Below are 141,651 nucleotides of genomic sequence, written 5' to 3'. Positions count from 1 at the left end.
GAAAAAGGAAGGTTTATTCTCTACTTCTTATCAGCAGGCATTGTCCAGCCATTTTCTGGGAAGCAGAGCCTCAGTACTTATAGCAGCCCCTTCAGAACACAAATACCTTAAAAACAAGTTGTCCATTTGCACCTTCCCCACATCCCTTACCTTTAATTGCTGGACAGGATATCACATAGCATGGCAAATCCCTGTGGTGAGGGTGGGACAGCTCTCCCAGCCCCCTGCCCACCCCCAGCCTGCTGGCCTTTGGCAGTGGGGGGATGAAGAGACAGCCTTGATGCTGTGCAAGCATCACCCTGCAATAGCCAAAACACTGCTGTGTTATCTGCACTGCTTGGGCTACACAGACAAGCCCCAGCACCACGGTGCTGCTGTGGGGAAAGTTCATTCCATCCCAACAATAACTTGAAAGTGCTGACAAGTCCTCTGCTGCCCTGTAGAAAAGTGATCTCAGCATTAAGGCAGCTGATACAGCTGAGCACAGCAGTGAATACTGCAGGTGGGCATTGACCAGTCCTTTGAGTAGTTATCTTCTCCAGACACTGATGGTTTGTGTAACCTGATTTCCCAGAGCAGTTTACACAGGTATTTAAAAAAGATCCCCTCATTAGAGATACAACAAGAAGTACATAAGAGATGTATACTGTGCAGTCTATAGCAGAAAGGGGGATGGAAGTTAGAACCCTTTAATACCTTCCCTTACACTAACACCTCTCCGTCCTTTAGTGCAGAACAACTTATTGCATACTCTTTTTGAGCTAGTATTCTAATACAATGTGGTTGACCAAATCATGCCATATGTTCACAAGTATGGAAGCCTCTTCCCAGTAAGATTTTAATGCATTGTTCCCTACAAATCAAACTGGAAGTCAGATTTCAAATCCTACAAGCTGTGAAGAAATCTATGATTGAGTAGAGAAAATAAAAAATTAGTAAACACATACAAAGGAATGGCCAACAAGATTAAGCCATTTTACCTCCCCCTCCCCTCTCCTTTTGCAACCAACTGATCAGCTTGGGAGTGGAGAAGTGGTAGATCAGGTTTGGTAAGCCAAACTTGCTTGAAGAGAGGGATAAGGCAGACCTCCAAAACAAGGCAGAAAGGGGAAAGAAGGAATTGATGAGAGGGAAAATATTACTGGGAATATCTGATACCTTTTCTTTTAAATCAACAGAGCTGAGTGCCTCTTCAGGCACTAACGTCCACAGCATGGGGAATGGACTGGGGGAAAGAGAATGTTAGGATAGGTCATGACTGGAGAGCTGTCTTGGGTGGATGTAGACCTTTTAAGATGGACAGACCCAGGACAGCAAGGAGAGGGAACAGCTCTTCACGTGTGACAGCAACAGGGATGCCCAGAACTCTACCCTGGGATGGACAATGATGCAGTTGAATGCTTATGGACTGGGATGAGAGGAGAGATCAGGATGGACAATGTTTGGTGGGTGTCTCCTACAGGCTGTCTGATCAAGGAGGTCTCTTCAGACAACTGAAGCACCTTCACATTTGTAATTATTCATCAGGAATTACTTGAACCACCAGATATCTGATAGACAACAGAGCAGAGCACAAGCAATCCAGGAGGTTTCTGGAGGGCACTGGTGGCCACTCCCTAACATGGGCAAGTAAGGAACAGACAGAGGGTAGCTTTGGCTGCAGTGACTCCACATGACATTGTGGAGTTCAGGATCCTGAGAGAAGGAAACCAATCCAATAAACAGAATCACAGCCCTGACTTTCAGGCCTCTTTAGGGGGTTACTTGGAAGAATCCCACAGATAGTCCCAGAGGAATGAGGAGTCTAAAACACCTAGCTGCTTTTCACGATCTTTCCAGCTGATAGGCAGGAGGTCAAGCAAAGGCCTGCATGGATGAATAGTGAACTCCTGAAAAAAATTCAAATGTAAAACAAGTAATAAAAACAAAACCAAAAAAGTGGTGGTTTGTGCATATTCACTGTATTGTTACTATATACTAGAAGCATAATGCCTTGCTCCTCTATTATAACTTACAACAAGCCTCAAATCCACCAGTAAATTCTATCTCAGCAGCTGATATGATATAACCATGTTACTCCCTGTTACAGGGCTGTCATGCAGCATTAAGTCTGTCACTAACAATTTAGAAGCATTTGTAAAAGCCATGCTGTATCATCATCATTGTTTGTGAAGACTCCTCACATCAGACACAGAAATAGTGAAAAAGTTTGCACAAAGCCATTAAATGTTTAAAAATTGCTTCTATTCTTGCAATTGAAGTACTTAGTCCTTAAAATACAGGGAAACTGTGCAGTTCAGTCCATGTCAAGTAATTGTTTATCAAGCTATAGTTCTAATGTAATAAATTACTGTTTCCCTACATTGTAAGTCTACTCTGCTTATAAATTTTTTTGCTTCATTGACAGCAATTCCTTTCTTTTTCATCCACCTAACTTTGTTTAAGCTGGGTGACCTTGAAACAAAGGTTTTGACATGTAGCAATGGCAGATAATCCATTTCACACATTTGGAATTGTTTGTTTAGTTTCAGTATCATTAAAATCCTCTAAAAAGAAAAGAAAAAGAGGGAATATTATAAGGGGTATAGCTTGTCTGCAGTAGCTAAAGATCTTGTTCTTTGTTTTGAGCATACCTGAGATGTTCAGAATCAGAGCCTCATTTAGTATTGTTTGAAAGGGACATGGCATGATATTTTCAAAAAGTTAGAAATACGTATTTTGTTATAAACAGTATATTTATCCTTGTAGATTATCAGGACCTTGTAGATTACCTAGGACAAGCAGTGTGAATACCTGGATTATCCATAAATGTATAACTATTCCCTAGAAGCAGGACAATTTTTTTTTTTAATGTAAAATTGCTTTCATCTGCAGTATTTACATACAGGTTTCTTCAAGGACTTGTGCATCTCTGTACTCAAGTTCAATGACAGACAATCAAAGCAATGAAAAGCATTTGAAAAAACACATCTTTTTAAATTCAGACAACTCCTTCAAAATACAGGTTTCTAGCTGATCACTTTTTTCTTTTTTTTCCTTTAATTAGATCTATGCAAAGGCTGGGTTCTAACTCTGCTGGTAGCTCAGGCAGCCTTTGTTCAATAAGCAGCCCAAGTACAGGCAAGATAAAAAAGAGGTGGTGTAAAAATAAACTGCAATGACCCAATTCTAATGTGAACAAACACAACCTATGACCTCCACAGTCTGGAATTTTGAATCTCAGTCCCATCTGGAAGACAAGAGAAGGGGTCAAATATCCCTGTCTCTACCTGCCTAACACACTTGCTTTGCTGCAGTTGATCTAATTCATTAGTCACATGCTTTGCCAACTTCATCTAGGACCACTGAAATCATGTGAGTAACACTGGAAATTGTGCTGCACTGGAGAGACCTGCAGCTACACTCCAAGTATGCTTCTGGCTGCAGAACCCTCTGTTTTGCAATTTGGAAGTCAAATTGCAGAGCTTAGCAAATAGCAGCAGTTAATAACCTGCTCTGACATCTGTTGTCACTGAACAGGCTGAGATAAAGTTCCCATTGAAGAAACACAGAAACCAAACACATATCAAATTTTCCTTACAGACCTTCTTCAGAAATTCTAACACTATTAATGAATACACCAAGTACTGATAGAGAGGCAGGATTATTCTGGGAAAAGTCCTTCCTTGAGGAAAGAAGTTCTTTCATCTAAATTTCTCAAGCTAAGTCCTGTTTCCTCAATCACCCATCAGTAAAGTAATACCAGTTAATGGCTGGTGGGTTTTTCAGTAAGAATCATTATCTTCTAACAAAAAGGAAGTAAAACTAATGGCTAGTCTCGATACAGGCAGTGAATTGGGGTGGGAGGACTGGAGGGAGCAGGCTGAGCCCCAGCCCAGCTCCCATCCCGCAGCCAGACCCCGGCGCTGCTGGCCCTGCCGAGTGCCACCACGGGCACTGCCAGGAGCTGCAGTGCAAACTACACATGGCAAACAGATCAGCATAATTCATAGCCCCACCCAGTATAAAAGTCATAACCCAGTACAAAACCAACGTCACCTGGCACAGGTTGAGAAACACCACACAAGCCCTTTGAAAACATAAGGAAGCATCCGGCACCTTTGATTTTCCTAGGAAAGCACGTTCTTGCTTATTTCACTCCTACTGCTTTCTCCACCACTCCTTCCTCTATTTTCTGAGATGCTACTGTGGAAACTTTGATCAAGCAATAAATTAGTTGCAGACTTTTAGACAGGGAACTTGTTTTATTAACTCTTCTCCAAGATGTTGAGCAAGGGGGCCTGAGAAGGAATAGGTTTGTAGTACGCATGGAAAAATGAGAGTTTTGTCTTAGTTCTGCACCCAATAACAATCAATCATAAGGAACTTAATTTTCAAATGAAGGACAAGACAGAGCTTAAATGGAGGTCTTGGGCAGGGGCAGAAGCTGTGTGGGTCCAGGTCTCATGTAAGGATTCTCACAGCAATTGCACCCTCTCTGTGCACTCAGGGCCCTGACATGAACCATATGTCTTCATTCACCATGAGAATTCCTCTGGAATCACGCTCAACATGATGAAAAAAAGTAACTCCAAACTTTTGCTTTGAGTGGCTCAACTGTTAACATTAAACAATCAGATCATGTCTGAAATCCTCTCAGAAAGACAATTATCCTAAAAAGGTCATTATATATAAGTATACCTTTAGAAATATTATAACACCAGATGGGAGGAAGACTTGGGAAAATACCCATTAGTAACAATCTGCTTTGCATCAGAGAATGCAATTTTTAATCTTCAAGAGACTCTGTACTAAGCAATTGTTGTGAAGAATAAGATACAGTAATTCTTGAAAACAGTTTGTCCCAAATTTATAAGAAATGTGTTTTTTGACATGGCTGTCTGTCTGACAGATAAGAACTGCATTAGAGATATGCTCTGACTTTTAAAAAATTCTGTGAATTCATATACCTATCAGTAGCTTTGTCCTTTGATTGGAGAGGTTTTTATTTTTAATTTTGGCTCAATTCTTCAGCTAAGCATAAACGTAGAGCCATCATTGTGGAAGATGTAATGCACTAAATTAGGTCTCCTGGGGCCTATATGGGAAGAAAGAAGGAAAGAAATGTGATTAAAAGGAAATTCAGACAGATTGTTATGAAGCTGGCAAAATAAAGAATCTTACGGTATTCCTGAACTAATGTTAGAAGCTTGGGAGAACATCAAAAACTACTACAGATTTTCATGAATAAACATAATTCTAATTGGATTGACAGACAATGTAGAACGAGTTTCACAAGTGAAATGCTCGTCAGTGACACCCTGTACTCTCAATCCAGGGATGGCAAAACTACGGTGGAAGTGGCAAGTCTAGTCCATTTTACGCTTGAGCCACAGAGTAAAGGGTCATCCCCGAATACATATCCAGGGAATATGATGTGACTTCACATGAGATATATTGATTTAGAGGCTCATTTTTCTTGAGCTTTAGTTTGTTTCTCACTTGTTTTGCAACTCAAAATCACTTAACGCAATCTCACTTTAGGACCCTGTGCATTAAACTGACTACATGGGTTTCAAAAAGATCACGATCAGAATTTCTTCTATATAATTGTTCATGGGTTTACGTTAAAGCCACTGTGAAAAAAATGCAAAAGAGAGTCAAAAGATAATGCAACTTTTTTAAACTTGAATTTGGCTTTTTTTTCTGTGCACTTTCCTAAGAAGTTAAGAAATGGTTCTCCTTATGCAAACTCCCCTCCTGGTAACTTGGAAGCTGGTAGCACCAGTGACCACAAAAAGCACTAAGGTTTCACAGTTGATATATATCCTCATACTCAGTGAAAAAGAAAATTACACCTATAGAGAGAAAAGAGCTGTTACTAATGTTCATTAGAGGAAAAACAGAATAATAAAATGGAAATATTTCTTTCCTATTTAACAGAATTTTTTGGCTGGGTTACTTACACTGGCCAGCCAGCACAGATGTAACTGAGCTAGCCATACCATAAAGGCAGCAGGTAGAATTAAAGTAGATTTAGGATATGCTGAGTGCTGGGCTATTTGGGTTCTTTTTTGCAAGTTGTGGTGGACATTGGAGACACTGTTAGGGATGAGGCCAATAAAGCTCTTGGAGAAGATCAGAGTTCTGCAGTGGGTGTGTTATTTGGACCTATGGCAACATGGGATTATTGCAAGTGTTCATGGCTACATCATAAATCACAGAAAACCAAACTTTAATGTTAATTTTCAGTTTTTAAGACAATTTATTCTGCTCCTTAAGATTTATAACTAGCCTTTAAAAATAAATTTTTAACTTAAAATTACCATGAACATTAAGTTTTGTAATTCTGGGTCTTATACGAAGAGATTACAGGAGCTTCCACCATTTTATTTTGAAATCTCATACCTTAACTGAAGTAGGAAGAAACTGTATCTTTAATAAGATAACTTTTCTCCATTGTGTGTTTTGATTGTAATATATAAGTAAGTACATATTGAGTTATAAAACAGTTTGGCTATAAATAAATTTTTATGATTGAACTATGGAATGCATCCACAGATATTTAAAATTTTAAATTAGACTCTAGTTTTTGTATCAGTGGTCTTCCATGCTCGTTTTTATAGCAAAATATTTTAGAAATACCAACATTCCCCAAAAGTTACATTTAAAAGATCCATAAAAGATCATAAACTCCAGAAAATCTTCCAAATTCTTGCAACGAATATGCACCATTACAAGAAAAGGCTACTGATGTTTGCCTGTAAAACAATAGCTTCATGCATGGATGATGATTACTTTCCCAAACGTCCTCCATAATTACTTTAAAAGAGGTAAATAGTTGTCATTATATTTCTTAGTATTTTAGAACTTGGAAAATCTATTGCAAAATGAAATTTCCATCAATTCAAGTAAGTATACGAATAAATCAATCTCTTTCTCTCCTAATTTCTATATTAAACACAGTTGCATATAGAAGAAGGCTTTAGTACTTCATCAAGCATTTTGAATATATTTGCATACAGAATAACCAGAAAAGACCAAATTACAACATAGAACACATTTTTATAGTAGTTATAGCCTATGCCAAATGGAGAGCATCTTTTCTATGCAAACAAAAAAAAGTCTAAAAGTGGTATGTGACTGTAGTACTGCTGTTGCTATGGATGTTCTGAATGTCCTCCTTAACATCCTTATCTAGTTAAGATACATTATTAATATACAAGGACAATATAAGGACATACAAATTCCTTAATCAAAATTTAAAAACTCCTAAATTATTTTTATAAATGTGAAGTTGTAGGCCTTTTTCTTTTTTGATCTACTTTTATGCTATTACATTATTTCTTAAAGCTTTCTCTTTGACCACTAACAAAGAAACTTTATGTGAGTGTGGGGTTTTCAAGAAAATCAAGATAATATAAGTCCCAGAAGTCTGACAAAAGTACCATAGCCAGATGTGATATTAATGAGCAACTTTTATTCTGCCATACAGTATTTGAATATTGGAAGCATCAGAAAACTAGGGAGAAAACCCAACAACAAAACAGCTGTAAAGTATCAAAGGGGGTAGAGTTTCTTGCACTTTCGATTCCTTAAAAAATTAAATCTGATGCTCTGGAGACCTTTGCAGGTGGCTGGCAGCACCGAGTCTCTGCTAGTCCGTGGAGATTGGCCTATGACTTCAGAGGTGAAAAGGAGCTGAGAAGCTTCTGCAAATCTATCTTTAGATATTTCAGTTAATTATCTGGCTGCCATGCACTACAGAGCATCCCAGAGGGTTGTGAACAGGGCAGCAGGGCTGGATGTGTGCTCCTGAAGGACACAGGTGCTGCTACCAGCAGACAGCAAACACCTACACAGGCAATAGGTACCCTTTAAAATTCTTCAAGTAATTTCATGGAGCTGGGAATTCCAGGGGCTTAACAGCTGTAACATCAAAGGCTGCACATGAATGAAAGACTTGGAAACACTCCCAAAGCTGGTAAAGAAAGAAGACATAAAATCAGACAGCTATGCATCTTGTACACATCTTAATGTGCATCACCCAGTTTAGGTATCAGGCAAGAAGTCCCTCAGCTGAGATAATTATACAGGGTGTCCTCAAGGTAGCTTCTCTAGTGTCTAATCATGTGTGCACTTGCACAACAACTTTTCCTTTAAGAAGAACACTGATAAGATTTCCTTATTTCTCTTGGCCATTTTCCAAGCCTTGTAGGAACATATTTATTTTTAGAACTATGGTCCTAAGTTAATTTGGTTGGAATTAACCAAAGGGCTCAACGGCATTAATGGAAAACAGAGAGGTAAAGATGCATGTGTGCATACATTCAACACACACACGCATACATTTGAGCCCACACAGGCATTTTTGTTATCTTATAAAAAACCAATTTGAAAATACAATTTAAAACACACCCTTCAGCAGTAATCTACATGTTTTACAACAACAAATACATTAAGAACAGCTGACATTTTGTTTGGTTAGGAAAATTTCCCTATTGCTCATAAAAACCAAAACTGAACTATAGAATTAAGCTTATATAGGAAAAAAGATTATTTTTATAGTCCCAGCAAGATACTTTAACTATATGTAAGTCCCAGCATAATGAAAGATTTCCTATTTGTCAAGTAACAGCATGGTGATCTGTAATAAATACTAATATAACGTAGCAAGTCAGAGATCAAAGCCTCAGTCCTAAAAGATACAGAATAACTCATGAAATCATAATTACTGTTTTTATTTAATCCAGGCAGTTTGCTTAAAGCATTTTTAAAGACATGCAAGCATTTCAAAGAAAACAAGTGTCTAAAGGCAAAACAGGAAATAACCTGGTTCTCTGTCCTTCCTCATTTTATTTTGTGGCACACCTATTTTTGATATTATATAAAAAGCCCATATCCAACCTACTAATTCCCTCATCACAGTTTTCCTTCAGTAGTGCTGTCACCTGCACCCAATTGAAGTGGAAATAGATTTCCTTAGCACAGGTCTCCAGCTTTGTGCTTAGCATCATATAAGCTGTAACATGATTAAGATGTGCGGTCGTTTAAGATGCAAAACTCAAACTCACAGTTTTGCAGAATCAGGTCATGATTATACAGTCTGTTTAATGTGATTAAATCCTGCTGATTACATGCAAAAATGGGTGCATGTGCTCTTTAACTTGCCTGACTGTGCCTGCTCAAAAGCCTCCCTGCTGGTGGCAGCGCTAAGGAAGATGCTGGGAGTGAGCAGCTGGGCATGTGAGGAGACAGAGTCAATTGGTGTCAGGTTAATGGGGGTGTGAGCCATCACTGCAGCTTCTTATTTGCAAGCTACCAGCATAGATGTAGTTTTGCTTATTTCTATGAAGCATCTCATACAGTTGGGGTACTTTTAAAAAGTGAATTTTCCTTGTAAATGTTGCCATTTTTAGGTAAACAACTTTAAAATATCTATTATTAAGAAAGGACGTTATTAGTTATTTATTATTTCAACCATAGGATTTTAATGTGAAAACTGTCAAATCAGTCCTAATGCCTACACACCTCAAAACTGACCTTCTGACAGTTTGTGGTCTGCATGACAAGTTTTATTTTACCTTGTTGTTGAAGAGAAGGGTATACCACCAATATTGGTGAAGTCAGTAAAGATCTTAAACCTACTGCTTCCTTAATAATCTAGAAACATACATAGTACATAAAAACTGGAAGCAAAAATAAATTTGGGGTTGTGTCATTCACAACAGTAAGTCTAGCCCTACACATTAAAACTGAGACTAGTGGAAAAAGGTGTAAGGGACCATGTATCTGTGCCTAGAACCCTGGGAGTTCCAATCAGTAATCACACTAGTTGGCACATGCACCTGAGCCAATAAAATGCTATCTTAAACACAGCTCAACTCTTAAAATTAAATGTCATTCCTAATTGGAAAACACATCACAAAATGCCACTCAAACTATTTCATTCTGTATGTTTAAAAAGATTTTTTTTTTGCATCTCTCTTGCAATCTTTTAATCAGCAGCTGTGTACTTTACATACATGATGAGTGTGTTAATGTCAAAGAAAAAAAAAAGGAAAATGTTCCATGGAAATAAATGTAGTTTTGCTTTCTCTAGCTTGAATGCAGGACTCCAATTCACTCTAGATTCATTCCAATTCATTGCAATTCATTCCACAATTGAACTTTCTCTCTATATAACACAAAAGTTTAAGAAACTGTTTACAAAGGCTCTGCAAAGTTCTGTGCAGCCAGCCTAGGCCCAGCTATGTGGACCTGGATGAATAAATGGAATTCTATTCACATCTCTCACCTAAGGTAAGGAAAGTATTTTTCCTCATCCTCACAGAAATAAATGTCCTTGTGGAACAGAGCTCCATCTCTTTATAGTTATTTTTGGATAAAGACTGCTAAAGAGGTCTTCTGTGTCCTGGAAATCTCCAAATTTTGGAGAAGAAGACTGATCACATGTTTTTAAATATTAATCTGCTTGTGGAACACTGTTTGGAATACAGTTACCTCTGTCAGAAGCAGGTGGCAGAAGATGCCTAAATGTTCTTTGGTTACAGTCCTATAGACAGTTTAACATATTTGTGTTAAAGTATAAATATAAGTTCCGTGCATTGAGTGATTATAAAAGTTATTCCAGTAGTAATGTTAACACATGCAAAAGTTTTTGAGGATTTAAAGCATTATGAGTACCCAAAATGTAGGGTTTTGAATTCAGTGGTACCCCTATCATAAACTAGAAATGCATTTTTTTTCTACTTACCCAGTTTTCTAAGACTTTAGGATCCCCGTAGGCATTTCTGTTCCAAGAGGAAGGACAAAAACTTGCTTGCCTACAGAATCTTTCATCATCACATGGCTCAAGCACATGTCTTCACAGATGGCAGCTTTAGGTCAAGCAACAAAAGCAGCCCCAGAACCTGCTATAGTGATGAGCTCTATTTGATTTTTCCATTTAAAGCTGTTTCACATTCACTGAAAAGCTATACAGTTTAAAGTTACAGAGCAAACATATCCTTTCCCCATTAGTGAGAACATTCTATCCAGAAATGCTTTTGGTAGCTACCATCAGGCTTATCCCAGAGCACATTTCTTCTCAGAGGTAGAAGCTCTTTGGTTTGAGGGAGGGGCAGAAGACAGATGAATCCTGGCAGCTTGCTCACTCCCCTGGGACGGCACTTTGCCCAGGTGGCAAGCAAAAGACAAATTCATGCTGAGCTGTGAGAAAGAGGGGCATTTCTGAAAGGAATATGGAGTTGTTGCTGCACCAGGGGCCTAGGAACTGAAAGGAAGCATATTTCCCTGTGAAAATGGAGGAATAGAATTAAGAAAGTATTACAACCAGATATTGCAGGGTGAAGAACAAAAAAAAAATAAAAATGGCACTGAGCGAGCAGAGACATTACAGATGGACAGACTTTGCAAGGAGCACTAGACTTTGCAAGGAAGACGTTCATTTTCTGTGGCTGGATGTAAATGGGATGGTAATTCTATTTTTATTTTTTTAAGTCTTTTTTTTTTTTAACAAGTATTTTATTCTAACTTAGATTTGTTCCTTTCTCCTGATATACTTTCTAACTGTGTGTTCATTGCACTGCTCCAGAAAGAAGCAAGAAAAGATCTAGTGCAGCTGATTTCTGTTTTGTAACTGGAAAATATTTGTTCCAGTCCTATTCTTTGTCACTTCTGTCAGATAATTTGCAACTTAAATTAGAGGTGCTGTTTGGTTTTTAACTCTGGCAACACCTGAAGGCATTACATAAGTTTTTAATTGCATCATGTATTGAGGAAGAACTTGATGCACCTAATTGTTTCTAATTGCCAAGTTTTTAATAGGTGGATAAAAATTCAAAATAACAATGTTCAGATCAGTCATGTATTAGGCTTGGACAGAACACATCTTTTCTCTTTTCTCACCTCCAAAGCACTGGTGAGTTTGGCGTAAATCAAGCTTTTTCTGGCAGTTATCTGTGTAAATCCAAAATCTTCATCACTATGATGACTAAGCAGATCAAAATTTCAGCTCAAAAATACATTGCAGACTCCTGTGCATAGTTGTTATACAGGTTTTAGCTTAGTTTTTTACTTTGCAATCTCAACTTTCACTCCAGAGTAGTCTGGGTCAATTGATGTTTATATTCAGTGTTTGCAAACAAAATCCCTATGATTGTACTTTTGCTTTGAGACTGTTTTGACTGCAGCATCTGTACTGCTTGTAATATGGGACATAAGTAAGCCTGAAGTACTGTATTCTCAGCCTGAAGAAAAAGTTATATCCTTTGTTAAACCCACTGACATCAAGGAGAAAGGGAAAGACTAAACATGCATTTTAAGCTTACAAATCCTCTTCAAGTTGGCATTTCCAGAGGAACTATTTTAAGAAAGAACAGGAATTATCAGGAAATTATGGGATTTATCATGGAAAATTTCACCGTCCTACTTTAGGATATGTCTTTGCTGCAAGGATTAATACTCAGACGTGTGAGTCACTCTGCAAAATCCTATCTAAGATGACGCCCTTGCTGATCCTTTGTGACCTTAGATGTATTGCTGATGTCCTCATGTCAGCAGTAGTGGCACACATGGTTCAAATTCTTTCACAATAAACTGTGGAGAAAGGGCCTGTCTTTCTGGGAACTGGATGTTAATTATGAGAAAGGACTAGTGGCATTTAGTCCTCCTGGAAAAGTGAAGGAAGAACATACACAATCAGAGATTTTTTTTTCTCTTTTATCAAACTATAACATTAGGGAAAAAACTCCAAAACCAGAAAACCAAACTTGTAAAAAACTTAAGGAGAAAAACAGATTGTCAAAATTAAAGCAAACAAACCATGGAAACAGTTAGAGGATCAAATCTTTATTCAGGGACATATCTTGTATATAAAATCCACCCAAATGAAATTCTTTGTAATGGCCTCTGACTATGCGTGCAAAAATGAGGAAGAGGAGTGCCTGAGGAACAGGTTTTTCTGGTGAAGGAAGAACTTGGTAGTCCTTCTAATACATGAAAACCAATTTGGCATTGACATAGGAGCAGTTTTTCATGCTCCTTCAGGGGAGCAGACACAGATTTCTGTTATAAAGTCCACAGGGGAGAGTACTGTGAGCGTCCAAGATAACCAGAGGAAATGTTGGTACTCAAATAAGCAAAAAGCAAAGACTCCTCTGTTGCACTCCTCTGTGCTGCCTCTTCCTAATGCACTACAAGCAGTATATTTGTTTCAGGTGTTTGAACATACTGTAGCTGTTTCCAGTGGTTAAATCAAATCTCTACATTTTGTAGTTGCATCAGTGTTTGCTAAGAACAAAACTGCTGTAAGTGGGCAGCAAAACAAACAAGCAGAAGAATTCAGACAATCTCCAAAGTGGCTTCAAAGGTCTAAAGCTTCAGTTCTGGGAGCACATACAGCACTAATAGTCTTTCACACACAGACAAGATGCAAACATCAGTGATGCACAGTGGGAAGAAAGTATAATAAGCTCTCCAGTATTCTCACAGTTTTTGCCAAATCCTAAAAATTTACTATAACTTAAAATATTTAGCTTCTTTCTTACAGTTTTTGGAGCCAAGTAATTTATTGCCAGAGGAAATACACTTTTAAAAGATTTTGCAGTGTTCATGACTGCAAAGCAAGGCCTAATGAAAATATGACTTGAAAATTTCTTACAGGTTCAGGAGACAAAGAAAATGTAAACAACTTTCAGTTCCAATGTCATGATTCTTAGGGCCTGGCTAACGGCTCTGAACACCTGAGGTTGCTGATACTGCAGACAGAATATTTATTTTACTCATAGCTATTAGATTCTTCTCTTTTTCTCCCTCACATCCCTTCCCTGTAAGCAGACCAACTGTCCTAGAAATTTTATTGATTATGGATTAGGCTTTTACGACTCAGAGGAAAACACTGCTTAAAAAAAAATAAAAAGAAGTTTTAGAATAATTTCTAATGCCCCTCTGCTCAGATATTTTTTTTAAATACATTTCCTTACCAAGAACCTTTTGTACCATGTGTTAACTGCAGTACAGTAAGTCAGGCTTCTTAGATTTCTCTGGATGATATCTTCATCTGGATTTATGTAAGAGGACACAATAGACACCATTTTGTAGAATACAAATATGGTAAATGATGATAATTTTTTTAATGTATAATGAATAACTTTGCTTCCTATTTGTCTTTTTTTTTAATTGTTGTTAATCTTATTAAGTGGACATTTGCTCCCAAAATGTTTTAAATATAACTTATTTTGTGTTCTCTGTGCCGTTGGACATACTAATCTTGTTCTTAAGACGCTGGCAAAATTCTGCATAATTGTAACAATTACAGCACCGGTATCACTGTAATCATTACTGTAGCAATTTGTAACCTGAAAATTCAGACCCAAACTCCTGCTTGGGACCTACACCTAAGGCCTGGAAGGATAATTATGATAGAATAATACAAACAAATTCTTCTTACCAGAAAAGTAAACTGAGTGCACTGTGACACCATCACTGAACAAAACTAAAATCTATGTACAAAAATTGTTTGCAGTACATTCTAAAATTGTGCATATGTATGCTTGAGAGAATACCAAAAGTATCCTTTTGAAGGATCCTTTTGATACCTTTTAGACAGTCACATAGGCTGATGTACCTGCCAGATACACTCATGGGTTCAGATCTCTGAAGAGAAACCATCCAAACCCTTTTGCAATGGGCAGTTGTTGATTCCAGGTCTAGCTTGGGCAAATAGCCTGAAGAGCAATAGAAATATCTTTAAATCACAAATATGCTTTCATGGCTCTTGAGCCACTTGAAAGGAGTGGGATCATTTACCATAACATAGAATAAAAATTCCATGTAACTGTTTAATCTACAAATTATCACGTCAGTCAGATAAAGAATTGCACTGATTGTTTCCAAAGGAATTCTAAGAATTAAGGTAACTTTTCTAAACACTTTGTTGCATTCTACCTTGCTTGCCTTTGTATCAGCAGTGTACAAATAGCATAGGAAGCCTTCTGTTTGTGTGCAAAAAAATCCCCAGCCAGAAGCTATGCAGCTGATGACTAACATCTATGTTATAATTCTGATGTGATTCTAGTTGTGATAGACTTCTGATAGACTTCTGAAAGAGACACCATAATTTTGAAAGTTCTCTTTGTATTAAAAATATAGCTTATCTTTATTCTAATACTTACTTAGACAACTAGGATTAAGATGCTAAGGCAAACAATGTCTGTCTAGTCTGTCTAGCTGCAGAAAGCTGCTTGAATACAAAATGTTCACTATAGCAAAGACGTAAGCTGGCAAAAGCTTGAAAGGAAATTTCAGCCTCCCATAAACAATTCTGAGAACATGAACATTGGGGAGATATTGTATCCTTATTGCAAAGGATGAAGCAGGAATTAAAGCTGATGCTCCTTCAGTAATTATTAATCTAATGCTCAACATCATATTGCTTCAAGTGGCCCTTTCACATACACCCTTGCATCTTCTGTCTGTGCTGCATCTCAGGTGAATGATGAAAAAGCTTAAAGTGAAGGAGATATTTAATTGGAAATTATGCAGTTGTGATCCTGACCAGAAACAAAACTTCTGATCAGGCCACTCAGATCAAAGAGCTTAGAATTGGCAACATCCTGAAATAACAGAATATTCAAATTTTACACTTAAAAGATACTTTGAGTTCCCCTTTCAATCATGTTGCTATGTAGACTTTCAGGGTCATGTGACCTTATTTGAAATGGAATGGAATGCAATCACAGAGAAATGCACTTAAACAGTTAAGACTTAACACTTGAAATATTTAATGACTACAAATTCTTCAGATCTTCTCCACCTCACCTTCTCCTCCAACAAAAAGAGTGAATCCCAAACTGAACAACCCTATGCAAACTCTAGCCATACTGCCAGCCTGAGCTACAAGCAACTTAAACAAGAGAACAGAAGCCAAACTTTGGTTTGCATCAGTTGTTATGGACAATCAGAATTAATTACAGCATTCGGAAATAATTCTGTAAAAGATCTTTCTAGATTTTAAAAAAAGGTACAGAAGTTCAGGCTTACTGATGTTAGAAACAGTCTTGTAGCCACTTCCATAAAACTGCTTTCCAAAGCAAAATCTGTCTGTTGTTCTCTCAGTCTGTCCCTCCCCCAACCCTGCCTGTAGTTTCCCCTTTCCTTAGTCTTCGTTTGTTTTCTTGTACAGGTCATGACAACATAACCTTTTACTCTCCAAATGCAGGCTACTGCTCTTTCAGAGGTTATCATGATGGCAATTAGGTCACCAATTTAATTTTTCATAAGCTGGTGAGCTAACAGTTATTTAGGTTGTGGAACTGCCCTCCTTTCAGGGCTGGAAAATAATTTGCACTCCTTTGTGCTTTGCTGCAAGTTGGCACAGTTGCTCTTTTATTGCTAAATCCTGCTGATGCCCCTGCTTCTGTGTGTGTCATGTCCTCCCCCTCATGACTATATTTTTGTCTCTTTACTTAGTGCACTTTCCATGCTTTACTTTTCAAAATCTTTATAAACTTCTGGATGTAGAGCCTGAAGGTGCTATCTCTGTATTTCAGATTTTAATGCTGCATTCATCATCATTTCCGTAGACAGCCCCATGGCTCCCAATGTCCCCTGTGGGATTTCAAAATGTGGATCTAGAGCATCAGACCCCTCCTTTAGCTTGTAGTGAAAACTGTGATGAGTGCAAAGAACAGTGAGATGTTTGGCAACAGGTCAGAGTTGTTTTATAACTATGAAGGAATTCACAGCCATCAGCTTTCAGGTACTCCTTCTAGATGAGCTAAGCATTTGTGTAGGTCTAAGAGAAAGAAACTCTGTGAGTATTTTAAGGACTGAGTGCAAACACTTTCTGCCAGGTTTGCCTTTGACTGCAGATATAAATACTTGCCCTAACACAGTACTTCACACCATGCTTGTGGGCTTGTGGAAGTGACATGAAAAATAAGGTGTGTGCTGCTCTGCCTGGATGAGCGTGGTGCTAACGTGGCTGCCCTGCAGCTGGTAAAATGCTGGCTTATTGCAGTGCCTGTCCTGAGCTGTGTGTAATAAACACAAAAGGATGACACGGATAAAACTCTCTTACTGATGACTCATCAAGTCTGTTGGGATTATTGTCACTGGAAGATGGGCTCAGGGAAACAAGTGTTCTAGTGCTTCTGGCCTACCACTGATAATTCTTTCCGTCTCTGTTGAAGCCTCATTTCTAGACCTGCTCATACCAATTTAGAAACACCCTTTTTCCTAAGGAAAAAAAAATTGTACATTTTTTCAGTTTATTATAAGAATGGGAACTGCCAACATAACTGCTTGTTTGTTTTCTCTTCCTCCCAGCAGTTTTTCAAGAATTCCCTGATATCATCCTGTTCCCAAGCTGCTGCTCCTTCTCACCTCTCCTTTATAAGGCTGCTTCTTCATCTGCCGTGAGTCTATGTGGTTCAGCCCTTCCTCACAGCCTCACTCCTTGCTGTTCCAATTACACACTGCCTTTCCCTTTTGAAGTTGAGATGTATTGACCAAAAATTAGAACAATGCATTCTAGCATTAGTAACAGTTTGGAACAGTACTGGGAGGTTGTGCTGATTGCTGTTAAATCAGATAACAGTTTTCAGCAGAAGTACTGGAAGGTTTATTCCAGCAGTTCAAGAACAGAAGGTGCTTCCCAGACTATGATGCTGTTGGGTGGCCAAATTCCAAGCAGAAGTAGGGGCAAATTCAAGTAGAAAGTATTAATTAGGACTTCATCTTGCTGGGAGATTTGTGTAAGATTTGCTTTTCGTCTCCATCAGTGCACTCAGGATATATACATCTTTGCAGTAAGTTTTCAAAAGGGATTATTTATTTTGAAAACCTTAACTGCTATACTTAAAAACACAAGGTAAAGAGATGCAGTGCCTAGAAAGTTTGTTTGTCTAGGCTATTACCTTGGTTCAGTCACTATTATTTATATATATTCATCAATATAATGAGATTTTTTACATCCTGCTTAACCCTTACATTTTATGAAATAGGTAATTTATCTTATCAGTTTATGATACTGTGCCTTGCCCAAAGGACATATTTATTGACTCAATGACACGTCAAGCAGTAGGAGCTTTTCGTATTTTCATTCTATTTCCTGCTACCCAAGTATGCACTGAAGTTTTTTCATAGTTACACACTACTGATCATTTACTGATCACCCTGCTATTTAATGGGTACCTTCAGGATCTCCTGTAGCACAGATGTGAGCACAGGGCATTATTTGCTTGACTTGAAGCACAGTAAAAGCCACAAATATGGATCCTAGTTGTATACATATACATCAGCCAAATAAGCACCTACACGATTTTAGGGGACCAAAGAAATACACTGGAATTTTTATTTCACAACTCCCATTTCTCAATGGTTTTGAACAATTTCTAATTTATCAAGGTGGTGAAATACCATGTGCAAGACCTCTGCATGGTGCTGTTATTGCCAAGCCTATGGTTTAAAGAAGAGTTGTTTGTGCAGCCAGATTTGGATTTTCCCTGAGGGATCAGCTTGGGGGAAAGAGTACTGCTAACATGAAACATTCAAAATTACAGACTCTGAAGTAAAAAGCTTATTAGACACTTAGAAAACTTAGTATTTTTTTATTATTTATAAAAGGCAAATAAACAATTATTAGTATCAAGAGTCTGCTCTTTTTGCTTCACATGACTAACAGACGCATCTCTAACAGGGGAAAAACAGTTGTATGAGTAAAACTGAAACTCAGTAATACTCACAAATAAAACTAAGAAGTGGTCAACCATGAAACATTAAGTATTTAACAATACCTGGGAAAATTACAGAACTTCTGCAAAACCCATCAGCCTTAAGAACTGCTTAATGCCCTTCACATTTCTACAAGAAAACACATTCTGCTTTTATTGTGGGAGAAAAAACCCTGCCATTGAAGAAGGTTGGTTTTCTTCACATTAAAATAGTAGTGTTGTTTTTCCTCCATCTTTCCTGCAAACCATTACTACTTCTTTGGTGTGCATGTTGTTACTGGCAATGCAGGAAAAAAATCCCATCTTGCTCCTACTCTCCTAATGCACCTAAGGTTAACTGTGTAACCCAAAGTCTAGTGAAAAAGCAAAGCCCACAGAACTGTGCTTAAAGGAAGAGCAAGTTTCAGACAGGAATATTTCTGTGTATTCAAATACTACGCTGATGGGGGCAAATCACCCCAGGGTTCTCTGAGCTGGGGCAGACATGGCTCTGTTTCCGAGGAGATATGTTTCTGTTCCATACTTCATGCCATTACTTTAAGCAATAGAGTAGGTAACAGGCTATATAAATTTCTTTCACAAAATCATTGAGCTTGGAAAAGACCTGAGATCGTCGAGTCCAAACGATCCATGACACTGAGTGCCACATCCAGCCTTTCCTTAAACACCTCAGGGACAGCGACTCCGCCACCACCCTGGGCGGCCCACTCCTATGCCTAAGCGCACTTTCGTGAATAAATTCTTCTAATATCCAACCTAAACCCCCTCTGGTGCAGCGTAAGACTGTGTCCTCCCGCCCTGCCGCTGGTTGCCTGGGAGAAGAGACCCCCGGCGGGTTACAGCCTCCTTTCAGGCACTTGTACAGAGTGATAAGGTCACCCCTGACTTTCCTTTTCTCCAGGCTAAGCAACCCCAGCTCCCTCAGCCGCTTCCCAAAGGACTTGTGCTCCAGATAGGACATGCGCTCTTCCTTAGCGTCTAGAACAGGGAAAGACGCGCAGCGCCGCACACATCACTGGGGGATGAGAGATGCGCTGCTTGGTCAGAAATTTAACAAAATATTTCGATTAGCGTCCGCAGCACAGTTGCCTGACACTGAAGAGCTTTAAGACAGGTCACACCAAGGGAGAGAGGGGAAAAAACCCGACCCGCAGTTTCGAGCTCCGTGCCTGGCGGCCGGACCCCGCCAAGGGCCGGTGCCGGTAGCACCGGGAAGGCGCAGCGCGGGCCGGGCCGGGCCGGGCCGGGCGCGGAGCGGAGTGCCGTCCCCGGCAGGGGCGGTCCCGCGGCCCCGCTGGGCGGGCGGGGCGGGGCGGCGGCGCACGTAGCCGTCCCAAGATGGCGGCCGCTCCGGACCGGGCTGCGAGGGCGGCAGCGGGGCCGGGGCCGGCGGGCGGGCGCTGAGCGGGGCGGCGGCGGGGGCTGGCGGCGCTCGCCTCGCCTCCCCTCCCCTCCCCGCGGGGTGCGGGGTAGCTTTCCGCGCGGCCGCCAGGCTTCACCATGCTGCGGGGCTAGAGCCGCCGAGGCGCCGCCGCAGCGCAGCGGGGTAATAATGTTAACAGAGGTAAGAGCGCTGCCGAGGAGGTGCGGGAGCGCGGGGAGCGGCTCGCTGTCCGCCCGGGCGCTCAGCGCCGTGGTCAGCCCTCCGCCGGGGCCTCCGAGTTGTCTCGGCGGCTGGCAGTTTTCCCCTTGGCCGCGGAGGGCAGAGCCGCTGGCCGGCTCGCCCAGGGCAGCGCCGGGCCCCTCTTATCAGCCTCCGTCCTCGCCCGGCAGGGCGGGACGGGAGCGGGGCGCTCCGGCTCCGCGGCGGAGCCCGGCCCGCCGTGCCCGCTCCGTGCGGCGCCTGGGCCCGGTCCCTGTTCCGACGCGGTCCGCAGACGGCCGGGCTGCGCTGCCCGGAGAGGGCCCGTGGGACCGCGCCCCCGCGGCGGGCCCGTGTCTGGAGGAGCGCACCTGGTGAGGGGGAACCCGCCTCGGCCCTGGGCCGCGCCGGGGAGGTGCCCCCGCCTGGGCCCCGCTCCGGCTTCAGCCCCTCTGGCCTCCTTCTCCGCGGTGGCTTGGTAAAGGCTCCGTGTTTGTTTTCTTGGAGGGCTTAAGCGGAGCGGTTCGGCTGTGCTTGCCGGAGTTTGTGTCAGTAGGTAATCCGTAGAAGTTGGCTTCACCTCTGCCTGGTGGAGGGTTTCTGTCCCGAAGCAGCTGGGCTGTGAGGCAGGCAGGTATTTGAGGATCAGCTTCTGCTATAAATGTCTGCTGTGTCCAAAGGCATTCTAAAAGGTGGAATCTGGCAGTGCTTTCCAGTTACTGGAAATTAGACTTTACCCGTGTTCTGTTTTGTCTACAAAGAGCAATTGATTTTCTATTTTTAATGCCAGCAAGGTGTCCTGAGTGCAGATACTTCTGCAATACAATGACTGTGATACCCATGTTTTATAATTTGTCGTATTATTCTACAGTGGAGGTTATTCATCCAAAAGTGAGTTGTCTTAAATCTTGCAGGGTAAAGGCTTACTTTCGAACACCTGAACTTTTCAGCTTTACTTTCCTGAATGATATTAAACGGTGTCTTCCATGTTTTAATTTGCATCAGTTCAAAGTTTTGGGGTATTCTGAAAGCAGTTCAGTAGAGCCAGAGATCCCCAGGTAGGTAAAATTTGCAGAATGAGTTAAACCTGTAAAAATATATGACCTATTTTTGAATTGAGAGTATTTGGTAGGTGGTCAGATTTAATAAGCTGTATTAAAGAGAGTTGGTGAGTGTGATGGCTATGACTCTTAGCCATAGTAATTTAGATTATTTTAAGGGCAGCATAGAACGTTCTGGGTCGGTGCCTCCTACTGGACTGTTTGTTCCTTCTGGTGGTGGCTGTGTGTGCCCATCCAAGACATGTTATCTTGGAACTGAATTTTCTTTTTTTTTTAACAGTGTTGAAATTCTGTGAATAGCAATGTGGATGACAATCCATTGGCTTTTTGAGATAAAGTTTAATGATTTCATGTGTGATGACCAGTTATGACACTTACCCTTGGTGTTAGGAGGAGAGGGTTCTGACGTTCCCTTCTTCTAGTTCCTGTACATATGTTGCTTGCAGGTGCTTCAAGGTGAAGTGTTCCAGTGTTGAGATGAAAGTAAATTTTAAGGGAGTCTAGCGAAAGTTGAGGCCTTGCCTGTCTGAAAAGCAGTTGTGGGGAATGCCCACCTAAGGTGGACTGGAGGAGTCCTTTCCCTGTGAGCTTTTCTGGGTGTTCCAAAGATGGCTTGGTAGCTAAAACAGCCTGGGGAAGCTGTGCACAGTTACACCCATGAACCCTTACCACTCTTTGGAGGAATATGGATATTGTTTCAAGTCTACTGATATGTGATTTCTTTTTATATGAAAATTGAGATTTGACTGTATGGTGAACTGACATTAGAAGCAAAAACTGCACTAGTTTTTGGTGCTGGATATTTATGGCCTTGTCCAGTCTGTTTCTGTCTAGAGTGGCCAGAATCACTGTAATTGTGTTTTTAGATTTAGATCCACTTCCCCTACTATAACTGCTAGTTTTATAACTTACTGATATAGAAAATATTTTTTCTTAAATAAGTTTAAGAATGAAAGAAGGGCAGATCAGGTTTTACATGAATCGTTATCATGCAGTAACAAAGTGTTGAGTTTTTCAAGGTCAGTTTGCTACATCCTTTGGCTGTATTGGTATATGCAGACCCCAGCAAATTTGTTTCAGTTTTGCTGAATGCAGTTAGGATTAGGACTTTGTAATCAGTAATTTCAGGGGAAGATCACACTTCCTGTCAGGAAAAAATACTCTGCCTGTTTTTTATTTGGCCCTTTCTGCCCATCTTATTTTAGTTGCATTCAAAACTCATGCTGTTGGATGCCAAGCACATACATTTATTTACCTAACTGGCAAATGGCATTTCCAGATTTTTCACTATAAAACTTATTTCTGCAGTAATGTTGAATACATTCTGTTGGCATGTGTTTAGAGTCCTGCTGTGGTTATTTCCTTGGTCTGTTGTGTTGGCCATTCCGTGCCTTTTCACTTGTTCCCCTTTTCTTGTTCATCAGATTTCTCCTCTGCTTTCCAGGCCCGTGTGGCCTGTTCCCTTGTGACTTACTGCCTCAGCACTTTCTCATCTGGAGAGGCCATGACAGACACAAGTTGCAATGGTCTTTCTCTTGTCTTTTTGGACAAGAAGCTTTTGGGAAGCAGTTGGTGTTTTACAGCTCTGGCTCTTGGTGGTCAGTAGTGTCTTAAATTCTGATGGACCAAACATTCGGTAGGATTTTGACTTAATTTCCAAGAAGTTTTAGATGTTTTTCAAATTGATAGTCTGTGCTGTCTGCATTGGCAGGCTGTGTTGTCTCTGAAGAGGCCACTTTATCTCAGCTGAGAAGTAGGTTCCTTTTTTGTCATCCCCAGCTACTCATTAAAATACTTTGAGATGCTTAGGGAGGACTTCAGAATTTATCAGCAGCTAAATTTTTGACAACTTAATTCTCAGCTTAGCAAGAGTAACTTGTTGCAGTACTAGTAACAGTTGAGAAGGTTTTTGAAATTTGACATTTTTTTTTTCAAAGAATGAAGCCATACTTAAGAACAAGCCATACTAAATGAGCTCTGACGTGTTGGTATGTCTTGTTATTCCAACTGATTAAGATAATTCACTAACTACATGCAGTATTTCCTTTCCATTGGACAATCTACATTTTGTTTTTAAGAGAGATTTAACAACCTTTTCTTTTTTTTTTGGTTAAATTTTGTTAACTACTAGCCATTGAGAACTGTTTCTGAGTAAAACCAAGCAAATTAGCCTGATTTTTAAGAATAAAGGTTGACTCAGCAGCCTAACTTGCTCTAGAATAATAGTGAATTAGCCCTTCTGCAACAGTAGCACATTGTAAAGTATATTAGTACAGCTCTGAAAGAGGCAGAACACAGTTAACTGCTTGATGTACTGTAGCATTAACTTTTTCTGTTCCTTGATACATGTCAGTGGCAGATTGCTCCAGTGCTTTACGTGTCTGAGCTGTGTTCTGCTGGTAGAGCCATTTTCAAATGTGTAGACATTTACCAGGGTGCTGAAATATAAATAAGTTTTCTGTCCTTTTGTGGAACTTGTGTGCTGGGGCTTTCTTTAGTGCCAGTGTTTTGCTAGATGAGATCTAGTTGGAAAATTAGCTGCAAGCCTTTGGGAGGTGGAATGCCTCTTTCTCCTTCAGTGTTTTCTGTCAATGAGGTTTCCCCTACAGCTGGTCTGTGTTGTGTCCCTAATTGTTCCTATTAGAGCTCCTTTAATAACTCTATAATTTGTGAAGTTTCAGTTGAAAGTATGTGAGAAATGATAAAATTATGAAAACTAACCTTTTGCAAAGAACAGTTATCATATATTCCTAAGTACTTGCTTTTAAATATTTTGCTGGCTACTAGTGAAACAGTGTCTAAACACTCAGGACTATTCTTAGAGTGTACAGTTGGGCCTAAACTGCTGGGACTGACTGCAGAGTTCTGCAACAACTCTAAAATGTCGGTCTGGACCGATCCCCAAAAGAGTGTGGAAGAAGAAAAGCATGAAGTTCCTTACTTCAACAAAAATAGTAATAGCTTGTTGGGTTAGATAGCTGAAGGAGCTCCAAGTGATGATTTCCTCTGTCTGGTTGCACTCTAGGGAATTATCTCTCTTTTAAATATGTTTGTGGTCTTCTCCCCACCCTGACAAAGATGACAAAGCATGTTTGCTTTGAGCTAGCATTGGGAGAATTGCTATTATTAGAGAACTCATTGATATTATATCTAAGTTATTTGCAATGGTGGAAGGATTAATATTTAGCGGTCTCACTAGCAATTTTCCCCATTGCTTGGTTGAGAATACCAAGGCTGGAATGATAGCAAAATCAATTGCAGTTGGCACTTGCAGTTACGTGAGCAAGAAGCTTCAAGAAGTGCAAGGCATTGTAAGCTTAGGCCTGATATTCTGATTTCTGAATTAATAAATCAAGGCATTATTTTGTGATGTAAACATATTGACTAGTTTGAATAAGGACAGTCAAGCCTTGTTTATATAATTTCTGTGGGATCACACCTCAAAATGATGATGGCATGATGGTGATTTACAAGTTTGAGGTGAAATGTGTGTTTGTTTGTACTGTGAGGAAGCACGGATAGTTGGTATGTTCAGCCAGGGGGACTCCTTTTATAACTACCATTTGTTTTGGACAAGAAGTCAATTCCTACTCTGTCACAGTTGTAGAGGATCTGTTAAAGATTATTATTGCTCTAAAACAGGAGTGGCTGTAAAATCCTGAGAGAGTAGAGATGGATTTCTGAAGAAGTTGCAATGTTGATTGACTTTGTGTTCTGTGTGGAATGAGATGTGTTGCAGTTAAAATAGTGTGAGCCAAATTTATTGCTATATTCTAACATTGACATTTTACAAATATTTAAAAAGTCCCACCAATTTTTAACTAGTTTTTTTTCAAGTGGGATGTTATGAAAAATTCGTGATTTCCTAGCATGGAATATGGAATTTGGCCACAGCGGTTAGTACAGTAGTTTATTTTGAAGCTTTTTTACCAGTGACAGTGAAATCTTTTCAGTCCTGCTGTTTTGCCTGTTTTCTCAGACAGTGAGCACAAGACTGATTTGATTTGAACCTCACCAGTTTGTCAGTCCACTAGTTGCCAGCAGGAGATGAAAATAAAATCATCTCTGCTGGCTTGAATCCCATTAAATCCCTTCATGCATCAGATGGCTTGTATGATGTCCTTTCTTCAACTTCACTTGGAAGGATTTTTCGATAATTAGAAATACTAAATTTTAAGAACTTTTTCTTTATTTCAGGTGGAAATGGCACTGTGTTTGTTCATGTGAGGGCTCATATGGCCTAATTAAAAGTTCACAGATACCACTGATGTCTGAAATGCTTAATTCAGTATCCCATTGTGGTTGGAGTTCTGAGTAGGAGGATGAGCTTTGCATGCATTTTCTTTCCAAGGGCATTCATAAGTTTGGGAACATTCTTTGAAGAGTATTAACTGCTTAAATGCAGTTTGCTTGTGTTAGAATGTTATTTTTTAATCTTTTATGTCTGTTCCTTTGCAGTTCTTCCCTTAATCTCATGCTTTTTAGAGGAAGGGGGTGATCCTGGTTCTATTTTAATAACATGTGTTTGTGTTGGAATGTTTTGATTTCAGAGCTGTCATTATTGTAAGATTCTTGTTCATCAGTATATTTTTGCAATTCTAGGGAATGCCTACTCAGCCCTTCTGCTGGTGCCTCTAAGGCAGTGCAGGTTAGGCTATCTCTTGTGATATGAGGGAATGAACTTGAGCAGGAAGTTTGAATTGCCACATATCCTGTAGGGCACCCTGCATTTCCACTCTTCAGTCAGCGCTCTTATACAAGGCCAAGTAGGAAATGATCTAGAATAGCAAAATTCTTGCAGCAGCTGTCCAGCTGATTATGAAACAGTGCCTCAGACTTGGAATGATTTCTCGCATACCTCTTAAGTCATACTAAAAGCAATGGGGAACAAATGTTCGTGGTGTTCCCAGTCACCCCTTATTCAGGATTTGGCATTCCAGTCTGCATGGATGAATTGAAAATCTGGTGGTGTACATGCCTTGGGAAACAAGTGTGCAACCTGTGTTACTGCAGAAAGAGTGATTGCTTTGAAGTCTTGCTGATTGTCAGAATGGTCCTGGAGCTGCCTGACTTGGAGAGATCAGGGGGCCTTGCTTGTTGCCCTGCTGCTCTTCTAACAATGGCTGATGCAGGCTGAGCTATCTCTGAGTCTTGAGTCCTTTCTCCTTTGTGAGGCCCACTTAAACCTTTACATTCCATGTCCATTATAATAAATAAAAACTTTATTGAGGTTGGGTTTCATACTGTTCTATCAGCTTACTTTTCTGAAGCCTTGTAATGATTTTTGTGATATCTTGAAAATAATGGGATCAGTAAAAAAATATATATTCCTTATTCACTGAAGGACCTCTTTGTGCTTCAAATCACATCTCTGTTTATCTGTATTTGATTGCTTTTTATTCTTTTTCTAGAAATCTATGCAGGTGGTTGTAGTTCTGTTCCCCTCTCCCTAGTATATCTTGGTATATTTGTTACTGATAGATAGCTTAATTTTTAATGAAACCTATTGGGGATTGAGGTATCCAACCTCTTTTACCATACTTGGAAGAAAAATACTTTTCTTTATAGTTTATATACTCAAATTAGTATTTTTGAGTGTTAGTGAGATAATACTAACAAATGGAAATTTCATTAACTTAGTAAAGCAAAATCATATACTATGGAAGTTTCAATCTTGTAATTTAATGCCTGAATTACAAATTTAATTTGATGGTACATATAATGAAATGGTAATTACTTTTTATGCTTGTTTATTTCTTCTATAAAATTTAAAAAATCTTGTGGAGAACAAATTGGTTTCCGTGAATATAATTTTTATTATTTTGGTAAGAAGTTATTTACTTATAACATTAGGCTAGGAGAATTATGTTTTATTTAAAATTTTCACATTTACCAAAGGTTTTCTCTTCACAGTCAGCATTTTTTTCCTGAATTTAATAGAGTGCAGTAGGTGTGTTAAAAATAATTTGTCCTTGCTTTGTGTATACAAGCACTTAATACTGGTACCTTGCTTTATGGTCTTACAACTATGTACTTAATTTCTTCTTTAGTGCTTCATGTTTGACTTGCATGTGTGCTTTGAAATAAATTTTATGTTTATTTCTTGAAGTTGTTTTTAAGGTCTGGGCCTTAGATGGTACTGGTCTGTTTTTCAGTTGGCAGCTGCTCTACTGCAGCTTCTTAAAAATTCTTAAGATTGTGAATTAGCAATAGTGACACCAACAGCAAACAATGTGTCTATGAATGTTTCTAAGCTCTTACATTATTTTATTGGATGTTTTCCTTTATTGAATTCTCCAATTAAAGATGATTGACTGTTGCCAAATCACTGTTTCTTTTAATTGGACTTTATTTTACTGGCACCTTTTTTGTTTGAAATATATTTTCTCTCTTAACAATCTCAATATAACATGATGCTTGCAGTCTTCTTACTTTTCTCTCTAGATTTCTAGAGAATTGCCCAAAACTCTAATTTCCCTTATTTTCTGTTTTTTTGATGCATTATACCAAATGGCTTTTTGTTTTCCAGTGAAAAAAGTAGCTGCATTGTTTCTGTGTAGAGTTGTGTCCCTGGGCTGGTCTATGAATGCTTCCACCTTGCTGTCTGTGTCGTTCTTCTTTTGTTTGTTCTTTTGTTTTTCTCATGCATTTCCCTCTTCTTTATTATTATTTTTATATATTTTTTTGTTTTCCTGCTGCTGTCACTGGGATGGCCATATATTTTCCTTTAGATGTTGTCCATGCATAAAGGTATTTAAGATGCTAGGAGTGCCATTTCATGTTTGACTTCACTGGCTCTAGTTTGGCTGCTACTAAAGTGGTTTTCTCCCCTCCACCAGACACAAGCTGGTCTGACAGCTTCTTGTTTCAGGTCTAGCAGCTAAGTAGCAACTGCATGAAGAATTCTTTTGCCTTGGTGAACCAGTCTTGTGGAAGGACATGAGGGTGGGAACACAGAATAAGTTGCCAAATCAACAGCTGCATGCTTTGGTGCTCAGGAAGTGCATAGTATCAGTCTGCATTTCCTTCTGTGTAGATCTAAAATGAGTGAATACCCAAAATAATTCCTGTTCTTTTGAAAACAGGGAATGTCACTATCCCTTCTGTGACTTCTGAGCACATCGCTGCCTTCAGAAAAATTTACAAATAGGGTTTGGTAGTTCCAGCTAGGTTTCTTTTTTTGTTCTTGGCCATGTGACAATGATTGAAGTTTTTAGATATCTTCTCTAAACTTGCCCTGGGAGCTGGATATTCACATGACTCAATTAGTTTAATCTATAATTAGTTTTAGTCTATAATCTTGAAGTGGCAAGAGTTGATGTGCCATTTCTGTGGTTTCCTTTCCTCTCTGAATTCATTGAAATTTGTTGGAAATATTCCATGCTCTTATGTATGAGAATGAAGTATTCCAGCAAGTTCAAAAAACTGTCCCTTTATATAATGTTATTTGTAGGTATTCACACTTCCCTTCCCCTGTTCTGTGTCTTCGTGGGAGAGGAAGTTTGTGAACCTGGGAGATATCCAGGAAACAGTTGACATGCTGATTCTGGGCCCGGATTTTGCACAAGGAAGAAGATGACTACTTGAGGCTAGAAGATTCATCTAGGATACTCAACAGGCTCTTTGCTTCCACGGAGAGACCAGGTGCACAGAGATCATGGGGCAGAGTCTTAGAAGAAGTTGTAGGAGGCTTCACTCTGCTTACACTTACCTGCAGTGCTGCCAGCAGCGTTCTGTAGCAAACCACTGAATAAAACCTGTGGAGTTGCTCAGGGTTGTGCAGGCAGCAAACAGCAGTTTCTCAGTAACAGTGTGAAGGGAAAGGCAAAGGTGCAGAGAGGACTGTCAAAGACATTCATGGAGTGAGCAAGCCTTCCTGAAAGGGATGGGGGGCCAAACATCTTTGGAAAGCAAGCAGGTAAAGCACAAACAGTAAAGACTGGAGGAGGTATTGGAAAAGGAGGATATTAAATACATGAAGGGGAGAGATTTTATTTGTTTCTGTTACATTCCTATTACATTTGTCCCATTAGAAAAAGACAGTAATATTTAAACAATTTCTCCTTTGCTGATTCAAAGCAAAATCGGAGTGCTGATTTTCTGTGTTGGCACTGTCCATTCTGTGAAGAGTTAGGCATCAGCTGCTTATTAAAGAGGTTGTAGAATTTTGTATACTGTGAACTACTGGAAAACTTGCTGACACTGAACTGATCTCTTTCTCTTGCTTTACTTTGTCTAACTGTATGATATTTTGTCCAAAAAAACAGTTGAGAAGAACAGTAGGTTTTTAGGCTTACTCTAGCTTTGTACAGGTTTGCGTCAATTTGTATAACAGCTGTTTCCATGGTTATTTTGTCTTCATCCAGCAAGCATGCTCCATACAAAATTTGGCCCTGTAGGAGTTCAGATGTACTCTCAGAGAGACCACTGGGAATTTGTAGTGAAATAGTGGTTGTATCAGAGTTTCTGTATTTTATTTATATAACTGGAGAAAACCTGTGGCACTCAGAGAACTGCATAAAATTTAAACTTTTGAAGAAAACAGTAGAGCAACATCACAATCTTCAAAGGAAGGTGCTAGTATTCTGTCAGTGGTTTTAAGTTTCTTAAAAATGGACTATATTTACACCTTGGGATCCTACTTGCTATTTGTGTACTGACAACAAATTTTTTGTGGTGCATACTCTGATCTTTGGAGTTCTATTTTTAGTATCCATTTCATTTTCCAGCTTGTAGATTATGATGCTGCTTAAAAAGCACTATATAGTTTTAAGAACTGTTGTGAAACTATCAGTATATTTTTTACAAGAAATCAGTTACAGTGAAGGGGTGATCACTGCAAGCAGGAGTCCAAACTGAAACTAGTTCAGGATGCTGGCACTGACTGAGGTCTTGGAATTTAAAGAACAAAACAAATCTGTCAAAATAGTAAAATCCACGAACACAGTTGTTGGTAGCTGTTTCTTCAGAACCCAGTGTTTAGGCAGTGGATGCCCTTTATTATTTTGGTGGTAAGAGTCTAGAGACGACTTGTTTATGTTTAAAGACAAAGGTGAGCACCAGGGAGAGGAGGGAGGGAGTAATACTTTAAAAATAGTGTTAGTTCTCAGTCACATAAAAGGGGGTCAGAATGTTAATTAGGTGTACCACAAGCTTTCTAAATCTACCCTTCTCTTGGTGGCAAGTGTAGCCAGTGTGTGGCTTCATAATATAGATATATTTTATTTTGGCACAAAATCCTTTGTGGTGGAATTGGATTTTGTCCATTGGTTTCCAGATGGATTTGTGTTGTAACAGGAAGACCCAAACTGGACCCAGGACTCCAGGGATGGAGAGGAATGGTTCCAGATGGAGAGGAAGGTTCACTTTGCTGTCTTTGCTGGTGACACTTGTGCTGACAGAGGATAGAATGCTGTTGCCACCTTTGCTACAATGGCATGCTGCTGACTTGTGTTCACCTTACAGCCCACCTGTCTTTGTGCAGAGCTGCTTCGCAGAGAGTGGGCCCAGACTGTATTGTGGCCCAGGGTTAGCCCACCCCTTATGCCAACCTGTGCTCGTTCTTGTTGAACTTGATGAGGTTCCTGTCAGCCCCTTTCTCCAGCCTGTTGACACACCTCAGAACTCTCCAGTGTAGTGAGTGCTCACCCCACTAAGGGATTCTGTGCGCCCTTTTACTGAGAGTTCACTGTGTCACATCACCCACATTGCTCAGGCATCATCAGTCCCCTGTTGATCCGTGAGGGTTCCCACCTGGTCACTGGCTGCACGCTGAACTCTGTACTGCTGATCATGTGTTTGCATCTGGCATTTTTCATTCACCTTTAAATGCACTCATCTGGCCTGTCCCTCACCAACTTAGTGATAAGGGAGCTGTGGGATATTGTGCTAAAGGCAAAGTGCACGTCATCTGAGGCCCCACCCTTGTCCTCAGCATCACTTGTTTCAGCAGAGAAACCACTTGGGTTGGTCAGGCATGATTTGCACTTGGTAAATATTTTGGTTGTTTGCAACCTTCTTAGGGACTGAGGTGATGCTGCCTGGCATATATTTTTCCTTTTTCCTTGGCCTGGACCTTCTTTCCTGCCGATGGTCTTTGGTTGCCAGTACACTCTGAGAAGTCATTTATGGTGGCTTTCTGTTAAATTTTGTTGTTTTTTTTTTTTTAATTCCATGATAGCAATTATAGTACTGTCTTCAGTAAATGTGACATTTTGCATTACAGGTGAGAAACTCGACATGGTTTTCCTTTATGAACACTGCATTAATACTTACAGCTTTTTCCTCCTTTTTAGTAAATTAAAAAAAGCAAACAAAAATACCCAACAAACATTTTTTAGGAGTAGTAAAAAGGATAGGAATGTTTTAACCACAATATTTCATTTCCCAAAATAATTCTGCAACGATAGGTGGTATGACTGTATTTAGAGACAACAGCCTTTATGACTAGAGACACTGTGGAAATAAATTTTCAATCTTGTTGAGTATGTTTGTTATTGGAGGATTCCTAGCAATTATGATAGATAATGTGAATTGGCTTCTTCCACTTGTATTCTTTCAGATTTATAACCTGACCTAATAAGGCAAGTAGAATCAATCTTTATATTTAGTACAGTCCTTGATAAAAATATTCTAAAGTTATGTTTTTAGCTTAGTATTTTTAAAGTAACTTTTTCATCTAGACGAGGAATGTTGCGTATTTACGATGTATTAAATTTTGGTATGTACTGGCAAAGAATACTGTGACCAAAGTAGTTGCACGTTAACTTTAGTGGAATAATGCTGAAAATTTTGCTGCAAATAGCAACATAATATTACTAAATGGGTTAAAGAACTTAACAAAACTCTTTGATGACTAATTTTATAGCCTGATGAAGCCAGACTACTAAAAGGTCGATCAGAAATTAATTACTAAATCTTTCTGCAGTCAACTTACCACAGTACTGGATTTTGTGTGTGTATATATAATATTTGTGTATATGTGAAATATGTATAAACACATATAAAATGTTTAACTCTCAGTAAAAAAAAATCACACATCCTGCAGATACGTATTGAAACGTATGGTTTATCAGTCTGTTTAGAAGAAACTACTGGTTTTAAGGAATTTACTTGAAAATAATTATTTGTTTATTTCTGCTTTCAAGCAAGTCATCAAGTGATAGAAACAAAAATCTTAGTATTTTTGTCAGTATAAAATTTGAAGGTGTTGTCTGCTGTTTGCATGTGATGAGTTGTTTAGGAAAAAGCAAAACAATAAAGTTCAATGACTGCTACTGCAATGTGCAGTTCCAGAATGTTCCAAATTTTATATAATTTGTCTTATTTGGTACCTTTATGTCCTTGACACTTCTGTATTTGCAAAAACTGTGTGCTTTTACTTCATTTCTGTTATAGTGGGATCATTGTTTAAAGGTAGCGAGATTTTCCAAAGCAGAAACTGTATCTTTTTTGTATTTATTCTTTTTTGAGCTGATTCTATCAATTTAAGACTGCACAAACTGTTTTATACACAGCCACTGCTATGAAATTGTGTGGTATCTCTATAGAAAAAAAGAATGAATTTGTTTTAGGAGAAGTAATCATTGTTCATCAGACCTCTTATAGCCCACCTTTTCCACTTTGTTCTCCCTGTAAAGATCATAGACAATAATGCATTGCCTTTGAAAAGAAGACTCTGTGCAAAATAGTGTTTATATAAGTAATCTTTATATAATTTTTTCAGTAATGGTATAAATTGGGCAAGTGTAACAGAGATTTAAGTTCCAGGAGTAGGCAGATGCTTATTGCTTGGTAGAAGGGATGCTGAGTTGAAATTACCACTACTATGGAAGAACAGCTTAGAACTAAAGAAATTTCTTCTCTGCCTTCCAAAAGCTTAGATCTTAAGGTATGAAGAAACCTTTTTAAAAATGTGTCCCATACAATTGTATCTGTGAGGTCTGCCTGCATGTTTTTATTAGAATCATAAGGAGATAACCACTAGATCTGATTCTTATGGAGAGAGACTCATTTAATGCATACAGATACATTTCCATACAAATAAATATTAGAAGCTGGAGTGGTAGAAATTGTTCTCAAAGCAAAGCTCATGATTTTTAAAGTTCTTTCAGTGGAATCAGGTTTCTTTAGCAGTGGAAAAAAAAGGTTAAAAGAACTTTTAGATAACTCCTTGCTGCAGGAAAGTAAAAAGCTTGAGATGCTGCTTGAGCAGCAGTCACAAATAAAATACGCAATAACATTTTCTTGATTTAGCACATGTGACCTCATTATTTTGAGCCATATGGGAGAACAGGCCTTTGTTTTATTCACCTGCTAAAGATTTTGGAGGTTTCCCCCTCTCTCCCCTTTGCCACTATTTTGCACCAGAAAAACTTGAAGTAGATATAATCTGTTTATCCAGAGGCTGGATGTAGAACAGTCTAGATTATCTCATTGGCTTGCATTCAAGATGGAGTTAGAGGGATTACTTTATTCTCTCACTTTACATCACCTTAGGCAATCCTGCCAAGCCTGGCCCTGTTTCAATCACATAAGGGGAGCCAAAATGCTTTTATCTTTTTGTCTTGCTTTCTGTCCAAATAAATAAATTAGCTTGGATACAAGTCAATATGGATTGTTACAAAGGAAAAGGATCACTTCCTTGGAATTTGTATTAAAGATGAGTTTGTCACTTTCATGTTCAAGAAAGTAGCAGAAATTGGGGCTTGCATCTCTTATTTCCCATTGCTATCCAAGATGCTCAAGTGCTTCTTTTAAATGTGACCAAAATTCCATATCCTTTAACTAGAACATGATTCAGATTGGCTTTTGATGCAAATATGTTATCAGAAAGAGTGTGTATCTGTGAAGGTAGCCTCTTTATTTTTCACAGAAAGTTAAGTACTTGGGCCGCTCAAAAAAAGGTTACATGAACAAAACTTTCTGTCCCTTGCTGATACTTCTGCTATTTAATAAAGTAACTGTTAGCACTGGAAATAAAGGGTAGTAAAATGAAGGTCAGTTCAAATTTAACATTTTGCTTCCGAATTTCATGTAATGATGAGCAATGATGGCAAAGCCAGGCGTAAGAGAGGAGGAAAAAATAATCTTGACTCTTGACTGTTCACTTGAGAAGAAAATATGACACTGAAAATATTTATCATTTCTTACAGAACTCTAAGTGTTAAACAGAAAATTGGTTAGACAGAAAATTTTGCAAGAAAATCTTTTTCTTGCAAAAACCCCAGTTGTATAAAAATATGGAACATAATGTTTTTAATTATATTACAAGTTGTATAGTAATATTCTGATTATTGCAAACAGTAAAGTTTTAGTAAGGGAATTTGTTGTTCTCTGGATAAATAGTAAAATTGAAGTAATGTGCACAATAACTTTTAATCTTGCTAGTTACACACTGTAATGTTGCATATTTAACAAAAGTGTTAGCATGTATTTTCATTTAAATGTTTGCACTTCTGAAAATGAGCTTCAGCAATAACTGCAGTAATAGTGAATACAAATGAAAAATTGTCACCTCTCCGGGATATTAGAGCCTAATCTGTTGGCTGCCTTGAGTAGCCTCGGGGAGAGTAGGGAACCGTGATCCCAAAAGCTTTGCTGTTTCATGCAGTGTGAGGAACAGCAGGAAAACCCAAACTCAGAACAGTTAGACATGATTGTGTTTGAATTAATGCAACTGTTAAGTAATTAAGCCATTTGACATCCAAAGTGTGTGTTAGGGGGAGAGGGGAGGTGAGGTAGAGAGGGGACAGATGGACTCTTGCTTGCAGCAGAGTTTCCAGCCTCTGTAACCATGAGGGACCAGCGGGAATGCTACACTTGCCTAGAAAAAACTGCTTTGGCCAAACTTCTTAACTCTTAACATTAGTTAACATTTCCTTTATTTATTTAAAATATTTTAGTGTATATTTATATGCTTTATTTTTAAAGTATATTTTAAGCTTTCTTTGGGAAAAAACCCAAAACAGTCTAAACTTAGAACAATAAAAGCAAAATAGACTACGTAAAATCCTTTAAATTTTTTTTTTTAAATCCCAAGAGTTTCTTTGGGAGTACTGCAGTAAATTATTGTATAGGTTCACCACAATTATTTTTCCATAGTATGCAGTAGGAGTGGAGTTTAGGGTGTTTTTTTTCCTTTGTGCTTTTGGGCTAAGGAAGGAAAAGGGCAAAAGGATAAGAAGAAAAAGGTTAAAAAAAGACCTTTAGTGCTGTTAGGAAATCATTATATGCAAAAGTCAAAACCATGTTGACATATATTTTAGATGATTGCTTTAAGTTTGGCAGATAGGAGAATGTAACTACAAAGTTGTTAATGGTTTATTTCAAAATTGTTAAATATTTCTCAGAGTGGTGTAATGTAACAATTTCATTGCACTGAAATTGGCACTCTGGTTGGTACAGCTTTCCAATTTTACCTGTCATGCTAGTGAAAGAGACAGTAATTTGAAACCTAAAATAATCTTTTTAATCACTTGACAAAAGTGACACTCACCTTAATTATAGAAAGGTTTATATGTGAACATGTTCCATTTGCACTCAAAATGGAAGTCAAATTAAAAGGCAGATGTGTGGAATTAACAAAATTAAACTTGACATCTACTGTAAATGCAATCCCTGACAATTTTTTTAATGTGAGCCCAGAAGAGTCATTAAAAAAAACAAAAACAAAACCCCGAATAATTTAAACTACTGAAACGGCAAAAGATAGTTTATCAGTGTCTGTTAGAAACAGGTCAGTTACTGTAACTTTAAAAATATTAATGGAAAAATGTAATTTGATCAACAAGAGTGAAAGAATTGTGAGCAAAGAAACATGTTTCTGTTTTTAAATGTTGCTGTTCTTTCAAAGCTCACATTGTTCTGTTGTGACCATTAAATGTGAAAACAATCACAAATTATAATCTTCCAAAGTGGAATCAGTCTTTTGGATGCCAATGTAAGATTTAAATTGTCTTCTGCCTCAGCTTTAATAAGTTTAACAAGCAGATGATTCCAGAGCCCTGCCTTCTCGTATGGCATTCGAACTGTGTCTCCAAACTTGAAGCCACAATTCCCACCCAATGTGTGTGGGAATTGTGAAGAGAGACAAGTGCCTGCAACAGGAGCTTCTCACTGGAGTAGGAGGGTGGTGGCACCCAGAGCTGCATGGGTGGAGATGCTCGTCCTCTGTTCAATGGCAGAGGAGGCTAGGAAGAACCTGTCATCTGAACTTGTGGAGTAACACTTGTTTTGCCCTAAACCTAAGGTAGCACTGCCACTCGCAAGCTAAAGTTGACAGCGCTAGCTCAAATCCAGACAACAAATTTACATTACCTTGGTGAATCATTTCTAGAGAAAGATGTGTCAAGACCGAAGATCTTGCTTAAAAATGGTGAGGGGCAAAGGTCTGAAAGATTGTCAGATGGATTAAGCAAATAAAAAACCTGTTGAAGGCACTTTTTAGTAAGACATAGTTTTGTTTGTTTCTGGAATAAATAATTTCTAGAAACTTCTGTTTGAAGAGTCATGTTAAGTGATGTAATCAGTCTTAGCTCAGCACTACTAGCCATAATGGCATGCAGCTTTAACCATCAAAATATTGCCTTGATTAGGAAGCAGAAACTAAATAAAGAAAAAGAAAATATGCATAAGAAAGCAAATTCTTTATGTACTACTTTAGTACTTGGCTGTCTGTATACTGTGGAAAAACCATTCAGTGTGAAAAATGAACAAAACCTAGTTAAAAAAAAAACAACAAGATGTCATTGAGGTGGCTGGTTTTTTAGCTGTAAAAGCTGAATCAAGCACATATGAATTTTCACCTTTTTATGTTTTGTGATGAGCCTCTGCAGTGTACTGTACTGGGGCTTACAGACACCCCTGTACTTCAACTGCAGTTTATTTTGCTGAAGCAACTCCAACTCTGGAAAGAAAGTTACTGTGTGTGACCACAATGCTGCATTAACCCATTATATATATATATAAATATATATAGGGCCTTGGTAATATTGTGCAGAAGTCTTTGCAAATTCTTATACTTGAAAGCTAGGAAGTGATGATGGTGAGACAAACATAGAGTATCTGTAGTGGTGGTAAGCAAAAGGCAAAAGTGGCTAAAACTGATGAAGTGGAGCAGCTGCTGACATGGAATAAACATCCTTTACCCATGTGTATGCACACAGTATATACCCAGCCATGCCTACCACAGCACTAAGGCCTGTGTATCTCTTCAGGCTTTAGGTAACTGTCCCTAATTCCTTGAAAGTCAGTGAACAGCACTGTGCCAGGTCAGCTGGGAAATTTGCCCTGCCAATATAGGGCAGGTCGGCTTATTTTAAAGGGTCTGGATAGCTGTGACTTAAGCACCAGCAGTCACACCATTTCTTCAGAAGACTGGTTTGTTCTTTGTGTCAGGGGTGGTAAGCATTCACCCTGCAACTAACTTTAGTGTGACTAACAGAGCTTCACTAAATCTGTAAATCTTCTAAAAATTAACATTAGAAATAGAATTTGGAAATAAGCTGTGAGTGAGATTTGAATTTGAATACCTGAACTATTTTCATACTGACCAGCTGTAAAGTCATATATGTGTACCATTTTATTCAAAAACAGTTGGGTTTTATGTCTAAAGAACTTTTAAGTTGTCATTTTTTTTCCCTAGGAGTCTTACTGCTGAAGTCCCTTCAAGAAGTGTGGAGTCAGGGAAAGTTTTGTTTACAGTCAGCAGAAAGGGTACCATCCTGATGATTTAATCCCTTTGAATGTCTCAAAATCCTTAAGACTATAAAGCACTCATTAGAATATACAAGCATTGGGCCAGTATCTGTTGTGCTTCCTGCAGTGTACCAAGTTGTACGATTTTTAAGAAATCCTATTAAAATACCAAATGAGATTTGAATCTCTGTACCCATATGCTAAATTGCGAAACTGGAGCATAGGACAAAAGGTCACTGTTTTATTTATTGGAGTTATAGAGCTTTCTTTGTTAATTATGCATTCATCCAACTCTGACTATACATCTATCTAGTTTAATTAAGTCATTTACAATGCTTATCCCATATTTAGAACTTAAACTTTTTTGAATGATGTGATTAAGCATAATGAAATAATAAGACCATCATTAAATGCTGTCTTCTGTGTGCATATCTTCTTTATCATGCTTGTAATGCTCTGCAGAAGTTTTAAAATTTCTGAGGGTATGAATATGCTGAATCTTCTTTTTGTATTGAATGTAGATGTGCAATGGGAGCTCATATTTTAGTTAATTCTTGCATTTGCCATGGTTTTTTGTTTCTTTTTTTCAACTAGAGAAAAGTGTGTCTTTTTTTCAACTAGAGAAAAGAATGGTTTGGGTTGGGAAGGACCTTAAAGATCATGTGGTTCCAACACCCCCTCCATGTAACAGAAATACTTTCTGCTAGACCAGGTTGCTCAAAGCCCCAAGCAGCCTGGCCTTGAGCACTGTCAGGGCTGGGGCATCCACAGCTTCTCTGGGCAGCCTCAGCCCAGAGTGCACTCAGCAGTGCTCACCATCACCTTATATCTAATCTAAACTTAGTCTCTGTTTGAAGCCATTCCCCCTTGTTCTGTCACTACATGCCTTGTGAATAGTTTCTCTCTTTCTTATGGGCTCTCTTCATGAACTGGAAGCCACAATTATCTACTGCACTTACTTAATATGAATCAACAAAACAACAAAATCTTCTACTCAGTTGTGATTTTAGTAGTGTGGATTTTGTGGTTTATATTACCTATTGAAGCAATTTCTCAGCTTAAAGAGAATTTAATAACTTGCAATGCATTTTTTTTTAATTGCTGCACTTTAATTACACTCATCTACATACTTGTATGTTTAATTTTTCCCAGCCTCAAACACTCAGAACAAAGCCAGTACAACTCGTATCTCCTGCTAAGAAAGTTCAGCTAGGAAGAAAATAGAATTTCATCTTAAGGTTCCATTAAACTTTCAAATAGGAGGAATTAAATAATTCTGATGATTACAGTTTAGATCTGTGAAAGTCTCCTCAGAGCTGTGCTTTTGCTTTTTGATCTTGCTCTCAAAAAATAATCAAAGCTGCTTTATATAGGAGCCTTAATTTATATTCTTTTTTATTTTCTATAGGATTTTAAAAACTTTTTCAAAAAAAGTTGATTTTTTTTTTTAATCCTATGCCTAAAATTAAAAGATGAAATCTAAATAGTTCCTTGAGAGAAATGAGTTGTAGCTCCTTCATATTAAAAGCTAAAAAAGGCCTCTCTGCAAATCTGGTGTTCAAACTCTGTTTGTTTTCTAAATGTCAAACTGCAAGATGAGTTTATTTAAATACTTTCTTAGTGTTACTTGTTGACACAGTTTTCTGAGTTCCCATCAGGGTGTCATTTGATCACTGTTAGGAAAGGTGTAAATTAGACAACAGCAGCAACCAAGAAAAAAATATTGAGAACCTTAGAGCTGGAACAGTTTGGGTGGCCTATAAATACTTGTCATCGTTGTGTTTCACACTCTTGGGTCTTGGCTGAAGCATGCTTTCCATATTGAACTAGAGACTAGATTGAATTAAATTTATATAAGCTTTGTTGACTGCATTGCAGCATTGTGATGGTCTAAAACCTGTTGTCACTCAGATCAGTCAGGTTTTCACTGCCTTGAATTTTTAGATGACCATGCATGTGTGTACAGGTATGTACAGGCCCACATCTGTCTGTATAGATAGATAGATCAAGTATGTGTGTGTACATGGGTATATGTAAATGCACTCACACTAACCTGTAACTGGAATCTCGCTGCTTTTTTGTACTCCTGGTGGCTGCCAGTGCAGGTGGAGTTTTGCCTGCTGCATTTATGCTAGACATCAACCCCCAAAATCCCACCAGTCCCACATGTGCTCTGAGCTTAACTTCTTCATGGGCTTTTCAAAGAACCCTTGCCTCCCTTCCACCTCCCAGGTATCAGTTGCTGAGGTTTCCCTCCCTTTGATTTATGTGGAAAAGTATACTAGTGCCAGTTATTTGGTGCACTCATTGACCCGCCTGTGGCTTGACTGGAGAAAGGGATGCCTTTTTAGTCTTGCACCTTGTTTGATCTAGGGAGGAAACAGTGTTGCTTGGTTGTAGAAAATAACATGTTTAGATGTATAAAACAAAGCTGTATTGTCTCTTCCTGTTCTATCACAAAGTCTGCTTTTTCCTGGGAGATGGTGGAGAACTTTTCTCACGGTGGGGATAGGGGAAGAAGTGAGGAGGAAGGGATCTCAAGAAAAAAAATGCACTAAAGGAGAATAGAAAAGAAAAAGGTGGCGCCTTAAAGGATGATAGTTTTATCTGAAATAAGAGATAAGGAACAGTATTTGAAAGAAAAATGCTCTAATGTTGGCTAAGCTGGATTAGTGTCCCACAATATAATGGGGGACATATTTGATAGCAATATACTCTTTAAAAACAAGGATATTTTTTTATTTCATCAAAAAAAAGCTTGTATCTGGTTAAAATGTATCAAACATTATAGAAATGACAAGTATTGCTCTGGAGACTTACAGTTGTATGAATATAATATTAATTATTGCTTTTCTGTATGTTCTTGTTTACAGACCAGTCTTTACACATGGGGATGGGGAAGTCTTGGCCTTGTGCTTTTTCTAGTAACTTTTGGACCCTTCGCTATATTTTACTTTGCATTTTATATCCTCTGCTTTGTGGGTGGGTAAGTATATTACTTAGTGTTTTGTTTAATTTGCTGTGAAAGTAAAATTTTAATGGGTGTGTTAGCAAAGAGCTTGCTCTGAACATCTGAAGTGGCGTTATGTAATTAATGTTTCCCCATTTGAGCACCTCTTTATGAGCGAAATTTTTGTAATTGAAATCCCAATTTAGCCATTTTTAGTGGATGTTAGAGGACAAATGCTCACATAAAAACAGTGGTAAATTCAGTTCATACTTTTTATTATTGTCAGTTCTTTTCCCAGGTACTTCTATGTACTTAAGTTTCCTTTTCTATCACAATCTCATTTTCCTATCTAAGGCACTTGATTAATGGGAATGGATGTTGTCCTCTGTGTGTGGAAATAATGCTACACTTTGAACAAGTAGATCAGTTCATCAGCTGTAGACTTTTCTTATGTTATCTATATAGGCAGGAAGGGAGCAAATGTGAAGTTTAGCACCATTATTACATTGTATATTATGATGTTTGCCTTGTGACCATTAAAACATTTTTAATGGCAAGTTAGAATGGCTTAGTGGGATATTCTTTTTACCTTCTTGTTTGATGCCATACAGAATGTATGTATATTCCTGTATATCTCATAAAAACGTAATAGAGTGTAGTAGCTAGAATGAGAACTGCTACACTTGGTTTTCAACTGTATTAGGCTTGGTATTTCATCTCTGAGAAATCAGAATAGTCAGTCTGTTAGAAAAAGGATTTAGTTAAGGTAAAATTAACTTGAAGGAAATACGTTTATCTTGTTAAGTCTTGATACAGGTGTGGTTTGCATGTTTTGTACCTGTTTGTCCGGGGAAAAAGTCAGAGTTTATCCAAAGGGCAAGAGTGCATCTGCTTGCTGTTTTGTCTTTCCACTTCTTTAGTACTTGCAGTATGGAAAATGACATGGTGTATAATAATTTCTTAAGACATTATCCTTCATTCTTACATAGTTTCAGTTGTTTGGTTTTTCAAAGCTAACAGTCAAAGCCGGGTCTCAGAGCATGTCTGAAGTCAGCCACAGTTTGGCACCATTAAACTGCATGTGGTGCCTGAGCCCTTTCATTCTCAAGTCAGCTCTCATATCTCTGCTGTGGTTATTGGGCTGCTTTGATTCATTTTTGTAGCTAGTCAGTAAACATTGATCTTGTTAAGGATAAATTCATCTAGTGGTAGTGTATCTGTTGGAGCAGAGTGTTTACTTACATATAGAGATGTGAAGTCTAAGCCCTTGCAGTAGAATGTCATCACTTCATTACTTCATTATATACATCTTGGCTGTGGCTGTGATCTGGCCCTTTTTTACACTGTTAATCTTTTTCAGAGTGACACAGTTACTTTAACATTCAGCACACAGAACTGTGAGTGCTAAATAGGCCAAATGGGTTTATATCTAAATTATTCTTGCCTGCTTTTTTTGTTTGTTTGTTTGTTTTGGGGTTTTTTTTTTTGTTTAATTAATTCTCCTGAAGTTTCACAAAATGCTTGCTCATTCTTCTGTTAGAAACAAACAGAAATTGTTCCTTCATAATTTTTGTACTTATAATTAGCAATTATATTTCATCATGTATTTACATTTAGAAAACAAAACTTTAGTTTTCGTTTATGATTATAGTGGTTTGTTCTTTGTGTCTGTCAGGGGTGGTAAGCATTCACCCTGCAACTAATTTAAGTATGACTAACATACTAAAGTTATGGGTTTAATATATAAATACATAATTTATATATTATTATTTATATAATAATATATAAATTATGTATTTATATATTATTATAAATACATAATATTTACTGTACACTTCTCTGGAGTAAAATAGCTATTTTGGATATGGATTTTTTGTGATTGAATTTTTTTATTGAAACTTGAATTTCACACAGTTTTCTAGGTCTTTACATTTTGTTCAAAAAAGAAGTGGCCCGTGTCAAAGCTTTCTGACTCCCACTAGCTAGAAGTCTAGCTTCTGTCTCATTTTGCAGTTTCAACAGAAGAAAATGCTGAATCACAGCTGATCACAGTCTTAGTATTGGCCTAAGCACTTAAATAATATATCAGTGAGCTGTGCAGGAAGACAATGGTGATGCTGTATCTGTGTCAATGTAATCAGTTTGTACTGTTAAACTCCTATAATATGCTGGTTATTTCTTTTTGATATGCACTTGACTCTGTGATTGCACAGATGACTTGTAGCAAATGTACTATTGTTTTTGGTGTAGATGGAAGAATACTGAAACCATTTGTATATAAGAATAAAAGTTCAAAATCACAATTTCTCTATATTTCATTTTGTTTTGTTTCAAGACTGATTTATAAAATGTTAGCCTTTTTCCATTCAGTGATCATTCACTTAGGGAACTGAGCTCAAAAGCAGGAGGCTAAAGATAGATACTCTTTACTTAACCTGTGTAGAGTATTACAGAGTGGTATTCTTTTTTCTTCTCATTCAAGTACTGGTGTAGACCCCTTTAACTGAGTGCTGAGCCTGTCTGTTACCATCTGCCTTTCCTACTAAGAGTGTTTACTATCTTTTTCCTTCCCTCTTTCAGCCCTAAGGAGGTGAGATAAAAATGATGTGAATTGTGGTTTTGCCAAATGTAAAAATTTAAATTTCTTGGAAATTTCAATTGACATTTCTTGAAATCAACTGCTTTGCCATTTAAAAATATTTGCTCTGTCATCAAATCCCATCATTATTGATACTCAGTTACATCCACTTATATGTGACTGTCTGGCTCCATTAATGATTATAACTGCTGACCAAATCAGGAATGGTTCTGTAGCTGCTTTTTGACTTTCACAAAGCATTCAGCTGAGACTGTTACTTTTCAGACTTGAGGGGAAAGTGATAAATCTGTGGTCTTCATTTTTTAAATCTTTTTCCTTTGTTCTGTTGTTAATCTACCCTTGAAAAAGCTGGCCATCCAGTAATCTTTGGAAAAAAAAATTTAAATGAAGCAAAATTCAATCTTTTCCTTTTTCTGGTCTATTCATTTACAAAAGACTATGGAAGATTTCTCATTCATGTATTGAAAATCCTCTTGATGAATTAAATAAGCATTTACACTAGAAGATTCAGGTTAGCTAACAGATGTCCTGTATGTTTAGGCTATGTATCCTTCTCTAATGCTCACAAGATTATACATTAGAGAATAAAGTGTGTTAGTTTCTGCCAGAAAAGAAGCAGCTCCTAGCATTTCAAGCATAAAACTGATAATACTTCAAGGCATCTAAGAAGATTAGCCTTTTATAAACCATATTGGTGGTATTAGTATTTTTGAATGAGTCATTAACTTTAAAAGTATCAAAATATTTGAGAGAAAAGAGAGATATAATCTATAGGTAGTTTTTTCCAAGGCATCATTCTTTTTGAATAAAAGAAGTAAGTGGCTGATAGATGTTTGAAGTTAAAGTTGATTTTAGGCCAAGCTTGAGTACCCTGTTGTCTTTAAAATACTACTGAAGTTTCTAATAGCAGTCACAGATAATCAAAAGAATATCCAAACTTAAATAATTAAAAACAAACCAAAACATTAGTGAAACTAATACTGTGATTTTTCTAAGCAAGTTCTTTTCTGTGAACTCTGATAGGTGTTATGAATTTAAAGTTGCAGGGAGCAGGAGGGCAATTCAACCTGCTTTTATTTCTTACTGTCATATGGCAGGTAAGGATGGCTGTAATGGAATTAGAGTATCCAGTGAACTCCTTTTATACATTGTCAAGTTACTGGTAATAATTTGAGTAGCTTTTTTTTTCTTTCCCTCTTTCATGGAATTATTGACACAGCTTCTGAATTACTGCGCTTCTGGGAGACTTGAAAAGAATTTTTTTAATTTTGGGAATTAAAACCTTTAAATGGCATATTTTAGCTTGGATAGGATTTTTTCTGTAATCTTCTAAGTGATAGTATCATATATCAACAGCAATCTATATTTAAAGAACTTTTACTTCAGCACATTTCTGGCCTGGAATAGCTTTGTAAGTTCCCGTGGTCACAAATACTGGTCAGCTGGCCTTTAAATGGAATGCTTTGAAATTTGTGTAAAAAACTGTGTGTGTTTAGCCATCCCAAGATAAATCTATTTCCTTTTTTTCTTTCCTTGATATTTCAAAGGTGCTTATGCTAGAATTGGGACAGACACTACGTTTTCTTCTATTTCTCAGTAAAGCCAGCTTGACGTTCATGTGTTCTTGTGCCCTAGTGTCATAAGCTGTAAATAAATTCTTGCTGTTCTAGAAGGGTAAGCACAATGTCTAAACATGTGCAGTGGTTAGTTATGCTTGCTGCATCAGTTTATTCCTGGACTGTGGTTTTGTGGCTTACGCTACAGTGGAGCAACCTTCAGAGTTTATTTCTCCATAGTGTTGGAGACTCTTGATATAAAAGCAACCAAAGCAACTTCTGTATGTACTCCTTTTCCCAAGTGCTGATATTTGTGAGCACAGGCAGCGTGTCATCACAGCAGGCACACTAGCATAGACAATGCTACTTAGATCTCCTGTGTGGTAAATATATCAAGACAGACAGTACAAGACTGGGAAATTTCATACCTAGTGTTGTGTCAGTTATTTTGAGCAACATGTTAAGAGTGTGAAAAAGCACAAGAGTAAACAGTGAGGATTATCATGTTTTGTCATTTTATAACTTTCTGTTAAATATTTTCTAGAGGTGAGAAAATGTGGCTATTGTTGTACCTGGTCTTTGTTTTTCCATTTTAGGGGTTTTGTGGTTACTCTTTTATTTGGAAAAAGCAATTCAGAAAAATACCTTGAGCAGTGTGAACATTCATTTCTCCCTTGTACATCGGTTGGGATCCCTAAGGTAAGGAAGGCTTTCTGGTCTTAACTTACAGATGAGATTTTATAACTTGGTTAGAAATAATCAGTTTTAATGTAAGAATTATGCCCATTTCTCAAGGTAAAAGAGACTGCTTTTATCTTTTGAGTCAGCTGCAATGTGTAAATTAAATGACATATTTTTCCTTTATGAAATACAAGTTTTTAATAAGTTATGGAAAGTTTGGTGAGTGGCCTTTTTGCTTAAGTCTTTTAATATTTTAAAATAAATCTGAAAGTATACTCTAAACTTTAAAGCAAGGCCACTGCTCCAGATGAAAAGTACAAAGGTTAAGGCTGAAAAAAGAAAAGTCAGCAGTCAGTTAATGTTTCTGTTCTGTTAATGAAACCTCATTTTGGATGGCTAAGATTCTTGATGCTATATAGACTTTAGTGCTTCTGTTATATAGGTTGTTAGTTAATGTCCTGTGTTTTGAGAGCAGATTTAGAGAAGTTTTTCTGTTTTTTAAATTTCCTCTATATGCTGAAACTTTTTTTTATGTTAATGTTGTATTTTGGGTTCAGTATGTATGTACTGGTTGCTTTATGAAAGAATAAAATCTTGTGGAGTTTTTTGTGTACTTTTTGCAAATTCAGTAGTTTGACATCTGATTTGAGTAGGGACTATTGACACAGCACTTTCCTCAACTGACCTGTCTCAACTAATCTCTGGATTTAAGTTTTGTAATACAAAGGTATTTGTTTTTAGCTGACTTATGAAATGCTATTTGAATTTGTTCACCAAATAAAATCTGTTTGTCTTCTACAATCATGTTTTCTCTTTTGCCACTGCACTAAAGTAGCATTAACAAGGGTAGGTAAGCTTTGCAGTAGCAGTGCTAGTAGAGATGAGTGCCAGCCAAAACCAAACATGTTGTTTTGTGATTCCTATTTGCTATTTCTGTAATAAATTGCTGCTGACTTGTATGGAAAATAATATTTTAACTTCAATTTTTTTTCATGTTTAAAGTCATTTGGGACCTAAGTGGTCTTGAAGAATGAATATTCTTTCTAGTGGCTGGTGTGTATAGATTATACTTTTTCCATGAGCCAAGTACAAGCTGAATTCACCTGAACATGAATTTGTTTTCTGGTAGTCTGAGGAGTAATCTGGTGATATTGGTTCTTTATAAGATGCTCTTTTCATCAGAGTTTTGTTGATAGTTTTGGAGCATTTTTGGTACTTAGAGATTTTCTTTAGGCTAGGATAAATGTTCAAATGCGTGATTTCACAGAAATTAGTAATAATTGAGAGCATCAAAGTTGAGGCTGGATGTAATGTGTAGAATGTACCATACATTGCAACACCAGATCTGGTGCTGAGAGGTTTCCTTGATTGCTGCAGGTTATACTTACGGGCAAATACCTCACATTAAGGAGAATACTTAAGGTACATTTGATGGAAGATTGTATACCTTTCTACAATTTGTTTGTTTATTTGCTTACATACAAACAAGGAGGCTTAAAAATTAGGCTTAGACTTGCTTTTCATTTTGCAAGTCACATCTAACTTCTGTGTCATGAACCTACAGGATGATGCAATAATGAACTGGCTGTAGGCTTGTATTAAAACAATGTTGAGTGAAAGGTAAATTTATAGCCTTCTGAACTGTTAACTTGAATGCTACTTTCAGTTGGAATTACAGTTTCACCCCAACTTCAACAGAAGTATGAAATGTTTGATTATGAATGTTGATGTCTCTAAGCTTTACCCAAAAGACCAAGAGTAGGCTTGGTACAATGTTGCCAAAGTACAGTAAGAAAACAGTGATAACAACTCACAAGCAGTAGTTGTATGTTGGATCTCTGCGTAGTCTTGGGGTCTCTGAGTCAGTGAGTCATATCCTATGTCACAGATTTGAGGCAGATGTGTAAATGCCCTGTGTCTTGTTCTCTCATGAAACCCTGCAATTGAGGAAATAGTAGGGCAGTCTAAATGAGGCAAATGTCATATTTGACAGTTAGCTAACAGTGTCAAAGAGGACTTCAAAACTACCCATTAGTGCAGTGAAACAAAAGTCTGAAATAACTCAGTGCAGTTAGATGCTTGTGGAGCCTGGATTTGTTTGTGCTGCATCTCTTTTTGTGGAGTCTGTCTCTTGCCTTCCACCCAGGTGATTCCTCCCTGTTTAAAATGAAGGAAAGAGAGGTGTCAAATGTAATAATAACAAGTGATACCCATTTTTCCTAACCAATGATTTAATACTGGTAGAGTGCATCAGACTAATTGTGAGTGAAGTGACAGTCAAATGGGACAGTTGTCATGTGAGTCGGGTCCTTCCTTTAAGTCTGTCTTCGGTGTCAGCATCTGCAAGGCAGAAGTAAAACCAAAAGTGCTTTCCAAGTGAGACTAGAGTCAGCTGTTGTACCTATAATGGAATAAAAGCACATACTCTAAAATCTAGATATTTTCAGACATATCAAAAGCAAATTAAATTATACTGCAGGCACTTAAAGTTTTCACTGGAGATAAAGAATATGAAAAATGGTCTAATCTTGTACTTGGCTCTGCTTTGAACAGAAGGTTGGACAAGATGAATTCCTGAAATCCAGGTCAAAACCTGGATCCTCTGAGCATGCGAACATTCAAATTTTTTACCAAGTAATCTTGAATATTTTCTGTGTCCCTCTCTTTCTTGTGCCTGCTGCTGTTTTTACTGCTGTGTTTTTCTCTCTGTTTTCCAAATGTGGTTTTATGCATGCAGTCCTTCAAGATTATTTATTAACAGTTTTGTCTGGTAATTTGTAGTATGCTGTGCATAGTAAAGATGTTTAATTATTTGGCTCTGTATAATTTTGGTGGTTTTGACACAACACAAAAATACTTTGCAAATTCGTTAGTGGATTAGTGCAAATTCATTGGTGGAATATGCTAATTGTTTGAATGTGACCCATTCTTATTTGTATTAAAGTAGCATTGAAGGTTCACTTGCCTTGAAAGTTAAAAAATATACAGAACTTTGCAACAAAGTATTTCTGTATTGTGATACAGAGTTGCTTTTATAGGAGGATGATTTTTTTTCTGGCCTCCGGTATTTCACTGCCATTCACTGTTAACTGATTGGAATGAGAGATACTTAGGGCAAGTTTTATTCACATAGAATAAAAACCTTGGATATATGGTTTATAATTCCTTCATTTTTGGTTTTGGCAGTTCTTTTTTTTTTCCAATATAGTCATAACTTTCTCTCTAGATCAAAGAAATTACTGGTTTATTTGAACTATAGTGTAAGTTGTTGGGTTGTTATTTCTGTGAAAATAGAGGAGTTTATTGCTGATTGCATTGAAATTTTATAGAAAGACACTGCATTAGTCTACTTGAGAGAAGCACTGATAAAGGGAGTTCTTCTTCAGTATGTCACTTGCCAAAAGTCAGCTCTGATGAGGTCATTCTTGGCCTTAACTGCTTTGAGATGAAAATCCTTCTATAAAGTAATTTCTTTCCCTCCTCATCAATTACTTTCCAAAGGCTCATCTGTTGAGTAGCAATGGTACAAATAAAGTAATTTCTCTTCTGGCATATAGAATAAACTGAGGTGGGTAAAGAAACCAAAAACCCAACTGAAAATTATCTGTCTGAGATTGTACAGTCAAGTTCACAAGCAGGAGGGGAACTGGAGACTTGCACAAAAACTACCTTGTGCTGTTGTTGTGTCTCCCCAATCCCTCCTTTCCTGACCATTTGAGTTTTATTTCCTTCTGATTTAGTAATTTAGCAAACACTTGCTAAATTTAGCAAGAAGTAGGTTTTCAGGAGTTTGTTGTCATTATGTACTATATAGAGAAAAATACAGAAAATATTGCTGCCAAGAGAGGTGGTGGCCCCGTCCCTGGAAACATTCCAGGTCAGGTTGAACAGGGCTCTGAGCAACCTGATGTCACTCAAGATGTCCCTGATCATTGCAGGGGGGGTTGAACTGGACCTTCCAACCCAACTAATTGTTTGATTCTATGATTATATCTTCTCTATAAATTATAATAATATAGAAAATATATAAAGTCATTACTGGGTGTATACATATATATCATAAGTAGTAGAGCTGTTTTTTAATTAGAGCTAAACCCTACAAAGTTACATTTCCCAATCTCTTTCAAGTGCATAGAAGAAATGAAACGTGAAGCCAGACCTATTAAGATTGACAGAAGACTGACAGGTGCAAATATAATTGATGAGCCTTTACAACAGGTAAGTTCTAACCAGGACTATTTATTTTTTACTTTATTACTTTGAAAGTATTGACAGTGTAATACAGAAGTAGTTGAGTGACAAATAGAATTTCAAAATTTTACCATATATGAGAGTGATAAATGAAAAACCCATGAGAGATGGGCCAGGATATTGGGCAATATTTGAGTATGTTTTTGGTATATTTTATTTTCACAATGTAGTGGTGATAAAAACAATGTTTGCAAACCAGTCTGAAAAGTAGTTTCAGTGTGTGAATTTTATGGTTTCACTCCCAGTTTCATAATGGAAAAGGAGTATTGTTCACTCTGGTAACCCTTTAGAAAAACCGCTATTGTGCTATCAGGCACAAAAAACTGTTGTTTTTTGTCATATTTCTTTTGTCCTTTTTCATTAGTTCTTTTTTTTTTTTTAATTTTTCAGGTAATCCAGTTTTCTCTGAGAGACTATGTGCAGTATTGGTATTACACACTAAGTGATGATGAATCCTTTCTTCTGGAAATTAGGCAGGCTCTTCAGTATGCACTTGTTCAGTTTTCTGCCAGGTAAGATTTGTTTTTACTTACATCAGTATACTGTGGGTTGTATGGCAGTAGGTAAGTGGTTAGGTTTATCTACTAGAATAGTTCACTCCATTTTACAGAAAGAACATATAAAAATTTAAGATTTTAATGTAAAAAATACAATCTTTTGTTGATCCTCTAGGGAAATAATGGAGATGGCAGCGTTTTAAGTAATAATTTTTTGCAAAATGGCCATTTCAAAATTCAGATTGTCTAAAATCACTGAACTGCTATTTTTTTTCCTTTTTTACAACGTAAGCATTAAGTTGTAAAAATGATTTTGTGAATCATTACTTCTTTGTATTCTTCATGTAAAGAGTAGGGCCACTCCCAAGGTAAGTAAGAATTCAGTGCAAAAGTCTGAATTCAACATATGTGTCACCTTAGATAATTTATAGAAGCAGTATGGCTCTTCCATATGTAAGAACAATGGATATTTTAGAAAGAATGGTAGTCTGGGAAGTGAAATAGAATGTCACATATGCAAACTTTTTTTTTTAAACAGGATTGATTGGGGACAAATGGATAGTTTGTTATTTACCCCTTATTTCTGCTGCTGTTCCCTGATTTCCTGCTACTTGATTAGCAGCTTGTCTTGGTAATTCACTTCTTGAGTATGGCTGATTTCTTAGTCCAGATGCCCTGTGCCTTTATATCCATATACTTGTTTGTTAAGTTTTTATTTCTGGTGTTTATCCCACTGTGCTTATTGTTACTTGCTTTCTCTGCAAAAGAGTTTGTGGGTCACCTAAATATAAGTAACTTCCTTGCAATTTTAAGGTGTTGAACCTTCTTCTATTGTCTTGTAGGTTAGTGTGCTTTTCTGACAGTGAGGGTCAAAGATGGAGAGCTGGGTTTAATACTTGGAAAAACAACTATAATATATGATATAGTAAAATAATAAAAATCCTAGAAAACTATGCTAAATAAACTGTTACAGCAATGAAACTTATGCATGAAATGGACCTGACTACCCAGCTTCAGTGTTTTTGTCTGTTTAGCACTGTTCATTTCATTGGACAGTGTTGAGCACTGAGTTTGTGTCAAAGTAGGTCAAATTCTTGCAGGTTTATTTTTCTTTCCTACGGTACTATAGCTCTTCAAAAATAGGCACATTTCCTGTGCAGTTGTGTTCTGCTGTAGAAAGCAAATCAATTTCACAGGCCTGCAGCAGTTCTTCTGCAGAAAAAATGATGTAGTGTATTTATAATGCCTGTAGTTAGATATAGCTGAAGCAGTTTAGCAGTACCATCACCTGTAGTTTCATACAGCCTGTCAGCTTCTGGGGAGAATGAATTCAGTGGGAATTTAGTATTCCCTGAGAGATGCAGCTTTGGGAGCCCGTGGTAAGGCTGCCATCCAGAGGTTTTGTGTGGTTCTGTCTTGTGCAGGTGGGGGATCTGGATTGTTTGATCAATGGCCTTTTGGGACAGCTCTGCTTCCTATTTACATGTCTAGATTTTGCAGTAGTCTTCCCTTTCTTCCAGAGTCCCTTGTTTCTTTCTCCTTGAGAAAAGAAAGAGTAGGTAAGAGAACAAAGACAAAAAAATGAAGAGTTGTAGAAGGATTCTTGTTATAATATCTTGAGAGTTCAGGCAATAAAATACTTAGTGTGGTGTAAGAGCTATTACTGGCATCAAAGTTCATTAAACTTATAATTCACAATCAGATTGCTGTTAAGGCCCAGATATCATAAAAATGCCTCTATCCTTTTCACACCACTAAGGAAGTAGTTTTATGTAGATCTTACAGTGACTATTTTCTGATTGAAACCTATTTGTGTTGTCAGAAGAGTATGCTAAGAACCTCAAATAAGCTGTGGAATCAATTGTTGATTGATTAGACTGTGTCTAGTTTCAAGTGTGTGTTTTCTCACTGGTACATATTCTGCAAATTCAGAAGAAAATTCTTTTGATTAGAGGCCTTCCAAAATGGTAGAACGTATGGCTGAAAAAGACCTGGAGAGTATTTTAGTTTTGCATTTTGAACTGTTTATATCAAGGACTTCTCGCAGATATTTGACAGTGTCACAAATCAGAACACTATTCTAGATGCAAATGTTGACTTTCAACTAAATCAAACATAAATATTAATGTGGTGTAAGAGTGGTATTTCACAATATTTAGATTTTCAGTGGATAGGCAATTAGGAGACTGATTTATTTCTTTGCTTTTCCATGTTTACTGTCAGTGTGGCTCTTGGCAGAAAGGAATGAGAGGTAGGAATTTATTATTGTTCTTTGTGTTCACAATAAAATAATTACTTTCCATGGATCTCCTTTACTAATAGGTCAAAGGAAACAGACTGGCAGCCTTATTTCACTACACGACTTGTTGATGACTTTGGCACTCATCTTCGAGTTTTCAGAAAAGCTCAGCAAAGGATAGCAGAGAAAGGCAATCAGATGAAAGGTAATCCGAAGTATTTTTTTATTTGAGTCTAAGTAGGCTGGTATCTTATGTGTGTGAAATATAGTTAGCTTTATTTTATAATTCAAGTTCTCTCTCAAGTTTCTAGTCTTGACAAAAACATGCTTTTTAAATTTTCTTTTGCATAGATCAAGCTGAGGAACTTGTAGATACATTCTTTGAGGTTGAAGTTGAAATGGAAAAAGAAGTCTGTCGTGATCTAGTCTGCACTTCTCCCAAAGATGAAGAAGGTCTCTCAATATTATCTTCTGAGTAAATCTTTTAGTATGGGAAACTAAATTAAAATACTAACAATTGTGTTCACAATATGAAATGCATTAAAATCTTGGCATATGACTTTCAAAGTGTGGCGATCTACCATACATGTATATCTCCTCTGATTTGTACATATTAATGTGATAACTAAAATGAAGCATGTAGCTATGTAAGTCCTCCTCCTTTCACTGGAAAAATTTGAAGATAAAAATATTTTTTCCTGGGAGGGAGGGGATGGTTTTGCAGATTCTTACTGCTTTTTGGTAGATGTGCCTTTCTTATCACTCTTTTGTAGTCTTCCTGCAAAAAGCACTATATTTTTAGGGAAAGTGTTGAAGGAGAGGAATAAAAACCACAATATGTTAAGTAAGGAAAACACATTTGAGTTAGGTTGTTGGGGTTCTTTTTAGTCTTGCAATTTGGCTTTTGTTCTCTTGGGTTTGAGGCAGATGTTTTTCATCAGTGCTGCTTATATTCCATCTCAAAGGTGTTACTGTAATACTTGGAACGTAAGAGATACATAATTGTATGTTTGAACTCAGAATTAAGTATTTATCTATGGCATTTGGTGATATCAGGTAAGATGTGAAGTAACATAATGTAAAATTGTGCTGAAGGGGTTTTGTTTTCCTTCTCTAGGATTCCTAAGGGATCTGTGTGAGGTTTTACTGTATATATTGCTACCTCCTGGAGACTTCCAGAATAAGATCATGCGATACTTTGTCAGGGTAAGTACAGACTCTAAAAGCCATTCCAATTCTTTGGTTTAATGTCATAAAAAAAATTTCAACTGCTGGTCTTATTTTCTAAAATTGATCTAATTTAATATTAGGGTATTTAAAAGCAGTAGAGTCTTGATAAGTATTTAATAGCAAAGAACGGTTTGTCTGAGATGTTTTTGAAGGTGATTTTAGCTCCATCATGACAAAAGCATGAGAAAGTGGATGTTGTTTATTTTGAGGTTGTTTTTTCTTGAGGAGGCTTTTCTTGTAATTTCTTGCAGTTGCAAATTACATTTGTAGTGTTAATTGGAGGAAAATATATTAGTGCCTATTAAATGTTTTCTATAATTACACTTTTGTGTTTTAAGCTCTACTCAGTGGTGTTTAAATTGTTACAGTTATACTAGCTGTATGAATAAATGTATAAAATGATGATATAAAAATCCTTTGTTTTTTAGGAAATCCTCTCCCGAGGAATTCTTCTTCCATTAATAAACCAGCTCAGTGATCCTGATTATATTAATCAGTATGTCATATGGATGGTAAGACACAAAATTATTTAAATAATTTCTATTTCCAGAACGTTTTCACATAAAGCTTTAATTGTATTCCCTATAATCATGATGGATAGGTGTCTGGTATAAACATTACCAATGGATATGTTGGCAGAGATAATGAACTTGGGGCTGCTATATTTAATTTTATACATACATACACATGAAGTCTATATAGCTGAACTCTTCATTTTGATTGTTCAACAAAAGTTGCCTGACTGAGGACTAATGTATCACAAAATGTAAAGTTCAATCCTCTGACTGTTCTGCTTGGCTGTTTGGGAAGCATGGCAGTACCCATGGAGGTGTTTTCCCCTGACTGTTTACAGTTTGGCCTTTCAAGCTTAAGATGCCTCAAGAAGGAAAACTAAGAAAAATTTATTTTCTGCTAAGGAATTTCAGGGCAGTTATTCTAGGACTGTTTGTGTTAACCCTAAATAATTCAATGGAATGGGCAGAAACAATTTTTTAATCTTGATAACTCTCTAATGCACTTGTGAGAAAAGCCCCCAATCTTTTTAAGTTAGTAGTGTATAGTAAAGCTAACATAAATAGTATATTTGTCCTTTAATTAACAATCTTGATTCTTTGCAAAGCAAGTTAAAACTTATTCTTATACATTATTATCCTGTATAGTTCATGGATCAAGTTTAAATTTTTTCCCCCCAAGTTCTCTCTTTTTATTCATATATTTAAGTCTTATAGTGTACATTCAAGTTCTATGAAAACACCCTTGCATTTCAAAGTTCTTCTTATGTATGGAATTATGGAATGGCTTTAAGGGTATATGTACAGTGTTTCCTTCACTCCAGCCTCCTTCATTTCATGTAAAAGTTTGCACACATTCTACAGGAACCTAGCTTTAGTAAGGAAAAAATAGTGCTCATCTGGACCAGAATTTTCAATTTTCAATTCCCCTTTCCTCCTACGTGTGTTCTTTATTTGTAACTTGGCCTCGTTCTCTATTTACTGCACACTGCCCCCGGCTGTGTCCAGAGATAGGATTCTGAGCTTTTTATAAAGCTTGCTGTTATGATAGTGATGTCCCAAATAACTAATTTTCAAAATTGCTTTCTGAGATGAAGAAGCAAATGTGCTGGGCAAAAGATAAGGAAAAAGTTTAATACAAGTCATATGAAATGGAGATTGTTGCAGAAATTAAAGTCAGAAGTAGAGATGACTGAAATAAATCCTGGCTCCTTTTGGAACCTTTGACATGAAGTCACACTTGAATGAAAAGATCAGTTTCTGGAAAAGAGAAGTTTAATTCCAGGTGCACCACAGTCCAATACTAGTTGTGTTGCAATAAAATACAAAGATTCAATACAAAATCAGAAGTTAATTCAAACTTCTCTCTTCACAAATTTACAAAATGTTTTAAGTTCAAGCCCTGCTTGTACGATTACTTTTAAAAGCAGATTTTTAGGGAGATTTTCCCATTTACTTTGATCAATGATATGCAGTCTTCATTCTTTCTGCTTCGTGCAGCTCATGTCAATGCACTTCTTCAGTACAGACCAAGTATTACATTTCCATATCAAAGTGAGCATTTATAAGAGATGTGGGTGAAGTGACTTTTTAAGCTTCATCTGATTGAGTTCTAATGCTGTTTTTACCCTCAGCACCTGTGTGCGCATGTTGTAAAGCTGCCAGCCTTTCCCTGATCTCCATGCTGCATTCACAGCACAGTTTTCAGTGGTCTTGGCACCACAGCAGGCTTCTTTCACTTGCACAAATTCCTTTGAGTCCCTAGAGCAGGTTCATTCTATGCCAATACAGGTTCATTCTATGCCAATACTGGTAAAATTGTATGCATTTAAATAGCTTAATAGTATTTGCCAGGGTATCTGAATTAGGGTTCCAGAGGGGAGTCATGTAGATTTGTTTTTCCCTCAGTAGCTTATGATTACATGGTAGAATGATTTAATTCCTTTTGTAATTCTGTATCTTAAGAAGCCATACTCTGGGGGCATGTGTACTTGCAGGGGATCTTGGTAAAGCTGAACCCTTTCAGTGGTCTCACCATTTTCTGCCTACTTAGCTAAGAAGATGATAGCAGAAGATGGTGGATTGGATTTTGGAGATCTTCATTAAGGAGGTTGATGGACTTCCCATGTGTCTGTGTTGTACTTCCTGAAAACAGAAAGTGATGGTGTGAAATAGTTTTTGACTATGCATGCTTTTTCTGTTTTAGTCCGTGTAAAATTCCAGTACCAAAAGGAAAATTTAGAAGTATCAAAGAACTTTCAAAATGTCACTTTGCAGTGCTGTATCAAACTAATTCATTTGAAGAAGAATCATGTCTTGTACTTATAGCTGTTTTGTGTTACTTACACTGTAAAACTTTGTGTTTCAGATTCGTGATTCCAACTGTAACTATGAGGCCTTTATGAATATTATTAAATTAAGTGATAATATAGGCGAGTTGGAAGCTGTGAAAGATAAAGCAAGTGAAGAATTGCAATATCTTCGATCTCTAGATACAGCAGGAGATGGTTAGTGCTGCATTGTTTTGCAAAATATGAAGGGCATTTAGAAGCATGATCTCTGTAGAATATTGCAACAATTAAAAAATAAAAGCTCTGATGCAACACAGTACAAAGTATTTTATTTAAAAAAATGCATAAAAAGTGATAAAACTGGAGTTTTCATTTTCATAATTGTTTTACTGGTTGGTGTGTGTTTAATGCCTTTTTGTAAGGACAGAGAATTTGGTTAGCTAAGTGTGTTTCTGTTAAATCAAAACTGCCTGACTGGTGGTTCTGAATTTCAGTAATACTTAAGGTATTAATGGTAGTCAGTTAACCATTAATCGTAAAAAGGGAAAAGAAAGATATTTCTTGTTCACTTTCATTAGCAAGGTATTTAAACTAAAAAAAAAAACCAACCTAGACTTTATTTAGTCATCTGCATTGCTTAATTGTCTTTGTTTTTGCTTGCAGATATCAACACTATAAAAAATCAAATAAACAGTTTATTATATGTTATTAAAGTATGTGATTCAAGAATTCAGAGGTTGCAGTCAGGAAAAGTAAGTGTTTTAAATTTTTTTTAATTTCAAAAGAGTGAGGTTACAAATGACTGACGAGTTGTTACTTTTGCTTGTTTTGTAATTAAGGGTTGATAGAGTTGGTATGTTTGACTTTACTTAGTTTCTTGACTCTCTTAATTTGACCTAGATGTGGTTCCAAGGTAGTGTAATATTCTGCATGTATTGACTGTTAAAATAATTAAGCATTCTCTAGCTGGACCTGAAGGTATTGCTGTAATACAAGAAGTGTCATATTGGCAGAAGAAAATGTGACAGAGATGAATTTAAGTTGTAGTGACCTGCAGCCCATCAAATGCTGACATTAATTCTTGTTAATTAATTTTCTGCTACTGTCACTGCTGATGAGGTATTTGGGGTTAATTTGACCTGTAGAGTATTACATGAACAGCAGTACTAAAATCCAGCTTATCATATAGCAGAACAGCTGCAGCTATTTTTGAAGGCAAATAATTAAGAAAACATGACCTTCTAATCTAGACCTTCACTTACTAGTGATCATGAAAATAGCTAATCATTGAGCTGCCACTTTATTGTATGTAATTTTTTTAAACCTATATGCTTTGTAGTAAGTAGAAGTTTTAAAAGTTAGTTTAAAAAAGGCCTGTGAATACACTGAACTGTGTCTTACAGGAAATAGATACTGTGAAACTGGCAGCAAACTTTGGAAAACTTTGCACAGTCCCTCTGGACCATATTCTGGTAGACAATGTTGCACTACAGTTTTTTATGGGTAAGTGTTAATTTTTCTGATCTGTTTTATTTATAAAGAATATGCTAACTTACAGGACTGTGTCCTTGGATTGGCTAAATGTCAGTACTAAGAATATCCATCAGTTTTTTTGGTGGCTATAATCCTTTTAATGCAGTAAATGGAAACAGTCCAGGAAGTTCCTGGAGTGCGTGGGAGGTACTTCCTGACACAGTTAGTGAGGCAGCCAGTCTAGAAAGGCACCTGTCTGAACCTGTTGTTTGCAAACAGGGTGATGTGATAATCTTGGGCATAAAATGAAGACCCTCAGTCAGTTTGCAGATGACGCCTAAGTTGGGCAGGAGTGTTCATCTGCTGGAGGGCAGGAAGGCTCTCTAGTGGGAAGAATGCTGAATTTATGGTCCGAGATCATTTGTATGAGATTCAATAAAGCCAAGTGCCAAGTCCTGCACTTGTGTCAACCCCAGGCAGTGCTGCAGGCTGGCAGCAGAGTGGCTGGAAAACTGCCTGGCAGAAAAGCAGCTGGGGGTGCTGGTTGACAGCAGCTGAACATGAACCGGGAGTGAGTCCAAGTGACCAAGAAGGCCAGTGGTATCCTTGTTTGGATCAGCAGTAGTCTGGCCAGCAAAATGAGGGCGGTGATTGCTCCCCTGTACTCAGCACTGGTGAGGTCACACCTCAAATCGTGACCTTCACTACAAGAAAGACACTAAGGTGCTGGAGCATGTCCAGGGAAGGGCAACGAAGCTGGGGAAGGGTCTGGAGCATAAGTCTTGTGTGAAGTGTCCCAGGAAACTGGGGTTTCTTAGGTTGGAGAAAAGGACACTCAGGGAGGACCTTATCACTCGCTATGACTACCTGAAAGGAGGCTGTAGTGAGGAGAGGGCTGCTCTCTTCTCCTAGGCAGCTAGCAGCAGGGTGAGAGGAAACTGCCTCAAGATGTGGCAGGTGAGGTTTAGATTGGGTATTAGGAAATAGTTCTTCACCAAAAGGGTGAAGCATTGGCTTGACAGGCTGTCCAGGAAAGCGGCTGAGTCACCATCCCTGGAGGTATTTCAAAGACAGGTAAATATGATGCTTAGAAACATGGTTTAGTGATGGACTTGAAAGTATTAGATTGGCACTCTTGAACATCTTTTCCAGTATAAATGATCCCATGATTCTATGAACGTGTTTTTTAGAAATTCAGTTTGAACTTTGTCTCCATTTGTATCATGCTGTACAAGCCTTACATTCACACGGTAAAAATGGATTCACTTTTTACATGTGCATTTGAGGATTCAGTGCTTAGTTCCTAGACTTTGCTCTCAGGTTCTTTTTTACTGATTATCACAAATATGTATATATGTATACATATATACACATACTTATCACCAATATGTATATGTATTTTTTTAATTGACTCTATATGGCAAGTATTCCAGATGTATAACCAGATTCTGGTATTCCATATGTAGTCAACATCATAGAGAATTGCTATTCCAAGATGCACAACAGTAACTAAGGTCATGTGGTGTCTGTTTTCTGTAGATTACATGCAGCAAACTGGTGGCCAAGCACATCTGTTTTTCTGGATGACAGTGGAAGGATACAGGGTTACAGCACAGCAGCAACTGGAGGTACTTCAAAGTCGGCAGAAAGATGGAAAACATCAGACTAATCAGACCAAGGGTCTATTAAGAGCAGCTGCATTTGGAGTTTATGAGCAATATTTATCAGAAAAGGTAGGAATAACTTCATCGTGCAGCTTGTTTATTCTTTGTCCTGATACTTCTTTGATATATTTATGGCTAAGTTAATATAAAACGGTTGTTATGTAGTACAAGTTGCTTACATGTTGACATTTAAGCTATTGTGTGTGTATCTTCTCTCTCTCATGTCAAGCAGTAAGGAAGTCTTCCTCTTTTGTGCTCCCCCTCATTTATAAGGGCTCATATTGCCACTGACTGCCTTGTCAGATGCACTGTGCTCCTCAAAAGTTGGCTTTCTAGAATACACAAACTAGACAATGTAAAGACAGAATAAAAAAGTCTCTCTGCATATGCTGTCCTTTTCCTTCCTTTTATTCTGCCCTCCACCCTTGCCTGCCCCCTTAAGAAGTGTTATTTAAAAAATGGAACTGTGTGTTTGTCCAAACGTGGATTAAATTTGGTTATCAAATTAAGTAGCTTTCTGTGCCTCTCTACAATTTTCTGTGTAAATTGCTCAAATATCACCATTGGGTAACTTTCAATAGGCAGTAAGGATTCCTCTGTGGAAGAAACCACTCATCAGCTTGTATTGACAAAGCACCTTGTTTTGAATTTGTGTGTGCATAAAAATCACTGCTCACTCAGAAATGGCAGTTGACAAACTGTTAGCCTTTGCTCAGATATTTCAGAACTTCATCCTATTACTTTTTTATTGGCTTGTTCTTTATTTCTGGATCTTAATCTTTTTCATGAATAAATAAATGCTGTTTATAAGTCTGAGTAAATCTGATTTAGGTACTGCCTCACAATGTATGTATAAATTGTTTTGGAGGCTATTCCTAGTGCTTAATAGTGGAACTTCCAGGTTTTAATACAAACTCTGAACTTAATTTTGGGGGTGGATGGGATCTGACTCCTGTCATATGTTCTAGACAGTTACAGAGATACTTGTGCAAAAAAATATAGTTTACTTAGAGAGTTGCAGCATTGTATTGGATTTTATTTGATAAAGTAGAACTTTCTTATTTTTATGCTGCAAAAGTTGATTTAGATCTCTATGACAGGCATCTCCAAGAGTTAATATTGATGACAACTTAGTAGCAAAACTTGCAGAAACACTGAACCATGAGGATCCAACACCCGAAATCTTTGATGACATTCAGAGAAAGGTATACTCTATTCGTCCTTTATTTCATAAGACCTGTAAATGCTATAGAGTATAAAACATAACTCTAGATCCTAGAAAAAAAGTAAAATATCTAAACTCTAAAACCTGTGTAACCATTTTTCTGTCCTATGAAAATCATGCTCTTTTAAAATTATCAACTTTTGCTTTTCCATTCGTTAGCCCATGGTTTTCAAAGCAGTTGACAGAAGGGGTAGGTGTCCTTCCTGTGTGAATCTAAGTATGAAACACAGTTTAGATTTTTCATGTTTTTATTTGTGTTAATGCACCAATTTAAGAAATATGTCATGACTAGACTAAGACATACAGTTTTTGTTCAGTTTTACTTCTATTTTTCAACAATGAATGTACTGGTCCCATCTTAAATCCTATAGCTGTTCTCAGAAATTATTTTGACTTGTCTTTTTCTGCAAACTTGCACCGTGAAGCACTCAGAAGTAACAAGTACTGAAGAAAAAACCAGTATATTTGCTACCTGTAGACTTTTATTATTCAAGTCTAGTATATGTATTTTAAAAGGAAAAGTGAATGATTAATATTCTGGCAATAACTTACATACCCAGTCTGAAATGTTTTTATTTTAGATTGTTACTTTGATATTCTCATTCATGCTACAAATTAGTGATATGAGCTGTTGAATTTAGAATCACACTATCATACATGGGACTTTCCTTTAAGACTAGTTAAAGCACCTTGGGAAATCTGGGCCTTTCTTGGGAATTCTGCTGAAGAGCATAAATTTCCCATATGTTACAAAATAAATGAACTTCCTCAAACCTGGATGGATTGAGGTTTTTTTCTATTCTTACTAGATGAAAGTACTTGAACAGTGGTCCATGAAAAAAAAATTAAAATATTCTGCAATTGACATGAGTATCCAAACATTATGAATTAATTCCTACTATGTATAGATACTTGTGTATATGCTGTGAAGGTAAATGTTTAAGGTGGTGTGCTTAAATCTTTGTGAGGTGTGGCTATATCGTATTGGCTAAACTAGAAATGGTCAGAAGGGTCACATATGGTGTCTTCCCTCCTTCTTTCCCTCTTCTCACCTCTTGCCCTAAGTGTTTCCAGGTCTACATTTATAGTTTATCCACAAGGAGGTACTGAGATAACTTTTTATAAAATGGATAAAGACCAAATAGGTTTATACTGCAATTGGAAGGGCTCAGAGCAGAGGACAGAAGCGTTTGCATCTATTGTGCCACTTCCCTTCCTAGATGTGCATGTCTGATTAGTTAGTTATTTTCTGATAACCTTTCCATTAAGAGTAAGTCAGAGACACGTATGCACAGGTACTTCTTGTTCAAGTAGAATTTATGAAAACTAGTCTGATTAATTAAAAAATGCAGTAAGTATTTCTGAAGTTGGCACTTTTGTTTCAATAAGGTGTATGAGTTGATGCTGCGAGATGAGAGGTTCTACCCTTCGTTCAAGCAGAACGTGTTGTATGTGCGTATGTTAGCTGAGCTGGACATGCTGAAGGATCCCAGTTTCAGAGGATCAGATGATGGTGAAGGAGGTGAGCTCTGTATCTCTAAGGGGTATTTCCTGGGACCATTCTTTTCTCTGTTTTCAAATGAAAATAAAAAAATTATCCACACTGTTTTTAGGAAGTTAAATTCTTCTGTGGTGTCTCATACTTAAATTTATTTTCCTCCTCATGCTTTTGTGTGTAAACTCACATAGGGATTTCACTGCAGTAAGTTTATTAATCTTACATAAATTCTTGTCAGATCTTGGTAACTAGTTTGTCACTAAAAAAATATGCAGTTCTTCCATTCTACTTTTTTCATGAAAATATGTAAAACCCTTCGATGTATTGGGTTCTTTTAATACATAACTATACTCCTCTCTGAAAATAGAAATTGAAAGTACATAGGAAATGTGGCTTTTTAAAGCAAATAAAATCATTGTTCTTGTTAACTGAAGTACAAATCCAGTGGAAATTGTTTTCACTGTTTAACTAGCTCCTTAACTCCTTAAGGAGTACCATGTGGGGATATAAATTTAAAAAAATGTTGAAGTATTGATGTAGAATCTTTATAAACTTACATTTCTTTAAGTGTCTTTGCTGGAAATTTGAAACACTTGCATGTTGCAGCATTTTGCCCAGTGCCACAGTTCTCTTTCATTTTCCATAATGTTTTGTGGATGCATTTTTATTTATGTGTGGCCCTACAATGGGGGAAAATCTTCTAACCTGGTTTTTCCTTTCATTTTCCTCCCTGCTCCCAGAATCTTTTAATGGCTCTCCTACTAGCAGCATAAATCTGGTAAGTGCTTGTAATTTTTTTTGTCCTCAACAGTAGAGAAAGTGTGATAAAATAGTTTAACAATGTACATTACAGGTTTCGCTTCACTGCAGTTGAATTTCTAAAAAAGTTTTTGAATCAAATTGAAACACACAAATTATTAATTACTCTGTAAGATAAAACTTCTCCTTTTTGTGTTTTTCTGTGTTTATTGACATTTTGCATTGTTTCTCACAGAAACAGTTAACTTATGGAAAGCATAATTTCTTACTCCTACTTGCTTTTCATAAATAGATAGAAATTTGGAGTTACATAATAATAGGTGAAAACAAATCCTTTGAAACAGAAATCTCCAGGGATTAAATTAAAATAGATTGTAAAGTGAGGCATTTAATTATATTTTTGTTGGTTGATATTTTTTTCATTAGGACTGGATTTGGAAGCATTTAAGTATCTGGAATTTATTTCAGCCATGAGTCTTTGTTTTTTTTATCTGTCCAATTTCAAGTTCAATTTTAATTTTTTTATTCTTGACCTGTGTCAGTTTGTCAAGACCTTTTCTTTGTTAAATTAGTGTACCTAAACCAAAAATGCAAATATATTTATTTAAAAAGGAGAAATCATGTGAAGTTTGGTATATATCCTCCCCGTGTTTCTGCAGACAGTGTGTAGCTGAGGCACAAGGTACATAAAATTCAGTTTGACATATGAGAGTATGTTTCCAAACCTTTTAGTTTCATGAAGGTTTACGTAGAGATTTACAGTCTGCATGCAATTTCCTGGATTATGTGATGCCTGGGCCCTTCTAGTTTGTTCTTGGAAGGTGCTGCAGCTCCTTAGCAGCTCCATTGCATTGGTAAGGTCATGCTTGCATCAAAAAGAATGAGTGTTTTCTAAAGAAATAAATATACCATTAATGTCTGTGTGTTTTGTTGTTTATGGGTTTGGGTTTTTGTAGGTTTTGGATGTTTTTTTAATTTAAACTGGGATTTTCTTTCCTGTTATTTCCTATTGTTGGCATTTTGAAATGTAAAGAAAAGGGAGATGTTTAGCTGATACAATTAATGCAAACTCCTGGTAGATGCAGAAGAAAAACTTAATTTAGCCATACTTTTTCACAAGAGCCTTTTAACTGACTGATTTCTTTAAAAGATGTTTCAAATGTCTTTTAAGTACTCTTTTTAACAATGTTGTGACATACCAGAGTTATGTTTTATGGATTAGGATTTGTCATTGTGGTTGTTTATCTGGGTAGTGGTTATCTCCTGTTTCATTTCAAGTGACTTTCCAAGCTAAGTAAGAAAGTCCTAAAGTCTTTACCAAGCACTGTTGCAGTGCAAATAGGTATTTGCATGGGATTCTTCAAAGACTTGATTTTTGTTTTTGTTGTGACAAAGGTATTTATAGAATACTACATTTATTATAAAGAGTTAGGAACATTCTAGGAGAAATACATAAGTAAATTTCTCTTTATGCAGAACTACTTTTGCTTTTCTGTAGTCCATATTGTTCAGGGTGTTCAGTGCTTTTACAGGTGTTTGGATACTGGTAGATTAGTTTTTGCTGGCTGAATTCCATGTCAAGAGTAAATTTCTGTACACATAGTTTAGCTCCCTTGTGTTAGTCTGTTACATAAGAAAAATAGACCTTGGAAAGGTTACTTCAAAGGTCAGGGAATTTCTGTACTTGCAGCTAATGACAATGTATTAAATAAGATTTGGTTGTGGAATTTTTATGTTTTTAATTAACTTGTGTTCCTGTGAATGTATCTAATGGTAGAGATATTAGCTCATATTAAATGTCTGTCTGTTGTGTTATCTGTTCAGGTTTCAACCTTTTAATTTACTTGTATTAATAGTTGCTGTATAGTGCCTTGCCACAGTAGTTGAGTGTTTCCTAAAGTTACTATTATAAAATATATTGTCTGCAATTCCAACTTACACTGTAAGAATTTGGAAGAGGGGCTCAAAACTATTTTGAAGAAAAGTTGTTTTACAAAAATATCATAATTGCTGCCTTTTGTTTTGATACATTAATCTACTACATTAAAACAGTGGGTCACATTTTGGGAGTATAAAATTATTGTAAATATGTATAGACTCTTGCAGATTTCCTCTGAAGGATCCCTAATGGGAACTTTGCATTGAGTAAATAGAAGGATTTACACAGGTGTTCCAAGACCTTGAAGGGCAGCAGAAGTGGCTGGGTTGAACTTTTGGCAGTCATTAGCATATGTCAGCTTGAACCCCACTCAGTAATCACAAAGAAATCTGAACTTGAGTGACAGTGAAGGGAAGCAGGAAAACAAGAAATAATTATGCCTTTAACAATACAACAGTACCTTAATGCCAGTATTTTGTAGCAAACAAAATATTTGAGTTGACAGTTACTTGTCTTCTCTTATAACATCACATCACTTCCATCTTATTGATAATCAAATCCTAGAGCTTTCAGAATATCAAGCATTTTATCCAGGCTTCCACAAATGTCTTCTGTTAGCCAGTCTCAGGTGGTACTCTGCTCCTGAATTGAACACTGCAGTGTAGAGCAGCACACCTGACAGGGTCGTGGCTGTCCAAGGCACTTGCTCAAGAATGGACTAAGTCACAGTGTTGTGTCCAGCAATGACTAAAAGCAAGCATAAAGATTAAAGGAACAGTATGGTGATACTTAACCAGAATAACTCTCCAGCATCCAGTAACTTATAGATTCTTGAGGTAAAGATGATGTCTGCTGTCAAAATATTTTTGCATAAATTCATCTGTTCTACCGTTCGACAGACATAAACTTCTAGCACTATAGCATGTTGTGGCAAAACAGATTTCCCCAGAAGGGTTTTTCTTTCTTCTGCCTTTTCTCAGTCTGGGACCTTGGTACTACAAGTCTACAAGCATATTGTTCAGGAGACTCCCTACTGCAACACATGTTATTCAGCCACTTTTAAGCTGCCTTTTATTCAGTGTCTAGACTTTATAACAGAAAAACTACCTTCAGTAGTAGACATTTAGGCAGAGACTGATTGAGGTCATTGAGGCAGACAAGAGCCATTCCTTGAAGAGAACTAGAGGAGGAAAGGAGTATTATGTTGGGATATTGTGGAGTTGATAAAGATTCAGATGAAGAAGGGGCAAGAGCAGTCTTTAAATAGTAAAGTCCAGCCTGTCTTTTGATTGTAATCTTGTATATTGTTTTATGTTTAAGGAAACAGAGATTTAGAAACTGAATTGATGTAGGTAGAGGTTTTAATTTGATATGGGCATGGCACTGCTAACCAATAAGTCCTATTGTAGGTAACTTTTCATGATAAGTCACTATTAAACTGGCTAGATTAAATTATAAAAGATAGCAAGTAGCTATATTCATTCTGAATATGTTTCTTTGGAGAATTTTACAATTATGGGGTAAAAGACATAAAGTAACTGGGATCCGAGGGTCTGCGAAGGCTACTTCGGTGGCTCCAACTCTTTTTTTTTTTTTTTAATCTGGTAATTTAAGATTAGAATGCATAGTGGCCAACCTCTATTTCTGTCAGTTGCATAAGCAAGTCTTTCAGCAGTCTTGAAGAACTTTATTATGTTAAATCTTAGTAATCAAATGTATTAATTTTAAAAACAAAGCCTTCTTTAAAAGACCCATTAGGCTTCTTTTGATCCCAGTAATTATTAAATATTCAGACAGAGCATTAACCAGCTGAGGATGTACCTGTTCATTTTTTATGACAGAAAATATTCCTGAAAAGAATGTTGGCTGGCTTTTTTTTTTTTTTACATAGAGCAGAAAAACTTTCACTTTCTACTGCTGCGTAACATTTGTGTGGGGCATAAAGATATTTGAAAGAAAGCAGAATGCTATGAAGGTAAAAGCCAGAAGACCTGTTACACAACATCTGTATCTCCCCAGTTGTTTGAGAGATTTTCTGGTTTTGTTTTGGTTTTTTCCCCAATGCTCAGTAAAAGACCATACTTCCATTAGGATTGAGATCAAACTGAAGTGGCAAATATGTTTGATCAAATGAGTGGTCACAAAACTATGTGTGAAAATGATGGGGGAAATGAAATGCTCTATACTGTGCAAAAGAATGGCTTTGGTAACCAAGTAGTACAAACACCTGAGTTGTTACAGTGCACTAAACTTTTAGTATAGTGAACTGAAAGTTTGAAAATTAAATAGATAAATCAAAACACATCTCGAATACGATGTATTTCTGAACTTATTCTTTTTTTCACATTTTTTTCTTCCTACATTATCTCCCCACCCTGCAGTCCTTAGATGACCTTTCAAATGTCCCCACTGATGAGACTGTTCAGCTCCATGCGTACATCTCAGATACTGGTAAGTGAATCTGTTAGCATGTGTGCTGACTTTTTTTGCCACCCTTTGTTTTGAGTTTTGTAATATTACAGGCCCTTGAAATCCTGATTGTCTCATTTTTTGGCCTCATAAAACATTTAAATTAATATTTTCCATTAAGTCTTTTTTTGAAATCTTTCTAGTATTTGTTCTGTAGGTCACAGACTATATATCTGTACTTAAAAAGTGATTTAATTTTATTTTGTATGGTATTATTACTACTTTTATCTCTGGAGAATCATTCATTAAACTTGCTATTGAATAGGATTTATTTTAGCAATTACTTAAAGAAATTCTGAAAGACATCTCTCTTTCTAGTCACAGAATTATAATTCTTGACTGTTTCATTCTCTTAGTATAATATTTTTCCCTTATTCTTTGTGCTTCCTTACTGACTTAGCTTAGTTTCAGGAAGCAACTTCTGTTGTTATTGTGGTGGCATTTTTGGTTATCTTTTAAAAAACTTTGCCTAGAAAGAAATTTTTTTTCTTTATTACATGAGAGTAAATAACAAAAAATCTCATCTGTTATTTGCAAATTCTCTATTTAAATGAGATTACATTGGGCAATTAAATTGTGATTTTCAGATATTTTTTGGTCGATTTTACTATGCAATATGCTCTTAAATCTCTGCATTTATGTAGTGGACACATGCTGTCAGCAAGCATTCAGCTACTTTAGTTTTTAATTAAACCTATTCCAACTCAGTGTGAGGGCAGTATGCAATCGAAGTGTAATGGTAGTCAGTCCTCAGGGAAAGCAGAAAATGAGTTGAAAGTTGAGAACCAAATACTGCTTTTTAATTAAAATGGCATGTGGTACTTTTTTCTGAATTAAACTTAGAAGTTTCATCATTCTAACCTAAGAAAAAAAGGTAAACTTAGAACCACATAAATTGTAACATTTATAATCTTGAGGGCAGCATGTATTGATAACTGCCAGTCTGACTTTGAATACATAATGCTCCAGTTGTAGCAGGAGATCTGTACAGGTTTGTATTGCAAGATGATATTAAATTGCAGCTGTGAGCAGGTCCTTTTCCTCACCCAGTTACTGGCCTTGCCTGTGTGTGAGGGTTATATACAGACAGGATTATCTCTGTGTGTTTCAGGATTCACACTGTCTTGGGTTGCAAAATAAATACCAATTAAGTGGCTGTGACATAAGGGGCAGCAGGACAACTTCTGTCTTTTTCTGCCTGAAGTGGTTCTGAAGGTGCCACTTGGCAGTGCCCCTGGGATGTGGTCTGGTGGCTGCAGGGCCAAGTGGTCAATGTGCATGTAGAGGACAGGGCTTGTGCAGAGTCTGTGGTGCTGGGGGTTCCTGGCTCTGCTCTCTGGGCAGTCTTTTGGCTCCATCCTGATTGCTGCTCATTCCCCTAGGGATCCAGCACTCAACATGCTTCTTTTAGAGGCTGGATGGCAAAGACAAGATGCTCTGTGCCCACTCTTCACATTGCTAGTGTGTAATTCTTGCATTAGCAGCAGCTGCCACTATCCTACAGGTGCTCTCTGGGTGCTTAGACAAAAGTATTGTACTTCAGAGAAATCAAGACTGAAAGTACTACAGAGGATGGAATTAATGGTTTCTCAGAAGGATTGTATTTTATGCAGTGTGGGTGCATAGAAAAGTTCAGAGGCCTTGATTAAAAAATGTTTTCATTTAGCCACTGGAAAACTGTACATACTGGGTATTGGCTCAATAATTGGAAATTTAAATTTATGCACACCAATTTAAATGGTATGCAGTGTAAACAATAGTGGTTCTAGGTTATTCTCTAAATGAAATGGAAGGTTTTGAAACACTGTACTGGGAAAATTTCTGTGAGGGAGGAATGTCCTAGAAAACTTTAATATTTAATGGAGATCAAAAAGATGTTTGCTTCTATTTCAGATAGCTATATGTGTTCTTTTTATTTATGAATTGACTTTTCCATTCCGTGTGTGTGTGCACACACAGAGAATGCATTACGTATATACGTACACACATCTGTATATATAGTTGACTAAAATAGCATGGGGAGTGTTTTTTATCCTAGAGTTAATAACTGAGTTAATAACAAACTCCTGATGCCAATAACAAAACTGAAGGCTTGCAGCTTGCAATCATTGTCTTGTATTTATAGGCTTTTCTGATGGGCAGACTCTTGCAATGTGATTAGACTACTTTGCAGACTGGAATTTCTTCTGGTTTCACAGTTGTCTTTCACTCTCATCTTGAGTTCTTTAAGTTAAAATATCTTTTATTAAAGTTCTATTTACTATTTAAAAGTTGAAAATTTTTCTTTTTATGTTTTGCATGTCATTGAAACCTGCCTAGCTTTAAAGCTGCTTAATCTCTATTTAAGTTTACATAGTAAGTTTTGGAGGGTGCTGTACAATGTTTAAGTTAAAGGGATAGTTTAATCTTCTGCTTGCATGTCCATTTTTGTCTTTTAAGTCTGTCATTCCAGACATTTTTTCACTTCACATTTGTGTCCTTTCGTCTTCCTTCTTTCTGTTTGTTCCCTTTTTATTTTTGTTTTTAAAACTGCTAGTCTATGCTGACTCTGACCCATATGCTGTGGCAGGAGTGTGCAATGACCACGGCAAGACGTACGCCCTGTACGCCATCACCGTCCACCGGCGAAACGCAAACAGCGAGGAGATGTGGAAGACATACCGGCGCTACAGCGACTTCCACGACTTCCACATGAGGATCACTGAGCAGGTAAGCCATCTCGTGAAAACCTTTACAGGTGCACTTTTCTGTGGTTTTGTAATTGGTGACTGTATGATTGCTCTTTGAAAATGAAATGGAACTTAAAAAGTCTCCCCCCTCTTCCCACACGGCTTAATTTTACTTTAAATCTTCGTATGGAAGTGCTGTTGGTCTCCAAGAGAGTTAGTTGTATTTGTCAGACATTAAGAAATAAAAGCTGAGGTTGGGAAATAGGTATTTAGGTTTTAGGTGAATGTTAAGAATTGGTGGGGTTGCAAAAGGAAGAGCTGGTAGTGCTTCACTATACTACTAGCAATCTGCCTTTTACTGCTGTATTTGTATTCTCAGACTCTTAACCCTCCTAAAATGAATGAAGGAAGAAATAGAGAGTTGTAATTCACCAGCTGGTACAAAGTAGAACCTACTGACATGAAAAAAGGATGAAAACATGATGCTTTTAAACGGAGGCTGAAGTGCTTTTAAACCAAGCCTTTGGAGAAGTCAGATTTGACTGCATAACCTTTGAGCTAGTCAGAAGTGTCAGATTATATCCCTTTACTCTCTTAGTAATTGAGAGTCATAGAGAACAAATTCTGTGCAGGTAAGTTAGCATTTTAAAGTTACAGCAGTAATAAAAATTGAAAAGGCTTTATTAAAAAAGCAAACGTTTAATACTTGGATTAATTAGAAATGAAGTCTGACTTTCCTTCGAATTTCTGATAGTGTTAGTGTGCTGTCAATAAATTTGAAATACCAATTTTTGTACTCCTTCAGATTGATTTTCTTAAATTAATTCAGTGTTTTGAAGACTTCTGGATCTTAGAGTGAATGAACATTCTGCTGATACGGGACAATCATTTAAAACTAACATAACTTCAAATGAATAGAAATAAATAGCAAAAGCAAAGTTGTTCAAAATATGAAAGCTCAACATTTCTGGTTGCTATGTCTGATGGAATTTACAGAGATAGAAATGTTAACTTAGAGCACTAAGATTGCAAAAAGTAAACAGATTTCTGTGATTCACTGTGGTATCTCAGATGTTCCCAACAGTTTTGCTTAGTCTTGACAAGAAAATAGACATTCTTACTGTCTTGCATGCTTGTCTAAGACATTCTTATTGACATGTTAAGGGTAAAAGTTAGAATCATTGATTTCAAATTAGTAAGAAGATCAGGGACTTTTTTTCAGAGAAAATAGATAGTTGATATAAAATGAAATTGAAGTTAGCAGTTCAAAGTATCTAAGGGTTTTTCTTAGAGCACTGAATAGATTCACACCAGTTCCTTTAGTAAGTCTTGAAGTAGATACCTATGTTTAAAATAGAGGCTGTCAATTGCTTATATTGCTTCTGGTTAGATCTAAGAGTCCAAATGAAAACTAGACCATCTTCTGTTCAGATATTTTCCCATGTGACCTACTTGCAAGGGAATAGGATTTCTAAAGTTGTAAAGTGCTATTCTTTGGTGCTTCCTACAGACTATAAATTTTATATGAGCTTTGTGGCCTTCCAAAGTTTAATGATGCAAGAAGAGATCTTGCAAGGACTGAATGGAATCCATATCTTTAAATCTGTAATGTTGTGGTGTTTTCTAAAGAGGAAAAGGATGCAACCTGTTTCCAGATTGTTTCTTAAAGCCTAGAATACTGTAGGTTTCTCTCTTTACCACCTTAAGGGTATTATTTGTAGGAAGTCTGCATTCTGTATGGAGATAGTCCTTATTCTTCAAATTTTATTCTTGTAATTTTTTAATTTTTTGTGCATTTTACCAAATATATTCAGCCTTATTACGTGTTAGGGCCTCTTCTTTCCCTTCTCCTTCCCTCAGACTGCCATTCTTCCTGCAAAACTAGATCAGGATGCATGTCAACCATGTAGTGTCAAAGAGTACAGTGGCAATCACTGTCATTATCTGGAGAAAAGGCACAGATCATGACATAGAGAGCAAGTTGTGATAACCTGTGTGTAAACTGGGTGCTGCTATCTCTCCAAGGAGAAAAGCTTAATTATTTTCTTGATGGGCTTGATCTGGATAGGAAAGGAGGGAGATTTTAGAAAGATTTACATGTTCTCTTGAAAATCTTTACTCTTTATGTAGTCTTATAATCGTAGTAACTTCATTCCAAATAATAATAATGGTAAATTTTGAGCCTAAACCTTTTGCACACTCTATTGGTTTGTATTTCAAAAGTGTACTTCAAAAGAGAGTTTCACAAGAAATTAAATTTTACCCTTGATAGTCTCCTGGGAATTTTCATGCATTTTTTTTTTTGACAGCATACCTCTCTCTTTGACTTCTCCAAGAATTCTCCGTTCCAGGCATGATGCAGAATTCTTTTTGTCAGGTGTTAGATGATATATAAGAGTAGGTGAAAAGAATGTCCTTGCATGAAGACTTGAAACTCTTGAAAACAGAAAAAAAAAATTCTCTTTTTTTCTAGTTTGAAAACCTTGCAAATATACTAAAACTTCCTGGCAAAAAAACATTTAACAATATGGACAGAGAGTTTTTGGAAAAGAGGAAAAAAGACTTAAATGCTTATTTGCAGGTAAGCTTATTTTCTAGCTCTGTGCTTGGAATGATTTTTTCAGAGGTGGCTTGTCTCTGTTTTTTTCTTTTGTAAAAAAAAAATGTTGTGTTGTAGTTGGTACACAAAACTAAATAATATACTATAAGAACTTGATGCTCTCTCATAAGTTTGCATTTTCTTTGGTGTTTTGGTTTATTCTCAGCCAGTTCCGTCACAGCTTTTCTGAGCTGATGAGGTTCTAGATATTTTGGTTTCGAGCTTTATGCCAATGACCTTCTCCTGCTGACATGTTTATGATGACTTTCTCTTGTGCTGCTGTGTAAGGATTTCAGTGGCACCCACTCCAGGGGTGTAGCAAATCACACAGTTCCTCTGTTCAGATAAGGCCTGTATCAGCCCAAACTAATTCAGCTGTCTTCCTTCATAGGGACTTTCTGGTCATGTAGCACTAAAATTTGTTGGCCAAGTCAATGAACATGTTAACAGTAAATAAATGAAGATGAGTAAAACGCTGTAAAATGACTGTTTGATGATATTTTTCTGTGAGTTGCTATAATTACCATAGTGGTTAAAATTATGGTAATTACTAAGAAGCCCATTGTTTCCATCCTGAGACTACTTTAATGTTGGAATAAAATTTAGGAATGAAAAAATATATTGCTACGTGTGATGTCTTTGATTGTCTCTTGTTCGTTATGTATTAAAATAACTTTTAAAAATTATTTCACTCAGCTCTTGTTAAATCCTGAAATGATGAAAGCTTCTCCAGCTTTAGCCCATTATGTGTATGACTTCCTGGAGAATAAAGCCTACAGCAAAGGGAAGGGAGATTTTGCACGGAAGGTAAGAATGTTTTGTACAGTCAAGGAAACTTTAGAGCATTAATTCATGCAGTGATTGCATTAAATAGACACATTGAACTGATATTAAAGAAATATACAGCACTTTGAAAATCTTGCAAATGGTGCTTGTTTTAAAACTTTCAGTGGCAAAGTATCTAAGGACATACATAAGAACCAAAAAATTACCATTTTTATAATAGGTAAATCTGTTTGTATGACAATAAAATAAACTTTTGAAATTGGACACAGTAAATTGCACTGAGACTTCTCTACTAGTCTAAAAGTGTGTTTGTTGCAAGTTGCTTTCTATTAAACATCTGTGATTTTTTTTTATGGTCTTCTTCCTTCTGATTTCTTTTTTCAGTTCTTTACTCTGTATTTGCTGCTATTACCATTTGCTGCTTTCCACTCTTCAGCCCAAAACACAATATGCATTTCCCTTCAAAAGCACCTGTTATGCATTTAGGTGTAACCATCCAGAGTCACTGGTCAAATTCAGAGGTCTGGACTCAACATCCTTTTTGTTAAGCCACCAGAATGTCTTCAGACAAGTGGTTCTTTGTTCCATTGACCAGTTTGTGTGAGCATCTGCTTTGCAAATGTAGCCATTTCTAAAGTTTTAGCAATTTAGATATAAAAAGCATCTGCAACCCTATTGTCACCTCAAGTTACTGTCCTGCCTATATTCCTTAAATAATTAACAGTGAAATAGTTAAATATTTATCAAGGTTTCTATAATGACTAAGATGTGTTTTCCAGCTTACAAGATTCTTTATACGCATAACTTTTTAAAGGGCATCACTCTGGTATTTGTGCTTTTGTTTGGACTGAATTCAGAGTATATACCCAAAGAAAAATTGTAACAGTTTCTGTGAATCTACTTTATGTTTTTAATTATACTTGCCATGATACATACTATTGCAGTGCTGTTTAGAAGAGGCATGTTGCAAAGATGAAGAGTTGAAAGCAGAATTGAAACATCTGGAAGTAGAAAGCTTGGAAGGGAGAAATGGTATTGAATGGAGAAGAAAAGGAAAATAAATTTAAGCTAAGAAAAGCCAAGGGATGGGAAATGAAAATGACTCAGGAAAACACATCTGTTGAAAGATGTAAATAGCTGCAGTAGGGCTGCAACAAATGAGAAATATAAATGGAAGTAAAATTAGAGCTGTAATCTGCATTCTGTAATGAAGCTAAGTAATTTGAGTTGTAAGAACAACTATTATGTTATTGCTCTCTGTGCCATGTTTCTCATAGTTTATTAATATGCTGGTGTCCTCATAGATGATACAATTCTGGTTAAACATCTTTCCCTTCAGATGGACACGTTTGTAAATCCACTGCGTAACTCTATGAGAAACGTATCAAATGCAGTCAAGTCTATCCCTGACAGCCTGGCAGAGGGAATGACTAAAATGTCAGACAACATGGGTAAAATGTCAGAGAGATTGGGACAAGACATAAAGCAATCATTTTTCAAGGTAAGAAAATACTGGTGGTTAATACATACTAGTAAATTAACAGAAGAGTCACTATTGGCTTGCTGAAACTAATGTTATATAGAATCAAGTCATTAAACAGAAGACCAATCTGTTTTGTACCTGCACCTTTTAATAAGGTTAAGCAGTGATTTTACTGCAGAAATGGAGGTCTTTGCAATTAAGTAACATGTTATAAGATGGCATCTACAGACTGCTACAGTTCTCCACTTAGTTCAGTGAAGTAACTTGAGAAGAACATGAGATTCATGGCTTATTTTTAAACTAACTGTTCTAATTTCCTGCATCTGCTGTTTTTGTTAGGGAAAAAAACCCATATATTTTGAAACTTAGAATAAGGAGATAGCCTCTTTTCTGCTTATTCCTTGCTGAATTCTGGTTTGAATTAATTTTTTTCCCCTGTCTTTACTGCCATCTTCCCTTATTTCTTACATTTATAAAATATAATACTTTATGGGTGAGGAGTACCTTGATATGCAGTTTGGAAGTCCTATGAAAATAGTTAAATAGTTATGTTCAGAACATGTTCATCTTCCCTTCGTTTCTCTGGTGTTCCTCTTTCTGTGTGTAGCTGTAAGGTCTGTGGTCAGGGGTTGTTCCATCTTGTGCTATATAGGGCAGATGTAGAACAGCAACTGAGATGGGTGAATTAATCCTTAAATCATGAAAGGGAATAATAAATTGGGGCCTGGGGAGATATGTGAGGTTTCTTAATTACTTGCAGGGCAAAATGACTGTCTCTGGACTTGATCATTGCTAGTAACTTCCCTGGTGTGTGACTAGCAATAGAGTTGCAGCTGTACTTGCTGGGAAGCCTGTGACTAGGCAGGAGTTAAGATCAGGAAGAAATATCAAAAGAAATATCAGTCTCTTATAAGAGTTTTCTGGTGTTTTTCAGGTGAAGCACTATGCACTGGATAAATTAGATGTGAAAGTCTTAAAGATGTTGATAATTTTGGTAGCTATACAGAAATATATGCAGACTTGATTTTTGGTTTTGGAAGGTGAAAGAGCTGCTGTTATTTATCCACATCTGTGTATATATTAGTTTGCAGTTACTTTTGAGCAAATGTTGTTTTATATTTTCATAATCAGCCTGCTTATGAATTTTTTTCTGATTTGTTCATACTCAAAAGTATTTTTTTCTTTCATTAACATAGCATTTTTTATTGTAGGTGCCACCTCTGATGCAGAAAACCTATTCAGACCCTGACCATTGCCGTGTTGCAGCACCAATTGATGACAATGTGAGTCTGACATTTGTCCTTTCAGAGTTGACACCTCTAAAACCAAACAAATGAGTTATTTATTTTGCATTGAGTTACACTTCTGTTCTTTTCTGACACTATACCAGGCACCTCAAAACAGTTCTAAGCTTTTTAAAAAGAAATTTGAATACTTCTTTTTAAAATTACCATTTTTGCTAGCAGTGTAATGGTTTGCACAACATTGGAATAACTGTGAAGAGTGCATGTGCTATTGTTTCTGTTTTTTATGGCTGGGGGTTTCATTTTTTTGGGTGTTTTTCTCTTCTCCCTCCAACATATTTTTTGTAAGCCAGTCTGTGTAATATAATCTGCTAAAAAAGTAAAATTATGATCCTTTATTTAATCTTCAAGCATAAAAGCACAGGATAGTCATGCAGGTTACAATGGTGTCTAAATAAAAAGCAATTCATTGCAGTGAAATGTCAGTTTTTAGCATCCATAAGAAAATGGTGCCCAAGAAAATCTCCTTCCCGAGTTTTTGTGTAAGGCAGCTGGAAGCACAGCAACCAGGAAGAGATCAGGGATGAGGTCTCTCTTTAGGACATACTTACATGTATTAATTTTATTCAACTTCTGTAATAACTGTTGACTTTTGAAATAGCTGCTTCTTGTAATATTTTAAAAATTCAGTGTATGTGGTTTTATATTTAATGTTCAGTCCTTCTTTGCTACTATGATGTTACAGAAGATTTAGGGAAGATTTCATATTACAGTAAAATACAGAGTAAAGTGTTTGTCATTGTTGAGCTTATACTGAAGTGTTTGACAGCTAAAGTAGATTCTAAAACTGTAGCTTTCTTGAACTGAAATAAAAGTTTACTGTTTATTCTTTTACTTGGTGATCAGGTGGATGACAATATTCCGCTGAGAGTAATGCTCCTGCTTATGGATGAAGTCTTTGATTTAAAGGAGAGAAATCAGTGGTTAAGAAGAAATATAAAAAATCTGCTTCAGCAACTTATTAGAGCAACATATGGTGACACAATTAACAGGTACTGCTTTTCTTCTATAGAGCAATCATGTATGTGAGACTGTACAGTATCTGTCTATACACCCTTCTTGGTAACACTGAATTATTGTGCTTTAAATCATTCATTAAATCATATTGTGCTACATACATTCCTCCTCGGAGAAAATCAGTTAACAGATGCATATATCATTTCTGTAAGCATCCTAGATTTGGATATAGAACTGTATGTATGGGTTGGTGACTGAAGGCCTGATGAATTATCAGTCTATATTTCCTGTTAAGTATTGTGAAGTAGCAGTACATATTGCAGCAATTATTTTGAGATTCTGATTTTGCTTACAGAAACAGAACCTAAGAGTACTCCATGAAAAACGTGGAGTGCTCTCCAAGCAAACCAGTTATCTTATGCTGATGGGTGATGCAACAGCAGCTTTGCAGCCAACTTCATTATTGTATATTTACCAAAAAAGAAAAAAGTTACAGCTTTAGAGAGTAATCAGTGAGCTTAGATTTTTATCTTGAGAATCAGTGTTTGCCTTCCTATTGTGCAGTATTATAGAACCTACTTACAGAGTTGGAGAAAGTTAAAATTATACTTTGTTTTCCCTAGAATGCTCATTAAAATGCTTCACTTATGGGTTGTCTGCTTTAAAAATTAAACAAGAGGCTTGTTGCTTTTGTTTTAGAAAAATAGTTGATCACGTTGATTGGATGACATCTCCCGAGCAAGTAGCAGATGCAGTGAAACGCTTCAGGTATGTCTTTTATCACAGATATTAAATACAAAGCACTCACCAATTGATGTCTAATATCTGTATGTCTTCCTTCTTCTCTTACATGAGGAAATTATTATTCTTCAGAATGCAGTTGGATCATACACTGCTTTTTACATGTTAAGTGAGAGAAAGCAGTTGTCACATGGAAAAGACATTTCTTAAAAACTATTTTAAAGTTTTCTCCTCTACCTCAAAAACTTATTTGTCAACCCATCTAGAAGAGCTTGGAAATTTCAAAATTTATCACTGTAGTGATGTAATATCTTGTTTGCCTTGGTGAAAGCATGTACATGCCTTGCTTTTAAAGGCAGACAATTAGTGCTAAAAGAGCCCTGGCTCAAAGATGATGTTTCACTTTGGATAGATACGATGGAACTAAAGTCTGAATTTGAAACTATCAATTTCCTAAAAGTTTTAATGGCTTCTAAATTGGTGTTGAGAAAGTGTTGCACACTTTTTTTTCTTTCAATATAGTTTGGGGTTTTTTTTGTTGGGGTGAAAGTCAAAGTAGGGTAATTTATTCTCCAAAGGGTCATACTTTACAAATGTACTGTTATTCTTTGATTAAACTGTAATGCATACTTTTTATTCAGAAAAGAAAACGTCTTTCACTGAGGCAGAATAGCTTATTAGAGGCATGTCTTTTGCATTGGACTTTTGACTACACTGAAACTATTTCTTCTCAGCTTTAGCTTGTTGAAAAGCTAACTGCTGGTGTCAAAATTTTGATGAAGCAATTAATAGACCTGGAGTCTCAGTAGCAATAAAGCCTGGTAAAAGCAAGGCTTAGGTTTATTTTATGTAAGAACTATGTGGTTTTGAATGATTTTGATTTGCATTGTTTTATTAAAATGTCATTTCTTCTGATCCCTATACTAAAAAAGTATATGGTAGCTCCTGATAGGTTGAGTATATCGTACTACTTGCTTTTGATTTCTTGATTGTCTTCATCATTCTTCGCTTTCTTTTTGTCTTCTGATATTTGAAGTGTGTGTTAGGTTGTGCAAATTTCTTTCTTATATTTATTTTATGAGATAGCCTTGAGAGATTTTAAAGAGCTCTTCGCTTGATAAAATGTTAATGTATTTTGACAGATTTGCTTTTATTACAGAGACGCTTTTTGGCCCAACGGCATTTTAGCAGAAACTGTTCCACGAAGGGACAAAGCTATTAGAATGAGAACAAGAGTGGCAGGGAAAACCAAATTGCTGGAGGTAATGCCAGGTAAGTGACTCTGGGATTAAAGCCTAATGATCCATACAATATATTGTTACTGAAATTAATGTCAGTATTCTTGTTGGTGGTTTAAAGTACTGTAAAGAAACCTTGATATATGAACTGTACTTAAATAAAAAGGTTTCTAATTATTAAAGCATTGGACATTTTCACGTGTACTGTCAATAATTCTCTTAGAGCTGCCCCAATATTAAGTTTCTAGAGGATTAAGTTGTGCCTAAAGTGGGTATATTCCAAACCAGTACGATTTCTTGCAAACATGGTTTCCACATGTATAGGGTAAGAGTGAAGTCATTTTCAGAAATGCTCTCTTCTGTAAGAGAGCTTTTCATTTAGTCATGTTGTGTAGAGGTACTGTTACCTCAAATTTCAGGCTACATGGTTTGAAAGACTGAATATTCAGTTTAAGTTTGTTTTTAACATGGAAGCAGAATTTAGCTTAAACTTCTGTGTGACTTCTGTTTTTGTAGATGAACTGAAGCACATCATAGGCGCTGAGACTACACGGAAGGGCATTCTTCGGGTCTTCGAAATGTTCCAGCATAGTCAGCTGAATAAGAGGATGGTGTATGTGTTTCTGGAGAGATTCCTAGAAACCTTATTTCCACAAAATAAGTTCCCTGAGCTGTTCCACAAACTGCATTCAAGGTCAAAGCAAATGCAGAGATATAAGCAGAGACTACACTCTACTCAAGCGCCTTCTTTACAGAAAAGGTGACACTTCAAATCCATTACGCTGGTGTTTGTTTGTCCAGGATTAATTACTTGGGCAGATTCTCTGGGGCTTCAAACTCACATGCCGTCATTTCTGCACCAGTCTTCTAGTGTCACATATTAGATTATTAATGCATCTGTAAGACCTGTGGATCTTCTCATCTTCACTTGTAGTTCAACCACGACCAGAATGGTTTGTGTGTCTTAAATGATTTGGTGCGTCTTCATGCAACATTGGGAAGAAAACTGGCCCAGTATATCAGAATGCTGATCCCTTCCGTTCCTGAGTCGATGTTTTGCCAGCAATGCAAAGTGCCAGACTGTTCAAGTAAAGCACAACTATGGTGATACAATTGAAGAAAAGGGTGTTTTGGCACTGGGAGATGGTGCAATGTCTGAGAGTCAGGTGGAATTGTTCGGCGTTACAAGTGTTGAGGCTCTGTAGGGCTATCTTAACATTCCTGTAAAGGCTGAATTAACCAGGAAAGCAGTCTGTGGTTGGTAGGAGCAGGGAGAATAGCTATAGCCCCATCGTAAAAGTACATTTATTGAATAAAAGTGGAGGTAAGGTGGCTTTTATGCCACATTTGCATCACCTTTCATATTTTGAAAATTAAACTAACCTTATACCTAATGGGAGTTTTAGTAAAAGCAGAGGTGCAGTAGAAACAAACTCTTTATTCTGATTATTCTGTAGCGTTTAAAGGCCATATGCTGCTCTTACAGCACCTGGCATACATTTTGCATGTAACTTCAGTGGAGAAGGAGCATCATATTTATGTTCAATTGGTCTATTGGAACATAAGTCAAGTTGGTAGTTGTAGAAGGAAAGGAGTATATGTTTCGAAGAGGAGGAAGTTGCACTAAGACACAGTTTACACACAACTCCCCACTAAAATCTGGAGCATTTTTGGGATGTGAAAGAACTAAGTCCTACTTAATTGAAAGATTCCTTACCTTTTAGTGTGTAAGCCTCATATGGAAAAATGTTAAGAATTACTTGGTTCCTCACAGGTAAAAGATTTCATTAGTCATATGCAAACACTTGGAAATCTCTGAATGCATCTCAGTGTATATATGAAAATAAAAAGGAAATAAAACTACAATATTTTTTTAAATAATTTTTTTATTTTTTGCATAGTGTAAAATTTTAATAAAAATTTGACATCAAGGCCCCACATCCATCTGTTTAGTTTCATGGAAGAAGTTCTGTCCGATTAAAAATACAGTAACATTTGAATAATCCTGTTTGGCCACAGCATATCTCAGTTTGTGTTTTGTTTTTCATAGTCCCCGACTGTTTGAGCACTATCTTGAGTGAATAGAAGGTAATCTTTTAGAGTCCCTTTTTTTTTCTGAACACTAAACACAGGGTAAAATACAGTTATGGATCAAGGATCCCAAGGATCCTTGTTGTAATTTGTGTCTTAATGGGAGCAAATGGTCCTTTTATGCAAGAGAGAAACATAGACCTTTGATGAAAGCGTTCTGAGGCAAGATAGAAGGCTCTCAAAGGACCTCGTTAAATTGACTGACACTTCTATATAGATAATTTTTCTCATGGACTCTATTAATGAAATGTAGCCTTTTATCATACTACTTAATGATGATCATATTGTACTGTTAACATTCTCATACAGTATGCATGGGCTCAAGTGCACTTGTTTTTTTCTTTATTGCAGAACTAAATGCTGTAAATTAAATCCCTTTCTTTTGTAATCCCTAGGAAGACAACTTGATAAATATAGAAGAACCCCTCTCCCTTCCTCTCTGCAGGTTCTGTGGAAGTGTGATGGTTAAATGCTTTTGAATTTAACAAAATTCTTGAGTTCAGTGTGAAGTAATCAACATAGCCAGCTCCTATTGTTTACATGCCTGTATCTTCCTCTGTCAGGGTGCTCATGCATAACTGATATCTGACTGATGAAAGATCATTCAGCAGTTGGTCTTGGTGATACAGTAAATATCTCATTAATCCTACCAAATCTAATTTCTTTCTTTCAAGTCACTGAATTTGTTAAGCAGTATGAAAGTGGGACGTTCAAATACTGTTTTGTCAAATCTGTGGAACCTTTTATCTATCTGTAGGTACCATGAAAAATTTCATCGGGATAGTGATAATATACAAATTTGGCTTTTTTTTTTATTATTTACTTATCTGGTACATCTCTGTACAAAAATAAAATAATATCTCTAGGAATGTGAACTAAACATAATACACCATACTTACTAGACGTTTTACTTAATGAATTTACTACATATACCTATACACACATTTATATAGGCATGTGTGCATACGTATATATGTATTGAAGTTTTGTCTTCTGTATTTAATTACAGAATGTGGCTTCCTAATTCAGTGGTGCCTGTTGGCTGGCAAGAACCATCAGAAATTAGCACTTTTTATTAAAGCAAGTTTGTATGTATCTTTCTTTAAAAGGTTTTCCTGTCGACAATTTGAAGTACCCACGCTGTCAACCCATGCAGCCTATTATCCTAGGAAGTCTCCAAAACTGAATGTTAATAAACAGCACTAAAGTGTCTGGGTGTATCTTCTGGCCTTTAGGTGCTGTGACTGGCTGCTGAAAATAGTGCCACTGTCAACAAATGCACTTGTTTTAGCCTTAATTATTTTTAAGAGAAAATAAGCAATTGAATTTTTCATTTGGTTCATCCTCAAGCTTGTGCTGCTGGTGTTTGCTAGAACTAAAACAGTTAATTTTAAGTGCTACCAGAATGTGTACCAAAATGAAACTATATAAATTCCACAATCTAAATTTTAATTTTGTGCAATATTTTCATTTAATGCATGTGTATTTGAATAGCTGTAAAATAAATGAATTTTTAATGTTCTGAAGTCTAGGTTAAAAATGTCTTCTCAGGTGAACAATTCTGCATTCTGTTGTTACTTTAGTTTATTTAAGGACTTGTTTTAAAAGTCTTACTTGTTACTCCTTTGTTAATTCCTTTGTTCTCAATGATCCTTGCTCTCCTGAGCAAAGCTCATGTATTACAAGGGAAGAATCTGAAGAACACATCTCATAAACTCATAGAGCTGTTATAAATTACTTGTGCATATCATTGTACAGTAAGTGTCAGCTGTGTGCCTAATTGTTCTATTGATGCTTTTCCCCTCCCCTCCCCCTCCTCTCGTTTCTGTAACAAAGAATGAACATGAAATGGACTGCCATGGTCACTTCTACTGAATGGCAGAGGACTCTGAATTTTTTTTGGAGTTTGCATTTATGTTCTGTCCAATAGAAAGCTAAAAAATTACACTAATAAAGTATTAACAGGAATAGTATGAGTCTCCATTTATTTTTGAAATAACTTTCTCATAGCAGGTACGAAAGGTCGCTAAATATAAAACTATTACTGTTTAAATAAAACAATCATTCTTTGAATTTTTTTTAATGTTTTATAAACTGGGTTTGCTTCTAACAAAATAATCTCTACATTCATTTTTGACCAGTGTTTGCAGAGAGTCCTGTGTTCTAAAAAGAAGCAATGGCATTGTATGATGTAAGAGGGGTTTATATTGCAGGTTTTTTAAATCTTCGGCTCTTTCCCCCTGGGTTTGTTTTTGCAGCAGCTGGGTCTACCATGGGATCACAATTGTTACCCTTGATCTGTTTATTCCAGCTGCTTCACATTCATCAAAAAGATGTCCTGAGCTAGAGAGATGTTAGTTCATTGACCTTTGAGTGAAGTGTTTACCACTTTTGCTACAGGATATTATCACATATCAGGAATTTTACTAGCTGATTGAAAGTTCTTATTTGTTGAACCTGTTATCCTAGGGTAATTTCATGGCAAAAATACACTCCATAATAAGCTTATTTTTAAAAAACATCTTAAAACTATCTGGACTTTGCTAACTGAGCCTTATATGTCTCTGTGGTTTATTTAAATCTTCAGTCTTATCAGATTATTTAATTTTTGGTTTTGATGTCTAATGTGCAGTGTGATTGCTACAGTTTTTTTGGAGTTCAGTAGTCAGCGTCAATTTTCCTTAACACGACTACAAATTCCATAATTCTGAATTCTTCCTTGGAAGAAGGGAAATTATGTCATGAAAACAATTAGTCCACTTTTGTTATGTATTTCAAAAGAAACTCAGCTTTAGTGAACACTTGAAACATGTACACCACTACATGTGTGTCCCTCCCCAAAATATGTTTGACTACTTTTGTATTCAGATGTCTCAAATAACTGTTTCCCAGTTATTTGAGATATTTGCCATGTCTCTGAATTACTATGGCATGTTGGGCTTGGGATAATCTGCATAGGTCAGTTAAATAATTTGATACCTGGTTCAGCAAGGGCTAACTGGAATTCTCATTTGGCACGTTAAAATTGGACTAGTCTGCAAATTAATTCTGAGGTTGGGTTTGATTAAAGAACAAGATTATATTGAATTTTTTGGCAATCAAGACATATTAAATGGAAACAAGGAATATAGATTTCAAAAACTGTATTTTTGTTTCTACCATAACACTTTTAAACACAGGTCCAAAGTAGTCTTTAGAGGTTTTTGTGCTGAAATTTTCTCAGCTTGAGCTCTGAAAACATGTTACTTCTGAATTAAATTGAGAGATAATGATGAAATTTTTCTGTTACCAACTTTTGGGAGTTTTAGTTAAGAGATTGTAAAAATTATTTGAATTGGGAACATTCTTCTTCATTTGGAGCATGTGGAATATGGTTCTGCAAGTTACCTGGTAATTCCCTGCACAGAATAGCCAGAACTTTCACTTTTTCTGTTCTTAAAACAGCCAGCCTGTGTTAGGGTAAATACAAAACTTTGCAGATGTCATCTCCCATACAGGTTTGTTATTTTTTCAGTGTGACAGTGAAGTTGGAATTTGATCATCAAAGGCAATGTTTTTGTTATCAAGAACTTCATACAAAGCCTTCCCTTATAGTCTGTTTAAAAAATTGGCTTCACACCTTACTCAATTTTATGTTATCTATGTTGATTTAAAACACTGGCTTCCCATTAATTCCAAACATCATTTCTGCAAGCAAACAACACCTGCTTATGTCTAATGTAAAAAGACAGGTATCTGGGGGGAAAAAAGGGATAGGACCTCCATGAAATGTTCTTCTGTCTTGTATCAGTGCAAAAGTGAAAGTGGGATGTCATGCATTTGGAAATTCACCAGTTTTGCTGACTTTACAGTGCCATGTAAAGAAAACATGGACTCATGGTTCTCCTGTGGATGTCAAGGAAAAGTATTTTAGTTTTCTTCTTGTTGCATGTGGGTTCTAAGTGTTGCTGAGGCTAGTGGTGAGGTAAGTGCCTCTGAATGTGTCGGAGCCTCACTGTTCTGCTCATGAGGGAAGTGCAGTGTGTAGAAATCTGTAGAACTGACTGGAGTTCTGTAGAACCAGCACATGGGGCTGTCAGCACTGAGAGAACTCGCTGAAGCACCTGAGTGATTCCACACAGAAACATCTGTGCTGTTCTACTTGCTACAAAATCCGTCCTTTTTTACTTTCTGTCAGTGGTATTGCTGTTGCCAAGAATATTGTGGTCTCTAGAGGGTGTGTCATCCTGAGCCTAAGGAGTGTACTAATACTGGATAGAGGACTCTTTGGGTAGGGGGACTCTTGGGACTCTTTGTTTGACAGTCATAATACTTTTCTCCTAGTATTGTGGACTACAGCTGAAAAGAATCCATAAGAAGCAGTAATAAGAATTAAATAAATTTAAAATTATAATTACAATTAATTATTAAGAATAATAACTTAAAATTATTTTAACTGGAAACTTTTTTACTGATTATTTATTTATTCAATGCCACGTCAAGTGATCACTTACCTAGCTGAGAAAGATGTGGCTCTCATAGTGTGTCTACTAACCCATTTGCTAGAAAGCAAACAGTAAAATTTTGTACTCATTTAGCAACAGTACAATATTCTCATTTAATTAACTTGAGAGAGAATTGAATAATCTGAGAAGAGAGCACTGCAGAAGAAAGATTGGTAGGTCAGAAATATCTCTCAACTTCAGATTTATTTTGAAAACTTAAACAAAACCTCTATTGACATCTCATTCCAATACTTTAAGCTTTTACACTGTTAATACAAATTAGACAGAAATTGATTGAAGTTTGCAGCATAATTGGGGTTTTGTGCATCTCTAATTGTCGCAGACATTTCTCCACAGAAATCCTTTCTTTCGGATTTCTGCATCTTCGGGAGGCCAGAGGCCTCTGAAGAGAAGGTAAACAATTATTATCAGCTGCTGTGGAATGCAACAGGGACACCTTGATTGGCTCATTTTCTATGTTTATAATTAAGGGCCAATCACCAGGGCAAGTGAGGGGACTGAGTCCCTGGACACAACTTTGTTTGGGATTCTTTTCTATCTATTCTTAGCTTAGCTAGCAGCTCTGCAAACCTCTCTCTATATTCTATTTAGTAATTTAGTATAGTAATAATGTATTATATATATTATCTTAATAAATAAGCCTTCTGATCAAGATACAAGATTCACCGTCTCTCCATCACCAGCAGCGACCCACACAGGTCGCTGTAATATCTAATATTGTGTGCATTTGTGCTTCTGAGACTTACACATTTTGTATTGAGCATTTCACATCAGAAAAATATTAGTACACCTGCAATACTTGTTTTCTTACCCATTAGCTGCTTGTAGGTTTTTAACACAGATGAAGGGAAGAACTCTCCAAATAAACTGCCTAGTCTTTGCAAATTGCTTTGGTAGATCCATCAAAATCTTTTCAGCTAGAAAATGTTTCTCTTTTTTTAAAAGACAAAAAATACTAAGTGCCACCACTAGGAATTGCCAGAGATAATGTTTGTTTCTTCTGAATATTTTTTATCAATCAGCAAATCTCATGTTCTTTTTTACAAGGAAACCTAAATCAAGGAAGTCTAGCATGTAGTCTAAAATTAGGTTATTTATATATACATAAGTGTATCTTGTGTGTTGCAAAGCATAGAACTAAGTACCACCCTCCCGACCATTTTGGAGGAACTGTGCAGTTTTAAAATCAAATATGGGAATGGAAAATGATGCTTTTTATTTTATTCAAATATAAAATATGCCAGTCTTAATGCCTTTTTTTTTGTATTATTCATTAATTGCTGTATGAGCAATGTTTTGACCAATGCTTTTGCCTTCTATATGGTGGCCTTTCCTCTGAGTTAAATAAGAGAGAAACCACAATTAGAATTTCTGGTTTTGTGCCTTTTTTTTATGGGCCTGGAATAATTGAATTTAAATTAATCTTCTCCTATTAACAATTCCACATGTAAGCCAAATTCCATTCTTAACATCTTTTAGGTAATTTCAATTTACAAGTCCTAGTAAAAAATTGTGCAAGGATAATTACCTGAGATTTTCCATACTAACACATCAAGTTAAAAATATTCTACTCTGGATTTTTAAATTTAATTAGATTTGAAGTAAACCAGACAATTCTAATATTGTTCGTGCTCAGTAAGTTTTACATCAACAACTGTTTACTCAGTGTAGATTAAGTTTGAAAGACTGGTTTTTGTTAAACAAATGTAAACTCACAAAAATTGGAAAATATTTCCAAATACAATTAAACCTGCTAGAACACTTTTTAAAATTTGCTCCTTTTCAACTCTGTAGTCAAAAATCACCATTTTTGTTGTTGTTCCTCAACAGCTTGTTCCTCAAGCTGTTTTGTTGTAAAGTACAAGCACAGGATAGTATGCTTCTAAAAGCACATGGATTATGTGCATATGTAGAGCTGAATGATGCATGTGACAAGGTACTTTTGGGCAGGCAGCAAAGTTACTGAGCTCAGTTAAAAGAAGTGGAGTAAAGGAGCTGAAACTCTCTTGAACTGTAGAGGTTAAAAAGAGGTCAGGCACTGAAGTTCTTGGATCTATATTCCTTTCTCTTGTCCACCCTTCCCACTCCCTGCAGTGTTTTGGTTATGCTTTACGGCTTCAAAATTCAAGAAGTTTGTTTCCTGGCCTGATTTACTGCTGACATTTCATGAGAATAATTGGTTGTATGCGATGAAAATAAATACTTCAGAAATATTTATGAATTTTCATCCAAAGCTTCATGGCAGCTCATTCCAGGCCTCTGTTCTCATTTATTCTAACCGTGAGTCATGCTCCTGGTCTACATTCCTCTTTCTTCACAAAGAGTTTTATTTCTGTTTTTACCAGTGTGTGATGGTCCAATAGTGCCGGAGATCCTCTTGGTATAAAGAAAATGGTTATGTATGTCAGTATGATCAGTGCATGCAGTAAGGGAGCTCCACTGGGGGAAAACTGACACACAGCAGGTGTGCAAGGAGTAAGCAAAAACATTTTACTATGATAAAGATCATGAAACTGAAGGCCAGAGAATGTCAACTATTTCTAAGACCCCTGACATTTTCATAAAGTGTTCTTATGGTACACGCTTGCCATCATCTGTTCAGCTGTGGAGGCTTTTAGAAAAAAATGTTAATTCAGTGCTGCTCTCCTTAATAGAGTCCCAAAACTTCATGTTATTGCACAAAAGTCGCTAGTCTTAAAAATTAGTGGAAGGAATCATTTGAAGTATTTTCTTCCAAAGCACTTGGTCTTTGTGCATTGTAGCACATTTGGGGTTGTTTGTGAGTGCAATCATGCTTTGAACTTTGGTTTGAGGAGTGCAGAAATTTGTGTTTCTGAGCCACACAGGATAGGACTGAATATTTGCTACAGCCAGGTGTGGTGCCAGATGGGCACAGCCTCACACAGACAGAGGTAAGCTCCATTGAAGGCTTTTGTTCTGATAATTCTGGTGCTTTTGGGAAGAGGGAAAGGTCTGCTTTGAAAGCTGCACTTCTGAAGTTCTCTGTTCCCACAGACCTGCTGATCTTTTTGTGTCAGAAGAGGCTTTTCTGAAATTATATGGGCTGTGGATGTACAAGGAGGTTGTCCTGGATTTAGCAGCTGGATATGGCATATCTTCTATATAACCTTGCCTAGCCAAAAGTCAGGGATCTCCTTAGCATCTAAGTCATGTTCTTGCAGGTCCATTTGATGAAAATCTGCCATAGTTTCCTTCCTAGGAAAGAAACTTTGAGTTGAGGAAGACGCTGTGTGGAGCCTGTGCTGAGCAGAAGCCTTGAGGAACATCTGGAGAGTCCCCCAGCTGAGAGTGGGCCAAGCTCAGCACTGAGCCCATGGGAGCCTCCATGTCTGAACAGGAGACACTACCCAGGCAGTGGAAGAAGAGTTTTGCACCCCAAAATGTGGTGTGACCAGAGGAATGTCATTCAGGTATAGTGGCATTGGGGTGATATCCTGCACCCTCACAGGTAAAGCCTTTCTTTCATGGAGCCCCAGATTGAGCCTATATAAAATTATCTGCTTTCAGGGGCACAGGAAGAACACAGGGCTATGCAGGGAACAATTGCATCCATTGCTTTTCATTTTAGTCCTTCCCAGGAGCTTCAGGGTGGTGCTCATGGGTTTCAGCTTATTCTCTGAATGATAACTAGTAGGATAGCCTTGAATGATGCAGAAGAATAAATCCATGAATTTTCCAGCCTGGTGCTTCTGATGCCTTGAGAGGCATCATGCCTAGAACACAGGCTAGACAGTGTAAAAGGATTAGATTAGTTACTAATTAAAAAGGCCTTCAAAGGATACACCTGGGCAGTACAAGAGCCTGGCCATGGTTACACCTAAGATAGACAATGGATCACGAGTTTTCACATTTTTATAAGTTTTGATCCATTTACATATGGGGGTTAATTGTCCTATTACAGCTTGAGGTTATGAAGTCCCATCCTTCCAGATTGCTCTCCTCAATTTGCTGTTGTTTACCCTTTTTGATCCTGAAGCTGCAACAGTGTCCTTGGTTCTCAGGCTGGAAAAGGATTTGTCTGACTAAAGTGTGAAGAGGACTTGCCAACACTTTATATGAAGTTCAGAGTTGTATCCTAATTCAGTACAGAATCTGGAAAATATGAAAGCTAAAACTAAAGGCATCAATACTTTAAAGCCCTGTCTTTAATGCTCTTTTATTAAAAAATAGAATTTAACTGGTTGCACCACTATATTTTAGCTTTGGTGTATTGGTCTTGGCCAGCCCAGCTTCACAGTAGTTGGCACTTTTACCCTCGAGGAAAAAAAAACTTTCTTGCTACAGGTGTTTTTCTTTTACTGTAAGGGGGTTCTAGAAGGTCACAGAAGCATGAAATGTATCCTAATTCAGCTTAGCTGCTAATCACAGAGAGAGAAAGGAAAGTGTGACTGAGTATTGAGTAAATGTCAGTTGGCACCTGTTTTCACAATCTCAATTTGTTTTTCTTCTCACACCATATTACACCTCTTAATTTAATTTGTGACTAGCCTTTTCTCCTTCCAGCTGTCCAGGGCTGCAGGGCACACGTTCCGGCTGGTGTTATGGGGGGCTTTGCTCAGCCTGAGGACTGAGCTGAGCAAATCACCCAAGTCCCGCAGCCATCCAGGACCTGGGTGCTCTCTTGCTGCCTTATCTCACTTACGGGCTGGTAACTTGATTCCCTGGACCTGAAATGGAATACGCATATTTCAAATACCTTTAAAAAGTCTTTCCCATCCTAACTATGTTGTTTTGGGATTAAAACGGACTTTAGGTAACAGAGTGGCCCATTCATCAGCTTTGCAATAATTGTGGTGCTAATGTTGATTTAAGTTTGTTTTTTTGAGGTTCCTAATGGCATTTGCAGAAGAGTAGGCTGCCTGGCAGTTGCACTCTGAGTGTGTCACGTGTCAGGGCTGCATTCTCCTTCTCTCCCGTGTGAAAGCACATGAAAAACAGCAGGGCTTGAGAAATCCAACATCCCACCCCCAAGCCCCAGAAAAGTTTAAGGCAGTCCCAGAGTGACGTTCAGAGAAGTAGCAAATTTAAATTCTTGGACCTCAGGCTATGATAGCTTAATCCTTCCTCTCCAGAACAGCTATCTTCAAAACTAAGATGCATGACTGTCTGCAAAATTAACAGACAGACTGAGAGATGATGAATTTGTAAGATACAGAAGCCAGAGCTCTCTCCAGAACTTCTCTTTGTTTGGATCTTGGCATTCTAGGTCAAGAAAGAAGGAAATTGCCCAGCCCTGTTCTCCCTGAGCAAATGTTTCTTGTCTTTTGTCAACTCTGAATTTCTAAAAATTATGGTGTGTGCATGTTGTAGTGCATGTTTTAAATAGGCTGTTAATTTGCTGTACAGATGCTAATCTGTTACCAGCTCTGACTACCACTGAAATCTGCTAGCTAAGGATACTTCCACCCTGATAAACTCATTTTTTTAAAAACATCATTGTCACAATTTCTCTGACTACTGTTAGCAATTTCTCCCATTTTAATTTGGGAAAATCCTGTACAGTAGTATGGTCCCTATATCACATTAAACTGCTTCTTTTCCTCTCCACAAGTTGTTCCAGAGTGAATATGTTAGCAGTTGTCTTTGAATAAGTAGTCAGATTGAAAACGTATTTCTGAAAATGGGTTTTAAATAGAAGAGATGTGTGAAGGGGTTTTTGTTGACAGTTTTTGTTTGTTTGTTTAGTTTGTTGGCTGTTGATCTCTCTGGGGGGTTGGTGGATTTGGATGGGAAAAAATTTGGAAAATCTTTTATCTAGATGCAGTTTTGGTCAGCACAGGCTGTGGTTACACGTGGTATTGGCAGGGCAGGCATCAGACACGTGGTCTTGGAGGTGGAAAGGGCAAAGACCTCTGTGGGAGTGGCTGTCAGCCCTGCCAGCTCACAGAGGCTATTTAATGAGATTCTAGAAAGTATTTTCAATTTTCTCAAACCCCAAATAATTGCAATGCTTGTATTAAGGATGACCCAATATTGAATTGCATTTCAGCAGGTCGTTTACTGTTGCCCTTCTCTATAATTTTCTTGGCTTTGTGTAAAAGCTCCTGGTGGGCAAAGGATCTGACATCTATTGAAATGTTACCCCCATTCTGCATGTATTTCATGGATGTGGGATGGATATTTGAGAAGAAACAATCCTCTAGTCTACAGGTTTTGATTTTTAGTAAGTCGCTGCTTGCACATGATGACTAAAGAGGAATTTTTGGAAAAGTCACTCTTGTCACAGCTGGTGACTGCTTGAAGCTTGAAACTTAACACATGTTGAGGCTATCATCATATAGGTTATTTCAGCTTGCTTTGTCCCCCAGCCTTGACAAGGGCAATCTTACCTCTCCAGAGGACTGCCACAAAGACTGTATTTTTAACAGGAGCTATTATAATTTTCTGCTTTTCCTGCCATAGCTTTTTTCAGAGTACATGATCTTTTAGTGCCCCAGAACCTGTAGGAGCAGCAATAGGAAAAATTAAGCTGCAGAGAGATCCCATAACAAAGTCAGAATAGTACACGTTGGCAGTTTTTGGCAAATGATATTTTTAAAAACCTCCACATGCTCATTTTGATTTGAAATAGTCCTTTTCTTCCCCCCAAGAAACTGTCCCAGCTGTACTACTTTATAGTTCTCATAGACCTGTTTCCTGTGCACAGCAAATAACTTTGAGCATATGTGAAGAGTCTGGTGCCCAGGTCCAGTGTGGTGGCTGCTTCTGCAACTGGTAGGAGACCTGGGTCACCTTCCCAATCACCCTGGTGCAATACATGAGATAGAGACTTCCACTGACTGCTAGAGATTAATTTTTCTTGATTTTTCTGATGTTTGCTCTCCTTGTTGTGCCTGATATTCAGCAAAATTATGCCGTAGAAATTGGAAGTGTCTCTGTTTTGAATTTCCATATTTCTTTTTCATCTCTCCCAGTCTGCAGGTTTGCCATAATAAAATTATTAGGCTTTCCTTTTTTTGCCTATATTTACTTATATTTTGTGCTGATTGCACTGCTTTGAGTAAAAAATGTGCAGATGGCAATACCTGATTTTCACAGATTTCCAGATAAACTCAGAAAGTAGAAGGTTTTTATAAAATGTTGGAAGAGATTTCTGACTTGCTGGCAGTCTTCCCTCTCTCTTGCCTCACTTATCCATCTTTATTTTAACCCTTACATTGAACCCTGGCCTTTCAAGAAGGTGTCATAGGGCTGATATGGCAAACAATTTTACTTATGTGCCTATTGCTGGTGCAGAAATGTCAGGTTAAACTTGAGCATTTTCAGGTTAATCTGTAGAAGCTGCTGAATTTCTGTTCCATTCTCTCTAAGGAAGGATTACTGCTGCCTAAAACTGTCAAACTGAGATAGGGAAAAAGTGAAGCTAGGAAGAGAAGTAAACACTGGAAATTTTTATTTGCCTAATTATGCCTTGTGGGAACAGGTTGGATTGAACTTCCTAAGATCCTTCTGGGTTCTGGTAAACTTCTATTTTTCTAAGTGCAGAGAAATTCCCTAACAATAAAACAAAGGCTAAGGCACTTGGCTTTAAAGTAGGACCACTTAAAAATAAATATTCCACTTTTCCTGCAGTAAAAGTTGTTATTCTGAGTATTTCAGGCCCAGCACATTTTGAAAAGTGATGAGGAGCAACATCCAAACAAAGTCTGGAAGGAGAAGTGCTGCATTCTTTTCCTGCAAGGAAGAAGAGGCTTCTCTTGAGAGGAGCTGATGTTCAGTCAAGAGAAGGTTTCCTGGCTGAAAGTGCCGCAAGATTCTCTACAGAAGAAAAGAGAGAGATTTATTTTATCAGCTCTGAATAACTGACTCAAATTGATGAAATTAGACTTTTAAAATTATTACCTGTTTTAGAGGGTCCCTGTTTTATGGATACTGTAGTGTTTATATGACTTTTCTGTCAGACCTGAACAGCTCTTGTCCTGTGTCTCTTAAATTGCTCACACACAGCTCCACTCCCAGCCCTACACAGTGGGGGAAGGAGGCAGTAAACCCGTTCCTGAGTGGCAAAAGAAGAGCTTCAGAGCTGGGGAAGGGTCCGCAGCACAAGTCTTACGAGGAGGGAGCTGGGATTGCTTACCCTGGAGAAAAGGAGGCTCAGGGGAGAGAGACCTTATGGTTCATAACAAATGCCTGAAAGGAGCTTGCAGTGAGGTGAGGGTCAGCCTTTTGTTTCAAGTGACAGGACAAGAAGAAATGACCTCAAGTTGCACCAGAGGAGGTTCAGATGGATATTAGGAAAAATGTGTTATCCAAGCATGCAGTCAAGCACTGACACAGGCTGCCCAGGGAAGTGGTGGAGCTGCCTTTCCTGTGGGTATTTAAAGGAAGTGTAGATGTGGCACTTAGGGACATGGTTTAGTGGTGAACTTGGTTAATGTTTGAACTCTGTGATGTTAAAGATCTTTTTCTATCTAAATGATTCCATGATTCTCTGCTAAATCTGTCTGAAGCCTCTGCTGCTGGAGGGACGTGGCCTGGGCATTCCCTCATTGGTCTCTGCCTGAGGGACTCCAGTCCTGCAATATTTCACTGATTCAGCCATCTGTGTTCACCTGCATCCTTTTGCATTAAAATTGGTGTTTAAGGTCTTTTGGTGGCAGTACCTAATAATTGAGAGCTGCTGTTTGTTCAAGCTACCTTTGTTGATTGTGCCCCCCTGCCTCTTTCTGTTTGGATTTTGTAAGCACACATTTTTAGGTTAGACGTGCTTCACTATCAAATTTACTCATTAAAGGAAACTTTCCTGCCTCCGGTTTTTATGGCTGACCAGCCTGACATGAACACAGATGCAGGTTTCCCTGAAAGAACATCTTTTCTGGGGTAATTGTGACTTTGCTTTTGACTGCTGACTCCTGTGCCAGTATCATGGTGTATAACTAAGACAGGAAATACATGACTGCCGTTGTTGCCTGTCTTGTACTTCCCTTGTTACTGGAAAGCTCTCAGACAAATTAAATGTTCAGAGCAGTGTGTTTCTCCCAATGTTCATTGGCAAATCAGGGTTTAGTAACTGGTAACATTTGGGTGCCTTAGACAGAAATCTGTTGACCTGAAAGTGCAATTAATAACTGTAACTGCACCTGTTTAAAAAGTTAATGTTTTATATAAAAAAAAAATCTTGAGTAATACTCAAACTGATGGATATCAAGAATTTATTGAAAGGTGACCTAGATTTTTCATATGCAACTATGCCTAATCAAAGCACACTGAAATATAACAATATTATCTAAATTCAAGGGGAGAAATTATATTTGGTTTTTTACAAGGTTTAGCACAGTGGTGGTGTGTTCCCAACATTTCCCCTCACAGAGGGATGGCTGCAGGGCTTTCTGGCAATGCAGAAAGAAGTATGCTGCTGCTTTTTTCTTTTCTTATATTTACCAAGAAGGAGGAGCACTGTCAGCAACCATAACAAACTTGAGCAGAGAGAATTTCCCAATGACCTGATGACTGACTGGTTTTAATGACCCTCAGCTTTTCTGTGGGTCATTAACTCTCCTAGGTAGTCATTAATCCCCGGGAAACATCCTGGGTCTCAGTGTTCACTGTTTAAAGACAAGACAGTCTCTTGCAGATATTTTTCCTACAAAGCATCCAAAACACATATTGAACTAAATTTTTTTTTCCAGATGTTCCAGTGTTTTTCAGTCTCCAGGAAGAATCTTCTCTTATCTTAATGATTTATTTTGGTCTGATGTTGCATTGGTATGCAGCTAGTGTACGTCTGTGAATTGAAGGTTTCCACCCCCGCTGGTCTTGGGGCCTTTATTCTCATTTCATTAAATGAACTGCAAATGGCTGTGCACAACATAATGATTGTTGTGCTTTGAAACATATAATTTATTGACCTAATTCTTGCTTTCTGTCCTTTACAGTCACTGTGCTGTGCTGGTGCCCGGAACAGAGAACAGCAGCCTCTTGCAGAGGACAGAGGGGGTGATGCTGTAACAGGCACAGATCCACAAATCCATGAACTATGGGAGCCAGGGATGAGGAGCCCTGGGCCTCTGCAGCCACAGCATGGCTTGAATGGATGGTGGCTCAAAGAACCAGAAATTTTTAATTCCATTCTTGCGTGCTCTTCTAATACAGGACTGCTCAGAGTTATCAGGATGGTTCTTTGAAAAAATGTACAAGATGATGAAAAAGCATCTGCTGCAAGGCACAGCTGAGTCCCAGAAGAAAGAGCCCATTGGGAGGTGCAGCCATGCATTAGTACAAAATTCTGAAAACAAAGTGCTACTTTGGTAAACATCTACATTGCCCACCACTGTTTTTTCCAAGAGATAATTTAAAGAGGTCTAGTATTTAAATATTTCCCTTTTCTTGTCACCACAGGAATATCTCAGGCACTACTATTATTTTTCCATTTTTAATGCAGAAAAGGCAGCTCTAACTGGTTGGATTCCCACAGCTATAATTATCTAATGCACCAAGCACCCGACCTGGCAGTGGTGGGGATTCTGACATTGAGCATGTCATGGGACACTGCAGAGAAGCCCCAGCTCCTGGTGCTCTCTGTGAACAAGCTCTTCCCTTAGTGTTGGATGTTTTGGAGTCTGCAACATCTGAAATGAAATGGTTTTTGCTAATGGTAGACTTCTGTAAAGGCTGTGTAAGACACAGCTTGCAAGATGAAGTTCTTTTCTCCAAACACAGAACTTCTTGAAACATTTCTGGGGTGAAAAATACCAGGTTATGTTATGTTGCCTGTGTTACAGCAATCCCTCTGGAGAGCAGAAGCCCAGCTCTGATGCCTGTGCAAGTTCCCAGCAAAATTGTTCTCTATGTTTCATCTCTGTCTCTTGATGTGTCTCTGTCTACACCCAGGACCTTGAAAAGCCAGAATGGCCAAACTTTCCCAAAATGCCAGAAATGCTATGGCAGAAGGCTAGAGCACAGGGAGTGAAAAATCATCCCAGACGTGTTTCTTCCTGCTCAATAGTGATCACAGAGTTTGTTGAGGTAAATCTTCCATTTCCTTCACTGCGCAAGGTGTTGGTGGGTGAGATCAGGCCCTGTGTAAGAAGTAGCTCCTTCACCTTTATCATCTTTATTTATAGGAAATTGTTTTCATTTTTTTCTGCAGACCAGGGCTGAATTACTTTACAGTGTATGCAATTTTTTTTTTTTTTTTGAGGGGGAGGTATTTATTCAAATAATGGTTTTGTGTGTTCGGTCACCTATTAATTTTTTATTTTACTCCAGGTTCTTCCAGGAAGCAAAATGAATGGCATCCTTCCAATGCCAAGGTCCTCTGTTGTCATTTTGTGAGGAAGGCAAATCCCACCTCCTGTAAAGAAAGACCTTTCCATTGAATCTACTTCCACTTTAAAAGTTCTGCCTATGAAATAAGTCCATGATCACTTTCTCCACCCTAAATGCAATTATAAATAAGAGACCTGTTGCAAAATAATTCAGCCCACCAAGACCAACTTTTAAAAATTGTTATTTCCAGTTAGAATGCTCAACTTTAATATATCTTTGTTTCTAGAGATGAAGTTTTTTCTCTTTTGATGTTGTGCCTGTAATAAGATGTAGCTGCCAATTTAAACTGAGTTGGTTTTCATTATTTATTCTGCAGGCACACACAGGTCCAAGTCCTGTTGCTAGAGTCTGGCTGAAAACAGCACAAGTATGAAACAAGATTGCCACCTCCTGGTTGGAAACTGAGCTGAATTGGATGGATTGCAACAAATTTAAACAGATTTAATGCCACAATATTAATGCCTGCTTTTCTGGCTAGCTAACTGCATGCCTGGTCAAGGACTGTGATGAGTCAGGATCCCTGGGAGAGGGTGTCACACAGGGAAACCACCACAGTCATGTTTATGACTGTGGTGGTTTCCCTGTTTAGGCTTACCCTGTTTAAGATTTCCCATGTTTAAGCTTACCTTTAGTCAGCTCTGTGGCCCCTTTTAAAGCCCAGAATCCAGGGGGGAATACATAATGAAAAATTTAGAGATATTAGGTAATTATAGCTGTGGGAATCCAACCAGTTAGAGCTGTCTTTTCTGCATTAAAAATGGAAAAATAATTGCAGTGCCTGAGACATTCCTGTGGTGACAAGACAAGGCAAATATTTAAATACTAGACCTCTTTAAATTATCTCTTGGAAACAATAGTGGTGGGCAATGTAGATGTTTTCCAAAGTAGCACTTTGTTTTCAGAATTTTGTACTAATTTCCCAATTTGATGTCTGGAAATGAAGCTAACAAATATTGTTTTAATCACTGTTAAATATCTCCATATTTAATGTACAATGGTATGGATAACCATTTGCAGGCTTATTGAGCTCCAAACCAAGAGTGACTTCCTTAACAAGCAGGAACTGCAATATCAAAACTGAATCACTTCACTGATCTGGTATTTTTCTAGTGAACACGTAACCTTACATTTACATTCCTACTCCACATACTATTTTTAAAGACATATATTTAACTGTTGGGATAAGTCAGTCTAAAGAAACAGAAGCTCTGGACCGTAAGACACAATATTTTGTAAACGAACTATATCCCTAATGATTTCAAAGGGAGTGCTTTTTCAGGACTGTCTGGCTGGGGTCACTGTGGGTGGAGAGCCCTGCTGTGGGTCCCCTCCCCTGGCAGGTGCCTTTGCTTGTCCCCGTGCAGGGATGGCAATGGCCAGTGCTCTCCCCAGCTGCCCAGTGATGTGAGTGCTGGCTCCTGGCTACTGTTCTCCCTGTCACTGAGGTCTCCTTCTGGACTGTAATAACAGAGACAGGCAGCACTCTTGGTTCTTTGCACCATTTTCATTAAGATAGAACTTGTCTTGCCCTGTCCTCTCAATGGGCCACACTTACTGTCAGCTGTTTTCTGCCACACAAATGGCATCTGAAATGGCACATTTCCTAGAACACCCTAATTTAAAATTATTTATGAAGGCTGAAGTTATTTCCTTGACATTTTCTCAACTGTGAAGGAAGAGTGTATGGAAGTTGTATAGACATACATCCAAACTAAGGATAAATCCACTTATCCAAAGTGTATGAACAGTGGTTAAATGCTTTATCATCCAAACAAAACTAGGTAAACTCCATTTACCTTTACCCCCCTCTAAATATGTTAAATATATTGTGCTCTACTTTAACGTCATGTATTTAATTTGAGTAAATACAAATATTGATATATGGCAGTAGATTACAATACCTCTTTCCAGGCTAACTGAGCTTGTCTCTAGTCCCTACAGCCTACTGAAATTATCTTACATTGCTACCTAAGGAAAAGCTGTAGAAGAAAACTTACTCATGAGAGAAACTTTTTCAGTGTCCACTTTTTTAAATGGGAACCAGACAATGGATGTCGAAATAATACTGAGGGTGCTAATTATTTATTATTGCTGAAATAGAGGAGAAAAGAATTCCCAAGCTTTTGAAAACTGGGCCCTTCCAGTGCTCAGAGGTGAATCTGATTTGTCCAGGACTATTTTCTGGAAATTGAAATATCCTCCTGCAATGTGTGAGGTGCCAGGTAAATGCGCTATCTGACAGAACCCTTGGTGCTGAGGAACTGAGCACAATACTCTAAAATGTGTTTAAGCTGGGTGTTGGAGGCTGCTGATGCTCCTGGGTGGTTTGTGTGGCAGGAACATCCAGTCCCAGAGCGGCTGCAAGGTCCCAGTTGCAGGGTGAACCTCACAGCTGGCTGTGTGCAGCCACAGCAGCACAGGGCTCACACGCCCTGCTCCCTCCCCAAGCCTGGGTAAATAGCTGGAGGGAGATAGATCGTGTCATTTGTCTGCTGGGAGCTGGGCTAAACTGAGTCCCTTAGCAGAGGTCACCACTTGGAGATTTGCAGCTGTCTCAGTCACATTGCTGGGAGGAAGACTTTAGACTCTCAGCCATGAAGCACTTGCAAAGTAATGCATTAACTCCTATTAAATTCAGCACTTGTTCTTCCTTTTTCAGGGTTTGCTTGGTGAAACGGCAAAATGAAAGTGTGTGCTTGGAGACAGAGCTACAGCACTGAGCATTGCTGCTGAAAATTGAGGAGAGCTGCCAGCTAATTAACACATCCAAGCCCCTGAGCTTTCCTGCTGAGTTACAGCTGCCAAGGGACTATTCAGGGAGCTGCTTGGGAGCACAGTGGTGCTCTGTGCCTTTTCTGAACTTTTGATATGCGAGCAAGTGACAAACTAGAAGAAGAAAACCATTCAAATAAATATTTTTAAAGGACCCCAGGAATTACTCATAAGCCCATATTCCTGTGAATGGTAATAAATGAGATTTTTTAAAAATATCCTGCCTTGGGAACATTAAAGATATGCTCAATACAGAAGGGTTGATTTAGGAGGAAGGGATTTTCTTTCCTATTTATGGTTTTGACACCTTTTAAGAGTCAGATTTGCCCCATCCCTTATTTCATCACCTGAGATCCAGATTTTCAGAAGTAGTCAAACTGGTAAGTGTATTTGAAAGCATAATTTTAAAGGGCTCTTTCTTGGAAACCCAGTGTATGATTTACCCTCTGAGCAAGGCTGGAATTTGTCCTGTAGGAAGGCTGGGCCACACGTGTGAATGGGCCTTTCTTTTCTGTGGCACACTAGTGAGACAGGAGCTGTGGCCTTGCAAGAGGCTGTGCACCTCTGCCCTGTGTCCTGGGTACCTGCCAGACCTGCCCTGGCATCCTGGCCCCTCCTTTTCCGGTCTCACATCCATGGCTGCCATTAGCTCTGTTCTGTAGCTAGATCACAGACTGCTTGAAGGTGTTGCTCTGATGGACACGACCTTTACACCAGGGAGAGGAGCCCAAGGGGAGTGGGCTCTGGCCTTCCATGGGCAACCACTGGCTCTGCACCTTGACAGAGCAGTGCCACAGCTGTTCCTTATTTAGGCTTTACTTTGCTTTTTCTTTGCTTTTCCTCCCCTTGGGCTGGTGCTGGGTACAGACCATGCCAGCTCCTGGCTGCACCCACTGCATCCACAGCCCATGGACAGACAGGCTGGGTGGGTGTTCAGGAAAAGAAACCCAGCAAGAGCACTGGGGAAACAGCACAGGCACACAGCAGGGCCTGCTGCTTTCCTTTGCTATCACAACAAAATTGGCTTTTCTTTCCCCCTTTCCCTTGTTAACCAGCCTAGTGAATCATTGGCCTGCTGGCCAAACCAGTGTTGGGGATCAGAGCAGGTTTCAGTGTGCTTTCCTGTGCCATCAGGCTTTTGTGACAAACCCTTGGACTGGCACATCCACCCTCCCTCAAAGTGTGTCCCCTTCACTGGAAAGCACTGGATGTTGTGTCCCAAGTTATTAGCCCTTCAGGTTAAGAAAAGTCAGGCTCTAACTTCAATTCCCATAATTTTCACTTTTTTTTTCCTCAATAAAAATCAGCAAACCTACTATATGTAGTTTAAACTATATATAGTTTGTTTTAGTAATCAGTAAGTAAATAAATACAAACAAAATAAGTACCATCTATTATTACTATTATTGCAGCTCAAATTCTCTATCTAAACATTTAGAAATGTCAAGCCTAAGGCATAAATTTTTGGTTTCTTCCTCCTCCCTTGCTGGATATTTCAGTTTATGAAGTTTGAGCACCATTCAGAACAATATAAATAGAAAGTGATTTACATGGTGCATTTTGTGGCCTTAATATCTTATGGAAAAATTTCTTTCCTGTTTAACAGGACAAAGCATGTCAAGTTAACCCCCAGAAGAGCTCTTAAAGAAGGCTTAAAAAGATAATATTGCTTTTTCAGACAGACATTTGCACAACTGTAATAGAAAATACTGATGAACTTTAAATTCACTGGTGGACTCATAGTGCCACCTAGTGAATAGGGAAGAATTAGCCACCTTATACAACCCTCTGCTAAATGATTCATTTTTTACAAATACATCATGAAGTTTGAAAGAGCAGCTTTGAGAGTAAATACACTTTCATTGGATTCCAAGCTAGAAATGTTGGGACATTAAATACACGTTGTATTTAGCCTTGTGAAAAGGCTTGTCTACTTGATAAAGTGTTGCCTGTGGGTGATATTTATCATGTAATGGACTTTTCCAAGATATGTGATTTCCCAGAAAGCCTGGGCTAGTTTGGCTTTTTTTTTTTTTTTTTTTTTTTTTTTTTTTTTTTTTTTTGTGGCCTCTTGAAAATTTTCCCATGCTGTGTCTGTGTAAACTTGCTTTATGCTCAATCCTGGTCACAGGGGTAGCTTGAGCATTTAATATTGCTCCTAAGTGACATTTTAACTGGGATTTAAGGATATGACATCAGGAAATCAAGAGCAGATGAACTATTTTTCTCTTTTATTAATTGGGAGGGTTTGGTTTTTGTTTTCAGGTTGCTTGTTTATTTGTTTTTTGTGCTGCAGATTTGGTTGTTTCTTTGGATTTTTATTTGAAAGGGGAACTCTCAGATGTTAGATTTTGATTTGCAATATTAATCCATGTTTTCATGCCTGTCAATTCCATGGTGATTGCTTTCTACTTTGTGGAACTTTTTACTGAGATATGTGCTGTAGATATTTGGTCTTACACACAGAAGTCGTATAGGAAGGATACTTAGGATACTTAGTGTTTTGCCTTTCTTGTATATCGCTACTTAGGTGAATACAAACAGGTTTTAAAAGGTGTTTGCTTCAAAATCTATAAAGAAAAAAAGGAAGCAATTCAAGTAACAGGGAAAGAAAAGCAAGAAAAAAGATGTCCTCTTTGTATTTGGCAGAAGTATTTTCTGTAATTTTTTAATTCCATTTAAGCTATCTGAAACACACTAAATTCTTACTGGAAACAAGAACATTTACCATCAATAACCTTGATGTGTCACAGTGTTTGTTTCCTGCTTTGAGCTATTTGTCTTTTGAAAGAAGAAAGATTCTTAAAGAAGAAATTCTTTTTTTGTAGTTTTCATCCACTTGTTTGAATTATTTGGGAAGAAATAAGTCTGCATTTCATTCCTGCATTTTCCTGCATTTTTTGTTTATTTTAGTAACATTTTCCATCATTTCCCTCATACTGTTGTCCATATACCAGGAGCTCCCTGCCTGCAGCTGATTGCAAATTAAAGGTCCCTTGTGGCTTCCTTGTATCTCACTGTTGTGGGATAGCTCTGATTTAGTTGTATATTATTTTTGGTTTTTCCCTCTCCCCTGCTCTGAATAGAACCCTTTGGTTAACTTTACAAGGATGTAAAGGTTTGTGATTGCTCTGCTTGGAAATGATGGAGGACACTCTGTCCTCAGGTGCCTCAAAAAGCACTTCCAGGCTGGATGAACCCCTTTGTGAATGGGGCCATGGCAAATTGTTGTGGAAAGGAAATGCAATTAGGGAAACATCAGCCCCAGCTCTTAGATATGAGTCTTCAGGAAAACCAACCAACAACAGATGCACAGTCTTTTGCTGACCTCCAAGGTCAAAAACTGGCACATTTAAGAGAAAAATGCTTTGGTGACTAATGGAACCCTTGCAGTAACATCCTTTCCCAGCCCTGGAGAGTGGCCATTTCAGCTTTGTCAGAAAACTGCCTCTGAATTGTATCACAGCCCGGATAACTGATTCTTTCAGAGTAGAAACAAATTCTAAAACATTCAAAAGCACATCTGATCTTTTATCTTTATCCATATTGTGGTGAAAAGAGTGTGTGCACTCTGGGCATGCTATGAATGGGGATGCAATGAGTGTGCTGGCAGGGACATTTTTTCAAGGAAGCCATTCTATTTAATGCACTGAATCAAACTCCTATGAGGTTATATTTGAGATATAAAACTAAAAAGTGGGAATTTAGAGGCTTGTTGTTTCTTGAATAACTCCCTTGTGAATAATGTGCATTTTTTTTAACATCAGAATATTTCATGGCATAATCATGTAACACTGACTAGCCTCACCTATTAATATATTTGGTGATACTGATCACCATGTAATCTTTCTTCTTCAACATGTGTATTTTTAGGGTGTAATAGGAAGACAGTGGGTTCAAGCTCTTAAGTTTTTTTGAGAGTTTCAAAATGAATGTAACATTTTTCTTAAATATTTAAGCAATGCTTTACTGAAATCTGAGATTCTAGTCCTAGACAATGCCAGAAAAAAGCAAAGTAGAAAATAGTGAGGATCTCAGGCTGGGGAAAGATGCTGGCACTCAATGTTTATACACGCAGCATGGAACACACAGCTCCAATGGGATGGAGACAGACTCCTTTCAAGCCTGTTCTTACTGGGCGCCAGCACAGGCCTTGGTGTGGGATCACACAGCTCAGATTCTCAGTGAGACTGTATTTGTTTGGCTGCATAATCAGAAAAGGGACATTTGCTTGTTCATTGATGAGCCAAACCCATGGTTTTCTAGGTGTTGTTGAATTAATGACAATTTCCCAGAGCTAGGAAGAGAATCTTGTGTTACATCCCTGTTCCTAAACACCTCTTGCATGGTCCCACATCTACCCTGTCAACCATCAAGAAAAATGGTGTTTGAGCAACTTCTCATCAGGGCTGCGTAGAGACATCACTGGGCAAGTACAAGTTCTTTCATGATTCCCCCACCCAAAGTGGTGGCCCATTTTTCTTTCCCTGATTGCTGCTCTGGGTCCATCCTGGAGAAACAGGTCCACTCACCAGAGCAGCAGCTTGGCTTTTAACATTGGCCCTGCAATAAGTCCACTTCACACCAAAATCACTATATCAATCAATTACTAAATTAATTGATTGTTGAAGTAAATTAATATGTTTGAGGTGCTCTGCTGTATTTTACTAGTTTTGCTACTTTTGGTGATAGCAGTAGTTTCAGAGGCACCTCAGCTTTCTGTGTACTTTGTCAGCTTCTCTTTGGTTAGCTGTGTAAGGGCTGTCTTTTTGGAAGAAAAAGAAGGAGACTGTCAATAACATCTCAAGGCCATTTAATTTTTTTCATTGCCAGCTGAGATAGCTCTCTTTAGTCCTTAACAACTGTAGTCAAATGGCAACTAGGGACTGAAATAATTTTTACTATGAAAAATATACTGAAGGTCATGTATATTCACCACTGGTTTCAGGCTACTGTAGGCAGTTTGCTTCAGACTCTCAGAGGGTCAAAATCAGAAGCCAAGACTTTCAAATGCAATGCAGATGGATACAGATATTGACTATGCCTAGCCATAAACAATCACCAGTGCTGATGGGACTCCAGGGAACATTAGTCTTGCTTCCTTAACTTTGACTTGTATGCCAGCTAGAGCCAAGATTTCTGTGTGTCTTTCTTGTTTATATGCACTCTGTGTTTCTATTCTTAGTGAAGGAACAGAATTATAATTTTTGTAGTACTGCATTTTGCAGTACAGTTTGCCCTGCTGAAGCTGGTGCTAATGGTGGAAGCATGTAAAGATTAGCCTGATTTTCCTGAGCTGCTCTTATCAAGCAATGCTTCTGCTTTGGCATCCAGTAAGTGCCGTGATATGCACTTCATGGTAATTGTCAGTGACTCTTGCTGAGAGGCTCTCAAGAGCTATTCCTACTGGACCAGGATTTGCAGAGAGGTCCTGGGAACATCAGCCACTGGCTGCTACCATTATCCTGTGGATGCATGTCTGTGCATGCCTACACTGCTGATGGCTGAAAGATGACAACTCCTTTTCCCCTGCTAGATAGCCTTGTGTCTTAGGGCAGAAAACTCTGCACAACTCTATGCTTAGTTTTATCAGCACATCTTTTCACTTTGTTTTAGCAGCTGGTTTTGTAGTTGTTGTTGGTTTGGGTTTTTGTCCAAACTGGAACATGTTTTTGTATTCTGATGCAAAATACCTATTCAGTTAAATATGTGTTATTGCTATGGTTCACAATATGGGAGAAACCATATCTCAGATGATTTATTTATAATCACTTTCTAAAGGTAACTTGCAGCCTTAGGTTTGAAATGTGGCTAACTAACAGCGTGCTGATGGGCAGAGTTGTGCTTTTGGAAAGCTTTCATTCTGTTGCAGAACAATTCAAAAAGAATGACTGTTTGAGAAGTTTACTGGGTGGAAAAGATGGTTTGGGTACTTGAGCATGTACCTTCAAATTGAAGTCATCCATTCACACACCTCATATGATTTGGCAAGCTAACATAGAAATGTATCTAGCTCAAAACTAACCTTGCCTCATTGAGGGCTGGGGTGGGGAGAGAAAGGAAAAGTTACACAAGGAGTAAAGCAGAAAATTTATGGCTTCAGCTGACAGAGGTTTGGCACAACAGGCTGACTTCAAAGTGTACTAATACTCTGCAGAGATCAGTAAACAGGATTAATATATAGTCTGTGGGATATTATTTTCTCTGTGTGAGAAGTTATATAAAAACAAAAACAGCTTTTATACTTAATGTCTAATATGTTCCATATGAGGGAGTGTGTATCAATATGTCCCCACTAAGGGACAGACTGGGGACAAAATGCCAATGCTGAGTAGTAACTTAGTCTGCAAATAGTGCAACAGCACTCTTCTAATGAGAAAATAATTAGCATATGAGTTTAAATCTCTCATATCAATATGTTTGGAAAACCAGCAACATGTTACTCCAAGTTTTCTCCTCTGTAGTCTCCTATTGGTCTCCTATGCTGGTTTTCTGTGAATTTTCTCCCTGGGGTCTCCTACTGGTCCTCTTTAACAGGCAGCCTGGGGAAATATGTAGCTCTGACATTAATTTTTATTCTGTGGTGGGTCTGCTGTGTTTGACTATGTGGTCTGTGCTACTCATGCAGGGATGGCTTTACTGGAAATTCTTTCCCAGAAGCCACTCTTCCTTTGTGCATCTTTTTTTAGCTTAGTGGGTGATGCATCTTCTCATCAGCGGATGTTATGAGCCTGGAGCAGTGCACTGGTGTCCCTTGTGTCTCACATGGTAATCATGCTCTGATTCAGGTGTCCTGAGTCGTCTCTTCACCTTCCTTAGCTTTCTTTAAATGTCAAAATTTGTGCATTTTGTGAATTTGTATTTTGTAGACTTAGAAGGGTCTCCTTTAGATATTTGTAGAGCAGTTAAACTCCAGCCTTTCTCCTATCTAGCTAAGGGCATAATCTGTTCTGTTCTGTTATCATTGATCTCTCAGCTGGAACAGAAATTTGGTGTCTGCAAATGGCCATGTAATTTCCCTGTCATTTCCCTGCAATTCTCTTACTTCCTTTTAAAATGGTGGGGGCAAGGGGGAGAATGTATGTTTAATGTGTTTGCTTTTTTCTTCTATTTCTCCTTGAAATTATTTGTACCAAAGCTATATGCTGTTAAACTGTAAAATTTCCCTGTTTCTCCTCCTTTCCTCTGCAGCTGCTAAACAGTTGGCAGCCAGCTGCAGCTTAAAAGGAGAATTTTGATGGCGTTTGTGATTTTCTGCTGGCATCAAGGCCAGCTCTGCCTGCAGCCCCACTCGGGTTTGCTGGGCTTTGTGCAGCATATGTGTGCTCCCTGTGCCCTAACTGCTGGAATTCCTGTGAGCCTGCAGAGCACAGTCTTTTCCCACTGTTATATAAACTTCCTTGGCCAGCCTGTGTCAGCTGTCCTTTCATCTATCCACAGGCATTGCTTGCCATGGCCAGCCAGTGAATGTAGTGAAAGGTGCTATATTTGTCTTCATTCAACTTTGGTAAAAAGCTGCTATCAAAGGTAAGACATTAACTTATGAAAACTAAACATTGAAATACTGTAGATCCCAAACTGAAATCTAAAAAATGCTTGTATGCAGTGTGCAAAGAATTGCCCAGTTGTGCAGTATGGATTACCCCCTTTTTAAAAGAGTAGGTGAATTTCCATTCTTTCAAATAGGAATGTGACACAAATGATGTTTATAACAGCAATAAACAAAAGATCCTTTCCTTTTTGAGACTATTATTTAAAACAAAGAATTTTGAAGTGTAAATCTGCAGGTGTCCAAGAGAAGCCAAGCAGGTGGGTTTTTTGATGACTTCAGTCCTTTCTTCACCTGTACACCACTGAGAGGCCAGCTGGCAAGGGTAGCAAGAATGGGATGTGTCCTTTTGTTGTGATATCCTGCCACTGCAGAAGAGATTCCACTCTCTGACCTCCACCCATCCATTTAGAGATGGGCCCTGGATGTTGGAGCTCTCCCAGTCTGACTTTCATACTAATCCTGACAAGGGAAGACATCCAGGGCTGAGTTTCTGGAGAAAGACCCTTTTTTTTTGGGCTGAAGGCTGGGATTGCTGTGGAGCATGGCTTTCTTACAAGATGGAGAGAAATGACTTAGGGTGTTTCCAATGCTGCAGATCTTCCAGGAATTGTGAGTTTTTAAGCAATGCTGGTGAGGCATTCTGTAAGGACTTTAATTTCTGATCCATGACATGAAGTTAGAATGACAAAACCAGTAAGCACTTGCAAGAATTTGGGTTTGCTAGAGTTGTTTTGATTTTTTTGTCAATTACTGAAGTTTGTTAACTAATTTTAATGGATTTTTATTGTCCTGTAATTTGACCATGGATCAAAAGAATTATACCTATTATACCATGTGCTTGACAGCATGTTTGGACTGGAAATCTGTTTAAGATCCATTCAGTATGCTCAATTCTTATATCAGGTCCTCTACTCCATAGCAACAGTCAATTAACCAAGAAACTTAATAAATGCAACATTTTCAATGGGGTTTCCTTACTTGTGCAAGCAGCAGCATGCTTCATGCTTTGACAAAACACACTGTGTAACCAAGGGCAGCAGAAAGTGAATATATGAGGTTTCTGCTGAGGACAGTGAGCTCTGGAAGGGAAATATTAACCATATTCCATCAAAACCAAAGTGATTAGACATACAGTATTAGTGTGAGAAATATCTGCTTGCTCAATGGAGTAGTTATTTCTTCAATGGAATTCTTCTTTTGAAGGTGGAATTAAAGGTTCACAGCATTGGATGGAGAGAGATCAGGCAATGAAGTTTTCCACAATCTGCAGGATCTTAAAGATTGAAATCCATTCCTCTTTGTCACTTGTTATACTAACCTTGATTTGAAAAGACTTAAATGATCCCAGGTTGCAAAGAGTTAAATATTACGATGTTTTCATTAAGGATTTCAATGCTCTGGATTTCATAGTACTCTATCAAAGAGAAATACCACAATGAACAAAATATTTTGGAATAGATTTCTCCTCTGGGAGAGAGACATCTACAGAAATTCCGTACATGAAAATGTCAAATGTTACTCATCCTCTCTGCGGCTTTTTTCCCCCTTTTTGAAATATATTTACTTCCACTTGCTAGCTGAGGGTGTCACTGCTTGTTATTTGATATGTGGAACTGGGGCACACAAAAGGATGACTAATCCCATTTACTGGAATTTTACAGTTTTCATCAAGGCCACAGTTTCCATTTCGAGCTTTATAGTAAAAGCAAAATTTCAACTACTAAACTGACTTCTGGTTATTGTTGCAGTAAATTAACATGGATTACTGTTAAAGTAAAAGTGCTCCTTTTGAAGGTTTTTTCTTGAATTGAAAAGAAATTTACATTTAAATATTTTCTCAGGATCAGTTTATAGTAGCTACATTGACAGCACAGAAGGTTCCCTGTCTGGTTACCTGGCAGCATATTGTGTCCTTTTGTAAAAACACAGGCTTTTTCTTCCTCAGTCTCCTTCTCTCTTTCTCTCCTTCTTTTCATGATTGAAATTTCAAGACTAGTGGTTTTCATCCAGGCTGAAATAAACTCCTTGTTATAGCTATGTGACTGTCATAGTTATCAATGAAAAATGCATGCACACCTTGTAATAATTTTTCTTTATAATTCAGCAGATCTTGAGGAAAAAGACCTCATCATCACTGTCTTAAGCTGTTCCTTGCAAAAGCCTTTTCTTCTCATGCTTCTGTTGCAGTGGTGTTTCTAGACCCTCAGTTGGGGCAGCTATTGCAAGCTGTTCTGAGCTTATTGTGACAAACTTGGCTCCCCTTTTTCAAAAAAGAAATCAAATTTTAAGAGCCACCAGTTTGCATTCCAGTACTAAGCCCCTTTAAATTATGTTGCTGTGGTGAAGTCTCTTCACTGGGCATAGATCATACCTGCAGATAATCCTCCTTTCCCTTTCTGCTCCCATGAGTTCCAGTGAGCCTGGCTTTTGTTTCCTTCCATCTTGCTCTCTCCATATCACACCTATTGTGCACCACTTTCTGGCCTCCTTTGTAGTGGGTTACTACAAAACAGCACAGCCTTTGGAATAACAAGATGGACAAAAAGAGATTACATTTATATAGAAATACAATTGGGGTTTACTCATTCTTTGCTTTATTGAAAATCCTACAGTATGTGGTATGTACTAAGCCCCAGCTGCTGCAGGTTTGAATACCTAAAGAATTCACCTGGTTGAAGCTGGAGGATTTAACTAAATAAATTCTAGGGCTTGGTAGACACAAATTTGGAAACTTCATGGATTTTAAACAAAATCTGTTTGGATTGATCATTCCTGAATATATGATAACTTTTTTTATTGCTCAGTAGATTATTTCTCCTCTTCTCCTCTGGAAACTGTGTCTCCATAGCAAAGTCCCCTTTTTGTGATGTTAAATACAATATTTTTATTTGGGAATCATTAACTGCCCTTTCTGATGCAATCAAATAAAGAAACTACCAGTACACAAAGGATAACAGAAATCTTTAGAAATAAATGAAAAATTGAGCTAATCTGCATTGGAAAGATCTCTGTTGTAAAGTCCTCCAACTCCAAAGACTGAAGTCCTCTTTGCTGGCAGCAATGGGAAAATTTTCAGTTTCTTGAGACTGAATGCAGGTTTGGTCCACATGCTGGTATCCTGTTGGGTCCTGGCAGAGGAATTGTGCAGGCTGAGTTGCTTTGGAGGTGGGAAATGTGGGATATGCCCCTGTCAGGTACCTCAGGTACAGCCTGTCTGCTGGGTGGCCGGTCCCACCACACTCCCAGCTGCTCCATCCCTCAGAGGAGAGCTTGGCCACGTGCAGCACCCAGGTGTGCTTTGCTCTGGGCTGGGCCAGTTCCAGCCAGCCCTGGTGGCTTTGGGCACAAGGGTCTGTCTCCTGTGAGGACAGACAAGCTCACCTGTTTCCTCACAAGATAATTATTTTGGTAATTGTGATGACTCTTTCCCATGTAATACAATTTCCTCTCCCACATGGTCCTCTGTCCAAACTAAAGGTCAACCCTCATCTGGTTTAAATCATCATGGCTGTGCTGATTTCATGCTTGCATATATAAGTAATGAGCTGGAAATTTACAGCGAGCACTGTTATACAAAGGGATGGAGACTCATGGCACAAGGGTCATCAGAGACAACGTGAGTAAGGATGTTGGGACATTTTGGAGTTGGTTCTTGTGATGTCAAGAGTTGCAAATTTGGAAAATCACCCTGCCATACTTTTTGTGGGGGCCTAGCAGTTCTGTTTTCAGTTAGATTTCAGCTTTTTATAATAAACTGTCTATACTCCTACACCATTCTTGCACAAGCTGTTCATCAGTGTAACTCTGCTAATGAACCAAACGTGGCCATCCCCAGATCCCAGATCTTCCTTGTAAAACTTTCATTTGCTTAAATGACACCCAGCCTCAAAGCCTTCCTTTCCTCTAAGTCTGGTGAGACACAACAGAGCCACTCTTTTGACAGTGTACTGAGAGTAGTCTCAGAAACTACTGCTGATGCCAGTGTAACTCCTTTGTGTGTTAAACATTGAGGGAGCTTCCCAGAAACTGGAAGCTCTGCCATGACAGTAGTTGTCAGCAGCTGAGCTGCCCTCTAGAAGTGGAAACTGTGTTTTCACATTTTCTGCTAGTCTTCTCTAGTGAATTTTGAGGGGGTTTTCCCCTGCTTTGATTGCCTGATCAAGCAAATTGCCTAATCAGCTGAACCTCTGTACTGCACCTATTGTTGTCCCTTAAAGACTTGGTATTAACACAAATGTCTCTCTTAGCATATAGAAATATTTTAGACAATATTGCAAACAGAATAAATGTTAATCCAGCAAAAACAAATACTTCTAGTTTTATTTTTTTAAATCTCTGTGAGATGCTAAGAAGAACGATACTATGACTACCCTACACTTTAACACTATTTTATGGAAGAAAATAAAAATGACCAGATTAAAGATACAGCAATAGGTTTGTTTTCTTAGAGAGAGCTGAACTGTAGGGTGTCTGTAACAGCACTATACATGTATTTGAACATCCAAAGTCTGTCAGGAGTAAGTGCTCCAAGGCTGATCTGCATTGATTCACATCTGTCCCCTACACATTCTCTCTTTATGGAGCAGTTTGTCCTCTCCTCCAAGATTTTCCAGAAGGTGTCACTGTAAGGCAGTGATGGTCAAAAGTCTGTATATTTAAAATTAAATGAGTGAGAAGTACTTAATGGCTCTAATTTTCTTGCAATGATTATTATTTAACTCCTAATAAATCAACAAGAATAGTTTAAAACATTAGAATAAGAACAGGAATTGGGAGTGTCAAAGTTTCCATAGTTTGAATTTACAACCTGTCTCTTTTATCATCCCAAACAAAATTCAGCTGCTCAGGCTGTTAGTTCAATAGCTGAGAGTGCAAAAGTACCAAAATGACTGAGCAGTTTTAAAGCCTGTTCTTTTAATGTTCATGTTATGTGTGCACACAGGGGTACATCTGAGAAGCACATGTGCACACCAGTGAATATAACTTCATAAAAAAAAAGCTGGAAACAAAAATATCTATTTTCCAGGTATTCAGTGATGTGGTTTGCCTGCTGGTTTCAGCTTCCACTGGTCTTGGGGGCTCAGAACAACACACTGGGGCCCATACAGATCTGGAAGGATGCTGTTGTGGGTAGAAGAAGTGGAGGGTAGCGCTACAAGAGTAGATGAACCTGAGGTCTCCAGCCATCTGAAGGTGATACACATATTAAAATGGAATGCAAAGGCTCAGACTTAGGAAGAACAAGCCAAAAGTTTGTCTGCAGGCTACCAGTGAAGAGATGAGAAGAAGGCTCAAGTCACACTGGAATATCTGTATCTATAGTCCAGGTGTAGAATCAAGGGGAAGAGTTTCCAGTGAAGCTGGAGGAGCTTTAACATCTCTGACCTGAGGCTGGCTGAGCGCTCACCTAGAATGCTGCACCCAGCTCTAGTCCCTGGCCTTGGGAGGTGGTGAGTGAGGGCTGGAATGCAAAGAGCACTGCCATGCCTGGGGGCCAACAGCAGCAGCCAGAAACACAACCCAGGGTGTGGGAACGTGGCAGCACAGACTGGTTGGGGGATAGTGGCCTTTTGAGCCGTAAAGTAGACAAGTAAATAGATTTTGTGGACAGTACCCCTTAATTACTGTAAAATTGACTATAGATTGGTGTCCATAATTATAACTCAAGACTAAAGCTAACAGTTCTGGAGTTGCCTGTGTTGTCCTTCCTGTTTCCTCACAAGATAATAATATGCAAATGCTGGATCATTTATTCCTCTTCCTCCCGGCAGGGGGTGGGTGCAGCCCCAGATGTGATGCTCTGTGACCTATTATCTGTTTCACACTGTCCCAAACATAAACCTTTGTGGGCTGCTCTGGGGGAGGAGGAAGAGGAGAGCAGCCTTTCCATGCACACCCCGCACAGATATCGGTGCTGCGCTGGTTTACCAGCATGGATATGAGCCCTCCTGCCAGTCTCCTTCACCAGTTGCTTATTCAAAATGGAGGAATGAGACAGGACAGCCATTTTGTTCTGGTCTTGGCAGTTTTCCTGGAGGAGCTCTGTCCTGTGAAAAAGCCCTGTAGCAGGAACATTTTTGGGGCAGGGGAGGATTGGTGAACTCCTGGGGCTTCATTGAGTGGGAAGGGGATCTCTGCAAAAAAATCCCAGTGGATACCACAACAGTCCTGGTTGCACTTTGTGCAGACTTGGTTTGTGGGTCCTTTGGAGTAAAAAGCTGACCTGAGAGGTGGGCATAAAGCTCATGATGTTCCTGTGATTTCTGCTTCCCCAGGACAGTCATCAGAGTGGAGAGAGGAAGGGAGAGCAGGAGAAAGCTGGAGGGAGGCAAGGCAAATGTTGGAGTTATGTCCCTGAAGGACCCCACTGGGGCAGACTTTCAAGCATTCATTTTTAAAGCACATTCTTCAACAACAAATTTTCTATTTAACCAATGTGTTGACAAATAAATCCTGATTTGAATTTGTACACTGCTTTGATTCTTCAGGCAACTCTTGGATATGTAGCCAGATTCTTAATATAGAAGCAACTGGAAGTAGGTCATTTCCGCCCTTCAAATACCATTAAAAAGTTCCTCTCTGTTATGGAAGAGACGGAAAAGTTTTCCTTGTCTTTTTATCTTCCTAGGTTTCTGCTGTGCAAAGCAGCCTATGAAAATAAATTGGCATCAAATAAAAGTTGTTGTTTCCTTTTTCCTTCGATTTTGCTCTTCATCAGGACAGTTTTAATGAAATCCATCTATTTAGTTTGTGGGATTCTAGTAACATACCTTCTCATTATACCATAAATAATGGCAAAGTAAGAATCCTATGACTCTTACTTTTAAATCAAAGTTATGGGTTTCCTAATGGATTCCATAATACAGATTTCAAAGTTTACAGTAGTTTAACCATACACAAACATTGTATCCTCCCCTCCTTTGTAATTCAGCTGCTCTTTATTTTCTTCTGCAGCTTCATATGGTTTAAACATCTGGGCTTTGGGAGCCGTTCCATGCCTGCTCGCCTTGTAGGAGGGTTTGGTGCTGAATGCCAGAATCCTTCCCTTTGTGCTCCTCAGTGACGTACACAAGAACTTTGAGGTGGTGTAAGAACAGAAGGATTCGTGGCTAATAAATACTTCATCTAAATGGGTGAGTGTTTGAGCTGGGCTGTTAGCTTAATTCCAACCATAAGGAGAAATAACCACAGCATACTTAGGGTGGGAGAAGATATCAATCACTGTCACTTTTCAGCAGAGGAAAATGAGCAGGGAGAGAAGGAGCTGGTGTAGATTTTAGCTTTTGGAAACCAGGATGTAAGCTTCTCATCCAGAATAATTCTCCTCTGGGTTATTGGTGTTTCTAATGTTTCATTTCATTAGTAATATTTCTCCTGTTTCTCGATAAAAAAAGATGATTAATACATGTATTATGACCAAGGCTGGCTACAGTCACATTATTCAATTGTGTTGGATCTTAGGAAGATCATGTTGGTGCCTGGGTGTGTACAGAGGTTTTCAAAGTAACTCCCTTGATATACCAGAACTGACATACCTCTGCTGTGCTCTGAAGTTTATTAAAGTTTTTTAGCCTTGGGAGAAGTATTGTGAATCTTGTCTCAACTTAACATGCTGGTGTATCAAGCATACAATAATTTTAGAAGTTTCTTTCTCGTGGTCATTTTAAGCTGAATTTATAACACCATTTGTAGACAATGTAAAGATTTGCTTTTAAACCATCATGGTATGTTCATCAGGGGGAGTGAATCCCTAACAGAACCTTTCTGAGGTGGAAATGATTTATTCCCTTTAGAAAGTTTTGCATTCACTGTTCTACACACAGAGGATGAGCTCCTGGCCCTGTAGATGCCAGGAGAAGTTTTGCCTTTCACTCTAAAATTTCAAGACATCACCTTCAGTTTTCAGTGCAGTCTTTCTCCTCATAACCCTCATTTCCCTGACAATCTCCTCAGCATTCCAATGATTAATAAAAAAACTCATTGACACTGTCTCTTCCTATTTGTTTTCAGACACTGTGTGCACCCAGGGAAATTTCATTTTCATCAGTGCTGTCGCTGGCATGGGGAGAGGGGCAGCTGTGACGCTGCACTGCTGTCTGTGCCCATTACCAGCTGAGGAAAGAGATCTCCCATACGTCTCATCCACTTAGAAGGGAGCCTTTTTCAACTGCAAAACTTCAGTCTCCTATCCATAATCACCATAGATGTTTTTTTCTTGCAGACATATTCTGCCACTTTGAAGCGGCTGAGTCTTTTTGCAAAGAAAATGCATTTTCCTCTTTCTTCTGGAAAACTGCTGGCATTCAGATGAGTTGCTACTTCTCTTAAATCTTTCCCTCTGCCCAGCTTGAGAGCCAGCTGAGTAACATAACAATGCATGAATTAGAATTTAGTGAGAAGGGCTTTTGCTTTATATTTCTCCCTAATCATTATTACTCTATCCATGTCAACTTCAGATTTACACCAGATTAAATTCTGAATAGAAGGAAAGCTGACACAATCCAGCAGGATCTCCTAATTAAATTCTTTCAAGCAGTCATATTTTTTTCCCTTTTGGTTATAACTTTTCAAGTTTAGTGGCCTGATCATGTTAGAAATGTTGTGCTTGTATCTTTTGTAAAAGCATGGATACCATTTCTGTACTTAAATTGTCATATACAGTTTTTCTGTTCACTTCAGTGGAGCTAAGAAATTTTTTTGGTGCCAACAGATATACTGTAATACTCATTGATAAAGGTAGAAGGAAAAGAAACACGTATTTCTTTTTAAGTGCAACAAAAATAAAGGTTCATCATGTGATTTTTTTTCCCCAATACAAGCATTTTCTAAACAGAATTTTTAATTGAAAATGTTGGGTTTTTTCACATTTAATTTCAGCCTGGCTGATAAAAATATGGTTGATTGAAGGATTTTTTTTTTTGATACTTTGTTGGTTTCTTTCTCTTTTCCACCACCATTTCTTAGAATCCTCCTTCTATTGCAGTTTGTTTTGTCTTCATAGTGGTTTCCATTTGTATTTGCTTATGTATATCTGTATGTGTGTATATGTTTTTTTCTTTAGCTCTTTGTAATCTCTCCATTATTGGAAGTCTACATTCCCTTCCCTCCCCTATGAGCTTGTCCATGCTTCTGCTCCTTCATACTGAGGAGGTGACTAGAACCTCAAATCTATGCTTAAGGTCATAATTTTACTTCTCTCATTTGGAAAACTGAGTTCCTTAGTACCTCCACCTATCATGCAGCTGCTAAGGAAGGAAGGTAATTCACCAGACAGTAATACCTATGGAATGGAAATGGACAGTGTAAAGCACAATTCCTGAGCTGGTGTGAACAATGTGAGTGTCAGAGGATGAGAAGACCACCAAACATTGTACTTGGCCTCAGTTAGAGGGGAGACTCAGCATAAGGTGGAACTCCAGTGGACACCTGGGGCATGGAAGTCCAGCAGAAGCCTGGGAGGGTATTGAATGGTTTTACTGGGCCACTCTGAACACATCTGTGCATACAGGGACTGGTGATTTGCTTTGATAACTCCAAAGCTGTAAATAAGTACATGGTGAGCAAGATTTGCAGTAGAAGGAAAGCTGCAATTTTGGTGCATATGTAGAAGATGGAGAACTAGAAATATGATGAAGTTCCCAAGAGCATACCTGATGGAACAGCTCCCAGAAAGGACTGGAGAAGGACAATCTCAGTCTCTTCAGCTGGTGACTGGAGTGTGCACCAGAAGCTCATCTGGTTTGAGTAAATTCCTGTCAGTAGCCTGCCTTCTGCTTAATGAGGTTTGGGGTCAAGAAATTAGACTTCCTCTTGCCTTAGTTCTCAGAAAGATTTTTTTCTAGTTGTGTGATTTTTGAGGCTCCTAATACATAGTGATCATAAAGGATTCATCTTAACACATTGTGTGTGTGTTGAGCAGTCTTTTGAATAACAGGCAGAGTGCTTTTTCAGAAAGTGGAAGATTTCTATTTCAACTCAAGAGGTTTTTAACAGCACTGTAGACGTAAAAGAATGCTCTTGTCTAAGTATCCTGATAAAGCCAGACCCATTTTATCAGTGGAGTTTTGATTTTGCAAGTTATCAGAATATTTTTTGGAGCACAGAAAAAATTACTTTCTAGCCTCAAAATTTGATTCATTGCCTTGGGACATTGGAAAACAAATTTCAAACCTGTGATTATTTCCAATTATTGTCCTGAGTTTTAATACGAAGTGAGGAAGAGCAATAGGAATTTGAGGGTACCCTCAAAACCAGTCTATAACCTGTTCAGGAACTAGATTATGTTGATTTAAAACTCCTTAATAAATGGAACTAAAGTCCTTACAGCTTTAAACTTTTTTTGATTTTATTTTTGACTATTCAGAGAAAGACTTAATCATTTTAAAATGTAGGTTTTGTTTCAAAGACTCATACTAGAGACACTTTGGGGGGTGTACTCTCCAAATCAAAATTTTCTTTCAGTCTATGACGCCTTCTTTGAAAAGTTTTTTTCTTGAAGCCAAAACAGTATTTTTATTTCTAATAATTCTGTTCCATTTTATTCAAATCAGTTACCAAACTTTTCTTTACCTGCTTAAATCACTCGCTTTGTGGACATAGTAAGTGAAGCAAAGACTGACTGCTTTGAATAAATCTGGTCCTTTCTTCTGGTACACAAGTAGAGGTGGCTGACCAAAGTCTGCTCTTATTCTTTAAATAGTTCTCAACTGGGAATATTCAGCACTGTGGTTGATGTGACAATGTGTGTTGCCACTCAGGAATAAATGTCTCTATGTTTACACTGGAAATAAAACTATCCCTGCCTCAACTACCCAGGTACCCTCTGGATCTTCCTTACTGACCAGACAGAGAAAAGTCAGCACTGAGAGATGGAGCTGATTATGCCAAAGGGACAAGTCAAACCACATACCTAAAAGTTGTCTGGAAACAGTTTTGATGTATCACTAAACCTCAAGACTGCTTGTCTTTGAATCTCTTGTAATTGACCACCCCTAATCGCTTCCAACTAAATTTTTTAAAATATTTTGCAGTGTGATCTTGACTGACTTTCAATTCATTAGTTTTGGAAGCATAAGCTCTCTTGCCGTAATAAGGAAATTGATCTTGGCATCCAAATTACTTCTGCCTATTCCACACTGGATCTCTTCAAATGACTACTGCCACTAATGCTCTTGTAATTCATAAGAGTTACTACATACTTTTAATCCTGTTAAGAAGAGAATAGTGATTATTTAGTTAAGGAGCTCATTGGAAAAAATTATCTAAATTCTGCTCTGAATCATTAAACAATAACTGAATTTTGTAACGCTGCAGAAAAACTTCTGTGATTATTTCAGTGGGTCAGCAATGAAGATCCGTTTTATATGTATTAAACTTTGAATACAAGTATAAAGAAAGATGTTATTCTCTGTCACTGTTTCTCATTTTTGTCCATGTCACTTCTGAATTACTGAAACATTTTTGGATTGGATGGGTTCTAAAAAAACTATCACCCAGTTGTAATTCTTCTGAGCAAATGAAGCATCTGCTAACTTAGAGGGATGACAGTGCAATTATTCACCTGCTCATAGATGTAGTCCAGTTCTTAGTGCATTCAAAAACTCAAAATTTAGTTGCACTTTTTTATCAAATATATAAAGTTCATTGCTTTTTAATATAGAAACTGATGTAATGTTTCTCTCTGAAACCCCATTTCCCTGTCCTCTAGTGGTTTTTCTACTGGAAAGCCTGTATCACTCCTCACCAAGAATTCAGCAAAAGTCAAGACACTTGAGGAACATTTAAGAGGAATGATGAAAATCTGAAGTGCAGTAGTGAGTGTGTCTCTTGAGATCTGACCAGTCTTGCAGGAAGAATATTTTTCTATTTACCTAGTACCAAATGATGAATCAAATTCTGCTTTTAACTTTGCTTTTCTAAGAATATTGCAGCACAAAGTAACAGAACAGACCATGACAATTGGTTCTTTAAATAGCTATTATAAACATTAAAAAAGTTATAGGAATTTCTTCTTACGTGTTTCTTGGATCACAAAATGTTTCTGGAATGCTCAGCCCTCTACTGAACCTACCTTGTTAGGTAAAAGGGAATTTCAAACTCAGCGTTAATGCCACTGTTAATGCTTAGCCGTACATCTTCAGCAAAATTATATTAGGCATATCAAAGCAAAAGAGTGTTCAAACAAGCAAAAAATGTCAAAAACAACTTCACATTCCCCCTCTCTTACTGCTTTGAAAGAGCAGTTTCATAAAGCTGAAAACAATTAGGAGCGAAATCTTTGGGGAAAAAGCTTTTAAACAGAAAAATGTGAATGATAATTGGGAGCTGCTTAGGAATATTTTACCAAACACTTCAAAAACCACAAATGAGAAGAAGGCCATATTGGTTTAAAAAAAAATAATACCACCCAAACAAAACAAAACAAAACAAAACAAAACAAAGCGAAACCCTGGCTCAAAGGGAAAGTAGAAACAGATATGAAACAAACAAACAAAATAAACCCAGGAAGAATGAAAATTTATACAAAAATGGAAGAAAGGCAAATTTGATAGTGGTACAGGTCAGAATTACAGAATCATAGAATGGTTTGGGCTGGAAGGGACCTTACAGAAGGTGGGAATTTTTCAACAGTTGTTAAGGGAAAAAAAAGCCCCACAGAGACAGAACATGTAGAGTGTAAGAGGGAAGTTTTAAAATATGCTAAGAAAAGTTGCAATTATATTGTTCCATTGCTGAAAGAAAGTGCTATTATTGTCTATAATAACCCAGAGAGGCAGAACTACTCTGTAAGTAACCATGTCATCCAGTATTTAAGGACACCAAACACATACCATTCAAGTTAGATTTTTTTAAACTTAATTAGTGTGATAAGCCTCCCTATAAACATTTATTCTAATCTAGAGCTGGGAAAATTAATACTGTACTAATTTTTTAAAGGAACAAGACAGTGACTGCAGTAGGTGGAGGATTTATGGGAAGCTGCTGCAGAACTTCTACACAAAAAATGAAAGGAAAGTCCTAGTGTCACCATCAATTGACATAGGTTTGCAGCAAACAGCTTTTACTATCTTGTTTTGAGTAAATTAGATGTTTGGTTGTTAAAGATAATTGCAGTGAAGTGTTTTTCATTTGGAATTCTGGTTAAGACATGAAAGGGGCAATTGGTAATATAACATAGACTAAAACCTCATTGTGATAGCTCACATTTTAACCATTTCTGGCAGCTGTCAGAGGACAGGTGATTCCTGTCCTATGATGTGTCAATGCAGAAAGAAAGAGAATAATTTATTTTTGTATGGGAAGGTTATTCATCAAAGTATGAAACATTAGTAGCAATGCAACAGAGGAGATAATAACTGAGGGCAAGAGGTGACAATCCTGTGATTAGGATTAGAGGATGGCTCTCCTGAGACATTTGGTTTCTGCTTTTCTATCTACAAAAATATTCATTAGTATAGCCAGCAAGTATTGTCATAGTTTGTCTACTGCTGCTATTCAAGGCAACTTTTTCTTTTAGGACTTAATTGTGGGAAGTCCTGCAGCCTTTGAGAGGGTCAGGCTAGATGGTCCCTTACAATCTATGAAGTTATAAAGGAAGAAAAGACTATCCAAACCAGGAAACCCATAGAGGGAAGGGGAGAGAACTACCCAGGTTTGAAAATACTGCTGCAGATGTCACAGCTCACAGAACATTTGGAGATTTTTACACTAATGGAATCCATCTCCTTAAAAATGACACATCTGTTTCCACTTTCTGTTTCTTATATTATTTTTGTAACATCACTGTAGGCTCCATCTGGAATTGAAATTCTCTTTAATTTTTTTAAAGCAGCGTTCCTGATAAAATCTGGCATTGTAATGATTTGAAGGCAAGGATAAGCTTGGAAAATGGAACATTTTCTGTTTCCTGCCCATGTAACTATGGTCCTTCCCTCTCTGCAGGCACACATGGTAAAGATATACAGAAATATCAATGCATTTACGCTGCATGTATACTGTGAAGGGAAAACCAACCCAATTAGACTAAGACGATAGATCCTTTCTTTTTTTTATTGATAACATTGCACTAATCCTAAAGACGAATTAAAATGTGTATTTGGAGAGCTGTTTTAAATATTAAAAGGCATGATTCCTAATTTCTTAGTATTAATAATTGTTGTACTGTTCCTTCTTCTTATTACTCATGTATTAAAATCTCCCTTGGCTTTGTAGTCAGTCCAGTCTGCTGGGGCTTGTTCTTGTCTTGCTGCAGTTTAAAGGAATTTTGTCACTGACTTCAGTAAGGGCCAGCTCCACTTTTACTTTTGCTTTGCAGCCTCTTTTAATTTCCTTTACTGTGCACATTAGCCCAGAGGTAATATTCCCAATCCTGTTACAGAAAGATCTTTTAAAAATTTCAGCATTTATCTATTTCAGTGGAAGTATGAATACTATTTTTTGTGTGTGTGTGTTTTGATGATTAATACTGAGAGGAACTATTAAACTGTGTCCTCGAGCTGTTTATCTTTGCATTTAACAGTGCAAAATATATTTGGAAGCATAAAAATGTTCTTGGTTAACATGGAGTAACTTTGGGTGTATCTTATTCCATTAGGAAGAATGAATAAATGCGATTACTGGAAAACCTGTTTAGTCTCATATTGTGTTTCCCCTAGAGGTTTCAGTACAAAGTCTCCTGGAGTCAATGAAGGCTTGGAGAGCAAGCATTCCTCCAGTGCTTTGATTTAGCAATAACAGTGACTTATTAATTTTCAGTTGCTAGACTAGAGTGGATATCTTTCCAGGAAAAAATGAACAGTAATACTTTGCTCAGAGAAAAGGAAGAAGAGAAAAGGAAGAAAAGAGAAACAATTAAAAAAAAAGGATTATATTTTTAAGCAAAAAAATATAATTCAATCCCTTTTAAACTTAGAGGGGGATAATCAGGAGGGTTTTCTGGTAACTTAAGGGTCTCTCTGTGTCATTTTCCTGGTTGACTAGTCAGGCACTTTAAGCATTCTGCTGGGCAGGAAAGGAAAGAATAAGTAATGCCAGTCATGTGACAAAATTTGAACATGGGGAGTGTAAGAGGAGGACTGAAGACCATTTCTTTTCTAGGTTCGTAGATCAGTCTAATTTAGATTTTCTTTTTCTTATAGAAGAGAGGAAGTATTTTGCAATGTCACATGTGGTTATAATGGAACCATCTCTGGACTTCTCTTTCTTCTTTTGTTTCCTTGCACTCCCATTTCCTGCTCAGGTTTGGGAAGGAAATGCACTGCAGCCCCAACACAATGCCTTCGTCCTTCACAGCATGCAGGGAACGTCTGAGAACTCGTTCGTGGTGGTGGCCTGGCAATATCCTTTCTCTCCTGTGAGGGTTGGCACTCCATAACTCATCCCTATGACTTCACTCCTGCTTTTCCCCAGCACCTTATCTATGTGACAACAACACTCAAAAGGCATTTTGCCTCGTAAGAGTCAAATAGCATCTTGAAGCTGTGGGCATTCTTCAATTTTCCCATAAAAGACAGAGAGGGTTTTGAAGTGTTTTTTTTTGTGCCCCAAATAAACCGTTATCCAAAAATATCGTGCACTATATCCATCTAGACTGCTAATTTTACCCTCTCCCTCCCTCTGTCCTAGGCATGTACTTGTCTGATCTGGATAATCACCCATCAGTCCAACCTCGTGTGCGCTTTGATGGATGCAAGTAACCAAGGCCACCACGACCCACAGCTGAGTGTAGAGTAGATTTCTTTGTTCCATCACCCTGCTGGCTGGAGGACTCCAAAACCAAGAGGAAATACATGCACTGCTATGCTCAGTCTGTGTTAGCAGGGGCAGAAAGCCGGGAGAACATTCCCCCCCTCAGCATTCCCAAGGGCCCGGGGCACGTGCAGTACCTCACAGTGCTGTGCTCTCCGTGTGCTTTCCATAACCCCAGCTCCTCATCTCTACTCCAAGCCTGCCCGTGAAGAGTGCCTCACGTCTTTGACAGCTTTCTGAAATCCTCTACAAAATTTCCACCCCTGCAGACAGACAGAAAACAACCCAAAGCAAGCACAATACACAAAATTTTCCACACTGGATATTCTCAGTGCCCCCCAGCTGCAAGGTCATCTTGAAGGAAGATCGCTCTACTTTCCTCTCTTGCCAAATCTTTTGCTTTTAACCCTTTTCCTGCAACACCTAGATATATAGATTGATATATAGTTAAGAAAATGAAGGAGTTATTTTAGCAGTTTTCAAAACATCCCAGACAGCAGTTCATGTTATAGTTCAAGGGGGTATTTAACCTTTAGAATTCTGTCTTTCAGTGGAGACTAAGAACAGAAAATAAAGTTCAAAATACTTTACAAGGAAAAAAAGAAATCAAGAAGTAAACCTCCAAAGAGTGGGAAGATTTCTCTTGACTGTTGAGGAGACTAGATCAGGTCTCTGGCCACATCATGCAGTCTAGACTGTCAAGTGATACTGATAAATATTCACAATAGTGTTGAAGATCACACAAGGCAAACAGGGCAGAAATGTATCCATGTCTTGTGAAGTTTTTAAAAATCTTGGTCGGAAAAAACTAAATAGCCAGCAGTTTAATTTTGTTAACAATTCAAATCAGGCTTAGACTGAAAAGTTCTGAAAGCTGTTAACATTGAATAAAAACCTGAGTTTGAAGTAGTAAGGTAGTTGCAGAGAGGAACTCATCACAAAACCTGCCCTGATAGCCAACAGTTTTCAGCAGAGGAATCTGCTTCTGTTCTTGAGAAGAGGCACTGTCATTCCGTCATTCCAAATCACAAGGAGTTAGCTCAAGCATTGACATTTTAACTCCCTTTTGGCCAGATGTGAAGCACTAGGTGGTGTCAAAGCTGGAGCCAATAGGGTCTGGCTGAGTGCTCTGAACTCTATCTGCTACAAAACTATCATTGCCATAATATTGAAAGAAGTTTTAGGTCAGTATAACTTAGATTTACAGTTTATTTTAAGATCCTTTAGAAACTTTCCAGAAGGGACATGGAAAATAAAAGTGAAGATAGATTGGAGTGAACTGAGTACACCTTACATTGCTACTTTTTTCCAAGCAGCGAAAAGAGTATTCTCTGCAAGTGGGAATCTGTTTTCTTTAATTAAGACTCAGGAGTATAATTTTTCTGTAAAGCTCCTTGAAATTTCCTCTGTTTAAATGAGAGAAATATTTAAGGAATTGATCAAATTTTCTGGACCCCATTATTCATCTGTAATGAAGCAGTCTGAAAATTTTAATTGATTTTAATATTTGAGCAAAATTGATCCATGGAAGGAGAGTGTATTATTCCTATTTGTAGTCACATGTTGAATTCACTTGTGCAATATATGAAACTGTTTGCCTTCTTTTCACCACAGGAATGGAAGTGACAACTTCACCTAAGATTTTCCCATTTGCAGAAAGTACAAAGAAATAATCCATAAATGTTAAGTTTATTTTTGATTAATTTAACACTTTATGTTAAGAAAAATACCTTCAAAATGAAAATAATTTCTCATCAAAATGCCAAAAATACTTTTCTATTGGAAATGTTTGCTCAGGCTAAACACAAATTTGCAAAAGCCTTGGGTTTCCCAGAAGCTTTCATACAGCTTCTGCAGCTTGTCAAAAAGACTAATCCAGTGTTAGCCTTAATTTGCCCTGATATGAGTGTGAGAGGAGAGTTAGGCCACATGTTTCCATTTGCTCATTCCAAGCCCTTTTATGAAGTGTCCAATTTCAGTGCAATCATATCAGATTTGAGACAGCCTCAGATCCACTCTGGGATCGGCGAGCTGGAAGTGTTTTGGCAGGTGCTGATAGGTGTGAATGTGTGCACACACACACGCCTTTGGAGGCTTCCTTTGAGGCTACAAATTGGGATTTCATCCAATCCTGCACAAGCCACTCAATTTTAATGGAAGCTTTGATCACTGATAGAAGAAAATAGTTGTCTTTACTCAAATTTAGGATGCAGATGATGACTTAGCACTGAAGTGTGTGCTCAGTGCTCACACCCCTGTTTCAGCCCCAGTGTTTCCCCGTGCTTTTCCTCTCAACCCAAGAACATCTCAGTCTGTTCTAAAGATTGAAGTTAATAAGACATTAGGACATGTCTTTTAGTAGATATTGAAACCAAAAGTTCACTGGTTTTTGTTTCTCAATCCTGCTTTGGAAATTTTCCGAAGTCATCATTCAAGAATTACCAAGGGCCAGGGAACCATGATACAATTTCATAGAAAATGCAAAATGGATTTTTGTTAAATTAATAGTTAGAATAATAATAAATTAAAACATTTAAAAATATCTTGAAATTAAGAATTTTATTATAATGAATCTCATGTTAGTTAAAGCATATAAAACACTAGCAACAGAGTCAAGTAGCAAGGCATTGGCACAAGATAGAAAGAAAATACTAAAAGAAAGATCTGGTCCCGTTTCCTGCTCTGCTGTTGGACCAGTGGATAATCTCAGCTCTGATAAAATCAATGTGGTTTCATATAAATTCATATTAATTCAGTTGATCCTTGGATTTTTCTTTCTCTATTTTTTTACCCCCAGTGTGTAATCCATGAAGAATTAAATCTGTATTTTCACACATTCAGTGAAGAAATTTTGATAGTAGCAAATCCCTTGATGTTTGTTAGTCAGATGATAATCTGAGAAAAATCACTCAAAAATTAAATTAAAACCACCTGCAACTGTAGGAGTTTGCTCAATAATGAAAAGAAGGTTTAGATAGATTTCTTATCATTAACTTGGTCCACATATTCCTAAATATATAAATATCCCTGTCTTTTCACAGAAGTCTTTGAGTATGAGTTGATGCTGGAGTTCTTTGAGTATGAGTTGATGCTGGAGTTTCAGCCATAGTTCTTGATTTCTAGTGCCTGTATGTATAAAAGAAAGAACACCAACATTGGGTTTTGTAACTTTTCTGTCTTTGACTACGTTTTGTTCAGCATGTAGTCAAATACCCAGAGTGTACTCTGATACAAAGACTTCAATTAGATACAAATAGTCAAAACTCAGGATAAAAATAGTCAAAACTCAATCTGAGTCAAGTAGTCAGAGTGTAATGAGATCAGCTTCTCTTCCTTTTTGTTTCATATATGGCATGTGTCAGCAGAATGGACCCAATATGAGAGCCCATGTTTATCCATGTATCTTCCAAAAAGCGCTGCTTCTCCTGTATGTTCTGAAGATAAATCACATACATTTCCAAAGGTTTGTGCTTATTGCTGTGCAGCAGGGGTTAGAAGACACTATTGCATACAATCATTTTCTTCAGAGTGGCCTTTCTGAGCTCCTCAAGGCATTTCCTTGGGAGCCTGCTGCCAACCCAGAGGAAGCCAGGCAGCCAACCAAGAGCTGATTCAGTTCCCTCAACCACCTTGTGCCACCAAGCATTGTTCATTGTCCTTGTGCTACTACACAGTGCCATGAAAATATCTGAAAAAGAAAAGGAGAAAAGGAACAGAAAGAGTGCTCACCAGCTCTGAACATTATATTTTTGTCTGGCTAAAATTTTTTAGCTTTCGTTCTTAAGAAACTTCAAAAGGCTTGTAAAGGTGATGGATGGGAGGGACTTTCAAGGGAGATTTATCATGTGGTTAAACTATATATCCTCTCACACAGGTGGTTTTGGCTGTAATGGAGGTCTTGTGTTATGCTATAGCTGCTTGAGTATTCCCAGCAGTGGATCTGCTGTGATCTCAGAGCTCCTGGCCAGAAGTCACCCCTCTGATGTGACCCCAGGGGGAGTGATAGGACCTGTCCTTCCAAGGATCATTGCTGGTAATTCCAGTCCATCTCCTTTCTGCTATCAGGGTGCTGATCTCATAACTCATTCACTAGTGAAGCAGAGGAAAACCAGCTGCTGTAAGGCTGCTTCTGAAACAAGTCCCCTGTTATGCCCACATTCTGCAGTTTGTTCACTCCAGGTCAACATTACACCTTTTGACCAAACTGGAGAGCTTTCACTGAGAAGAGATCCAGCTGGCTCCTGGTGTGCTTACACCCTTCTGGCCAATTGGGCCAGACTGGAAATAACCTGCTGTAAAATCCTCTCTACTAAGTGAAGAAGCTGGCCCTTCAGGAACAACTTTGTCTCACTAAAGGTCCGCTCCTATTACAATCCATTACCTGCCAAGGCAGACACAGACAGATCCCAGTTTCTTGTTGTGAACATAGATATATATTGGCATCTGCTGTAAACAGATGACAAAGCAGCTTTGCTTGACAGTGTTTTCTGTGCACAGCTTTCCTCCAGAGCCTGACCCAGGCACATCCACGATTTGAGCATGGTTGCTTCCATCCTTGGCTGCTTCTCGTGACTCAAAGCGAAGGCTGCAGCTTCCTTCCTGCCAGGCAGCGCTGACCAGCTGCCACACCTCTCTGCTGATGGATTGAGGTGTTTGCAGACCTGACCTTGCATTCCCTCCAGCTCCTACTATGTGTACAATTTTTACTAGGCAAGAATAAAGGGATTTAAGGGAAGAAGAAATAAAAGTGAATTTTCAAAGGAAATCCTGCTGTTGGTTCCCACTATTTCCTGCTATTGTTGAATGTCGCAGATGCTGAAGTAAATGTCTGCTGAGATGGGAATCCCACATTAACTATTGTCATCCAAGTTTGGTCATGGCCAGCAGTTAAATCATTCTTCCTTCTCATTTTAACAGCTGGAGTCTACAGTGGTATTTCAGATATTTTTCTGAGTAAGCATGCATAAATTTTCCCACAGGTCATTGTCCTCTCAAATGGGCCAAAAAGATTTAAATAAAAATGTTGAACCTTCCATAAACTCTCTGGCAGTTTCTATGGAATTGCATAGAGCAGGATGCTTGCCAAAACTAACAACTTATAAGCGCCAAATTTTTTTTCTTCTCTTCCCTACACTTTTAATTTATATGGGACACAATTGAATCCCTCAGTGATATTGTTGATTTTCTCCCTGATGAGATGGCTAGAAAATTTTTGAGAATCCCTTCCAATCCTAAAATGCTCAAATCACTCTCCCTTGAAGGCATAAATTCAGTGTATGGGACAATCTCTGTTTTTACATGCTGTGCTTGAAAGAAAATTTAGAAACCTCATTGTGCATCTCTTCTAATGGGGCTATGAACTTAAGGGGAGTACATGGGCTTCCTCCACTGACCAGGCATGACATTATCCTTGCAGACCTGATTGTGTTTTCTCTCCTTCAACATGAATTCACTTTACTAGGGAATGTGGGTTGCAAGTATTCACTCTGGTCTGCAGTTCTGCTCACAAAAGACACAAAAATTATCCCCATGAGAAATCACCCAAAGAAAGAATCCAAGCAATAGAATTAGCTATAATGCTTGTTAAAACTTATAAACTATTAATACTTGTTAATACTGAAGATGCAAAGACTGGAAGAGTAAAAAGACAAACGCCAATCCAACTTGCAAAGTGATATAACAGGCAGTGTATTTAATAACTATTTTACTTGAAAGAGGGTAAGAATTTAAAAACTGTGTGAATATGGCCTGTAGACACTTCCTTCAGGGAACAGCCTCCTAGCTGTGTTAAATAAGCTGATTCTCTGCTTCCCACCCCTCCCTCTGCTACAGTAGTCAGCAGCACAGGGACTGAAGTGGGGCCAGCTGTGCCAGGACATGCTGTGAGCACAGGATCCATCTGTGTCAACCTCAGCCCTCTGGCTGAAATTGCTCAAGACTTTGGCATTGCTGGGAAGGTTGGTTTTAGAAGTTTCCAGTCACTCCTTCTGCCCTGGCGCTTTTTATCTCCTTGCTGGTGTTTGCCATACCCTCAGCTCCCACTTCTGTGACAAAATTTAACAAAGCTGAGTCAGCACAATCCTGGTCCCATCTTCACACTTTGCTCTGTGTCCCTCCCCTCCTCTCTTGCACTGCTCCTGGCAGCAGAGTGCCAGCCCACAGAAGTTTCTGGTAGCTTTCTGTGCAGCCCTTTGATCCAGCTCTGAGCCACTGGGAGCGGCCAGTGCCAGCAGCAGAGGGATGGAGATGGCAAGGGAGAGACAGGGGTGTTGGTGGCAGAGTTGGTTTAAGCTGTTGAGAAAACTCATCCCCATTGCACAAGAATAGCAGCATATGGGGCTACTCAGTGAGCTGAATTACTGACATGAGAAAAACAAAACAAGCAACCCCCAGAAAAACCCAAATCAAAATCCCCCTTCCCGTAAAGGGCTGTTCTGGTGTGGCTGAAGGGGTAGTGAACTACTGCAGAGTCCCTTTGGGGTCACTGAGGCTCTCATTTCATCCCATAAATTGCCCCCAGAACTAAGAAGATCATAAAAAAAGAAAGTTAGAAAGCCTTTTTTAAACTGCAAATAGTATGGTTTAATTTGAATTGGAGTTGCTTAATTAGAATACTGAATTTTAACAGCCTGTTCAAAGTTATTGAATTTATGTGTTGATATTCTGCACCACAGTTGAGTCAACGAAAACCTGTTGCGCCTTTCAGAAAAGATAATTAACTCTCCTAAATGTGCTTGCCAGAAATATTGGGATATAAATCATCCCAACAGAGTGGTTTGAACAAATTAAAACCAGTCTGTTAGAGTGACAACATGCTTACTTAACTCAAGATACAGTAATAAGCTCTTTGATGTCTTTCTAACTGAACCAGATTCCCAAAATTATTTTCTACATTTAATTTTAATGTCTTTAATAATGTTTCTATGTCTCATTGAAATAAAATCCCATGTGTTTTGTATTTTTGGATGCAACATCACCCATTTTGAAATAATTTTGGATAACATATTTAAAATTTTGACAGAATTTTAGGTGGTGGATTGTAATGCTTATTTATTTATTTAGTTATTTATTTACGTGAAGGATAGAAGATCTTTCTTCCTTATCAAGTACTCAGATCATCTGAGTGTCTGAACAAATGTTTTCTTCATCTTTGTTTTTGGACATCTCTGTGTAAGGATAACAATTTGTGTTAAGAGGGTGTGTAATAGTTAAGTGAACTTTTAACACTGTACATTTCCATTTCCCTGGACAGGCAACCCAGCAGGACTGTCCTTAGTAACGTGCTGCAAATTTTTCCTTTGCTGTGTATTAAAGAAGGACATTATGACATATCACCTGCCTTGCTGGGTGCCTAATTATGGATTTTACCCTGCTTGTTCAAGGGTCTGTGCATCTCTCCAAATCTCATTCATCCTTTAGTTCCATTAGTACCCATATCATGAGATGTTTTAGTTTCCAGAGGAACTTTCAAGTGAATTTCCAGAAGATGAAAATGCTCCATGGTACCTGTTGTTTAACTGTGTTGCTTTGATTTCACGTGGGACATTATTTCTTTTGTATAGCCATGCTTTTGTGTTCCTGTATCTTTCTATTAAAGCAGAGCTGCCTGTCTTTTGTAGAACCATGGTTAAAAAAGCTGTATTTCCATTGGAGATGGCAGCAGCACTGTATAATAGGCACGGGCATCAAAATTCAGATAATTTCATGCCTTGCACCTTTTTCTTTAAGAAAAATAAGAGATGGTCAAATGTTAGTAGCATCTTTAAAAGAAATAGCATCATCTGAATTGAACAGAAGAGTGCTGTGCCTGGTTCTCACACTCAGCAAGGAAACCTTCAGAGGTCTAAAAAAACGGGATACATCAGAGGGCACAGCTATATCCAAATCCCTTCCCTGCTCAGATGATTTCAAAGAAACAAATGAAATTCAAAAATCAGTCTTGTGGCACAGTGAGATGGAAGAGATGTGTTCTACTGAGATTTATGCTTATATCTGGGTAAAAAGTCTTTCTGTTCTCTGTCCTAAAAGAAATAGCAACTACATCTACAGGCAGGCTGTGGATGCTGGTTCCAGAGTATTTCTTTCTTGAGTGAGGGAAAAAACAAAAAAGAAACCCTTAGTGGAGGTGAGAGAGGATGTGAGCATTTTTAATGCTTTGTATTATATTCCTCTGCTAATTTTCAAACAATTCTCATTCTTGTTCTATTCATAGACTACTTAGCAGAAAGGAAACTGTAATAGCATCTGAGAAATCCATAGGCAAAATAGGCTCTAAAGCTCTTTTGATCCAAACCACACAACATATAATTTATTATGATAATTTGAATTAATGCACTTTGACAACAAGATTCAGAGTTGCAACACTTTAGGTGGAATAAATAACAGAGGCTTGTTTTCACTGTTTCTAAACTTCTGCTGTTCCCAGTAAATTCAGCAAGAAAACAGAGCACCAGAGAACAAAAGATGTTTCCCACATCCATTCTCAGCTCACACTTCAGATCAAAAAATCTCCCCAAGATAACTCATAATCTGTGCTTCAACTAAATATATAATAAAAATCACACTGGATAAGCTAATTGCCAAAGTCTCAGGACAAGAGTTTAAGGTGCTGTTGGCAGATCCCAAACCAAGGAATTTGTCTTGCATGTGTCAGAGCATGGTAGCTGTGCTATCCCATGTCCTATTGAGGCAGTTTGTCACATGAAAAAATGTTTTTCTGTAGAATTATGCTACAGAAAGAGAGTGCCTGTCCAGAAGCAATGGAGAGTCACTGATTTACTTTATCTTCTCTTATTGTAATATTGAAGTGGTTCTTCATCAATTCTTTAGTGTGTGTTTTCTGTGGCAAGTAGGGCATCTCTAGAGCTACTGCAGAGGTGCCAGTTACTACAGTTGTCCTCAAATGCATATACATCCTAGGAATTATCCTTCTCCTATTTGACTCAAAATTGTCATTTTTAATGTTTATTTGTAAGATTTTTAAAATTATAGTTATGAATTATTAAGATTAAAAATAACATATTTTTCAGAAGCCTAAAACATAGAAGAATATTAAAAAATTACTGATGGAAATTACCTTAAAGCACAGAAAAATATACTTCATTTCCTTTTATATCATTGCTTATATATATTTTGTTTTTATATTGTACTTCCTGTCAGTTTTTAGATTTCTTCTGGGAATTTTTTGATTTGAAGCAACCAAGACAAGATGCCAAAGAACTCACCCTTACAATGTAGAGCCAAAACTGTGCCAAGCACAGCTTCATGAGCCTTTCTGAATTTAATTTTTAAAGGACTTGAGAATACGCAGAGGATAATGTAGTTGCTGAAGTTCAGTAAGACAGACAGCTGCCTGAATCAAGCCTTTATGCTGTTTGTGAAATTTGAGGTTAAGGTGCTGTTCTCTAATCTGCCAGAAGTGTCAGTAAGGCTCTTTGTTCCTTAAGTAATTTCTCTTTGGTTTGACTGAACTGAAATCTGAAAAACAAATAATACAGGTGTTCTTGTAGATAGAAGGAGATTTTCAGGAGGACCCTTTGAGTCTGTGCTGTGTACCATTGCACACGGGCATGTAGCTGTGTATGAGCTAATGCCTGCCTGTACTATGAAATGGAGAGGAGTTTGGAAATAATCCTCAGGTGTAGCACTTTTTATGATGCTTAAATATTAACTTAAAGTGAGGTTGACTGTGCTTTCTACCTGCAGTTATAACACAGCAAAGGGTAAAAACCACGATAGCTGCCTATTTTCCATGGTGTTTTGACCCACAGGCCTCTGTTGGCTGCTGCAGCTTTCATCAATACTGAATGAACCTCACTGAAAATTCTGACTATTAGCTTGAATAAAGGGGTCAGAATCCCACCCCTAAAGGCTAAAACATAAAATCTGTAGACTGGACTGCTCAGTTCTTTATTGAGCTTGAACTGTGGTGACTTTTTTCTATTAAAATCTTTGCCAGAGTATGCATATATATGAAAATATATGCATACATATTTCACATCCTGAATATTGCTCTCCAAAGAATGACATACTTTTGCTCTAACAGCAGAGGAAAGTAATTGATGAGATTTAGATGTTTAGAAGATTAGCTGCCAAAGTTTGTTTTTAGTTAAAACTTTAATAAAGAAAATAGTTCTATATTTTCCATGCAAGAGTTTTGGTGGGGGCGCCCAGAAGGTATTGTGATGTCTTTTTCTTTCCTTTTTTTTTTTCAAATAAACAGTCTTCTTCCCTTGAAACTGAAAAACCTGACAGCTGCTATTCAAAGATAGTATAAAACAATACTTAACATTCAGTGAAATACTCTTAGCACCAAAATAACTATTGTTAACACTAGCACTGACTATGTAAAAGATCAAGAGAGCAGGGACATTCCACTTATTAAAAAAATCACTGCCACTCAAAAACCAGGTATGTGAAACTTATGAATGCTCATGTCATGAATGCTCATCTCAAATTTGTGGAAAAAATATGCATTAAGATATGGTGTTGAGAAGCTTTATTTTTAACTGAAAATTATAATTAGTTTGATGACTGAGTCCTGAATATAATGTCTTTCTTTTCAACATATGATTTTTTGCATTTTATTGGGCAATCGTCTGCTTTTTACACATGGCCTAATACTGTATCCCTTATTTCAGGGAGTGGTGTTTAGCCATATAAATAGCTGGGATTAAGTGCATGCCTAAATACTGAAGGGGAACTACTTGCATAAGGAGCTACCACTCAGTGGGAATAAAACAGAATTGGGTGTAGAATTATTTGTTTATTACTCATCAGACAGAATTACTTGACCACCCAAATGCAGTCCCTGAGGCTGTATCTGAAAGCCAGTAGTTAAAAAACCCAACCAGATTACTCTCTTGTAAGTGGTCTGTATAGCAGATTTTTAATTTACTTTTGTTCTGGAGATATTTTTTACAATTTATTAATGACAGTGCTAAGAAAAGAACATTTGAACTTAATTAGTGATGTAAGATAATACATATAATTACAGTATGAAGGGAAGATAAAATATCTTGGTACATAAAGTGGCTGTATCTATTCCCACAGTAATTAGGCCACATATAAAAGGATTTTTCAGACCAAATTCTTGAAGTTAGTGACAAATTTGGATAGCTTTCTAAAACTATGAGAACCTCACTGGCGCCATCCAACTTCCTCTGAAGTCAATGGAAATGTTGACTGTAATTTTACTGGAAGTAAACAACGAGAGTTTGGAAAACGAGATGAAAGCGTTGCCATTAGTGAGTCATGAAATCTGGGATCAAGCTCCTGCAGTCCCACATCCTCCAGCCTCCATGTAAGCGCACAAAGCAGAACTTCTGAATTCTTTCTTTTCCAGCAGTGCTGAGATGCAGAGCAGCTGTGTAGTACATTCACATATGTGAACCCTTAAGTGAAGGCCCATGTTGTTGTACCCAAAACTCTAATTCTGCATTCCTGCCTTTTTGGGCCTGATGTTTCTCCTGTATGGTCAGAGATGTGGATGTTCAAAGCCTAGAATTGTGCAGAGGTCTGGCAAAACTACGATTGCCTCCATTGATTTCTCTTGTATTAAAAGATCTAGAAACAAAACTCATAGTTTTTATACTCTAAATGTTTCCTAAGTAGCTTTTCAGTAACTTGAACAAAGAAAAACTATGGTCCATAAAATTTTGAGAGAATTCATTGGAATAAGCATACACACAGAACATGGGATTAACGCAATTAACAACATAATTTTTCGGAGTGAAAGGACTTTTCTTTGTAAGGTATAAAGGGAAAACATTTTCCCACACAAGATCCCTTGTTACTCAGAGAGTGAAAAATGCTCACGTCAGGATAGGAGACAGGAGAAAACATGACTGGCATGGAGTTAAACCCCCTGTGAAAGTACTTTGGGAAAGGCCACTTCAATAAGTGCACGATTGTGCAAATAAGGATTTCATCCACTAGTCTGCCATGGTTCTCTGAATACAACAGGGGTTCAGTTTGGATGTATTGTGCATATACTGCAAACTGGATGTCAAGGCTCTCTCTTCAGACAAAGCCTTATTGTTTATTAAAATGTTTCATAAGTCCTTATTGTGGGAGCAGCAACAAACCTCTCCTCCCCACCAAAGCCAGATCCCCTTCAGAGCATGACTTGGAATGCATGTCCTTTTTAATTTAAAGTACAGAATAGCCTCTCTGTGGTCTGTGCTAAAAATCCATCTGAATGCAATATCTTTCCCTAAGCTTAAACGGGCCATGATGTTTCGTGTCAAAATAAAAGCACACACCAACCCTGATGGTTTGCTCTGGCCAAACCATTTTCTGTCTAAAAGTGGAAGAGGATTTAGAAAGAAAGAATATTCTTGTCTACTTAATCCACCTTATTTTGCCCATAGTATAGGTAAGTACGTCTTTATTCAGGACTCTGCTAAAATTTTGCTTCACTGTTTTTTCTCCAGAAGATGTTGAAGCAGAAGAATCTCCCCATACATTGGATCTTCCATAAGCATCATCACTGCAGGCCTTCTATACTGGGTCTCTAGAGTGGGCGGCACAGAGGTATTGTGCTCCTCCTTCTTTGTCTGGGATTTTGTTCCTTTGCAGCCCCAGAAATGCTACAGAAGCTGTAGTATAGCAGATTTAACCCTCACATTTTCTCAGTTTTAATCTTTTAAGTAGAAATGTGAAGCATTTGGTGCAGATGTTATTTCATCATAAGTCTCCTGTAATTACTTAGATTCTTAGGACTATTTTCATTGTTCAGGTAGCCTTTACATACAGTAGTTAGATATATTAATTCATGAGTATTAGAGTTAAAATTTTATTTCCATTAGTAAATGGAATTTATATATGGATAAAATTATTTCATAGGGAATCAGAAGCTGTAGAGTGGCTAAAAAATCTTCTACTTATTGTTGATATACAATATCATACATTTCTATTGAATCACAGCCCACTGATTCCATGACTATTTACTAAGAGAGCTACACTTAGCACTGCAGCCTGTGGGTTAAACAGCTCCCTTACTGCTGGAGAAGTGGGATGTATAAACTCTTGGGTAAATGGCATTACAACTTTAAAGGTTACAAACATTTTCATGGAATTTAAAATAACTTCACCTAATAAACTTGTTTGGATTCTTGATTTCCCTGTTTTCCAAAGTATTTTGATCCAAACAAATTCTGTAGGTGGCTGGGGCTTTATCATACTATGTTATCGTTTCCTTGAGATTAGGAACTTTGCTCAAGACAAAATAACTTCTCTGTTATTTATTTGACAGGGGGGAAAAGGGCAGCAGAAGGTGAGGTAGGAAAAGGACAAATAGAATATTTCAGTGGCTCGGACCTTATGTTTCAGGTCAAAGACTTCAACAAAAAGATACAGGACAGCAGGATAAGGAACTAAAAATTTAGCTATAAAGTGCATCTTGGATAAATGTATGAAACAAAGGATTCTGTCTTTTCTTCCTTGGAAGTATATTTTAAACATAAATATAAACCAGCATTTTTCTTCTGAAAAACCTCAAACCCCAGTGCAAACACATTCCAAAATAACTCCTGGAGAGAACAGCCCAACATAAACAACAATGGCTCACAGAAAGCATTTCTGCGCCATTGATGACCTTTCCATTTTTCTTCAAAATGACAGCTCAGGAGAGCTTCCAGTGGTGTTGGTGTGTGCCGCTTATCAGCCAGAGAAGGAACTCTGTCATGTATCCCATCCAAATAAGAATGCATCCACCTCAGCTCCCCAAAGTCACTCATGGACCGACTGCTGCATGGAAAATGTCCATCCCTGAAAGATTTCACATTTCAGCACAGATTTCTGCCCCTCTGGCAGCACTGTGTGACCTCCCAGTACAGCAAATGTGGGAGGGACTGCTTGCTACTGTGGGAAAGCAACGTGTTGGGCTCCCTTTTTTAAATTTCCCATATGTCAACTTTAGAATCAGTGTCTAATGTTTGTTTTTAATCCCAAGAATTACATAGGTTTTGATTGAAATTAATAGTTTCCACCAAGACCTTTTCCTTGCGCCTTGCAGGAGGCTGTTTATATCACCTGTTTTGCTTTGATGGCTTAATCACCTGAGCATTAAACGCTTATTAAACTGAGATTTGTCTGGCTGTCTAGTTTTATTCACCCTCCTATTATCTACTAATATCATGGGACAGACATGAACTTGTATGAGCATGAGTAAGGACCTGGGCAACCTGGGTGTGGGAATGACGCATTCTCCCGCTCTCAGCGGGAAAATGGTGTCCTAACTTTGGTAGCTTTTTTCTTGGAAGTGAACAAACTTCTTTTTCTTAATGAAATATGTGCCCTTTCTGCCCTTTGAGCCATGGCTGGACAACAATTGTCATGCTATTAGCATGGAGGGTGCTGAGGAGGCATATCTGAGGGGGAACTGACTTTATTTTGGGCTTTTGAGGCCAACTGTAATGTTTCTGCCATTGTTTGAGGATCCAGCCAATACTGCCACAGTTCCTTCTTCCACTACATGCCTGCTTTCCTGCTGACCTTTGCCCGGCCAGAGGAAGGAGAGGAAGGGAGTGGCAAGAGATCTTCATACCCAGAAAACATTTAATAAATCACCAGAGCTTTGTTTTCTGCATTGTGTCCACAGAAACACCCACAAAATGAGAATCCGCTCACTACAAAACACACAGGAATCTCCTGTTCCTATACAGTGTACATAAATTGGCTGTCTTAAAGGAAAATTAGGGGTTCATAAACAGACTTTAACAATCACTTAATATCTCCCTCTGAAAAATTCTACACGATGTGGTTTTTTTTAGTAAGGTATATGATATTTGATGAACAAAAGAAGTTTTTATGAAGATGTGATTTAAAACTTTTTGTGAGAATTTTCAATCACATTCCTTGTATTTAGGAAGGCTCAAGAAAATACTATAAGAAATTAATATTTATTGTGGCTTTTATGAAATGAAATGCATTGTGGGAAGTTTCAGCCTAAAAGGTATTTGAGATTGTAAAGGTGAGATTGTAAAGGTGAGATTCCAATCTGAGCCTAAATTAAACTGATGAGAAAGAGCCGTGTGTGTGTCCAAAAGAGCACAAAAAGCCTCTTCTCTTCTCCACTCGCCAATTCTCTCCCGATGACTGACGCAGTTGCAACATCCCTGTTTTGCCCTGCCAGGTACCAGTCCCAGCCTCTCTCATCAGGGGCTGTGCCCGTTCAGACAGAGCTCCTTGTGCCCCTCTGTAATTAATGATGGCAGCTTCCCAAAGAGAAGGAGGGCCTGCAGGATGGGCTGGCCCTCAGCCTTTGACTCTAAAGCCTTTTATTTATGCAGGACATTTTTTCCTGCCTACCTCTCTATCAGAGGGGTGAGTCAGGCTCAAATGCACGTCCATAACATTGTTAGGGCAGCTGCCTCATTAACTTCAGTGTGGTGACACACACACAGACATTTCCAGACTGTGGGCACAAGACTGCAGGCCTTGACTGTGATGTGGATATCCTTTTACACATTTAACTGTATATCTTGATCTAGAGTGAGATTCTTGTGTTATTTGGGGCTTCTAAGTGTGACTAAAAATACCTCCAGAGAGTAAAAAATATGGATATCTCCTGGTCTGTCAAAATAAAAAAAAAAAAAAAAAAAAAAAAAGAGAACAACTCACTGCTCTACCAACTCAGAGTTACTCTTGTATTTCTGGGAAATAAGAATGGTTAAATATGAACCTGCAAAGGCCATATGTTCCTAACACATGTGTTGCTTCTCCATCTTGCTGCCAAAAAACATGTCTGTGTTTGCCCCCAAAGGTGCTGAATAGTTTCTTCAAAGACTGAAACATCTCATGTGAGGACTTCAGGATAACAGTTTTGCCAGGTCTCATAATAGAGAATCAAGTCAGGGCAGCCGAACCCTTCTTCCTTCAGGGTCACTGGGATAGCAAATTCTGATTCTGGTAACAGAAGAGTGAGTTGAAAATTTGCCATCTCTCTGTAAACCAGAGAATTTCACCCTGGTGACACTATGTTAGGTACACATAACATTTAATTTATCTCAGCGACAGTGCTTTTGTTTTCTGGTTTGAAACTTGATGTTGCCAAGGTTTTGTGTGCTGTACAGAGCTGTGGGAAGGGAGTTAAAGAACACTGCAAATATTTACTATAGGCTTTACCCACAATTAAACTTTATATTAGTCCCTCCTTCCTGAGTAGTGTCAGATTATAAAGGGCCTGAAGCTACATTCTAGCACTGCAAAAGGCACAGAGCATTGGTCTTTGTCAGCCATATATATTTTATGCATATACAGGCTGGGACCAAGATAGAGGTGGTGAAACCAGACAGATGGAACACTTTTTTTTTAAATCAGGATTATTATCCTGTATTGCAATGCCTGCCTTACAGCAAGCCTTTCTGCCTCAATAGTTAAATTCCTGTTGCAGGAATGAAAGCAGAAAGCAAGCTCCCCTTTATACAATGGCCTTTCTAAAAGTCTAGCATCCCAAACTACAAACAGAGCAGTGTTTCTTCAAGGACTGGAATCAAGACCATGCACCAGAAGCAAAAAAACCTGCAAAATTCTATAATACATTTAATGATGCCATTAGGTCATACTAGCATTAAGATAATTGTGTTCAAGACTTAATTTTTCTCTATATTTTTATATTTTAGATTTAATTTCTTAATTTTTTTAATTAGAAGTTATCTAGACTCTGGAGGTGTAAAGGGGAAAGTGAATAGCTTTTTGAGTGAGATGAAATTTCTGTTAATAATCTCTGAGAACACAAAGCAGATGTCTATCACAGTGACTGATTAGGATGAGGAAGGGAACAAAGCCTGCAAGAAATGAGGTTATTACAGAAATATTTGTAGAAGAAATGGAAAGGCAAGGGCAAAGGAGTTCTTTGCTGGCCCATCACACCACAAAGCCAGGCCCAGAGCACTCCTGGCTCCCCTGGTCTGATGGCAAATGGATTTGAGCAGGCTATGACCACACCAGGCAGTAGCAGAGAGGGCATGTACAGAAAATCCTCCCACCCTTCCCTGCTCACTGTTCTGGCACAGCACTGTCCCAATGACTGTGTCTCCACCTTGTAAGCAAACTTAGGCACCATCCTCCCCATCCACTTCCCGTCAAACCCACAGTTTTTCTCCAAGGAATGTTCTTACAGAAGAAGCAGTGTCACTATTTACCATATTCAGAACACTGAAACTAAGAATAGTCAGGATGGCAAAGGTTTTCAACTAGCCAAAGAAATCAGTGTATTTTTCATGTAATCTGTCAGCTTAATTCTACCCTTTTCACCACAAAAATACATTTTTAAGGGACAGCTTGTCTATTTATTATCTTTAGAATTACTCTCAGCTATCAATGACAGCAAATCTAAATTATTTTTTGCCAAATGAAATTAAAGCTTCTGCTTAAGGCATTAATATACAGATGGCTTGACCATTCAGAAGAGAAATGCCACATCAGCTGCTGAGAGCTCTTACTACACATACAGTTAGAGAAAATCATCTGTAAAAAGAAGACATATGACAGAGGAATATTGGTTTTAACTTTTACTATGGTTTCTTTACTTAAAATCAGACTTAATAGAATCTTGCTTTATGATGCACACAAAAATTTCCTGTGATACCTGCAATGAGATGAAAAAATATTTCCTCAGAAACTTCTCAGGACTAGTATCTTCTGTTTACAGGTCCAGCAAACTCTTCTGTTTATTCTGCTTTGCATGCTCGTGTAGGGACCTTAAAGAAGGGACTTTGTGTTGGTAATTAGGATGTTCCCTGTCCAGCAAGAGGAGAACATTGTACAGTGGCATTAACACTACCTGGTCGTGGAGGTTGCCCACAGTTCTTCCCCCATCACAGCTTCAGGGCTGATGTTTTCTGTACTGTGCACTGCATAGCTCTTTCTCTTCTGCTTTTTGACACAAACATCTCCTTTAACTCACTGCTGGCATTCCTTGTGTGGTGCTGCAGCCTAACAAAAGAAGATAAAATTTAATGTTTTCAATGGCATGCCATATACTCACAGTTTGCATGATTTTAAAACCAATGATTTGAAACATGAAAGTTCCCAACAGAACAATGTGTTTCCAAAGGGTGCTCTCCCTGTAAGAGAGGTTTGT

At 37.9% G+C, this 141,651-nt stretch overlaps 1 protein-coding gene across 3 annotated transcripts; it reads left to right on the top strand.

Annotated features, from left to right (window-relative positions):
- The first annotated feature begins 20,154 nt into the window (after positions 1 to 20,154).
- Positions 20,155 to 83,666, top strand: SNX13 (sorting nexin 13). 3 transcript variants are annotated; one of them, XM_063152565.1, is made up of 26 exons: positions 20,155 to 20,280; positions 40,931 to 41,043; positions 45,759 to 45,861; positions 49,972 to 50,061; positions 50,485 to 50,606; positions 52,914 to 53,035; positions 53,182 to 53,283; positions 53,948 to 54,036; positions 54,489 to 54,572; positions 56,941 to 57,079; positions 57,527 to 57,615; positions 58,267 to 58,366; positions 59,876 to 60,069; positions 61,101 to 61,205; positions 62,615 to 62,747; positions 63,464 to 63,501; positions 67,743 to 67,812; positions 70,367 to 70,539; positions 72,973 to 73,080; positions 73,795 to 73,905; positions 75,224 to 75,385; positions 76,579 to 76,650; positions 77,518 to 77,663; positions 78,328 to 78,396; positions 79,529 to 79,641; positions 80,124 to 83,666. In XM_063152565.1, exons 1-26 carry the CDS (start codon positions 20,269 to 20,271, stop codon positions 80,369 to 80,371), a joined length of 2,907 nt encoding a protein of 968 aa, XP_063008635.1. In that variant the 5' UTR covers positions 20,155 to 20,268; the 3' UTR covers positions 80,372 to 83,666. The 3 variants fall into 3 exon arrangements, with proteins under 3 accessions (XP_063008635.1, XP_063008645.1, XP_063008653.1); XM_063152575.1 differs by lacking the exon at positions 20,155 to 20,280 and having other exon boundaries at positions 70,400 to 70,539; XM_063152583.1 differs by lacking the exons at positions 20,155 to 20,280; positions 61,101 to 61,205.
- Positions 83,667 to 141,651: the final 57,985 nt, after the last annotated feature.

This window comes from Melospiza melodia, chromosome 1 (genome assembly GCF_035770615.1).
Source record: "Melospiza melodia melodia isolate bMelMel2 chromosome 1, bMelMel2.pri, whole genome shotgun sequence".
Taxonomy (NCBI): Eukaryota; Metazoa; Chordata; class Aves; order Passeriformes; family Passerellidae; genus Melospiza; species Melospiza melodia.
This window is presented reverse-complemented; position numbering and strand designations above follow the sequence as displayed.

Excerpts from the sequence above, each read along its gene's own strand:
- SNX13 (XM_063152565.1), top strand. Across the intron at positions 54,037-54,488 it reads TCATGCGATACTTTGTCAGG|GAAATCCTCTCCCGAGGAAT; the intron begins GTAAGTACAGAC and ends TTTGTTTTTTAG. Across the intron at positions 57,080-57,526 it reads TCTAGATACAGCAGGAGATG|ATATCAACACTATAAAAAAT; the intron begins GTTAGTGCTGCA and ends TTTTGCTTGCAG.